The 144179-nt window shown below is 45.9% G+C and overlaps 1 protein-coding gene across 3 annotated transcripts; it reads left to right on the top strand.

The window, feature by feature from the left end:
• The first annotated feature begins 26535 nt into the window (after window positions 1–26535).
• On the top strand, window positions 26536–126961 carry PMEPA1 (prostate transmembrane protein, androgen induced 1). 3 transcript variants are annotated; one of them, XM_056844474.1, is made up of 4 exons: window positions 26536–26646; window positions 115134–115288; window positions 125728–125781; window positions 126401–126961. In XM_056844474.1, exons 1-4 carry the CDS (start codon window positions 26544–26546, stop codon window positions 126947–126949), a joined length of 861 nt encoding a protein of 286 aa, XP_056700452.1. In that variant the 5' UTR covers window positions 26536–26543; the 3' UTR covers window positions 126950–126961. The 3 variants fall into 3 exon arrangements, with proteins under 3 accessions (XP_056700452.1, XP_056700451.1, XP_056700453.1); XM_056844473.1 differs by having other exon boundaries at window positions 126398–126961; XM_056844475.1 differs by lacking the exon at window positions 125728–125781 and having other exon boundaries at window positions 126398–126961.
• The last annotated feature ends 17218 nt before the right edge of the window (window positions 126962–144179 follow it).

Below are 144179 nucleotides of genomic sequence, written 5' to 3'. Positions count from 1 at the left end.
CTGGCAATCCTAGGTCAGGTGCTTCACCATCTTCCCATTTTTGCAGGTGGGCTACTATATGTATCTTGAGGAATGTTTTCAAATTGGGAGGAGCAACACAACATACAGGTGATCCAAGTGGATCTCTCAGGAATATTTCTGCAGACGTATTTTACCCAAATATAATGCAGCATTTTGAACGCATGATGGCCAAACGGCTGTATGTAACCCATTTATCACAATTTCATCTCGTTTGTTCCTCTCTGAGCTAGTTGTAAAATACATTCACTTTGTCATTAGAATGTGCGGGAATCAGATTTGCACCAGGTGATTAATGCTTTAACTTTAGCATATGTGTACAAACAATTATCGCCAATTGCAATTTTAATTAAAATGTGTAAGATGAAACCCTCCCCCCGCCCCAAAAAAAAAGCAGAATTCAAGATTAAGTTCCTAATTGTTTTAACATTGGTTTTTAGAGAGTGAAAGAACATATTAGTTTCCTTGGAAACATTGGCAATGTATTAGCTGTATCAAATCTACCCAAAACGAGATTTACAGAAGTAAAGCCTTCTGGCCTTAGACAATGCTATAACTCTTTCAGCTTTGAAAATTAGATGAATGTGTGCCCTCTGGAATTAAAGTCACCCCCCTCCCATGGTGAGCTTCCTTCAGCTATCATTTTTTGTTACATCTAATCAGGAAAGAGGTCCCAAAATTATAGAGGGGGATCTGCAACCAAAGGCTGTGATTCATAAGATTCATTAAAATGTGGCTTTAAAGATTACTTGTTCCAGCTCGGCAGAATTCAGGCAAAACACCCTGAGGCTGCATTAATCCGGCTCTTCATACTTCTAAAATATCAGTATTACTCTTGATTTGATTCAAGCCAGCATGATATCTCATTTTCCCCCCCTCTTGGGGGTTATAAGAATTCCAGATTCTTTTTAATAACAATGGCGGCTGAAGGTCCTGCAACCACTTTCCTTCAGCGGCATGATCAGTATTAAAGGGCAATTAATGTGTTACAGATAAAACGAATGCTTTTTTCCCCTAGCCTGATATTTTGGTCAATGCAGGCTTGAGATTTCCACTCCTGTGCCTGGTTCATTGTGTGTTTGTATTACAGGCCAGCCCAGATTGGAAAACCTGAGCGTTGTGGTTGCCAAGCAATGAAGAGGCCTAGCCCTGTACTTTCCCAGCTGACATTCACCTGTTCTCATTCCTGGTTTGGTCTGTCATTGGGACTATGGTTGCTAAGATTGGGAGTAAGATCTCCCAGAATCATATCTTACTTCCAGACAACAGAGATCAATTCCCCCGGGAGAAAACGGCTGCTGTGGAGGGTGGACTCTATGGCATTATGTGTGTGTGTAAAGTGCCGTCAAGTCGCAGCCGACTTATGGTGACCCCTTTTGGGGTTTTCATGGCAAGACACTAACAGAGGTGGTTTGCCAGTGCCTTCCTCTGCACAGCAACCCTGGACTTCCTTGGTGGTCTCCCATGCAAATACTAACCAGGGCTGACCCTGTTTAGCCCCATTGAAATCCCTCCCCAACCCAAACCATGCCTTTCCAGGATCCACCCCCAAATCTCTGAGAATTTCTCAACCCAGTGCTGTCAAACGAGGTTGAGACATATGGGAAATGTCTTTACAGCATCAATATGGCAAGAGGGCAAGCAACAAAATAGTGGGTTTGTTTATTATACCCTGCTTTTCTCCCAGTGGGAACCCAAAGCAGCTTACAATAGCCTTCTCATCTCCTCCATTTTATCTTCACTACAACAGTCCCAGAACAGAACACCATTTGTGATCTGATGGTGAATTTGAGGTGACCCAAAGCAAAAATCCTGAGGATAAATTGGGATCCTTGCTTTGGGACCATGCTTTTGTCACAAAGCAGAGGAACAGTGATTTTTGTGCTTCAATCGGTGGCTGTGGAGATGACGTGTGATTTGATGGTGAATTGGGGTGACCCAGTGCCAAAATGCTGAGGATTCGTGGGGATCTGTGCTTTGGAACCAGATTTTTGCTCCATGGCAGCACCACGAAGCAGTGGATGCATGACTTTTGTGGTGCTAACTGTGGGTATGAACATGATACTATGGTGACCTTGAGGTAACCCAATGCAAAAATCCTGAGGATCCATTATGATCTGTGCTTTGGAACTATGTTTTTGTGTTGTGGCAGTGCCACAAAGCAGAGGATCCATTATTGTTGTGGTGCAATTGGTGGCTGTGGAGATGATATTTGATTTGACGGTGAGTTTGGGGTGACCCAACGCAAAAATCCTGAGGAGCCATGAGGATCCATGCACTGGGAACATGTTTTTGTGAAAATATTTATTTCATAAAACAAGGGTTGTTGTCATTAGCGGGGGGGGGGGGTTTACAAAAAAAATCCCCCCCAGCAGCCAACAGTACAGAATGTGAAAACGGAATTTTTTTTAGTGTGTTGTTATCCTTAAGGGGTCAAGAACGGGGAGTCTGCTGTTTGTGGAACAAGTTTGAGGCCAGACTCCCTGGGGGGGCAGGCAAGGGGTGTATTGAGCTGGAGTCTGGCTCTGGAGGAAATTGAGGCAACTTGTGCATTCCCACAAAGAACCCCCAAGAGCTGAACACGGCGGAGAGGAGGGGACTGTTGGCTTGTGCTGTGTAAGCTGATGGATTGTCCCGCTGCACCAACTCCCGACAGTGGCCAAAGGGGGGGTGGGGCGGTGAGATGCAGAATTTAAAAGGACATCATTACACCACAAAGAAGTGGATCTGTGTGTTTTGAAGTGCAATCTATGGCTATGGACATGATATGTGATTTGGTGGTGAGTTTGGGGTGACCCAATGCAAAAATCTTGAGGATCCCTTCTTTAGAACCATGTTTTTGTGCCTTAGTGGTGCCATGAAGTGGTGGATGTGTGGTTTTTGTGGTGCAATCTGTGGCTGTGGACACCATACATGATTTGACAGTGAGCTGGGGATGACCCAGCACAAAAATCATGAGGACAAATGCTTTGGAACTACATTTTTGCACCATTGTGGCACTGCGAAGCTGTGGACACGTGATTTTTGCAGTGATGCCTATCGACTAAGACACGATCTACAATATAATGGTCGTTTGATTTTGTTCCAGTGTAAAAATCATGTGAATTCTTGAGGATCTGTTTAAAACCACCTAGATCCGACTTTTACCCAGTCTGGGCAAACGCTACAGCTTCGAAGGGATTAAATGAGATTTTGCACAAGGCCTAGCGCGCACACACACACCCCAATACACCACAACCTCAGATGAACTTGTCTGGGTGATGGAAAGGTGCCGCTATCTCAGACATCTGGGGGGAGGGGGAGGCGCTTTCTTTTGGTTCTTGCAGGTTATCCGGGCTGCGTAACCATGGGTCCTGGTATTTTCTTTCCTGACGTTTCGCCAGCAGCTGTGGCCGGCATCTTCAGAGGAGTAACACTGAAGGACAGTTTTCTTTTCTTTGCTACTGTCTGGGTGCAAAACGCAGCAAGAGGAAGGCAGAAGGGGCGCCGGCCTCCCCTCTGCAATTGAGCGCATCCAAGAGAGGGAAAAAAACAGAAGACTCAGCCATAAAACTGAACTTCACTCAGCCTGGCTGGGAAACAGTCGTGGCTTTTTTTTTTTTTAAGGGTGGGGGGGGGTTGCGTCTCTTGCTGAACAGACAAAAGCCATGAATGTGGCGCTTTTTTCCTCTTCATTTTTTTTTTTTTTTTTTTTGCAGGGCCGTGTTGGAACAAATACTGCAGGCTGCCCCTTTAAACGTGCCCGACTGGCAGGGGTGTGGGGGGGGAGAGGGGAGAGAAGCTGTTTATTCCTTTGTGATAGCGTCGGGTCAACCTGAGGTTAGCAGCCTCCCTCCCCTTTTAACCACCATCCTGATTGCCTGGGTAATAAATTGTGTCTGGCTCCGCAGACACTCCCCCCTCCCACCCCCGTCCCTCCGCCACGTGGCTTTTAAATCCCCGCATCCAGACAGCTGAGCCGCGCCTGCTTCGGCGCTGATTAGCTCCCTCCGCAGCCAGTGGGGAAGGCGCACCTGAAAGTTCCGAACTTTTGATTGGCTGGAGGGGAACGGGGAGGGGGGGCCAGAGTGGAAAGGTGTCATTGACATGTCGAGACGGGAAAGTCGTGTCTGTGATATCCAAACCATGTCTGGAATCCAACCCGGAGGGGAGGGGGAGGCGTCTTAAAGTGACAGGCCACGCTCCTCCTGCAAAAAAGCGTCGCTCTTGCCCTGTGTGTGTGTGTGTGTTGTTTTCCCCCGCCAGGTATTTAAAAAAGGAAACGGGAAATTGCTCGTTAAGCGCCATCAGATAAGCCCTGATCTTTTCCTCTCGGTGGGTCTTTTCTTTTTTTTCCCCAGCCTCACTCCCTTTCTGCAAATAGGGCAGGTTGAACTTTGGATACGCCCTCTGGGCTAGAAAGACGTGGCCGTGCAGACGAGGACGCCCCCCCCCGTGCACCCCCCCACCCCCCCACAAGTTGCAAGACGGATGCATCCATAAATCGAACGTGATGGGAGCATTTTGTGTGGAATTAAAAGAAGGAGGCTACTGGGAGGGGTGTTAGGCGTCAAAACTGCTCGCTCTCTCTCTCTCTCTGTGGGCAGTTATGCACGGGAGGTTTTGCCTTGGGTTTGCCCCTTTCTAGATGTGCATCTTTCCCATCTGAATTCTCAAAAAGAAGCCCCCATGCAGAGTTTTGAGAATTTAGATGGGGGGGAATGTGCATCTAGAGAGCAGCAAATCCAAGTCAAAACCTCGCATGAATAAGTGGCCTGTGTGTGTAACGTCCTATCCTTTTAATAGATGCATAACAGAAGAAGAGTTGGTTTTTATATGCCGACTTTCTCTACCACGTAAGGGAGACTCAAACCGGCTTACAGTCACCTTCCTCTCCCCACAACAGACACCCTGTGAGGTGAGGGGGGGTGCTGAGAGAGTGCGACTAGCCCAAGGTCACCCAGCAGGCTTCATGTGTAGGAGTGGGGAAACCAACCCGGTTCTCCAGATTAGCCTCCGCCACTCATGTGGAGGAGTGGGGAATCAAGCCCGGTTCTCCAGATCAGAGTCAGCCGCCCCAAACCACCGCTCTTAACCGCTACACCACGCTGGCTCTAGCATGTTATTTACCTCCACACCAAGAAAAGCTTCAGCTACCTATTTGCATACAGGACAGGACTTTTTCTCCGGGCCTGTTGACAGCCCTGGTTGGGGAGAGGAAGGCCCCTGCATACCTGCTCGGCATTTTATGCAGGATGCTTGCTGCCGAGTCCAGGTGTTAAGTTCCTGACCTGAGATATCCTCTTCTCCCCACCCCTTTTATTGTATGGCTTTAATTTTTGGTCAGATCCAACCTGGGAAAGCATTCAAAGGAATTCAGAAACTTGGCAGGCTGACGTGTATTGTGAGGAAAGGGACCGTGTGGGTTTTGTTCTTGTTTGTAGATTGGCCGACTCCCTCCCCGGAGCACTAAGGCTGCCTTAACAATAAGCCATGCCGGGTTAGTCAGCTTGGGGTTCTGTTTTTTCTTCTTTTGGCCTCTGGATGCAAAGCAAAGAGTGTAAATAAAAGCGAGGGAGGAGGGTGTGAGAAGTACCTGCTGCCAATCTGGGACCTCCTCTCTTTCTCTCTCTCTCTCTCTTGTTCCCTTCTTTGACAAGGGAGGTTTCACAGTGAAAAGGGGGGAGAAATACACAGCCCACCTACAGCGATAATGGAACTCTGTTGAAAATAGCTACAACCGTGTGCTTTTCACCACTGAGAAACGGGAATGACTCAGAAATGCCACACTTTTTTTTCTTTTGTGTGCTGTGGGACAGGGAGGCTTTCTACAGCTAGCAGCTTCTCCATATCTTCCCCTTCCTCCATTGCGTTTAACATAGTGCTGTTTGTGTCCTGTTTCTGCTCCACCTGTGCTCTGAACTAGCCAGCAAAGGGCAGATTTTGGAATCCAGAATGCCATGCCCCCAAATCCCCACGGTTCCTAAATAAAATGCTGGGCAGTAAACTTGAAATGCCATTTCCTAGCCACTATGGCTGCAGAAATTCAGATCTGAACACGCAGCGGCTAGTGAAACCCAAACAGCCCAATTTGGGTTGGGTGAAACTCAGGGTGGGCTGGGACACAAATGAAGTTGCTCGGTACTGAATCAGACCATGGATCAGCCAACGTCAGTACTATCTACTCCAGAGATCCCTAATGTGGTGCCTGTGGGTATCATGGCACCCACAAACACCTTTCCTGGCACCTGCCAAGTGCTTTTAGAAGAAGAAGGCTTTATCAGCCTTTTAAGGAGAACCAGCTTACAATCTCCTTCCCTTCCTCTCCAACGCAACAGACACCTTGTGAGGTAGGTGGGGCTGAGAAAGTTCAGGAGAGAACTGTGACTATCCCAGCTGGCTTCGCTACACCACGCTGGCTGACTGGCTTTGGGGGCAGCGGCTTTCCTACTAGTTCTAGTGACACAACACAGCAACATACATGAGAACACAGTACATAATAGAAAAGAGCAGCTTTCTGGTCAAAGGTGGATTTTGGATCCAAGAGTGGCATTGGGATGGGGGGGGATCGAGTTTTTAAGACCCAATTACGATAGCTACTGCCGTTGTGCCTTGTCAAGGGGCAAGCAATGAGAAATATGATAAGGGCTATCATGAATCATTCAAGATTCTTTGACAGCCTTTATGGCTTGGCAAAGATGCATCTAGAGTGACTTTAAATATTCATTCATAATTTGTGTTACAGATGTGTTAGAGGATCTGAAGGCAAGATCTAGCAGTTCCATTTAAGCTGAGATGGCGTGAAACCCTGCGTTTTGTAGCAAGGCGGCGGGGGGGGGGAGACATTCACAGTGACTATATCTAGTAAGAAGATGAGATCCATGTGATACAGTGACTAAAGGATAAGGGATTTTACAAAAAGGCCCTGTTCCAATCTTTCAGCTATGAGTTTTTTAAAGGGGGCAAACCAGTTCCAAACGTCTTTTGCATCTAAAACCCTATGGCAGGGGTGGGGAGCGTCAGGCCCGGGGGCCGTTTAAGACCCGCGGAATCATTTGGTCCGGCACTTCATGGGTCCTGGCAGATCTCTAGCTCAGAAGGACCTAAGACTGGCAATCCACCCCCTCCCGCAGACAGGAATAGCCTCTATTCAAGGCGGATGTGAGTTTGTTTTACCAAGAAAAGGAACCTCCCCCCCCCCCTTGCAGAAGAGTCATTAGCTATGGAGCTGCTAGGACCGCCCAAGAAACTGTGTTAACCCTTTCCCACCCAGGCCATGGAGAAACGTATTCCCTCTGTACTACAAGAGGGCTCGGGGTGGAAGTGGCGACAATGGAGGGACTTAAGGGGGCAGGGCCAGAATGTGCATGGGGGGGTGGGGGGAGTTCTTAGCCAGTGTGTCCTCATTTCATCCCTCCAGGCAGAGGTAGCAGGAGCCGGCTGTAGAATCTGCCCCTGACCATGTGGAGCAGGAGCAACTCCGGTGTGCGGCTGGACGGCTACGCCCGGCTGGTGCAACAGAACATCCTGTGCCACCAGGTGGGCAAGTGCACCACCGGTTAGATACCTGCCTGCTTGCCTGCACCGGGTGGGGGTCATCTGGGGCAGCTGCCTGCTTGGGGCTTGGTCGGCTAATTTCTAAGTCGATAATTTTGTATGGCCCGCGAATGATGTTATAAATATCCAAATGGCCCTTGGCGGAAAAAAGGTTCTCCACCCCTGCCCTATGGGGTTGCCATAAGTCAGCTATGACTTCATGGTACACACACACACACCATACATTACACCAGGGGTCCCCAACCTTTTTGAGCCTGTGGGCACATAGAATTCTGACACAGTGTGGTGGGCGCAACAAAATGGCTGCCACAGGGGGTGGAGCCAGCTACAAAATGTCTGCCACAGCTTAATTTCAATCACACAGTGCAGATCCTTGTGCTGCAGTGGCAGCTGCTGCCAAAGCAACTTTTTTTTTAACAAAATCTGTACAGCCAATCAAATCTCCAGTTGTCAATCAGAAGCCTTGCTGGGCAAAAGCCCTACCTGGCCCCACCCACTTCCTAAAAACACTTGGCGGGTGCCAGAAAAGGTGTCAGCGGTCACCATGGCACAAGGGGTTGCCAGCTCTGGGTTGGGAAATACCTGGAGATTTTGGAATTGGAGCCAGAGGAGGGCGGGGTTTGGAGAATAACACTGTCTGCCACCTTGGGTCCCCACTGGGATGAAAAGTGTCATATAAATTAATAAATAACATTTTTAAGATGCTGGTGTTTGTTTTTTTCAGTTTATTGTTCTGCCACTAGCTGCATGCAGAATTACAACAGGCTGTCTTCGCATCCTTGCATTTTTTCCCCCAGCCAAACTGGGCTACTTTAGTTTTGATCATGGATCTGACCTTCCTGCACTCAGTGACTTCAGCAGAGGTGCACTTTTACAGCCTTTTATATTTTCAGTGTGAGCTGAGAGGCTGGAGAAATATCACCCAAGAAGGCAAATAAAGCTAATTCTTAATGTCATTTATAGCTTCGATCATTTTTTTAATGGCAACCATAACAGCTATCACTGCTCAGCTTAGAGGGCAGAGGTAAGACGGGAAGGAAGTTTCAGTGAACAGGAAAGAGCAGCCCAAATGTGGGGAGGGGCTAAATGGCACACCCTTGAGCGGCACACACTCAAATTACGTCAAAGCACATGACATCGTAAGGCATGGTAGAATAACGGTGCCATACCCTCAGGAAGTCATGTGCTTTGGCACTGTTTCCGCCATACCTTTTGGAGGCCATGTGTTGATTCAGCTTCCATTACACTCTTGGGGTATTATGTACTTGGATGCAGCTTCCACCATACGCTTGGGACACCGTGTGCTTCGTTTGGTGCAGCTTCCGCCTCACCCTTGGGATATTGCGTGATGCAGCTTCTGCCATCCCCTGAGGATGCCACGTGTTTTGATGCAATTTCCTCCATACCTCAGGACATCATGTCCTTTGATGCCGCTTCCACCATACCCTTGGGACTTTTTTTTTTTTGACAGAGCTTCCTCTTGTGACGTCATGCCCTTTGATGCAACTTCTGCCATACCCTCGGGAGACACCATATGCTTTTTTTTTAATGGAGCTTCTGCTAGGGGCATCATGTCCTTCGATGCAGCTTCCACCATACCCTCAGGACACCATAAGCTTTTTTTATGGAGCTTCCACTTGCAACGTCATGCCTCTGATGCAGCTTCCACCATACCCATACGCTTTTTTTTTTTATGGAGTTTCCACTAGGGACGTCATGTCCTTTGATGCAGCTTCCACCATACCCTTGGGGCACCAAATGCTTTTTAAATGGAGCTTCCACTATGGCCGTCAGGTCCTTTGATGTAGCTTCCACCATACCCATAAGCTTTTTTTGATGGACTTGGGATGTCATGTCCTTTGACATACCTCAGGATGCCATGTGTTTTGATGCAGTTTCTGCTGCACCCCCAAGACATAATGTGCTTTGATGCAGCTTAAGGGTGAGCAGATAGGAGATATGCCATTAAGCACCTATCCTCCCCCCCAACACACACACACACACGTTTAGGTTGTTCTTTGCTGGTCTTAGTAACTCAAAGCCTCCCCATGCCACAGAGAATGCACTTCTATTCTGCATAAATAGGAACAATAAAAACAAACAAGCTCCTGGGAAAATTAGGACTGTAACTGGGAAAGAATGAGAGAACAGCAGACTGATCACGACATCGTCTGGAACCGCAGTTATAATTGTGTGTACAGATGATGGCAATCGCACCACAGGTGTCTGGTGCGCCAACCCACCCAAAAATGCAATATACAGAAGTGGCAAACACCTGCCCTAAGTTTTATACAGGTATTCTTATCAGGGAACTGTTGGCTGCAGCATCCCAACTCTTGCAAGCTTCGAGGGAGGCAGTTTGCTAATACCTGAAGTGTGAAACAGCTATGAGAAGCCTTGGGCGAGTTGTTATCTTCCCACCTTAATTATTGCATAGAGAGGTAAGCAGTCATAGCCTGTGAAGAGGCATTTCCAGCAGCTGCACAAAAAGAGGCAGACTACACACCTTCTCATTGCTGCTGGCAAGAGGCCTCCAAAGAGCCAAGGAGAGCTGCTTAGAGTCGCTTCTATGCTAAGGACCTAGGTAAAATTGCAGTGCTACTGAACTTGTACCAAGCCCTTTGCACCAGGGTCCGTGGGGTTGCCAACCTCCAGGTATTAGCTGGAGATCTCCTGCTATTACAACTGATCTCCAGCCGAGAGAGATCAGTCCTCCTGGAGAAAGTGGCCACTTTGGTAATTGGACTCTATGGCATTGAAGTCCCTCCCCACATCAAACCCTGCCCTCCTCAGGTTCCACCCCAAAAACTTCCCGCCGGAGGAGAAGAGGGAGCTGGCAGCCCTTTGGGTCAGTGGTTGGTTTGCCAGCCCTGTATTAGTAAATGCCAGGAGATTTGGGGGGGCGTGTGCTTGTGGGGGGGTAGCATTTGAGGAGATGAGACGTCACTTCCAGATGAAGCTCTAGGAATTCCCCAAACGTTACAGTCTGTACTATAGAGACTGAGGAAATTCCTAGAGCAGCATGGAGGATGAGATGTCACTTCCAGGTGGAGGGTCAGTGGATGCGCTATGGAACATAGACAGGATGCTGCTGCTGCAGTCACCTTGTGGGCTGCCAGCCACTGTGTGAACAGACTGCTAGACTTGATGGGCTTTGGTCTGCTCCAGCATGGCTTTTCTTATATGCTTATGAACATTACCTCTGGGTAATGCTCTAGGAACCCTCTCCCATTTCTCTATAGTCTTTACCATAGAGACTGGGGAAAATTCCTAGAATGTCACCATCAGTGCCATTCCCTCCTATTTTTTTCTCCCACTCCTCAAATTGTCAAGGGTGTGGGACTGGCAGCGGGGCGGGGGGAGATTAGCTGCTGTCATTGTGCAAATAGTATGCCTAGTCAGTGGTGACGCATCTGCTTGGCATGCTGAAGATACCAGGTTCAATCTCTCTCATCTCCAGCTACAAGGATCAGGTAGTCAGTGATGTGAAAGAGGGTAGTGGAGACCCGGAGAGCCACTTTCAGTCAGAGTAGACAAAACGAACCATGATTTAAAAAACAACACCAGTGGTCTGACTCGATATAAGACAGCTTCATGTGTTCACCATTTTGGATACCATTCATTGGTAGCACTGTTTACTTGTAAATATAAGCTACTCTGCTCTCCTCACCTATTATTCAGCATTGGTTACTTCCCTAGGGTTGCCAACCTCCAGGTATTATCTGGAGATCTCTTTCTGTTATAATTGATCTCCAGCCGATAGAAATCAGTTCACCTGGAGAAAACGGCCGCTTTGGCAATTGGACTCTATGGCACTGAAGTCCCTCCCCTCCCCAAACCCCACCCTCCTCAGGCTCCGCTCCAGAAACCTCCCACCAGAAGCGAAGAGGGACCTAGCAACCTCATTACTTCCCACACAATGGCTGTGAGGAGTGAGGGTATATGTTTTCCTTGGGGTTTTCCTTGGGGTGAAATTTTAAAAATTCAAAAGAAGTAAAAAACCTGCCCTCCTTTGTATTTCCAGCTGTTACACTATTACATTCTCACAGCTTAAACAGCAGATAATAAACTATTCTATTACGACGGCTGTAAATGGAAGCAATAGTCATTTACCCAAAAGGGTTGTTAACATAAATAGGATAAGGAAATGTGGTTACCCCACTGAGTATTTCAACCTGATCACATTTAGTTCACTGGAATTTACTTTCCAGCAAGGCTGCTTATAACTGATCTTGTTCGGGAAGCAGCGCGAGGCACAGCTCTCTGGAGGACTGTACCACTTTGGGGTGGAGGTAGGGTTGCCAGGTCCCTCTTCGCCACCAGCGAGAGATTTTGGGGGTGGAGGCTGAGGAGGGCGGGGTTTGGGGAGGGGAGGGACTTCACTGCCATAGAGTCCAATTGCCAAAGTGGCCATTTTCTCCAGGTGAATCAACCTCTATTGGCTGGAGATCAGTTGTAATAGCAGGAGATCTCCAGCTAGTACCTGGAGGTTGGCAACCCTAGGTGGAGGTGGGTTTGAGTGAGCCCACCATGTCTTCTGGCATGAAGAAAGCTGGCATCATGTGGAATAACTTTCTAAGCCAGTCTTCCTCCTGTCCAACGAGGATCTAATGTCCCTTTAGCAGCAGACATTTCACCATGGTCTGGGTCACACTGAGAACTGCTGGAGTGTAGCAAGGAACTAATTAATGAATTAATTATTAGAGAAGCCCATGAGACCAAAGCACATATCCATAAATAGCAGGGTTGCCAACCTCCAGGTACTAGCTGGAGATCTCCTGCTGTTACAACTGATCTCCAGCCAATAGAGATCAGTTCACCTGGAGAAAATGGCTGCTTTGGCAATTGGACTCTATGCCATTAAAGTCCCTCCCCAAACCCCGCCCTCCTCAGGCTCTGCCCCAAAAACCTGCCGGTGGCAAAGAGGGACCTGACAACCCTAATAAAGAAGGTGCATGAGTTTTGCATGACTCACGGCTCTGAACTTGCCTCCTTCCTGACTTCCTCTGCCAGATAATTGAGACATGTCAGTGCATCAGGAATTGACAGGATCACACAATCTTTCCTAATCTAGAGTAAGCACCTGTCAGAGCTCTCCAGGAGTCAGTAAAACATGAAACGCTCCATGTGGAGTTTGGGATCCAGACTTCCTTTCCTTTGCTGTGGGTAGCCAACTCTAGGATGGGAAATTCCTAGAGATTTGGGGCTGGAGCCTGGGGAGGGTGGTGTTTTTTTTTGGGGGGGGGGAGGGCTCAACAGGGATGTGATGCCATAGAGTCCAACCTCCAGAACAGCCATTCTTTTTGCAGCAGATCTGATCTCTGTAGTCAGTGGTAATTCTGGGAAATCTACAAGCCCTACTTGGAGGCTGGCAACCATAATGGATTGGATCCGGCTATTTTCTCCTATTCTCCCTTCCTTCTGTAGACCTCTGACTCCCCTCATCTCATGCATTTCTGGAGGGGGGTGTTCTGCTGGTCTACAGGAGCAGCATTTTAAGATGGGGGTACTTAGGGCTGCAGCAGGAGGGGACCAGCGAGGAAGTTGTGCTTTGCTGATGGAAATACCTTGTGTCAGCAGAAACGCTGGGGAGGGGCTGGGGTTCAGTGGAAGTGCCTCTGCTTTGCATGCAGAAGGTCCCAAGTTCTATCCCCGCCACCTCCAGCTAAATGGACCAGGCAGTAGGAGCTGTGAAAGACCTGAAGCCCTGGAGAGCCACTGCCAGTCTAAGTAGACAATACTGTCCTTGATGGACTGAGGGTCTGATTCAGTATAAGGCAGCTTCTTGCATGTATTCTGCTAGGTCCAACTCTTTCTCTTTCCAACATGATTATGGCTTGATCCCTGGTAGACTGAACAAATATCTGAAAGAAAGAGGTAAATAGGTACATTTTCTTCTCATGTTTGAAAACAGCTTCCAGTAGTTAGTTTTCTTTGTGGACTTTGTGTGTGTGTTTCTAAATAGACAGGTGCCACAGGGACAAAAATCACTCCAGAAGAGATTTTGCTCCAAGACTTAGTCCAAAGTGAATTTTCCCTGCTTCTCAGCCGAAAAATAAACGTATGCGAAGAAAGGAATTTAGAAGAAGAAGAAAGTGCTGATGCTAGCTTAGCCACAGCGGCATGAACAAGCTACTGAAATACTTGGTGAATCCTGTTACTTAGAGATAAAGAAAGCTTTAGGTTATCTTGTTAAAAAAGGGGGACTGTTTCCCCTCATAATTCTTGATAGTTGTGAATTACTGCTCCGAGTTAGTTAAAGGGTCTTTATCCTGCCTCTCAGCTCCCTACAGAAGGAACAATGCCAAATGTGCAGATAGAAAGGGGAATAATGCCGATAATAAGAATAAGAAAATTCTAATAGAAAGTGACATAAAATAACATGCACCTCCCCAAAACCTATGAAAATAACAAAGCACCAAGCCTGGCCTTCCTTAATGGCAAGCGTGAACTTGCATTGCCTTCCGCAGAAAATAGGATTTAAAAATAGTATTAAATAAGCTTTTACATTCTCCCAAGTCTGTTTGGAAACTGGCTGTCCTGATAAAAAGGCCCCAATTTAAAAAAAACAAAAAACAGAAAGCAGCTTCGGAAGGTTGTTTAATCTTCACACTTTTGCTACCTGACAGTCAGTGGCCAGCTCAACAATACTTGATAATCCAGTGGCAATGAGAAGGAAAAGTCTTGTATCACACAGAACAAATGTGATTTAAGGAGTTAAGCAGCTGAAAAGTTGTGAATTATCATAGGGTTGGAGATGGAACGGGGGGGGGGGACTTATTAGGTCACTCTAAACTGCTCTCAGATGACCCCCCCCCCCAAGTATCTCAATGAATGGAAAGCTGCAATGAATAAAGAAAAAGTGAATCAGGTCAAAATCATTGGTTGTTGAGGCATGAGACTAGAACTCTGTTCTGGGCATGTCTGTCATTAATTCCCAAACTTCTGGTAGGGAGAATCCTATTTCCGTGGTTAGAGCAGGGCTCCCCAATTCCGTTGAGTCTGCGGGCACATCTGGAATTTGAAAAAATATAGTGGGAGCTACCTAAAAATGGCTGCCATGGGAGGCAGGACCAATCACAAGATGGTTGACATGAGCGGGGAAGGGGGCAGACTCACAAAATGTTGGGCTGTTCTAAGCCATGCATCCTCCTACAATGGGGGCAGATTAGAGAGGCCAGGTTGTCTGCATTTTCACCCCACTTTATTCAATGCATCTGAGGGCAGGCAAGAAGAAGAGGAAGAGAAGGAGGAGTTGGTTTTTAGATACCAACTTTCTCTACCACTTAAGGAAGAATCAAACCAGCTTACCATCACCTTCCCTCCCCCACAACAGACACCCTGTGAGGCAGGTGGGGCTGAGAGAGTTGTGACTAGCCCAAGGTCACCCAGCTGGCTTCATGTGCAGGAGTGGGGAAACAAACCCAGTTCACCAGATTAGTCTCCACCACTCATGTGGAGGAGTAGGGAATCAAACCCGGTTCTCCAGATCAGATTTCACAGCTCCAAACCACTGCTCTTAACCACTACACCAAGCTGGCTCTCAGAAGAAGGCCCCTGCCTGCAGGTGTACAGTCTAAATATTATAATTATTTCACAAGTGAAATATGGACAGCCTTGTATCATGTGTTTGAAGGGCTGTCACAGAATCTGCCTAAATTCACAGAATATTTCTTCAAGTTCCTAAAGATATATAGTTATAAATATTTAATATCACTTAGAGGAGGACAAGGAGCTGTTCCTGTTGGCAGTAGAGGATAGGACTCGCAATAATGGGTTTAAATTGTGGGCGGAAAGGAACCAGCTGGATATTAGGAAAGCATTTTTTACAGTAAGAGTTGTTTGACAGTGGAATCAGCTACCTGGGGAAGTGGTGAGCTCCAACTCACTGGCAGTCTTTAAGCAGAGGCTGGACAAAAACTTGTCAGGGATGCTCTAGTCTAGGCTGATCCTGCATTGAGCAGGAGGTTGGACTAGATGGCCTGTATGGCCCCTTCCAACTCTATGCTTCTATGCAGAGCCAATTCACCATACAAACGAAACAAACATCTCCTTGGGGTACCCCAATTTGAGAAGGGCAACAGTGTGGATCGATGCAACTGGCATTGTTTCCAAGGTGGGGAAAGCCGGTGGGGAGAGTTGGCAATGAGAGTTAGGGGGCAGTGAGGCAGGTGAAGGAGGAGAGGTCTTAGCCATCAACCTCTGTTGAATGGTGTAAGTCTCTGTAGCACTGTGAAAGCTGACAAGACCCCCCCACACACACACACCAACTATTAGGCAGGATGTAGTGTAATGTAATGTCACTGGTCACCAAGATCAAGTTAATTCATGCCATCGTATTCCCTACTACAGAGGCGGATCTACTGTGAAACTAATGAAGCTTAAGCTTCAGGGGCCCCAATCCTGGAGGGGCCCCCAAAGCAACTTTTTTTTTTAATGAGTGAATTTCTCTACAAAATTGATGGAGTTTTTTAGTGATAGAATCATAAGCCAATGGGTTGAAGTACTTAATGTTGACTTTAGAATATGCTCTTTTCACATAGCCTCAAAATGTCCCTGTAATTGGTCAAATTTCAAAAGTTTCTTGGGGGCTTGCAGCGCTCGAACCCCCAGCTGTAAGGGCTCACTGAGTTCACCAGAATCTATTCATAGCCTAGATTTTGGCAGCTGGATCCTCAAATCCTCCATTGGTGCATGGCTTAACAATTCTATAGCTCAGCCCTTAGGCTAGAGCCAATCAGAACCATAAAAAGACATCTGAATTCTCAATTCAGGCTGCATTAGTCTCGCTTGTGCATTTTAAAACCAAAAGATCAGATTTTCACCTCTTTATCCTAACGTGCCCCCTCTGATGACCCCCTCCCTATTATTATTATTTATTAGTTAAATTTGTAGCCCACCCTCATTCCCTGTCAAAGCCGGGCTCAGGGTGGGTGTCATGTTCCTAGGCCTCAAGTGCAGCCTACAGGCCCTAGGGAGGCCTATATTAAAGTAGTGACCAGGCCTACATCTCCCAGGTACCCTCTGGGCCTTGTGATTGGTGGAAGAGGATTTGGAAGGAAGGCTAGGGCCAATCAGGGGTAAGGGAGTGGTGCCTGGGGAGAAGGCATAAAAGGCCTTGCCTGAAAAGGGAGGGGGTTCACTCCTAGGGAGCAGGGCTGGGGAGAGGGTGCTGCAGAGGGAGGGATCCCTCATCCAGGAAGGGGTGAGTTAGCCTGAGGCCTAGTGCCAGGAGAGGGGTAGGGACAGTAAAGATAGATGTGTTGGGGTTTTTGTTTGATTGCCTGCCTTTACTGGTTTTGTAGTCCAATTGCGGCTTGAGTTATCATTATTATTAGACCTTTTAAATAAACTTGTTTGTTACTCTGCCTGGGTCCTCACGCCTCGTTTGGTCACCTAGAAAGTACACCCTGTTGGGAGAAGAAGCAGCCAGGGTGCTCTGGGCCTTCTTGAGTTAGGCTCCCACCAGAGTGGTGGCAGCTACTGAAGATAACAACAATCATAATAAAATCATATATATCTATATAATTACAGGGCCGTTGGAGGCCTGGCCAAGCAGCCAAATCCTCATGTCAGAAGCCCCGTGGGAGAGGAGAGGGAGGCCAGTAACAATGACGACCTGTGGTTGCCCTCAATTGTAGGCCTGGTGGAATAGCTGTTTTACAGGCCCTGCAGAACTTCTGAAGGTCCCATAGGGCCCTGATGTTACTTGGAAGGACATTCCATCAGGCTGGGGCCAGGGCCTTGTTGGATGTTGTCCTATTGTTGCTGGTTGCGAAGGGGGCCCCATAACAGTTCAAGCTTCAGGACCCCAAAAATGTAGGTCCGCCACTGCCCTACTACAATGTATGGGTGTAAAAGCTGGACAATGAAGAAAGCTGATAGGAAGAAAGTAGATTCCTTTGAAATATGGTGTTGGAGGAGAGTGTTACGGATACCGTGGACTGCCAAAAAAATCAAATCAGTGGGTTATAGATCAAATCAAGCCTGAACTGACCCTAGAAGCAAAAATGACTAAACAGAGGCTGTTGAACTGGTCACATTATGAGAAGACAAGAGTCACTGGAAAAGACAATCATGCTAGGAAAAGCTGAAGGCAGCAGGAAAAGAGGAAGACCCAACATGAGATGGATTGACTCCATAAAGGAAGCCACAGCCCTCAATTTGCAAGACCTGAGCAAGTCTGTTAAAGATGGGAGGTTTTGGAGGACATTGATTCATAGGGTCACCATGAGTCGGAAACGACTTCACGGCACTTAACACACACACAATGGACCCCCACAGGTGTCAGACTTGGACATACCATTAAAGGGCAGAGCAGCATACTGCCAATTATCTCATTGTCATTATTATATTTTTACTGCCATAGGGGCTCCACTTGGACTGTCTGAATCAGGAACCAACATGTTTCAGAGGAGGGTCCATGGCTCTGTGGAAGAGCCTCTGCTATGCATGCAGAAGGTCCCAAGTTTGATACCTGACATCTCCGGTTAAAAAGGACCAGGTAGGAGGTGATACAAAAGACCTCTGCCTGAGACCCTGGAGGGCTGCTGCGGGTCTTGATGGCCCAATGCAGTATAATGCAGCTTCACGTATGTTCATGTTTTGCCAGTCGGTTCTTTCCCCCACGATCTCACAGCACAGTCTGCAAGCGACTTTCTGAAACTAAGCAGATCTGCGTCTGGTCAATGCCCTGATGAGCGATTGTTGATGGGAGGAAAAAATGAGATGCAAATGCAATTAACAAATAGAATAAATATTTATCCATTCCAGGCTGGAAATGGTGCACTGCGATAGCAGAGCAGAAGAACATTCAGAGCAGAGAATCATGCGTTCTGAACGACTGCCACTGAGTGGGTTGGGTGCTAGCAAGAAGCCCACCAGCATCTCAGGGGCTCTGAGGAAGAGATTATCCCCTCTCTGAGACAATCTTGTGGCAGGAGATTGTCTGTCATCTCTTCTCAAAAGGTTTTCCGCATCCCATGGTTCTTATAAATACTTCCCTTGGCAGCCTTCCCTTGAGAGCCAGCATGGTGTAGTGTTTAACAGGGGTGGTTTGGAGTGTTGGAGTTTGATCTGCAGAGCCGGGTTTGATTCCCCGCTCCTCCACATGAGCAGTGGAGGCTAATCTGGTAAACTGGATTTGTTTCCCCACTCCTACAAACGAAGCCAGCTGGGTGACCTTGGGCTAGTCACACTCTCTCAGCTCCACCTACCTCACAGGGTGTCTGTTGTGGGGAGGGGAAGGTGATTGTAAACTGGTTTGAGCCTCCCTTAAGTGGCAGAGAAAGTCGGCATATAAAAACCAACCTTCTTCTTCTTCCTTTTTGGAACCCTGTGGACACTTCCTCAGAACTTGCAGTGGCTTTCCATTTTATTTCTTACGACTTGTCCAAGTTGACTGAGCATTGTATGTTTCTATTGTCCCCCTTTTATATTCAGAATTTTCATAACCTGTTTTTTTTTGCCATCAAGTCACAGCTGACTTACGGCGACCCTGTGGGGTTTTCAAGGCAAGAGACGTTCAGACGTAGTTTGCCACAACCTGCCTCTGTGTAGCTACCCTGGTATTCCTTGGTGGTCCCCTTTCCAAATACTGACCAGGACTGACCCTGCTTAGGTTCTGCAATCGGATGAGATTGGGCTAATTTAGGCTATCCAGGTCAGGGCTTTATAACCTTGCTTCTTTTATTTTCCTCACCTCACATCTGCACCGTGTTTATAATTTAGGCAATTGGCTTCACAGAGGGCCCGAGGCTGGAACACGACAGCAATCACGTTTTTAAGCTAAATCCAAACCACACCACCGCTTATACAATGAGCACATGTCTTCACACTTACAGTATAGGGCTGAGTCATAAATAAGTCACCATGTTAACAAGACCCATTTGCTCATGTTTCATGGGAAGCCATTAAACAGTGACCTACTTACACTAACCGTACAATTAACTGTTGAGAGGCCCTCCTGTCTTCTGGTTGCTGTTCAAATATGAGCGACACAATTCTGGATCATGTTACAGAGAGGCTGAAACCTATCTCTTTCTTCTACTTCATCTAACCTGTCTGTTCCAAGGGGGGGGGCGGAGATCACAATGTTTGTAGGAGATCCTGACAGGTAGCAATTTCTGGAAGCCAGACTGTCAAAGAATGCTACCTGTATGTCTTTACTACATTGGTTGAAGGATGGTGGTCCAGGGTAGAAGTAGCCTTTTTTGACAATCAGTATAGGTTAGCTACATCTCACACTCTCCAGTTACCCTGTGGGAAATTAGATAATTGCTTGAGTGGCAAATCCTGACAGGTAGCAATTTCCGGAAACTGGACTGTCAAAGAATGCTACCTGAATGTCTTTACTACATTGGTCGAAGGATGGTGGTCCAGGGTAGAAGTAGCCTTTTTGACAATCAGTATAGGTTAACTACGTCTCATACCCTGCCAGGAAATTTTGTTAGTCTTTAAGGTGCTACTGGACTCTTGCTCTTTTCTACTGCTAGTGACAGACTAACACAGCTACTGATCGTGATCCATCATACACTCCTGTTACCCTGTGGGAAATTGGATAATTGCTTGAGCAGCAGATCCTGACAGGTAGCAGTCTGTCAAAGGTTGCAAAAATCAAGCACAGACTGGCAGTCTAAAATTGCTGTGATGTGCTTCCTAGGCCGCTGTCATCTTGGGATAGAAGACGTCATGTGTTTGATGCTGGTTAACAGTCAAGAATGGTTCTTTTTCATCTGGAACATGATCTGCTTCTCTAATCCAAGTGTAGAAAAATTAGTCAAAATTGGACAGGCTGTCTGAAGCCACTACCTGTCAGGATCTGCCATCTAGACAATTATCTCCCCCCCCCTTACCCCCAGCAGGATATGAATTAAGTATGATGTATGACCCAGATCGTTTGGCAACAATGGATGTCTGCCTATCAAAATCTTTCACGTGGACCACTCTCTAACTCCTTAGTCCAAAGGTAGCAAAATCAGATATGAACAAACCTCGGGCAGGCAGGTGCCTTTAAAAACTGCTCTTTGAAAAGGAACATTTCAGTGATGCTCAAGTCATTGACTTGCTGAAGTATGTCATTTCCAATAAGCTCTTTAAAAAACTTCTCTTTCAGGTCCCATTGAACACATGAAGCTGCCTTATACTGAATCAGACCCTTGGTCCATCAAAGTCAGTATTGTCTACTCAGACTGGCAGCGGCTCTCCGGGGTCTCAGGCAGGGGTCTTTGACATCACCTACCTGCCTAGTCCCTTTTAACTGGAGACGCTGGGGATTGAACCTGGGACCTTTTGCATGCCAAGCAGATGCTCTGCCACTGAGCTACAGCCCTACCTGTACCACTCTAAACAAGAAACCCCAGAGCAGGCATTTTGTACTTCTTCAGTGCTTGCTAGATTAAAAATTCAATATAAGAAATTTCAGAAGTGGCAATGTCTTGTTTCTAGGAACCAGCTCCATGATTGAATCACTGGCTGATTCAATTTTCTTTTAGACCACTCCCACCAATAACGCTCAAAGGACTCCTATTCTTACCAATTGTCAGAGAGTTGATGGTTTGGAAGGAAGCAAACCCTTTTGAAATAAAAGAAGTTCTTTTGCATAGGCGCCATCTACCTAATGATCCTCATTATCTTCTTCATTGTCATAATTGTCTTCTCAACAGGCTGCACCTTTACTGGAAAAGTTCAAGTCCTCAGGATTCAGCCTGTGGAACTGCTGGCTACATTATCTATTGTAGCAGATACTGTCTATTGTAGTCTGACTCTGGGTAGGTACACAGATTACATAGCAAACACTATTGCCCCAGTTTCTCTATATGGTGTTAGAAAGTGCCATCAAGTCCCAACTGACTTATGGAAACCCAGTAGGGTTTTCAAGGCAAGCGACATTCCAAGGTGGTTTGCCCTTGCCTGCCTCTGTGTAATGACCTTGGACGTCCTTGGTGGTCTCCCATCCAAATACTGACTAGGATTGACCCTGCTTAGCTTCCAAGATTTGATGGGATCCAGGTCAGAGCAGTTCTGTATATATAATATGGATACCATATATCTACAAGCATCTCTGTAGAAGAAGAGTTGGTTTTTATACCCTGCTTTTCTCTACCATAAGGAGTCTCAAAGCAGCTTACAATCGCCTTCCCCCGCTTACACATGAACATATGAAGCTGCCTTATACTGAATCAGCGGCTCTACAGGGTCTCAGGTCTTTCACATTACCTACTTGCATAGCCCCTTTAATTGGAGAGCCGGGGGACTGAACCTGGGACCTTCTGCATGTCAAACAGATGCTCTACCACTGAGCCACAGCCCCTCTCCAACAGGCACCCTCACAACAGGCACCTTGTGAAGTAGGTGGGGCTGAGAGAGTTGCAAAGCCGTCTTTAAAAGAGCCCTACTGGATCAGACCAGCCACATGGATCTGGTACAGCTTTCTATATCACACTGCAGCCAACCAGTTGCCCTGGATGGTCAACAAACATGACATAAAAGCTAAGGGCTCCCCACAGTGTTGCTAACAACCCCTGTATATAGAGTCATGTCAGAGAGAGAGAGAGTAGATCTCTCTCTCTCACACAATACTACATCTCAGAAACAGCCAATTAAGTTAATAGACAGGGGATTCATATCAAACAAAAGGAAATATTTCTTCATGAAATGGACAATTAACTTGTGAGACTCACTGCCACAAGATGTAGTGATGCCTGCTAGCTTACATAGCTTTGAAATGGGACTAGACAAAGATGTGGAGAATAAGTCCATCAATGGCATTTAGAATTGACTGAAACGTTAATCATCCATGTTGTGACCCAGGTGTGTTAAGTGCCATGGAGTTGTTTCTGACCTGTAGCGACCCTATGAATTAATGACCTCCAAAACGCCCTATCGTTAACAGCCTGCTCAGGTCTTGCAAACTGAGGGCCGTGGCTTCCTTGATTGAGTCAATCCATCTCATGATGGGTCTTCCTCTTTTCCGGCTGCCTTTAACTTTTCCTAGCATAATCGGTTTTTTCCAATGACTCTTGGCTTCTCGTAATGTGACCAAAATACTATAGCTTCAGTTTAGTCATGTTAGCTTCTAGGGATGGTTCTGGGTTGATTTGATCTAGAACCCACTGATTTGTCTGGGGAAAAGCAATGGGGTGCGTGTGCTGTGGAGTCTGTCCCCTTCAAAGGCATGTAGTTGGCCACTGTGAAAAACAGAATGCTGGATTAGATAGACCTTTGGTCTGACCCAGCAGTCCTCTTCTTATATTCCAAAGTTACAATGTTCTTAGTAAGCCAAAATCCAGACTTTCAAAAGCAGCCGCTGAGTATTGTGAAATCAGGCCTTTAATTTCTCAGCTAGTTTGGAAAGATGACACAATGAAACACCCAATAATGAAGCCAACACAACTGGAAACACCCAACACTGTTGGATGCCTGTGGCTGAGGACAGCAACGGTTTCATTTTAGCTGGCCTCCCTACCCTGTCCCCCTTCCTTATCTCAATCCCCTTAGTAGTCAGGTGATAAGAGATTGGCAGTTAAGAGACTACGCCCCATGTTTTAAAAAAAGTCTTTCTTGCATGCAATATATTAGCACAACAGTAAGCAGGACATACCTTTACTGCTGATCTGCTAATTTACTAAATGCAGGGAATATTTTATACAGGAGAGCATTCAGAATTATGACCATTCTTTTGCAGTCTCAAATGGTACCTTGCAGGATTCTTCCACTCCACCCTGCCACCTGTTATAGCATGATGTGTTGGTTGGCTCTAAAACATTTCCAAAGTGGTAACCATGCTCTTCCCATAAAGAACTCGCCCTTACTGTACCAGTTGCTGGTACATTACCTGTTGTACCAGGTACACTTTCTTCTTTTTCTTATCAAGTGTACTCTTTGGTTGGTGGGAATTTTTTTTATTAGGGCTGGGAGTTTCCTGCCAGCCATGCCCCTGTGGTTGGCACAAGTCTTGTCTGTCTCAAGAAATGGATTTCAAAATTCTTGAAATTCTGAGCATTTTTACTTGTACTTTGGCAGAGAAGATCTATGTGAGAAAAGGTTTATGGCATCTAAATATGAAGGTATGCTTCCTAAGTGATAGAGACTTGGAAAAGAAGGGTCCAGGTTTTTCCAGGAAGGCATGCTACCAGATCTATTCAGGGCTGGCAGAAGATATTTTGTTGCCGCAAGCCACGTACACCCGTTGTACGGCAGCCTGCCAGGTCCAAAGTGAGCCAAGCATTGCCACAGGGCCCCAGCTTGGACTAGAAGAAGAAGAGTTGGTTTTTTATATGCCGACTTTCTCTGCCCCTTAAGGAAGAATCAAAACGGCTTACAATCACCTTCCCTTCCCCTCCCCACAACAGACACCCTGTGAGGTAGGTGGGGCTGAGAGAGTGTGACTAGGCCAAGGTCACCCAGCTGGCTTCATGTGGAGGAGTGGGGAATCAAACCCAGTTCTCCAGATCAGAGTCCACCACTCCAAACCGCCGCTCTTAACCACTACACCATGCTGGCTCTCTAGCCAGCAGGAAGGCAGGTCCAGGACCCTAGGGGGTCACTTAAGTCAGCTGCAACTTGATGGCAAAACAAAAAATTTTTTTTGCCATTTAGCCGGATCTCGAGAAATCTGGGAAGCTCAGCAAGGTCGGCCCTGGTTAGTACCTGGATGGGAGAACACCCAAGAAAGTCCAGGGTCGCGATGCAGAGAATGGCAAACCACCTCTGAACGTCTCTTGCCTTGAAAACCCCACGGGGTTGCCGTAAGTCAGCTGTGACTTGACAGCCCAAAAAAGGGGGAAACAAGCAACAGTCCCATTACACATTTAAATGTTTAGGCTTTCAGGGAAGGGACAAGAGAAAATAGCGGTTGAGTGTAAAATGAGATGCCCCCCAACAAGTCCTTGCAGGTCCCCCACTTGTGGATCATATTCCTGACACCACAACAAGGGCTACTAGAATGGCTCTTGAAATGGCTTTTAGACACCTTCATTTGCCACGATAAATGGAGCCTCTATGTGCAAAGGCTGTGTACCCTGCAGCAATAGATGTGAGAAACAAATATCTTTTTAGCTTCCCAAAAGCATCTGTCTAGTTGGAAACGGAATGCTGGATGCTTGGTCTGATCCAGCCTCACATGAACACATGAAGCTGCCTTCTACTGAATCAGACCCTCGGCCCATCAAAGTCAGTATTGTCCACTCAGACCGGCAGCGGCTCTCCAGGGTCTCAGGCAGGGGTCTTTCACATCATCTATTTGCATGGCCACTTTAACTGGAGATGCCGGGGCTTGAACCTGGGACCTTCTGCATGCCAAGCAGATGCTCTGCCTCTGAGCCACAGCCCCTCCTCTTCAGCTCTCTAGAGCAGTTTGGTTTAGAGTATTTAAAATAAAAAAAAATAAGGGACTCCCAGTCAATGAAAGGACGTCCCTTAAAGCGAATCGGAGGGGCATCTGGGGGCGAGCCGGGTTAAGACACTAATAGCTACATCTGCAACTGGATCAGCAGGGGGCTGCTCGCTAATGCTAAAGCTCTCCTTCCGCCTCTCCCCGCCCCGCTCTTTTCCACACCGAAATCTACAGGCGCGCTGGGTTGGTCCAACTGGATCGCTCCACTCCGCTTTCCCGTGCGCTCCCCCCTCCCGTTTGCAAGCGGAGGTCGACGGTGCAAGCGCCCCAGTTCACCGAGCCCCCGAAACCGCTTCTCTCGCCGAAATGCATCGGCTTGGTTAACCCCCAAGCACACCGGAGCAATAATAATAATTAATAATAATAATAGTGATTATGGTGATGATGATGATAACGATGATAATAATAATAATTAATAATAATGGTGATGATAATGATGACAATAATAATTAATAATAATAGTGATGATGGTGATGATGATGATAACGATGATAATAATAATAATTAATAATAATGGTGATGATAACAATGATAATAATAATTAATAATAATAGTGATGATGGTGATGATGATGATAACGATGATAATAATGATGATGATGATGATGATGATAATAATAATAATAATTCGGTTTAGCCGGCTTGCTGGGGAGGGCGGGTTTATAAGTCTTAAAAATAAATAAATAAAATAAAATAAATATTCCCCCAAAACTACTTAGATCCGAACGGAAGCCCTGCCCGCCTGCATAGAGGACGACTGCCAACGAGGCACAATCTCCCTCTGTCGGTGCGTCGAAGCCTCGCACCGGTTTTCCCACTCCCCGGCAGCGTTTTGCTTTGCAAAAAAAAAAGAGAAGGGGGTGGGGGGAGAGACAAAATCTGGGCATCTTTGTCTTTAAGAGGCAAGGCTGGGGGTGGGGGAATGGGCGTGGTTAAGGGCTGGGCCGGCCCGCGATTGGGCGGCGGGGCAGTCATTCCCCCGCCCCTCTCTCCCCGACTTCTCTTATAGATTTCTTTCTGCTCCCTCCCCGCTCCGCTCGCGCTTCCCCCTCCCCTCTGGAAAGGGCAGTTCCAGTCTAGCGCTGACGTCACCCCGTCTGTCTGCTCCAGCCTCCTCCTCCCTCCCTCCCGTATGAAACTGAATCTCCTTGGACTTGAATGAGGAGCGGAGCGGTGCGGGGAGGGGGGAAGGGAGGAGTGGGGAGGGGGGGAGTTTCTAAGATCTTGCCTGGGCAGGCGAGAGAGGGAGAGAAAGAGGGAGACGGAAACAAAGTCGAAGGTCTCCTTCCAACCCCGGCTCTGTGCGAACTTCTAGGTCTGGAGGGGGGAATGGGAGGGGGGGGAGGAAGGAGCAGATCTTGAGAGCTGAGATCCCTTGCTAGCCTTTCCTATTCGAATTAAAAAAAAATTGCAATTTTTTTTTTTGGAGGGAGGGTGTTTTTTTTATTTTTAAAATGCTTTTTTTTTAAGTTTCTGGGTTTCCGTCCTCCTCCTGCCCTCTAAGGAGAACCCCCCCCCCCGGCTTTATGTTATGCTGCCCGGAGACCTTTTTGGGTCTTCCCGTCCCTTTGTTCCTGCTACTTTTTTTTTTTTAAATGTATAACTTGATGGGTCTCAACGGCACCGCCGGAGTCAACCAGCCGAATGTCTCCTGTACATGCAACTGCAAACGGTCTTTGTTTCAGAGTATGGAGATCAGTAAGTATTGCGATTTATTACATTTTGCTTCTTTGACCACCCCTCTCTTCCCCCCCCCCAAAAAAAGTCTTTTATTTTATTTATTTTTAATGGGCGGTGGGGGGGATTTTCTTGGGAACGACGAGGCGCTCCGTTGACTGTTTCCTTGGGAGTTTGGCAATCGGCTTGGTCGCTCGCCGTCGGTTTCCTTGCATGGTTTTAAAGGGGGGGGGAGAGAGAAGAGGGGTCGTTGGTGGGTGGTTGCCCGTGTCTTGCTGTACTCTGAACCTCGGTCTCCTCTTTGGCCAAGGGTCTTGAATCTGCGCCTGTTCCCCCCCCCAAAAAAAACTCGGTGCGTTATGTTAACGTGAATGCCCTAAAGTTAAAAAGTTTTTAAAAATGACTCTTTTAAAAGAAAAAAGCACGCTCTCAAGTGCACACTAGAAAAAATATCCCGAATTTTAGAATTTTTTTCTGGAGAGGGGAGCGGGCTTTTCGGCGTCTCTCCGCTTTCTTAAAGTTGCTTTTCTTTTCTCGGAGTGTTCAGAGATGAACTTCGTCTCGGACATCTCTCCCCCCACCCCCCGGATCGTTTTAATATTGCGCTTGATCGGAGTGGAGGGGGGCAGAGAGTCGCTTGGATCGACTGACCCGCGTGTCACTTGCGTTAGATCTATGCATCTAAAGGGGAAGGGCGGAGGGGGGGGCTTGGAGGCCAGTTCCGTGGGCTGGGGGGGTCGTCTCCCTTTGGGGGAAACGGAGAAGGGGAAAGGGTCACCCGGGGCTGGGCAGAGGGACCCTAAGGTGCTGAGTCTGATCGCCCAGAGGAGCTTTTGTCTACTTCCGAAGCCAGACGGGGGAACAGCTTGCTGGGGCTATTTAAAGCACATGCTCCGGTCGGAGAATCCCCGAGCAACCCCGGGAGCCTTTTGCTCCCACGACGCCTTCTCCGCCTGGTTTAATAGCCGCGCCAGCCTTTCCATCGCCTCGCCCGCCCCGTTGCGATCTCTTTCCCTCTGACCCCATGCAAATCGGGACCCCCTTCCTCCTCAACCCCCCCCTCCTAGACTTGAAAACACCTTAACCCTTTCCAGTTTACTCAGAAAAACACCCAAGCCTTTTATTGTTCTTGTCAATATTGAATAGCCTCTTTCTCAAGACCTCTTAACGCCGGGATGAAGGCCCTTTGGACAAATGCAGCCCTCTAAGGCGCCAAGTAGAACCTCCATGTTCTGAGGCAGTCTGTCTATCAAGGGACTTGATAGCAAGCGTTGGCCTCCCTGCCCTTGCTTGTCGGTTCCCCGAAGGAATCTGCCTAGGCTGTTTTGGAAGTGAAGGTTGGACTAGACGGAGTTTTGATCCGATCCAGAAGGGCTTTTCTTATATCTTTGGCTTTCTACACCGGTTTGTACTCCAAAACATTTAGCCAGCAGCTGCCTTGAAGGAAAGTAGGGGGGTATCGGAGGCATTAAGAATTGCTTTGTGACACACTCCCCTGGTGAAGTAAGATAACAGTTCAGGAATTAAGTCGTCTCACTAGTCTTGTGTGTATGTGTGTGTGTTTGTGTGTGTCTGCAGGGAATGCAAATGCTCCGTCCAGCAAGCTAGAATCGGTGACTATAAATAGCAATCACTTGGTCTGAGAAGTAGATTACAGATCTGTCTAGCCTTTGGGAAACGCTAAGTCAGACAAAACTCCCCCCCCCCCGCTGTGTGTCTATAAAGTTTTTTTAAATCTAATTAATTAAATGTAACCATCCTCGATCTTATGATATATCCAGAAATAGCATAAGTCCAACTTCCTTGAAGAAGGTGTGTGCAGGGATATTGTGTATGGGGAAGGGTAGGTAGTCAGCTAGGGGAGAAAATGATGGCATATCTTTTTTAGCCTCATTGTAAAATGTTCCACAATGGAGTGGGGGAAGCATGAAAGCATTAAGCCATAGAATATTGTCGTTTTCTCTTTGACTCCATAATATTGTGCCCCTATATCTAACCCATTCCCAACTCTTTTAACATAGAAAGTGCTGGGAGACCCCAAAGTCCATAATATTTTTAATACTTGCGCTTCTGCGATGAGTTGAGCTGATCGCTGCCTTCCTCCCCCTCCTACCCACCCCTCCTTTTTCTGTGCATGTGGGCAAGCTGGTATTTAAACATCACGAAACCTGTGCATAGCGCATAGGGTATAAGCTGTACGTGGCTACATCCTCATTAATTCTGAGCATGCCGGTGCCCTTGCGGTGGCTACGACCCCACTAGACATAGCGGGTCTGTCTCCTTCTAATGGTTGGGGGAAGGGGGGTCTTCCCCCCCTTTCTGGTGGGAATGGAGGTGTCACATTATTTCACTTTAAAATCTGCAAATTAAAAATCAATGTCCATGGGAAAATGTGATTATCTCGCTAAATAGTGCAGCAATTAAAATGGATTTCTCTTTCCCACCCCCATCTCAGCCCTGATCTTTAAACTGTTTTGGCTGTGTCTTTGGGTTATTTACAGCGTTTATGTGCTGCAGTGGGGCTTCTGGCTACCCTGTAATGTAATGTCAAATATTCCTGCCCTTCTATACATATGTGTGTATGTTTATTCCCTTTTCAAATTCATCACTTTTATTTCAGTCTCTTCCTCTCGGCTAATCAGCCGTAATGATGTTTTGGCTGACACCGAAGCAGCCCTGTTAATTTACTTGTCTGCTCTTCCAGACTTCATTTCTCTCTTCAGACGGAAGTGATACTCAGGGGGATTTGACCCACCAGGTTAGCATTGGTATCAAGGCATTCAAATATATATATATAACACATGCATTCTTGCACTAGGGCTGGGTGCTAAAAGAGAAATAGGAGAGGGTCTGTTGAGCCATCTTGTTTCTATATAGCTTCTTTAATTTCTGTAAGAACTTTTTTTTTTGGGGGGGGGGGAGATCATCTGGGCTGTTTCCTGTTGGTAAATCCTCCCTGTCTGTTCTTTACTGATGATCTTTATGCAAGCAAGCATCTGTTTCTTTAACAGACCCCCCCCTTCTACCCAGAGTCAACTCTTCTAGCTAGATTGTTGTACTTGTTTGGGAGTTCTACAACAGCTATGTTTAAAGCAATATTCAAGCAGATAGGGCTAGATTCGGGTTTGATTTTTAAATACTGTGCGCTGTCATTGGGATTTAATGGCAAAATCTAACTCGGGCTGTAAGGGTGCCCAAGAGAAAGCCTCGTTGAACTCAGGTGGGTTTATTTTCAAGTACAGATGCTTGCAGCAAGCTTGGGTATTGTATATGGTCATATAAGTCTTCATATGGCATACCTACAACGGAGCAAAATTTCCCTTTCATACCAGTTAGGTATGAGTGCGTAGAAGGTAGTGGAACGAGTGTCTTGTAATGTGGATGCAAAGTCTGGCTCTCTTAACTACTTCGTGTCTTCCTGGACATATCCAACAGCAGCACGTAGTATTTGGGAGTTTGTCTGGTCGCTTAAGAATTGAGCCCGAACTGAGCCCGATCCAACTGGGAATGAGGGCGGAGTATAAATATGAATTTTTTTTTCAAAATTCAGACAACTAAAACCTGACATCATTGAAATTTAGCTTAAGCCTTTATTCTGTGTGCAGATGCAACTGGATATCTTTTCCATATCCATTCTATTCTGAGAATGTGCAACCAGATTTTTTTAAAATTAAGGTTGTTATTACTAAATAACTGGTGATTCTTGATTTGAGCTGGGTACATAGTATGTGTGATTAAACCACCTCTCTCTTGCTTGACTTTAAAAGTGAACTGTTGAAGTCAGCCTCGAAAGCCATTTTTCATTCCAGAATTAAGAAATTGTTTTATTTTTCTGAGCTTTAGACACATTGTTATAAAAGCATTATTTTAAAAAATCAGCGTAGTCCAAATCTGTTCTTAACTTCCTTGTGGAGGAAGGAGTCTTGACAGCACAGCAAAACTTTCTCGCTTGGAACAATTTGTTCTCTTTCAAATGATTCCTTGGCACTTGGAGAATGGGATTCAGTTTCAAAAAATTGTTCTTCAAGATGTGAGTTGACAGTATTGGGAAGATTCCATTCACTTCTTGATACATTTGGGGCAAAATGCTATGGTAAAACTGGACGGGGAGAGAGAGGAAGGAATTCCTTTTTTGAAGGCTGGATATGTGCATGTATTAAAATCCATAGGGCGTATGTGTGTGCCGTCAAGTCACAGCTGACTTATGGCTACCCCGTAGGGTTTTCAAGGCAAGAGACGTTCAGAGGTTGCTTGCCATTGCCTGCCTCTGTGTGGGCTGAGAGAGTTCTGAGAGAACTGTGACTGGCCCAAGGTCACCCAGCAGGCTTCATGTGGAGGAGTGGGGAATCGAACCCGGTTCTCCAGATTAGAGTCTGCCGCTTTTAACCTCTACACCGTGCTGGCTTACATTTGAGTAAAGCTGAGTAGGATTGGGCTGCACCTTAATTTACAGGAGGACTTATTCCTACTTTCTCAGTGGTGTTTGTTTTTTAGCTGTGTGCCCATCTATAGCAACGTTGCTCTGTGGCTCAGTGGTAGAGCATCTGCTTGGCATCCAGAAGTCAATCCCTGGCATCTCCAGTTAAAGGGACTAGGCAAGTTGGTGATACTGACATTGATGGACCAAGGGTCTGATTCAGTATAAGGCAGCTTCATGTGTTCATGTGTATCATGGATCGGGTCCTTTGAAACATGAACTTTTCCTGGAACTAGAGTTTCCCCTGAAATCTTTAGGGACTGAAATAGCAACCTCCTATGGACAAAGTATATAGTGCTTTTTAATGGCATGTACAGTTTTCTCTTCTCTCTGCATTAGTCTTTTTAAAGGGGTAGAGAGATACTGAGTATAAAAAGCCTTCTGTCGCTTGAGTTCATGTTATAGTTTGCACCCTCTGATTCCAGATTAGTGCATCTTAATTATTTCCTCTCCATTTCCTGTTTCACAATCTCTAATGGGCATTAAAACGGCTATTTCTCCTTCTAAGCATACCCTGAAAGAGTGGAAGGGAGTCAGTATTAACCACTTCTGTCTACCTATAATAGGGACTAGAAATAAGTGTGTTACAGAGTAATGGAACCACATAGAATGATCTTTGGTATACTCACCACTAAGGAGCAGCAAACCCATCTCAAACTAGGGCAGATAGTAACCTCATCCTTGAAATGCTATGGAAGTTGAAGAATTCTATGGAAGGGGTAGAATTCTGGAAATAAATATTATGCTTTAAACAATGTTTACCTTTTTTTAAAGAGCCAAATTTGAATCCAGTAGCACCTTAGAGACCATCAACATTTTCAGGGTATAAGCTTTCGAGAGTCAAAGCTCCCTTTGAGAGAGCTCTCAAAGTTTATACCCTGGAAATCTTGCTGGTCACTAAGGTGCTACTGGACTCAAATCTAGCTCTTCTACTGCAGACTCCTGAAGCTATCTTTTTTTTTTAAAAAAAAAGTCAATCCACACTTAGGTTTAAGGCAAAGACTTTGGGAAGGCTTTATTTCAAAGTGTATGTTTAGACCGAGAAGGCATCCGGCTTCCGTGCGGAAATCTTTGGGTTAGGACGACCAAAAGGCTCCATTCTGCCTTTGGTTTCTCTCCCGCCTTCCCTCCCCCTTCCAAGTTCAAAGTCTTGACTACTGTACAGACCTGGCGAGTTACTCTGACCCGCCATAGCAACCATTCACTGTGATGCTTTCCGAGGCAGCCAGACATCTCTGGTGTGGTCCTAATCAGTCAGACAAAGTGAAATGGGGTCAAGGCAGATCGCGCTGTTGGCTGAGTCTGTAAATAACAAAATCGGTCTGATCAGCCGGGTGAGGGCTTGTGCCCCTTCATTCATGCACTTCTGTTTCCTGCGATTCCTAGACACTGTTAATTCTGTGCACTTATTCTGTTCCATTATTGTCAATGGGGTTTGTTTGTAGCTGCTGAACCTGGGTAGCTTTCAGAGAATGCCTGCTTTCGACTGGGAAAGCTATATTTCCCGCAGAGGAGGAAGAGAGGTCAGTCTGTGTCCTTGTGTGTCCGTGTGCTAGGTTGTACTCCCATTATTCCAGATTAGCGAATCTGTATTATTTCCTCCCACTGTTGCCTATTCAGTCACTGATGAGTATTAAACATTCCACTTTTAAGCATACCTTCAAAAGGTAGGGAGGAATCAATTTTTTCAACCACTCCTGATTGTGTTTACATATAAGGGACAAGAAATGTGTATGAGTTAGAAATCCTTGTAGCTTTTTCTGAGCATTCTTGCTAGAGAAATGGCATTATCTGATTGGTCTGGGAGACATCAAGATGTTCAGGTAACCTGGTATTGGTACCAGAGTTTTCTGTCCTTCTTGCGAGCGGAATGGTACCGGCTGGATATTAGGGGAAATTTTTTTTACAGTAAGAGTTTTTCAACAGTGGAATCAGCTACCCAAGGAGGTGGTAAGCTCCAACTCACTGGCAGTCTTTAAGCAGAGGCTGGACAAGCACTTGTCAGGGATGCTCTAGGCTGATCCTGCATCGAGCAGGGCGTTGGACTAGATGGCCTGTATGGTCCCTTCCAACTCTGTGATCCTATGATTCTATAGGACCAGGTGATATGGAAGACCTCTGCCTGAGACCCTGGGGACCAAGCCCACGAGGAAAGGCTGAGGGACTTGGGAATGTTTAGTCTGGAAAAGAGGAGGTTGAGGGGGGACATGATTGCTCTCTTTAAGTATCTGAATGGCTGTCACTTAGAGGAGGGCAGGGAGCTGTTCCTGTTGGCAGCAGAGGACAGGACTCACAATAATGGGTTTAAATTATGGGCGGAGAGGTACCGGCTGGATATTAGGAAAAACATTTTTACAGTAAGAGTTGTTTGACAGTGGAATCAGCTACCTGGGAAGGTGGTGAGCTCCCCCTCGCTGGCAGTCTTTAAGCAAAGACTGGAGAAGCACTTGTTAGAGATGCTGTAGGCTGATCCTGCATTAAGCAGGGGGTTGGACTAGATGGCCTCTATGGCCCCTTCCAACTCTATGATTCTGTGTTCTATGTTATCCTGCCATGGTAAACTTGGACAACTGAGATGTCCACATACTTAATGTCTGGATAATAGAGGAGCCTCTACTGTGGTTTTTTTAAACGTGTTGCTGTGGTGATTGTAGGTGCAAGTTAAGATCAATTTAATGATGTTGCTTAAGTTACAAAGGAACCATACTCAGCGTGATGAATTGTCCTTTTTTTTGCCATTTTAAGGAAAGATGTGTTTTTTTCAGTGTATGATTTAGCAGAAGACGGTTATGGTGTGAGATACCAAAGCGAAGGTGATGATAGAAGCCACTGCCAGCTCCGTCTCACTTCCCTCAGCCATTCTGTCTCTCAGCCAGCTTCCCCTGTGCTCCTGTCTGCCTCCTCTCTGATATGGGGATATAGGGTTGCCAACCTCCAGGTAATGGCTGGAGCAAAAAAGGCACGTTTACTATAAAAGTCAAGCTGAGAGAAAGTATAGTAAGGGCTCTATAAATGACATACAAACTCTTATTCTATAAGCCAGTGAATTTAGTGACAAAAGTGAAAAAATTACATACAATCTAATAAAGGAAACTTATGAAAATAACTATGAGTACATGTGAGGCAATACAATACAATACAAAAATATATTTTTTTGGCTTATCTCATTCAATGACTTATTAGTCTCTTAGAATTTTGTACTGTTCATATGCTTATTGTTCCCTCAGGAACCGGGAGAAAGATGATGGACGATAGGTGGAGAGGAACGCCGTCCGGATGCTTTGCGTTTTCACTACCCCGTGGGCAGCTTCATCAGCTCTCCTTTCAATTGGAGTCAAAGCTCCTTTAAGATGGAAACAAAATAATAACAAATTTCTAAGCTTATTACTCTTTGAACTAGACACGGTCTATAGTACTCAATAAAGAATACAACATCATGTTGGATACAGTGGTAAATACATACCTTCAATAAGTTACCATATTCATATAATCTCTCTGAGGTTAGAAGTTTCACGCGCCCACTGGGCTGCTCTGCTCTTAGCTGCTTAGATGCTTAGAATGCTGGTTACAGGTGTGTGTAATTTATCTGAAGACTCTACCTAAACTGAAACAGCTGTGGTCTTATAAGAAACATGAAAGGTCTATTTCATTGTTTAACCCAAAAGGAAAATAAGACTTTAAAAGATAAATGAAGCGCATTTCTTGTTTAAGCAGTATGTTTTGTATATTTTCTGCATTAAAAGGGTTACCTCTATAAACCCAAATGGTGAAAAAACGCAAGTCTTTTTCATTGTGCTGGTTCTCAATGAAATGAGATGTTAGGGGGGTTTCCAATACTTTCGTTCTAATTCTGGAAATATGCTCACCAATGCGTAGTTTTAGTGGGCGTGTAGAGCTTCCCACGTACAATTTTCCACATTTGCATGTGATCCCGTAAACAGAGTTACAAGTAAGGCAGTTTGAAAAATGTTTAAGCTGGAACCTGAAACCTGAAGTGAGGGAACTAAATTCCTTCAATGGAAGACTTAAAGGGCAAAAGGAACAAGTACCACAGGCATAGTGTCCAACAGGTAAAGACAAGGGACGTCTTATGAACATATCAGAATGTATAAGCTTGTCTCTTAAGGAAGCATTTCTTCTCAGGCCAAAAACGGGAGGATTTGTACAACCCTCTACTCCTGACAAAATATGCCAGTGCCTGTTCACTATGCGTTGAATAGATTGAGAATGCCGACTGTAGGTAAGGGAACAGAATATTCTGTTCTCCTTGATGCTTACTCTAGGTTGAAACATTGAGTCACGGGATCTAAGGTCAGCTTTCATCTTTGCTGCACGTATAATATTATCTGGGTATCCCCGTTCAGCTAGATCTGAATGCAAGTTTCTAGCCGCTTGTTCATAGTCCCGATTTAAGGTGGAGTTTCTCTTCAGTCGAATGAATTGGCTGAAGGGGAGGTTGTTCTTAAGGTGGACCGGGTGGTAAGACTCATATCTTAAGCCTGCATTCTTTGCCATTGATTTCTTATAAGGTTTAAAGGCCAGGGTTCTGTCAGTTCTGACAAATAATTCAAGATCTAAGTATTGTATTTTATCAGTGCTATGAGATCCAGTAAAAGACAAATGTTGGTCACAAGTGTTGAGCCATTGAGTAAATTCTTGAAAAGACTCAATACTGGAAAAGCAAAACAGAAGATCATCCACAAACCTTTTAAACAAAAGCATTTCCTTATAAAAAGGATTGTTATTAAATATATATTGCTTTTCAAAGGAGATCATATACAGGTTTGCCACTGCCGGGGCGCAGGAAGCGCCCATCGCTACGCCTTTGATCTGAACAAAGAAATCAGAGTTGTACCTAAAAACGTTATTCTCAAGAACTATATCGGCTATATCAAGAAGAAAGTGAGTTGGAGGGATTAGATCCTGACGTTGATCAAGACAATCAGCTATAATGTTCCTAGCATCAGTTAAAGGAACGTTAGTATACAAGGCAGTGACATCTAGTGTGGCAAGCACGGCGTTGGGAGGTACATAGAAGCCTTCTAGTTGTTTTATAAGATCCCTAGAATCCTGTAAAAAAGATGAAGTGTTTTTAACAAAAGGTTGCAAATAATAATCAAGCATTTGTGATAAGGGTTCAGTAATACTGCCTCTAGAGGAAATGATTGGCCGACCGGGAGGGTTAACAGCATTTTTATGTAATTTAGGGAGTGTGTAAAAGATAGGTATTTTTGGAAACTTCACTGTAAGGAATTTAGCTATATTGTCATTTATATATCCCAAGGATAAACCTTCTGCTATTACTGTTCGAATCATTTTGGAGATTCTGGATGTGGGGTTGCTAATTAGTCTTTTATAGAATTGGGGATCAGATAACTGCCTGCGGTTTTCGAGATCATAAGCATTGGAGTCCAGGACTGCTATTGCTCCTCCTTTATCAGCCTGTCGGATAATAATGGACCTATCACTGGAAAGGTCATCAATAATTGCTTTTTGAGCTGTTGTAATATTGGGTGGCATTTTCCAATGTTGTTTTTCCAGTTTTTCAATATCTTTATTAACCAAACTCTGAAACGTACTTATCAAATGATTAGAAGTGTTTGGTATAAAAGTAGATTTATTTCTGAAGGGATCAGTCCTGGAAACGGAAGCATTCCCTTTAAAGAAATCACGCAATTTTATGTTCCTTATAAGTTTAAATATATCAATTTTAGTTTGTAGAGAAGAGTAAGGAGGAGTGGGTACGAAACCCAGACCCAGGTTAAGTACCTCAAGTTCCGCTTCAGACAGGATTCTGGAAGATAGGTTGACTACTATCGTTTGTTCCTCTGGAATCCTCGAGGACGTTCTGTTTGAAAAAAGTTTTTTGCCTGTCCTTTGGACCGAAGTTGGTATCCTCTATCCGAGAAATTAGATTTGTTAGAGTCATAAGAGCTGAAACTATCTTGGTCAGACCTAGAGTCATCATTATTATTTATGGGTTTCCACCTGCGTCTGTAATTGGGAGTGGTGGCATCTACATATTCCCAATGGTAAACACGTTTTTTGTCATAGTCGTCCTTGTCTCTATTGAATTTTTTGATTTTAAAGGATTTAATATTAGCGGAATATGATTTTAAATCTGCTTCCATTTTTTCAATTTGATTCTTAAAGTCACTTTCAGATATGTCTTTTCTTATTTCAGTAACCACATTATCAATCTCTTGGGCAACAGCAGATATATCATTAGATGCCTGATCAATAATTAAAAGCATCAAGTCCATAGAACACTTATTAAGTATTGCAGCCCATTTATCCTTGAAAGACGGGTTATCAGCAAAAAGAGCAGGAGCTTTCTGGATACGGAGCCCTCTTGGGATAATCATGGCTTTAGCATAATCACTCAATGAGGAACCGTGTAATTCATAACGAATCTTTTTCTTACTTAGGTTAAATAATTTGTCAAAATCAGGTAGATTGACTGTACCAACATCATGTAAGGAAACCATATTCCTAAGGATTCTATCTCTTTCAGAATTAGAGAATGAAAACATAGAAATCTTTTGAGCCATAGTGCAATTAGGCTAGGCTGGAGCAAAAAAGGCACGTTTACTATAAAAGTCAAGCTGAGAGAAAGTATAGTAAGGGCTCTATAAATGACATACAAACTCTTATTCTATAAGCCAGTGAATTTAGTGACAAAAGTGAAAAAATTACATACAATCTAATAAAGGAAACTTATGAAAATAACTATGAGTACATGTGAGGCAATACAATACAATACAAAAATATATTTTTTTGGCTTATCTCATTCAATGACTTATTAGTCTCTTAGAATTTTGTACTGTTCATATGCTTATTGTTCCCTCAGGAACCGGGAGAAAGATGATGGACGATAGGTGGAGAGGAACGCCGTCCGGATGCTTTGCGTTTTCACTACCCCGTGGGCAGCTTCATCAGCTCTCCTTTCAATTGGAGTCAAAGCTCCTTTAAGATGGAAACAAAATAATAACAAATTTCTAAGCTTATTACTCTTTGAACTAGACACGGTCTATAGTACTCAATAAAGAATACAACATCATGTTGGATACAGTGGTAAATACATACCTTCAATAAGTTACCATATTCATATAATCTCTCTGAGGTTAGAAGTTTCACGCGCCCACTGGGCTGCTCTGCTCTTAGCTGCTTAGATGCTTAGAATGCTGGTTACAGGTGTGTGTAATTTATCCTGCTCTTTTTGCTGATAACCCGTCTTTCAAGGATAAATGGGCTGCAATACTTAATAAGTGTTCTATGGACTTGATGCTTTTAATTATTGATCAGGCATCTAATGATATATCTGCTGTTGCCCAAGAGATTGATAATGTGGTTACTGAAATAAGAAAAGACATATCTGAAAGTGACTTTAAGAATCAAATTGAAAAAATGGAAGCAGATTTAAAATCATATTCCGCTAATATTAAATCCTTTAAAATCAAAAAATTCAATAGAGACAAGGACGACTATGACAAAAAACGTGTTTACCATTGGGAATATGTAGATGCCACCACTCCCAATTACAGACGCAGGTGGAAACCCATAAATAATAATGATGACTCTAGGTCTGACCAAGATAGTTTCAGCTCTTATGACTCTAACAAATCTAATTTCTCGGATAGAGGATACCAACTTCGGTCCAAAGGACAGGCAAAAAACTTTTTTCAAACAGAACGTCCTCGAGGATTCCAGAGGAACAAACGATAGTAGTCAACCTATCTTCCAGAATCCTGTCTGAAGCGGAACTTGAGGTACTTAACCTGGGTCTGGGTTTCGTACCCACTCCTCCTTACTCTTCTCTACAAACTAAAATTGATATATTTAAACTTATAAGGAACATAAAATTGCGTGATTTCTTTAAAGGGAATGCTTCCGTTTCCAGGACTGATCCCTTCAGAAATAAATCTACTTTTATACCAAACACTTCTAATCATTTGATAAGTACGTTTCAGAGTTTGGTTAATAAAGATATTGAAAAACTGGAAAAACAACATTGGAAAATGCCACCCAATATTACAACAGCTCAAAAAGCAATTATTGATGACCTTTCCAGTGATAGGTCCATTATTATCCGACAGGCTGATAAAGGAGGAGCAATAGCAGTCCTGGACTCCAATGCTTATGATCTCGAAAACCGCAGGCAGTTATCTGATCCCCAATTCTATAAAAGACTAATTAGCAACCCCACATCCAGAATCTCCAAAATGATTCGAACAGTAATAGCAGAAGGTTTATCCTTGGGATATATAAATGACAATATAGCTAAATTCCTTACAGTGAAGTTTCCAAAAATACCTATCTTTTACACACTCCCTAAATTACATAAAAATGCTGTTAACCCTCCCGGTCGGCCAATCATTTCCTCTAGAGGCAGTATTACTGAACCCTTATCACAAATGCTTGATTATTATTTGCAACCTTTTGTTAAAAACACTTCATCTTTTTTACAGGATTCTAGGGATCTTATAAAACAACTAGAAGGCTTCTATGTACCTCCCAACGCCGTGCTTGCCACACTAGATGTCACTGCCTTGTATACTAACGTTCCTTTAACTGATGCTAGGAACATTATAGCTGATTGTCTTGATCAACGTCAGGATCTAATCCCTCCAACTCACTTTCTTCTTGATATAGCCGATATAGTTCTTGAGAATAACGTTTTTAGGTACAACTCTGATTTCTTTGTTCAGATCAAAGGCGTAGCGATGGGCGCTTCCTGCGCCCCGGCAGTGGCAAACCTGTATATGATCTCCTTTGAAAAGCAATATATATTTAATAACAATCCTTTTTATAAGGAAATGCTTTTGTTTAAAAGGTTTGTGGATGATCTTCTGTTTTGCTTTTCCAGTATTGAGTCTTTTCAAGAATTTACTCAATGGCTCAACACTTGTGACCAACATTTGTCTTTTACTGGATCTCATAGCACTGATAAAATACAATACTTAGATCTTGAATTATTTGTCAGAACTGACAGAACCCTGGCCTTTAAACCTTATAAGAAATCAATGGCAAAGAATGCAGGCTTAAGATATGAGTCTTACCACCCGGTCCACCTTAAGAACAACCTCCCCTTCAGCCAATTCATTCGACTGAAGAGAAACTCCACCTTAAATCGGGACTATGAACAAGCGGCTAGAAACTTGCATTCAGATCTAGCTGAACGGGGATACCCAGATAATATTATACGTGCAGCAAAGATGAAAGCTGACCTTAGATCCCGTGACTCAATGTTTCAACCTAGAGTAAGCATCAAGGAGAACAGAATATTCTGTTCCCTTACCTACAGTCGGCATTCTCAATCTATTCAACGCATAGTGAACAGGCACTGGCATATTTTGTCAGGAGTAGAGGGTTGTACAAATCCTCCCGTTTTTGGCCTGAGAAGAAATGCTTCCTTAAGAGACAAGCTTATACATTCTGATATGTTCATAAGACGTCCCTTGTCTTTACCTGTTGGACACTATGCCTGTGGTACTTGTTCCTTTTGCCCTTTAAGTCTTCCATTGAAGGAATTTAGTTCCCTCACTTCAGGTTTCAGGTTCCAGCTTAAACATTTTTCAAACTGCCTTACTTGTAACTCTGTTTACGGGATCACATGCAAATGTGGAAAATTGTACGTGGGAAGCTCTACACGCCCACTAAAACTACGCATTGGTGAGCATATTTCCAGAATTAGAACGAAAGTATTGGAAGCCCCCCTAACATCTCATTTCATTGAGAACCAGCACAATGAAAAAGACTTGCGTTTTTTCACCATTTGGGTTTATAGAGGTAACCCTTTTAATGCAGAAAATATACAAAACATACTGCTTAAACAAGAAATGCGCTTCATTTATCTTTTAAAGTCTTATTTTCCTTTTGGGTTAAACAATGAAATAGACCTTTCATGTTTCTTATAAGACCACAGCTGTTTCAGTTTAGGTAGAGTCTTCAGATAAATTACACACACCTGTAACCAGCATTCTAAGCATCTAAGCAGCTAAGAGCAGAGCAGCCCAGTGGGCGCGTGAAACTTCTAACCTCAGAGAGATTATATGAATATGGTAACTTATTGAAGGTATGTATTTACCACTGTATCCAACATGATGTTGTATTCTTTATTGAGTACTATAGACCGTGTCTAGTTCAAAGAGTAATAAGCTTAGAAATTTGTTATTATTTTGTTTCCATCTTAAAGGAGCTTTGACTCCAATTGAAAGGAGAGCTGATGAAGCTGCCCACGGGGTAGTGAAAACGCAAAGCATCCGGACGGCGTTCCTCTCCACCTATCGTCCATCATCTTTCTCCCGGTTCCTGAGGGAACAATAAGCATATGAACAGTACAAAATTCTAAGAGACTAATAAGTCATTGAATGAGATAAGCCAAAAAAATATATTTTTGTATTGTATTGTATTGCCTCACATGTACTCATAGTTATTTTCATAAGTTTCCTTTATTAGATTGTATGTAATTTTTTCACTTTTGTCACTAAATTCACTGGCTTATAGAATAAGAGTTTGTATGTCATTTATAGAGCCCTTACTATACTTTCTCTCAGCTTGACTTTTATAGTAAACGTGCCTTTTTTGCTCCAGCCTAGCCTAATTGCACTATGGCTCAAAAGATTTCTATGTTTTCATTCTCTAATTCTGAAAGAGATAGAATCCTTAGGAATATGGTTTCCTTACATGATGTTGGTACAGTCAATCTACCTGATTTTGACAAATTATTTAACCTAAGTAAGAAAAAGATTCGTTATGAATTACACGGTTCCTCATTGAGTGATTATGCTAAAGCCATGATTATCCCAAGAGGGCTCCGTATCCAGAAAGCTCCTGCTCTTTTTGCTGATAACCCGTCTTTCAAGGATAAATGGGCTGCAATACTTAATAAGTGTTCTATGGACTTGATGCTTTTAATTATTGATCAGGCATCTAATGATATATCTGCTGTTGCCCAAGAGATTGATAATGTGGTTACTGAAATAAGAAAAGACATATCTGAAAGTGACTTTAAGAATCAAATTGAAAAAATGGAAGCAGATTTAAAATCATATTCCGCTAATATTAAATCCTTTAAAATCAAAAAATTCAATAGAGACAAGGACGACTATGACAAAAAACGTGTTTACCATTGGGAATATGTAGATGCCACCACTCCCAATTACAGACGCAGGTGGAAACCCATAAATAATAATGATGACTCTAGGTCTGACCAAGATAGTTTCAGCTCTTATGACTCTAACAAATCTAATTTCTCGGATAGAGGATACCAACTTCGGTCCAAAGGACAGGCAAAAAACTTTTTTCAAACAGAACGTCCTCGAGGATTCCAGAGGAACAAACGATAGTAGTCAACCTATCTTCCAGAATCCTGTCTGAAGCGGAACTTGAGGTACTTAACCTGGGTCTGGGTTTCGTACCCACTCCTCCTTACTCTTCTCTACAAACTAAAATTGATATATTTAAACTTATAAGGAACATAAAATTGCGTGATTTCTTTAAAGGGAATGCTTCCGTTTCCAGGACTGATCCCTTCAGAAATAAATCTACTTTTATACCAAACACTTCTAATCATTTGATAAGTACGTTTCAGAGTTTGGTTAATAAAGATATTGAAAAACTGGAAAAACAACATTGGAAAATGCCACCCAATATTACAACAGCTCAAAAAGCAATTATTGATGACCTTTCCAGTGATAGGTCCATTATTATCCGACAGGCTGATAAAGGAGGAGCAATAGCAGTCCTGGACTCCAATGCTTATGATCTCGAAAACCGCAGGCAGTTATCTGATCCCCAATTCTATAAAAGACTAATTAGCAACCCCACATCCAGAATCTCCAAAATGATTCGAACAGTAATAGCAGAAGGTTTATCCTTGGGATATATAAATGACAATATAGCTAAATTCCTTACAGTGAAGTTTCCAAAAATACCTATCTTTTACACACTCCCTAAATTACATAAAAATGCTGTTAACCCTCCCGGTCGGCCAATCATTTCCTCTAGAGGCAGTATTACTGAACCCTTATCACAAATGCTTGATTATTATTTGCAACCTTTTGTTAAAAACACTTCATCTTTTTTACAGGATTCTAGGGATCTTATAAAACAACTAGAAGGCTTCTATGTACCTCCCAACGCCGTGCTTGCCACACTAGATGTCACTGCCTTGTATACTAACGTTCCTTTAACTGATGCTAGGAACATTATAGCTGATTGTCTTGATCAACGTCAGGATCTAATCCCTCCAACTCACTTTCTTCTTGATATAGCCGATATAGTTCTTGAGAATAACGTTTTTAGGTACAACTCTGATTTCTTTGTTCAGATCAAAGGCGTAGCGATGGGCGCTTCCTGCGCCCCGGCAGTGGCAAACCTGTATATGATCTCCTTTGAAAAGCAATATATATTTAATAACAATCCTTTTTATAAGGAAATGCTTTTGTTTAAAAGGTTTGTGGATGATCTTCTGTTTTGCTTTTCCAGTATTGAGTCTTTTCAAGAATTTACTCAATGGCTCAACACTTGTGACCAACATTTGTCTTTTACTGGATCTCATAGCACTGATAAAATACAATACTTAGATCTTGAATTATTTGTCAGAACTGACAGAACCCTGGCCTTTAAACCTTATAAGAAATCAATGGCAAAGAATGCAGGCTTAAGATATGAGTCTTACCACCCGGTCCACCTTAAGAACAACCTCCCCTTCAGCCAATTCATTCGACTGAAGAGAAACTCCACCTTAAATCGGGACTATGAACAAGCGGCTAGAAACTTGCATTCAGATCTAGCTGAACGGGGATACCCAGATAATATTATACGTGCAGCAAAGATGAAAGCTGACCTTAGATCCCGTGACTCAATGTTTCAACCTAGAGTAAGCATCAAGGAGAACAGAATATTCTGTTCCCTTACCTACAGTCGGCATTCTCAATCTATTCAACGCATAGTGAACAGGCACTGGCATATTTTGTCAGGAGTAGAGGGTTGTACAAATCCTCCCGTTTTTGGCCTGAGAAGAAATGCTTCCTTAAGAGACAAGCTTATACATTCTGATATGTTCATAAGACGTCCCTTGTCTTTACCTGTTGGACACTATGCCTGTGGTACTTGTTCCTTTTGCCCTTTAAGTCTTCCATTGAAGGAATTTAGTTCCCTCACTTCAGGTTTCAGGTTCCAGCTTAAACATTTTTCAAACTGCCTTACTTGTAACTCTGTTTACGGGATCACATGCAAATGTGGAAAATTGTACGTGGGAAGCTCTACACGCCCACTAAAACTACGCATTGGTGAGCATATTTCCAGAATTAGAACGAAAGTATTGGAAGCCCCCCTAACATCTCATTTCATTGAGAACCAGCACAATGAAAAAGACTTGCGTTTTTTCACCATTTGGGTTTATAGAGGTAACCCTTTTAATGCAGAAAATATACAAAACATACTGCTTAAACAAGAAATGCGCTTCATTTATCTTTTAAAGTCTTATTTTCCTTTTGGGTTAAACAATGAAATAGACCTTTCATGTTTCTTATAAGACCACAGCTGTTTCAGTTTAGGTAGAGTCTTCAGATAAATTACACACACCTGTAACCAGCATTCTAAGCATCTAAGCAGCTAAGAGCAGAGCAGCCCAGTGGGCGCGTGAAACTTCTAACCTCAGAGAGATTATATGAATATGGTAACTTATTGAAGGTATGTATTTACCACTGTATCCAACATGATGTTGTATTCTTTATTGAGTACTATAGACCGTGTCTAGTTCAAAGAGTAATAAGCTTAGAAATTTGTTATTATTTTGTTTCCATCTTAAAGGAGCTTTGACTCCAATTGAAAGGAGAGCTGATGAAGCTGCCCACGGGGTAGTGAAAACGCAAAGCATCCGGACGGCGTTCCTCTCCACCTATCGTCCATCATCTTTCTCCCGGTTCCTGAGGGAACAATAAGCATATGAACAGTACAAAATTCTAAGAGACTAATAAGTCATTGAATGAGATAAGCCAAAAAAATATATTTTTGTATTGTATTGTATTGCCTCACATGTACTCATAGTTATTTTCATAAGTTTCCTTTATTAGATTGTATGTAATTTTTTCACTTTTGTCACTAAATTCACTGGCTTATAGAATAAGAGTTTGTATGTCATTTATAGAGCCCTTACTATACTTTCTCTCAGCTCAACCTCCAGGTAATAGCTCCAGGTACCTGCTATTACAACTGATCTCCAGCTGATAGAGATCAGTTCCCCTGGAGAAAACGGCCGCTTTGGCAACTGGACTCTATGGCATTGAAGCCCCTCCCCTCGCCCCTCCCTCCCCTGGCTCTGTCCCAAAATCTCCAGGTATTTCCCAACCTGGAGCTAGCAACCCTGTGGGATTATGTCTTCTGAGCTGCCTCTCTCATTAGCCCCTTGCGTCCCCCCATCTTCTTTGCTCCTTTCCTTCACCCTCCTTGTCTCCCTAAATAACTGTATGAAAAATTACAAAAATAACTACAAGAAAATTTACAAAAATAACTGTGTTAAATACAGATGATACATATCTGTTATACTTGAAGAAAAAATACATACCTTTTTGGATATAGGAATATTGCATGTGTTGGTTGTATACCATATTGGATATTGAAAAATTGTAATTTGTAGTGTGTAATTTACATTTTTGTATTTCTGTAAGCTTGTATAATGATTAGATTTGTTGTGGTATAATATAGAATTTGTTACATTTGTATAAGAGCTGTTTCTGTGCCTATTTGGTTGTAACCTCCAGGTACTAGCTGGAGATCTCCTGCTATTACAACTGATCTCCAGCCGATAGAGATCCGCTCACCTGGAAAAAATGGCCGCTTTGGCCATTGGACTCTATGGCATTGAAGCTCCTCCCCTTCCCAGACCCCGCCCTCCTCAGGCTCTGCCCTAGAACCCTCCTGCTGGTGGCAAAGAGGGACCTGGTAAGCCTATCCCCATGCGAAGTTTCAATCCCAGATTGATGACGTTCCCTTCCCTCACAGAACCCGGAGTGCAGAACCGATGGTTCCTTGAGCAACTGAGCGAGTCCAGAGCTACTGCGCCAGCTTGGCTGATTGGCACGGGAAGCCTCATCACCTCAAGCACAATATGATACAGAACATAGTTACCATCAATGGCCTGTTTTTCCCAACCCGGGGAAAATAAATTTCCTCCAGAAAAGTGACCCACAAGTTTGGTTCGTAAATCAAGAGGAGCCAGGCTTAGCCTGTGACACACATAGAGAGCCAGCGTGATGTAGTGGTTAAGAGCGGTGGTTTGGAGTGGTTGATCTGGAGAACCAGGTTTGATTTCCCACTCCTCCACGTGAGCGGTGGACGCTAACCTGGTGAACTGGATTTGTCTCTTTACTTTCCTACACATGAAGCCAGCTGGGTGACCTTGGGCTAGTCACACTCTCTCAGCCTCACCCATGGTTCTTCCTTAAGTGGTAGAGAAAGTCGGCACATAAAAACCAACTCTTCTGTTTCTATATACTCGCCATATGTTTAGGCACCTAAAATATGATGTGAAATGGCTTTAAGGTGCCAGATGAAATGCATAATGGGTGTTGCTTCCCTGTTTGTTTGCGGGATTCAGGAGATGCTTTAAGTTGCATCAAAATAATTTCTGCGCTCCAGGGCTGTCCTTGTGTTTCAGACCCAAGGCGTTCAGGTTTAAAGGTCGTGGCCCCAGCCGTATGCCACAGAAATATGTTTAGATTATTCCATTGTGCTTCTTATTATCTTGGGTAACTGATCTGGCGCCGTGGCAAGAGTTCACACCGGTAACATTTCTGCAGTGAAATATTAATTTCTTCCTCCAGACCTCAAGTGGCGTTTATGGCTTTGTTCTTATTGCCTGCCTACTTGCTCTTTTGATTAGCAGGAAGCGGGAAGTTAAGGGGTTTATTAACCTGAGGGATCTGACTAGGTGAATAGGCCCAGAGTGCTTTTTAGAGAGAGTGGTATGCATTAAGCGGCCCCTTGGTACATACATGTCTAGAAGTATTCCTAGAATGGGCTTACACATGCACTAAAGAGGCCCTTGAATATCTTTGGTTGTTTGCGGTTCCAGCTCCCCTGAGATCTGTGGGGGTTTGCCCAGATGATAACTGGGGTCAGCACTGATTCACAACATAGTAGTCAAAAGTCAAATCAGTGTTACTGAGAATAGCTGACGCTGAGGTGTTCTATTCTGTGTCACGAATGAACATGCCAATGCCTTGAAGTTGCAAATAGCTAAACTAATTTTCGGTTTGTGGGAAGGGGTGATTCCAGCAAAACTAGGGTTGCCAACCGCCAGGTACTAACTGGAGATCTCCTGCCGCTACAACTGGTCTCCAGCCGAGAGAGATCAGTTCACCTGGAGAAAATGGCCACTTTGGCAATTGGACTCTATGGCATTGAAGTCCCCTCCCCAAACCCCGCCCTCCTCAGGCTCCGCCCCAAAAACTTCCCGCCGGTGGCGAAGAGGAACCTAACAACCCTAAGCAAAACTGATATAACAGTCATCATTAATTATTCTTTATGCTAACTCGCTTCAAGTCTATCCACACTTTAAATTATCCGGATTGGGTCGCTGCTGGGAAACCACTTGCTGAGCAAGATGGACGACAGGGTGGACTTGTTCAGATCTTATGTTTGAGGAATGGTTTGAAAGCATCCATTGGGGAATACAGATGGCCATTTGTCTAGGGAAAACATTTTAGTGTGCACGTAACCAGACAGGGAGTTGGTAATGGCCTATATGGGCAGGAGAATTGTACTCTGTCACTTATTGGAAATTAAAGAAAGCAGAGATGTAGGACCAGGTATTAAGTTTATATGAGAGTAAGCAGTTCTATCTGTAGACTTGGGTCAGTGTCTAAAGCTCCGCTCTGCCTAACCTCTCCTTCAGAGGTAAAATGGATACGTTACAGGGCCTTGTGTGTTGTAACACCCATATTATGGAAATTTGAAAAATTATGGAAATATCTGAAATTTGCCTGGTGCCTAGCATGCTGGTGCCAGATGAAAATTTCTTTATTTTCCCAGGCTTTTTATTTGTTGTTCCGGACTCTGGTATTGGTGGTGGTTCACTTTTGGTTTTGTGTTGGGACTTCATAGCTTATTTTCTATTTAATCGTAGGCTACAGATGAACAAAGATTTGTTTATAGGATTTTAAAAATAGCATCATAAAAATAAAATTAAAAATAGCTTCTAATTATTGCAATCCTCGTGGTTTTTATGCTGGTCTTGTTCTTTCGGATGACCCAGGCTAGCCCAATCTCATCAGATCTGAGAAGCTAAGCAGGGTTGGCCCTGGTTAGTGCTTGGATGGAAGACCCCCAAGGAATACCAGGGTTGCTATGCAGAGGAAGGCAATGGCAAACCACCTCAGTCTCTTGCCTTGAAAACCCTATATGGATATAAGTCAGCTGTGCTTTAATGGTACTTTACGCACACTTGTTCTTCCTATTGATCCTTATGTGATTTTTTTAAACTGTTGATTTAATGAATCCACCCCCCCCCACCCCCCGTGGTGGTAGCTGTCTTGAAAGCAACGCTGATGACTATGAGATATAAATTTTAAATAAATAAATGTGGGTGGGCGCTACAGATGACTGGCTCCCCACATGGTTATGAGTGCTCTGTGGAAAGTTGTTACCAGTTGGCAGGCAAATGGAAATCTATATACTCTTCCCCCAAGTCGCAATATTAGGAAGGGTTGTCTCGAAAAGTTAACCCAACAACGAAATGTTTGTCTTCTAGAATCAGCCACTGATCCAGCCCTGGAACTGCAGGTTTTCCGGCTGATCAACATGCAGTTTTTGAACACTTTAAATTTAGTAATCCACTACCCTGTGATTCAAGTTGTGGTGTTTTTCTGTGTTCATTGTTCTGTCTGCTATTGATGGTGCTTTTCTGGATGAAATTTACACCTTTGGGTCTTCAGAAAGTTTCAGTGGTCGTCTGAGTTCCATCATTTCTGATACCAAATTGCCACTTAACCACTGTCTTGACTTTCTTGCATCTGAATCACAAATTTCTTTTGGTTAGGGTTGCCAACCTCCAGGTTTTTGTGCTGTTCTTGGTTTGTTAACCTCCAGGTACTAGCTGGAGATCTGATCTCCAGCCAATAGACAGCAGTTCACCTGGAGAAAATGGCTGCTTTGGCAATTGGATTCTATGGCATTGACGTCCCTCACCTCCCCAAACCCCGCCCTCCTCAGGCTCCAACCCAAAAACCTCTCGCCAGCGGCTAAAAAGGACCTGGCAACCCTATCTCCAGCCGATTGAGATCAGTTCACCTGGAGAAAATGGCCGCTTTGGCAATTGGGTCTTTATGGCATTGAATCCCTCCCCAAACCCCACCTTCCTCAGGCTTCATCTCCAAAGCCTCCCACCAGTGGTGAAGAGGGATCTGGCGATCCTACTTTTGGTTCACCAAACTCAAATTTTTAGGGCAACCATTTTGCAGACTGGCTTTCTATTCAGAGGTAGCTCGATGAGATCATTTTTCACACCATGTCTCAAATGAGGCAGTGTTATTAGCGTTGCTAACTGTGGCTTGGAAAATTCCTGGAGACTTGGGAACATTACGTGGGGGAGGTGGAGTTTGGGGAGGGGTTGGTGCTCAGTGGATATGTGACATCTTTTAGGGCTTCTGTTTCTACTAAACCGTATGGTAGAGTGTGACATCCAAAGTTGCCATTTCCTCTAAGGGAAGTGATCTTTGTAGCTTAGACGCTACTTGTAGTTCCAGAAGAACTCCAGGCCCCACCTGGAGGCAGGTAAACATCCCACTTTGTGCCTGTTGATATGGGCTCCATCTCCAGGGCTGATACGAGCAGTCCTACAAGCGGTTTAACAGGGTCATTATTGTCTAATCTTAGGATCACGTCCCAGTGCTGGGATGTATTACGTCATTGGGACTTTCAGTTGGATTCTATGAGATGACACCGTAGTGATTTTGTTTGTTGGTTATTATTCCTGATGTGTTATATGCCAATATGCTAGCGCTGGCCCGCTTGATTAAACAGTGTATTCAAAGTAGCCAGCACAGGTGAAATAATGCAAGCGTACCTTCATACATTTTGTTGCTTCCTCACACCCAATACTTTTTTTTATTTACGGCAGCTATAAGGCAAGCATTGACTAATTAAAGAACAGCAGGTAGTGTACATGTGTTTGTGTATGGGTGTGTGTGTGTGAACAAAGGATTATGTAGCTGAAAGGGATTCTTGCAAGAAACAAGATGGCTCTTCCGTCTTAAAGAATTAACACCCCAGTGAGATTCCCATGTCTTGCAGCCATGTAAATGTGTGAGGTAGTACATATAGCTCTGCTGAAAGCTTTTCTGAATGTCTGGTTATAAAATAATTTGTGTTTTAAGTGCTGTTCAGCTACTTCTGACTTAAGGCGACCCTCCAAAACGGGTCTCTAGGGCGTACAAGGAATTGCCAGTAACAGCCACAGCAGTGCGGTGGTTAGAGTGTAGGATCTAGGGCTGTCAACCTCCAGGTACTAGCTGGAGATCTCCTGATATTACAACTGATCTCCAGCCGATAGAGATCAGTTCACCAGGAGAAAATGGCTGCTTTGGCAATTGGACTCTATGGCATTGAAGTCCCTCCCCTCCCCAAACTACTCAGGCTCCACCCCAAAAACCTCCCGCCAGTGGCGAAGAAGGACCTGGCAACCCTAGTAGGATCTGGGACATTCAGGCTTGAATCCCCACTCTCTCATGGAAGCTCTCTATGTGACTTTGAAGCAGTCACACCTACTGTCAGCTAAACCTCAGTCACAGAGCTGTTGTGAGGATAAAATGGAAGAGAGGAGAATGACATAAGTAGAAGATGTGAAATACCTCTACTCGTGACCCGGGAGAGCTGCTGCCAGCCTGAGTAGACAATACCCACCTCGATGGACCAGTGGTCTGATTCTGTATGAGGCAGCTTCATGTGTCCCTGTGAACTAAAATAGAATTGCAATTGTTGAATGGAAACTCTGCAACGACTAGTGCTTGTTAACCGTCAGTGCCATTATTTGACTTAGCATTATTTGGGTTAGCATTGTGATGGGAAGGGGCTGTGGCTCAGTGGTAGAGCATCTGCTTGGCATGCAGAAGGTCCCAGGTTCAATCCCCAGCATCTCCAGTTAAAAGGGACTAGGCAGATAGGTGATGTGAAAGACCCCTGCCTTGAGATCCTGGAGAGCCGCTGCCTGTCTGAATAGACAATACTGACTTTGTTGGAACAAGGGTCTGATACAGTATAAGGCAGCTTCATGTGTTCATGGCTGGTTGATACTGTAACTCCATTCTTTGTATGAGGAGAACATTAAAATGTTGGGATAAATCTTCTGGTTTCAGATACTGTTAGGGTTGCCGAACACCAGGTGGTGGCTGGAAATCTCCCACTGTTACAGCTGATCTCCAGGCAACAGAGATCAGTTCCCCTGGAGAAAATGGCCGCTTTGGAAGGTGGACTCTACGTAGGATTGCCAGGTCCCTCTTCGCCACCAGCGGGAGGTTTTTGGGATGGAGCCTGAGGAGGACAGGGATTGGGGAGGGGAGGGACTTCAATGCCATAGAGTCCAATTGCCAAAGTGGCCGTTTTCTCCAGGTTAACTGATCTCTATCGGCTGGAGATCAGTTCTAACAGCAGGAGATCTCCAGCTAGTACCTGGAGTTTGACAACCCTAACTCTATGGCATTATACTCCATTGAAGCCCCTCCCCTCTCTAAACCCCGCCCTCCTCAGGCCCCACCTCCCGAATCTCCGGGCAACCCTAGATACTGTTAACATTTAAAGTTGAAACAGTTCTTTTTGATGGGAGGGTTTTTTCTTTTAAAGAAAGAATTGGTCGTGTTTTTCCAGTAATGGTGCTTATTTGTGAAATATTTAGCAGCACTGGGTCCCAACGCTCCAGAATCTGGTTCTGTGGAGTTGTCTTAATGTGTGCCCAAATTGCCCTAGTTCAAACTTATGATGTTAGTGAGGGTTTCTCTTCGATGAAACAGAAGTATTAATGGAAAATAGTTGTTGACGATTAACTCTTTCCACAGGGTTTGTTTTGTTTTTAAAAGTTGCTTACATGGCTGTGTGTCCCTCTTTGCTTCTTACCGTGATGCTTGCAGTTGCAATACGGGAGAAAGCAGGGCCACCAGAAAGGGTTTGTAGGCATGAGGGCTGCACAGGAAGTAGTTAAGCAGTTATTAACTACTACAGACAGGGCCAATGGAGGGAAATCAGGAAGGCCCTTCAAGGAGGAGTCTCACATTTAAACACATTTTTTGACATTCGAAAACTTGTTTTAGTGTGTATTGTGTTTTGTTATTTTTGTTACGTTTGGGGACTTCAAAAGCTGGAAGTGACCCAGACTTCCCTGATAGGGTTGCTAGCCCCACCCCCACCCCCGGGGTGGCAATCCATGGGAGCAAAATGAGGCTAGAGATTTCTCATTAGTCATCAGTAGTGATGTCATTTCTGGTTTCAGAAACTCGGAAACGACTGCTGCACGGCATTGTGTGATGTTCTAGGAATTTCCCAAATCTCTGTGGTTTTTACCCTAGAGATTTGGGGAACTCGTGGAGTGTTGTGCAAGGCTGTGATGTCACTTCCAGTTTTGCCCTCTGCCCATTTTTGCTCTTGCTGTTCCATGGAGAAGCAGTGGGAGCATGGGTGGGAGCTTGCCTACCATAGTGGGCAACCCTACTCCCTTAGAGTTGCCAACTGCCAGGTAGTAGCAGGAGATCTGCTAATTCAACTGATCTCCAGCCGATAGAGATCAGATCACCTGGAGAAAAATGGCTGCTATGGCCATTGAACTCTATGGCATTGAAGTCCCTCCCCAAACCCCACCCTCTTCAGGTTCTGCCCCCCAAATCTCCCACCGGTTGCGAAGAGGGACCTGGCAACCCTATACTCCCTGGACCTCTGTGAGGGCCTGTATATAGAACCAATATATTTTATTTTTCATCAGTGGAAGCCCTGACCATCCAAGGGCTGACTGCTTAAAATGGCCAGCCAGAAAGCAAAACGTGTCTATTACCACCTCGTGCTATCTCTTTAACGAGAGATTTTTATGAATTGGACCGAGTGTCACACATGCGGCCCATTCAGAGTACTTGGTGTTTCAGTAAGCAAGTGATATATGAGACAGAAGAGAAGCACTACACCTTGAGGACAGATATTTAGATCTTCCACAGCAAACGGAAGTATTTATCATATGTTGTTAAATAGACCTCAGACTTTGGGACAAGACTTCTAGCATATGCAGCTTGTGTTTAGCAGCTGGATAATCAGTTTCATGTTGGGAACGGCACTAATTTTGGATTGCTTCAGTTTTCTGGGTTGTAGGTTTAAAACGCTTCCATCTTTTTTCTATTTCCAAGTGACTCCTCATAATGAATTTCTAGTTATCCTTATGAATTAACTTTGTACGGCATTGTACAAAGAGAATGAATAATTCCTTTGTCCTCCCCCCCCCTTTTTCACTTTGTGATTGGTGTCTGCAGAAGCCCCAAGGTATGGCTTTATGGAAAGCGTGATTCATTTATTGGTCTGTCTGTCTACTAGTTACCTTTCAGTAATTCCAGAAAGCTGCTGCTAGCCAAGAATGAATCACACATGGCAAAGTGCACAAACAAATGGGGTCATACTCATCTGCTGAAACTTTTCGGATCTATTTATGGTGTTGGTGGGGAGAAGAGGTGGGTGTGGGTAAGATGATGGAATACGCACCAATTACTCTTTGTGAATAAACCAGTTAGGTAATGTTAACCGTTATATTTTTTAAAAAACCCTTTCTGCAAGTTCCTGGTGATGATCATTGCAAGAAAGAGCTTCTAAATGATTCGTCCACCTGATGTGTCTGTCCTAAGTGTTTCTGGATGGTTCCCTTTACTGAAAGATATCTAAACCTCTACCTTCTTCGGGCCCACCATGGATCTGCAGTTGAGAACATCTTCTCTCATTCTGTTAGGAAGACGTACAGTGCAATTTTAAGCAGATATACTTAGATCCCTGCTAAATTCAATGGGACTTACTCCCAGGAAACTTTTCTTAGGATTTTGCTTATAGGCAAGTCCTTGGGAAGCATACTCATCTGTAAAGATCTGTGAAAATGTACAGTCTGAACAATATTGCAGGCATCTTGGAAACCTGTGACTTATATGTGTAAATTAAGAGTCTCTGGAACAAGAGACCTGGCTTGTATAAATTGGACCAAAGATACTTTGGGGGTTCAAAATATTGTCGAAGACTTTCACGGTCACAGTTCATTGGTTCTTGTAGGTTATCCGGGCTGTGTGACCGTGGTCTTGGTATTTTCTTTCCTGACGTTTCGCCAGCAGCTGTGGCAGGCATCTTCAGAGGAGTAACACTGAAGGACAGTGTCTCTCAGTGTCAAGTGTGTAGGAAGAGTAATATATAGTCAGAAAGGGGTAGGGTTTGAGCTGAATCATTGTCCTGCAAAAAGTATCAAAGGTAATGTGCTAATCATTGTCCTGTAAGTATCAAGATAATGTTCTAATGAGGGTGTGGTATGTTAATATGGAACCATTGTATCCTGAAGGGATCTGTTAATGTGTGAATCCAAAGCTAATCTGCATGGCTATTGTGGCTATTGTGGACTGTAGTCTACACACTTGACACTGAGAGAGACTGTCCTTCAGTGTTACTCCTCTGAAGATGCCTGCCACAGCTGCTGGCGAAACATCAGGAAAGAAAATACCAAGACCACGGTGATACTTGGGGGGATTTCTATCTCAGTTTGATTCTTCATGGGATCTCTCAGCAAGTCATAGGCATGTTCTCCAAATTCCAAAAGTGACCACAGGCACAATAACACTCATGATCTAGTTGTTTCCAGCATTAAATAGAGCAGCCACAGCGCCACACAAACAGCATATAAGCTATTGTGACTAAGGCTTTTCCATTTGAGAGCAGTTAGTTGGCACCTCTGCAAAATGGCTGCCATGGGGCGTTAGCCAACCACAAAATGGTTGCTATTTGGGGTTGGAGCAAAGTTCAAAAGGATAGGCGGTTCTAAGCCCAACACACTCCTATGGTGGAGGCAGCTGCTTCCGAACAGGTGTCCCCCCCCCCCCCGCAAACACAAAGGTGGCACTTCATGAGATCTTATGAAGCAGCTGCCGCTCCCCAGAGGTGAAGGGAAGCCAAGATTGGCTCTTTGCATTGGGGAAGACGTAACGGGTGCCCTGAAATGAGTGGGTGCCATATTGGGGAAACTGAACTAGCCCACATTCCCACATTTGTAGGCTGTCCATGCCCCCCAGGACTGCTTTGAAATGAAAGGTTGCCATTATCCAATAGTCATGTAGTTATCCCTCAAACCAGGTGAGCAGGTAAAATAGTGTATATCCCAGCTCTCGATCTAATGATCAGTAAGGCAGCTGACTAGTTCTGCTTCCTGTTCAACTTTAGCCGTTACCCTCAACAGGGATGAAGTCAGGTCTGGGTCGATCCTTTGATTGACAGTCCTCCAAAGTTTGCTCCACTTCCCCCCCTTGCGTAATACCACACCTGTTCTACATTCCATGTGTTGATGAAGCTTGATTCAGAATGATGGGAACCGCTAGTAGTCACAGCCTTACTGGTTTTCCTCCGCGCATTCTTGTCTGTGTTCGCAAAGGCGAGGCCCCAGAGCATGGCTGGGTTCTTTTGACTTTAAGGTGTTGCGTAATATGAACATCACTGCTGTCTTCAGGCAGGCATTTACATTTAATTTGTGTCTCTCCCCCCCTCCATTCTCCTGATGGTAGTCAAAAAGAGCAATTGGACCGTGAGCAAGGTGCCAACGGGCACAAGGACCTTCTCCCCACAAAACGTGATTGAACCTTGCACCTTCTGCAAGCAGTGCAGGTGTTCTACCACTAGGGCTGCCAGGATTAACGGGAGAATTCCTGCCGGTGGTGGTGGTGGGATTTCCGGTAACATGGTGGCATCACTTCCGCGTGACCCAGAAGAGATGTCATCATATCTGGCCAGTGCTCTAGCATCCTCCTTAGAGTTCTGGCCAAATGCCAGAGTGTCACCCTCTACGAGACCCTCCTATGGTATGTCTCCTGCTCATTGCCACCCTATTTACCACTGAGCCGCAGCTCTGCAGTTGTATAATACCATGTTATAGATAGGGTTGCCAAGCTCCAGGTACTAGCTGGGGATCTCCTGCTATTACTACTGATCTCCAGCCGATAGAGATCAGTTCACTTGAAGAAAATGGCCGCTTTGGCAATTGGACTCTATGGCATTGAAGTCCCTCCCCTCCCCAAACCCCACCTTCCTCAGGCTCCGCCCCAAAAACCTCCTGCCAGTGCCAAAAAAAGGACCTGGCAACCCTAGTTATAGAGCCTGCTTTCTGAATGATTTGGATGTAGCCACTCCGTTTCCGCTGAGCCCAGTTTTGATCTGTAGGGTTGCCAGGTCCCTCTTTGCCACCAGCAGGAGGTTGCCCCTGAGGGGCAATAGAAGGGGCCCCTTCTATTGATATGTGACTCTCACTTGGGTGACTTTGGGCTAGGTATTGTGTATCAGCGGGGTTGTTGGCAGAATAACCCAGGAGATGGGAGAACCGTATATCTCACTTTGACTTCCTTGACAGAATGATTGGGAGAACCTGTGATGGACGGTGTAGAAGCAGGATGCTTATTTGGTGTGCATCCTACCAGGAAACTTTTTTTTTTGTTCCCATCATAAATCTAATGTATTTATTTCCCTGGGTCAAGTGTGGTAGTACATGTCAGCTGATAATGATACATTCCGGGAGAGTGAATGTATGTGGCCGAGTGGTGGAGGAGTTGAGGTCGCACCTGCTGGCCCCAAGCTTGGCCCAAGTGATATTGATTAGTGTGTTTTTATCCCACTCTTTCTGTGTGGGGCTGAGGGCAGCATTCATGGGTCTCCCATCCTTCATTTTATCTCTGTGGCAACCAGTTAGCGAGAGAGAGGGGGGGATACTTGGAAGTGATGTCATATCAACGGTGTAATGTATGCACGGCACTCTAGGATTCGGACAAAACTCTATGGTAAAACCATTGTTTTGCCTGAATCCTAGAGCTTCAGAAGGTGACCTGATGTCACCTCCAGGTGTTCGCTGGCACAATGCCACTTTTTACCAACACCCCCTCCCCACCGGCCCTCAGAGGGCCCTCTCCTCCCCAAACTACCCACCCCAGGGTCTTCCACCCCCAACATCTCCAGGAATTTCCCAACCCAGAGCGGGTAACCCTAACAGACTGTACCCTGGAGGTGTGGGGCCATATTTTTGAATATGCCTTCTTGTAAATACAAAGTGGAAAACTAGCATGTTCTTTCATTTGTGCAGGTTTTTTTGTTTTTACTTAAAGGGTTTTTACACATGGCGGGAGAGCAATCCAAAGCCAACCTTGTTTCCAGCCTACATGCAAACCTCTGCAGTCCGAAATGGGTCCAGTCCATTCAACTGCTTCATTCTGGCCTCTGTCTGTTCCCAACTTCCAAGTTGGTTCTTAAGATTTTTTTTTTTTTTAACGGAGAAGAGAGCGGGAGAGAAGAGAGCGTTGCACTCCAGGCCTTTGGCTAATGCGGAATTATTATCGTCGCTGCGAGTCTGAAACAAAGAAGGGCCTATTCTTTTCTTTTTTTTAAGTATTGTGGGGCTTTGCTGCTTGCTGGCGCATAAGTGTGCTTCATTCTCAAAAGGCTATTGAGGGAAGCGTGTGTCATTCTGTATTCTTGTTCCTTTTGCTGTAGGCAGGGTCAGAACATGCATGTGCTCCTTTCCTGACTCCGCGTCTGGGAATCTTTGCGCGAGACGCTGGCAGAGTTAACCTTGTGCGAGATTTTTCACTCGAGAGCTTCAGAAAACAGCTGTTCCTGTCTCCACAATTTGTTGTAAAAATTTATTCTTTCCTTGCAGTCAAGATAAACTCAAAGGAAGGGCGATCAGCTGTTCGGGCTTTTGGGTGTGTGTGTGTTTCTTTTAAAGCGGGACACTAAGCAGACTTTCTTGGAAGGCCCAGTACATGAAACCGTGGGTCAGCATACAGTCATCTTCCTACTGTATAGGGGGAAATTTGGGTCGCTTCCGAAAAGCCTTGGAGGTGAGCATTGCAGCTGCTGCAGCCTGTTAAATTCCAGTGTGGGGGGAGTTGGTCCCCGACGCGCCGTGCTTTTAGTTTTGTGGGTGCCGAATGTGTGAGTGGTTGCAATGGATCAGGAGTAGGGTTGCCAGGCCCCTCTTCGCCACCAGCAGGAGGTTTCTAGAGCGGCCCCTTAGGATGGTGGGATTTTGGGGAGGGGGGGGGGATTTCACTGACATAGAGTCCAATTGCCAAAGCTGCCATTTGCTCCATGTGAACCGATCTCTATCGGCTGGAGATCAGTTGTAATAGCAGGCAATCTCCAGTTCCTACCTGGAGGCTGGCAACCCTAATCAGGAGTCTTCTAAGCCGAGAGCACGCTGTGCCTCTCTTGAGAGACGGAGAAGTAGGGCCTTCCTCTGAGAATAAAAAGATTACCCCCTCCTGCACGCCACACTATCAAGTGGCACTTTGGCGTGGCTTGAATGCTGTCCGTTTTAGAGAAAGGTGAATTTAGGGACTTTTCTTTAGCAACATTGCAAAAAAAACAAAAACAAAAACCCCAAAACTGTTTTTCCTGAACTGCCAATACATACCACTTTTCAAGTGGTGGATTCCAAAGTTTGAGGCTTTGTCTGCCTCCCCGCTGTTTTGTCCTGCATTCTGCCATCCTCCCGTTTCTCTTTCTCCCTTTAAAGAGTCTGGTCAGCTTCCTGTACACAGTGTTTACTTCTTCGCTGCGGTTTCCTCAGCAAGGTTATTGCCACTTACGGGCTTTGCGTGGAAGGTCAAAGCAAAGTGCCGTGCAAACATAATTTAGATAAGCAAAAGTGGTTTACCAAAACCTGCTGCGGACGAAGCAAAAGGACAGAGCCCTGGGTAAGATCTCAGGTTTGCTTTTGCAAAACCAAAACTTACATCTTTCAGCTCCTGGGGAGGCTGCATGTCATGGGGGGTGGGGTAGGTCTTGCTAGAGGCTAGCCACAAAATGTAGATAGGAGCACATGAACATATTAAACTGCCTTACACTTAACCAGACCAGGGGCCCATCAGGGGTCAGTATTGTCGACTTAGACTGACAATGGTTCTCCAGGATCTCAGACAGAGGTCTTTCACATCACTATGGTTGCCAACCTGCAGGTACTAGATGGAGATCTCCTGCTATTACAATTGATCTCCATCCGATAGAAAACAGTTCACCGTTAGCTGAGTAGCACGGTAGGATCCAGCCCCTTGATTTCAGGGTGACCTTCTGAGTAATCATGCATAGAATCGGGCTTTGTTTGCTTAGCCCTTGACGAAAAGCAATATAAATATTGAGCACCGGTACTTTCTAACACCTTTCGGATTATCACAGTATTTTTATTTAGATTTCTTGACCGTTCTGTTCCAGAGGTTCTGCACAAGGGATCACCTTTATCCTCCTTGGGAGTTGGTTGTCCGTGAATGCGTATTTGCTAATTTCAAAGTTCGTTTCGTGCGACTGATGAAATAGGCTGCTGCCCAAAAAACGCCCGTGCCCCAACAAACCTCCGGTCCCCATTCTCATTTATAAACAACGAGTTTATAGACTTGCCCTTGGTTCTTAATGTAAGCTGTGCAGGTTGCCATTGAATATATATGAGGAATGTCCCTTGTGGGCATTAGAAAGTTTAAACAAATGGACTATTTTTCCCTTTGATTAGTATGGTACCAAGAGCAAGGGGATGGTAATAAACTTGTTGGCATTGATCTCGGTCACATTTTTCACTTCTGTCTCCCCGTTCTTGATAAATGGTCCAGGGCGCTGCATTTAAATAAAGATTTATTGGATGTGCACAGGTTAACACGGCAGCTCAGTAGAAGTTCAGCTACAGTGCTTGGTACATCTGAGCAGATAATGCTCTGATGCTTGCTATGCACAAAGACCTCATGTGCAGTCTATCTCAAACTGTTCCTATTAATCAGCAAAACTTTAAAAAAACAACCCAAAAGAATCCTCCACAGTTTGAAGTCTAGCCCAGAACCATTTTTCATTTTTTTCCAGGGAAGAGGAAAACATGTGCTTTTGTGTTTGGGTCTCCATGGCTCCTTTGTCTGTTGTTGGTATCCTTTTTGATACATTATCTTAAACTAATTTCTCTCTTACTTTTTATGCTGCTCTTTCTCCAAGCAACTCAGAGCAGACTTTCTCCCCTGTTTAACCCATTGTTCTCCCTAAAGGGGACCAGGGCAGTTTATAAAGAATTAAGATGCCAAATCATGACAGGGCCTGCAGTCACAACACACGTGCAATCTAGTAATGTGGTGGGAAGTGCCATGAAGGTAGGGTTGCCAGGTCTCTCTTCGCCACTGGCGGGAGCTTTTTGGGGCGGAGCCTAAGGAGGGTGGGGTTTGTGGAGGGGAGGGACTTCAATGCCATAGAGTCCAATTGCCAAAGCGGTCATTTTCTCCAGGGGAGCTGATCTCTATCGGTTGGAGATCAGTTGTAATAGCAGGAGATCTCCAGCTAGTACCTGGAGGCTGGCAACCCTACGTGAAGGTACAGCTGACTTTTGGCGATGCAGAAGAGTTTTCAAGGCAAGAGACTTTCAGAGGTGGTTTGCCATTGTCTGCTTCTGCATTACACCCCTGGTATTCCTTGGTCTTCCATCCAAGTACTAACCAGGGCCGATCCTACTTAGCTTCTGAGAGCTGAGAAGATCAGACTAGTTTAATAATTGCAATAAATAAAACACTGTCCACAAGTGAGAATATTGCGGGGAATCAAATTACTTTCATAGCTAAGAATGCGGGGAGTTGTCATGTGGCATTCATAATTTGGAATAGGGAGGGGGGAAAGTTCAGACTAGAATATTATCAATTAGATCCCTCCCCCCAAAAAAAGTAAATTGGAGGTAAAATTATTTCCTCAAGGGCCTGCTCTCTCCTCCCCTCCTTTCCTAACTTTAGTTCCAGCTTTACCGTAATTTGATCATGTAAAAAGTTTCTGTACGTAGCTGCTGGTGCTTTTTATTTATGATCTTCATTATGTTCTATCACAGTGTTTGGCGTATGAGTTTTATATTTCTTTCCAAATTTATCATTGCAACAACCTTATGAGAGAGATTCATTTCAGAGATTATGTTTTATCAAAAACCACCCTGGGAGCTTCCTGGCTGAGCAAAGATTTAAATCTGTGTCTTCCACAACCAGTATTTTAAGACTCCAGGTATCAGACCAGTTAATGCAAAGCTGTGTGTAAACTTGGAAGTTAATGGTTCACATTTCACCCATGTCATAAATATACTAGTTAGACACTATCTGCAATAAGGGATTAGAATAATGTCCTGCCTTACAGTGTTTATTTGGTGTGTTTTTTTTGCAAGGATAATGGAGAACACTTGTGAAGTACTTTGAACATTTAACTGCTGTATACATGGGCAGTGTTATTATCTACGTGGGCTCACAATTGCATTGGGAGCCATTTTCTTTTTGCAATGCTACCCACATACTTTCAAGGTTACCTTCCTTATCTTTGCCCCTTTTGGAAAGATGTTTCCTGATTCAACGCGGTAGCCATTGATTTGTGTAATATCCTTCCACTGCAGTGATCGAGTCTGTATTGTGGCAGTGTGTGACGTCACGCTTCTGATCACTCAGATTGTTTGGAAGCTGACAGGTGTGCAGCTAGGGTTGCCAACCTCCAGGTGGTGGCTGGAGATCTCCCACTATTACAACTGATCCCCAGCCGATAGAGAACGGTTCCCCTGGAGAAAATGGCCACTTTGGCAATTGGACTCTATGGCATTGCAGTCCCTCCCCTCCCCAAACTCCGCCCCAAAAACCTGGTGGCGAAGAGGGACCTGGCAACCGTAGGTGCAGTCCAGTTTCTGCGAGGGAAGGGAAATTAACAGATTGGCTGGGATTAAAATGTCACACATGGGGATACTTGAGAACAGGGAAAGAAGCCCCAGGAGGTTGGAAAACCAGGATAATACTAAGAAGTCCGAGGAACAGAATGTGAAGGAAGGGGACAGTGTAAGCAATAGAATGAAAAAGGTGATGTGAAGGAAAGAAAGATGGGGGAATAATAAAGTATATAGTTAAAATGCAATGAATCATAATTTCACATACTGATTTGTAGCAAACCAGCCAATCCTGTGGCCTCATGCCTCTCATGTTTTCTTGGTAATACAGCGAGATTCCTGGCAACCGGACCTCTGAATGTTTTTTAACGGGTTTGGCTCACCTCTTCAGAGCTGGGCTGTAGGCTGCAATTTTACTGTGCAACATTTGACTGATAGTCTTATGGTCTTCAGTGGACTCGGAAGGGCGTCGGTGTGCCTCCGGTGGAACTTTTCGTGAAGAACTGGTTTGAGAGTCATCTCTTCTTCTTTAAATCCTAGGTTTCTAAGATTGCTATCATGGGTGTTGTGAATTTAAGCCTTTCAAATATCTGTCAAATAGCGAGATTCAATGATAAAACGCTGGGAGTTGGCAGACATGAAGAGTTGGCTTTTTATCCATCACTTGGCAGGCCGGTACCCATTGCATGTGGTAATTCACCTTTTTGTATGTCATCCTGTCTGTGCAAAGCAAATGGCTTTCTGAACATTGGACAGGCTGGTAAATATCCATTTACCCGGGAGTCAGTGGTGAATACGAGTCCTATCCAAGTGACAATTTAGGGCAGCTTTTGTAAATGGGGACAGAGTTGGTTCCTTGGGTATACCATGAGTTACTCCGTGGTACAAAATCATTTTGCGTTACCTCTTGTTACTTCCTCTCCACGTTGCTGAGGTGCCATCGACTGCCATTGTATGGGGCAAAGGGACAAAGGGAAGCAGAGGAACAGAAAATAAGGTCTCTACTCTGCAAAGTAAACTTAGTTTTCTGACCTTTTATCACAAGGGAATGTATCTTATTTATTTGTTCATCTATTTAAAACATTTATTAGCCGCCTTTCTTCCATGAGGAGCTCAAGGTGGCTTACAATGCAGATAAAATACATACATGCACCCATGCATAGTTAGGAAGGTGTAACTCTACTGGGGAACGTTCTGGAAATGGTCTGCCGAAAGGTAAGAAGATGGCTGTAAGAACAGCATAGATGGGAGGTGTGAAAAATCTTAAATAAAGTACATACAGTAGGTAGGCTGTAAGGTGTATTGCTAATATTTGCAGAGGATTATGAGCCTGTTTGGATCGACACGTTTTTTCTGGCAGCATTCAGAGCTACAACTTTCAATATTGGATCTTGTGACTTAAAGCCATTGATGAAACCACCAGACCAAATGTGTTTGGCTGTTGTTGTTGTTTTTAAATTATTATTATTATTATTATTATTATTATTATTATTCATGAATACATTTGAAATATGATCGAATGGACTTGAGCAAAACCAGCAGCTTACGATTTGGTGAGCCGGGCTCTCACCTAAAGCTGTTGTGAGGTGTTCGCTAGCCAATTAAGGGAATTGTTTCTGTGGATTCAACCCTAATTTCTCTCCCCCACCCCCACCCCAGCATTAGCAAATGGGCTGTCGCGCTTGCACACCCACACTCGCACACACCCCAAAAGCCTTGGAGTCCAGAACAGGCTGTCTTGTGGCATATGGGGTGTCTGGCAGCCCTCGCTGCGTCAGGATCGTAGCACGTGCTGCTGTACGATGGATGTGCTCGCAGACGAGCTTGTTTTCTCTGGGTTTGTTTTTCGTTCGGATGTCTTCAGGCACTGAGTGTCTAGCCATACTTTCCCAGGCAAACTGGTTTAGCTAAGTGTTTTGGGAGCTGACAGGATCTAATTATGACCCTTGCTGAACTGCAGAGAGCTTAGAGCTGCCAACCTCCAGGTACTAGCTGGAGATCTCCCACTATTACAACTGATCTCCAGCCAATAGAGCAGTGATGGCGAACCTTTTAGAGACCGAGTGCCCAAACTGCAACCGAAAACCCACTTATTTATCGCCGAGTGCCAATGCGGCAATTTAACCTGAATACCACCCCCAGAGGGGGCCCAGAGGGAGAGGCTAGGGTTGCCAAGTTCCTCTTCGCCATGAGTGGGAGGTTTTTGGGGTGGCGCCTGAGGAGGGCAGGATTTGGGGAAGGACTTCAGTGCCATAGAGTCCAATTGCCAAAGTGGCAATTTTTTCCAGGGGAACTGATCTCTATTGGTTGGAGATCACCTGGGGCGGGGCAGAGCCAGAAAGGCCAGCGGCTTGGAGGAACCGCGTGTGCCGGCAGAGAGGGCTACGCGTGCCGGAAGTGGCACGCGTGCCATAGGTTCGCCAACACGGCAATAGAGGTTGGTTCACCTGGAGAAAATGGCCACTTTGGCAATTGGACTCTATGGCAGTGAAGTCCCTCCCCTCCCCAAACCCCGCCCTCCTCAGCCTCCACCCCCAAAATCTCTCGCTTGTGGCGAAGAGGGACCTGGCAACCCTACCTCCACCCCAAAGCGGTACAGTCCTCCAGGGAGCTGTGCCTCGCGCTGCTTCCCGAACAAGATCAGTTATAAGCAGCCTTGCTGGAAAGTAAATTCCAGTGAACTAAATGGGATCAGGTTGAAATATTCAGTGGGGTAACCACATTTCCTTATCCTATTTATGTTAACAACCCTTTTGGGTAAATGGCCAAACTTACAGATTCTTTACACGGTAAAGATATGGAAGAGTTTAAAAAAACATGGTTAGAGGCCGTCGCATTCTGGGATAAACTGGCGAAAATGGATTTTACAAGTATAGTTAATGAATTATAGATAAAATGTAATGTTTTTTATTATAATAATAGTTTAAGGTAATTTTAAATACTGTCAAAACACTTCTCCGGAAGTCTATTGGTGGTGGGACACACTGTTAAGGTGGGTATTAGAGCACCGTGTATTTTACAATTTATATTATATAGTGTAATTTTGACTGTTGTATAAGTGCTCTTTTTGTATTTTTGTATCTTTTATGTTTTTTTTCTGTTTTCTTTTTTATGATTTTTACAATTTGTTTTTCTTATAAAAATAATAAAAATTGAAGTCCCTCCCTTCCCCAAACCTCGCCCTCCTAAGGCTCCACCCTAAAACCTCCCACTGGTGGCAAAGAGGGACCTGGCAACCCTAAGAGAGCATGTGGGCCTCAACAAATGGGTTGACATTTCTATTACGTTATTATCCGGACTTACCTCCAAGAGTGGCATGGGTCATTCTGTCTTCCTACAGCAGTCCTGTGAGGAACATTGAGCCACAGCTCTGGGTTGGGAAATACCTAGAGATTTGGGTGGAGGGCAGGGTTTGTGGGGGAGGGACATCAGCAATGCCATAGAGTCCACCCTCCAAAGCAGCCATTTTCTCCAGGGGAGCTGATCTCTATTCTCTGGAGATCAGTTGTAATTCCAGGAGCTCTCCAGCCACCACCTGGAGGTTGGCCTGGAGAAAGAAAGGCTCAGTGCTGTATGGATAATGGAAAGAATCCAGACAGCACTCACACAATATATATTAAAGTACTAATTTATAAAGGTGAAGGAAGGTGCAAAAGTGAACAATATATACAACAAGGTAATAACCAAATACACATATAGATATCAATAGCAGTCCAGCAGAAAAAAAGTTCAATGTATAAATATCCTGGGAGTCAGGTAAGTCAATGTCAATTCCTGAGTGTCCTGAGTAACAGGTAAGAAAAATTTTATACTCAAATATAGACTTCTTTAGGTGTTGTAAATTGCTGGAAAGCGGAGTCCCAGGCAGGAGCCACGGAGGGAAGCTGTCAGGACGTGTTGTCTAGATCCAAATCACGTTTCGCTCATGGCTTCATCAGCTATCTGTATCAATAAAGTCCTATGAGACTGTGTTTTTTCCTTGCACTTTATTGATACAGATAGCTGATGAAGCCATGAGCGAAACGTGGACTCCGCTTTCCAGCAATTTACAACACCTAAAGAAGTCTATATTTGAGTATAACAATTTTCTTACCTGTTACTCAGGACACTCAGGAATTGACATTGACTTACCTGACTCCCAGGATATTTATACATTGAACTTTTTTTCTGCTGGACTGCTATTGATATCTATATGTGTATTTGGTTATTACCTTGTTGTATATATTGTTCACTTTTGCACCTTCCTTCACCTTTATAAATTAGTACTTTAATATATATTGTGTGAGTGCTATCTGGATTCTTTCCACCACCTGGAGGTTGGCAACCCTACACTCTGCCAAAGCTTAAGGGTCACCCCATGAAGCTTCATTTCTGCGTGGTGACTTGAACCCATGTCTCCCCAGTCCCAGTCCCAACAGGATAGCCTCTACAGTGCACGATTTAATTTAGCATGCTATTCAAAACAATTTAAAAGTATTTCTTCACACAACACATAGTTAAATTGTGGAGCTCCCTGCCCCAGGATGTGGTGATGGCTGCCAATGTGGAAGGCTTTAAGAGGGGAGTGGACATGTTCATGAAGGAGAGGGCTATTCATGGCTACTAGTCAAAAGGGATGCTACCGTAGTCATGACGCATATCTATTTTCTCCAGTATCCAAGGAGCATGCGTATTATATTAGGTGCTGTGGAAAACAGGCAGGATGGTGCTGCTGCAGTCGTCTTGTTTGTGGGCTTCCTAGAGGCACCTGGTTGGCCACTGTGTGAACAGACTGCTGGACTTGATGGACCTTGGTCTGATCATAGAATCAGAGGTGGAAGGGACCACCAGGGTCATCAAGTACAACCCCCTGCACAATGCATGATCCCGCATGGCCTTTCTTATGTTCATATAGGTATGCTGCTTTCCAGGAAGGCCAGGGACATCCTTGGGATGCACTGTGGCCAATATTTTTCTATTTAGATATTTATACCCTGCTTTCCTCCCGAATGGGGATCCAAAGTGGCTTACATCTACGTTCTTTTCTCATCCATTTTTATCCTCATGTTGGCTCTGTGAGGTACGTTAGGCTGAGGAACAGCGACTGGCCCAAAGTCACCCAGCACGCTTCTACGTCAGAGTGGGGAAATAGGGATCTCCCAGATCCTAGTCCAACACTAACTGCAATGTCCTGCTGACATTATGGTTGATAACTCTGGGTTGGAAATTTGTGGAGATCTGGGGGTGTAGCCTGTGGGGGGGGGAAGGGACCTTGGTGGGCTATAATGCCATCACGTCCAACTTCCAAAGCTGCTATTTTCTACAGGGAAACTGATCTCTGCAGTCTGGAGATAAGTTGTAATTCTGGGAGATCTCCAGGTGCCGTCTGGAGGTTAGCATCCCTAGCTGGCAGGTATATACTGCATTTCAAAGCACACTCCAAATGTACATCACAAGACATTGTGGTTAGATATGAAGACTTCCTAAACGTTGTCTTTAAAAAAAAAAATTCCCAAAAGAATAAAGGAAAGAACATAAAAGAAAAGGGATGGGGGAAAATGGGGTATTACAATAGTGCTTCAAAAATACTGTATCTACTGTTCAATTATTTAGCAAAAGAGAGACAGAAAATATATATTTATATACACTGGGTGGGAATAGGCCTTTTTTCCCATTTTAATTTCTAACATTCTAAGTGTGATATATTTATTCTCTGTTAGTATATTTAAGTTAAACTAAACAAGAATACCTTTAAAACTACACTTTATTATTATCCATATTCAACTCCTTGTAAATTATACTGTTTTCAAATAAGCATAATAAAGCCTCCTGTATAGAGAAAAATCTTCTCTGGGTCTTTTGTTTACTAAATTGGTTAGTTTTGCCATCACGGCGTATTCTGCCAGTTTATTTTTCCATTCTTTTATCCCCCCCCCAAAAAAAACCTAGTCTTGAAACGTGTGTGTGTTAAGTGCCGTCAAGTCGCTTCCGACTCATGGCGACCCTATGAATGAAAGTCCTCCAAAATGTCCTGTCTTTGACAGCCTTGCTCAGATCTTGCAAACTGAAGGCTGTGGCTTCCTTTATTGAGTCAATCCATCTCTTGTTGGGTCTTCCTCTTTTCCTGCTGCCCTCAACTTTTCCTATCATGACGGTCTTTTCCAGTGACTCTTGTCGTCTCATGACATGACCAAAATACGGCAGCCTCAGTTTAGTCATTTTAGCTTCTAGGATCACTTCAGGCTTGATTTGATCTATAACCCCACTGATTTGTTTTTTTGAAACACGGGGGAGGCTAAACCAGGCCCATTTTTCATCATGAACGAACCTGAAATTAGAAGAGGGCAAGAGTCCAGTAGCACCTTAAAGTAGCACCAATGCCAGATTGTGACACTTCCCTCGCTGAAGCACTGGGGGGGGCGTCCCTTTCTTGCTTACAGACAGCCGGCTAACCTAAAACAACTTCTCACCCATGATGTTAAACTACTTAACAGGAACATGGACTCTGGCACCAAGGCCTGCAACAAACCAAGGTGCCAACTTTGCCCTCATATAGATTCTAGGAACATCATCTCTGGACCCACCAATGTCAGCCATACTATCTCAGGTTCATACTCCTGCTCATCTTCTAATGTGATTTATGCCATCACATGCCAGCAATGCCCATCCACAATCTACATTGGACAAACAGGTCAATCTCTTAGACAGAGATTAAATGGACATAAGTCTGACATCAGAAACCGCAATATTCAAAAACCAGTGGGAGAACATTTCAACCTTCCAGGATATTCTGTTGCAGATTTAAGAGTAGCAGTTCTCTTACAAAGGAATTTCAAAGGGAGTTTGGAAAGAGAAACTGAATTACAGTTGAAATTCAAACAAGTCAATGCATTGACCTGGGCTGAATAAAGACTTTGCATTCATGGCTCATTCCCAGTGCTGATTTCTCCACACCCATCTCTCCCCTGGACATCACAGACTCTTCTGCAGACCACACCTAATCCCATCACGCCTGCTATTCACATTTACATACTGTTAACATTACATACTAATGCTTGTCTGAATTCACTCTCCTCTACTTAAAGACAGGTGGATTCACATTCTGGCTGTATCTGAAGAAGTGAGCTATGGCTCACGAAAGCTCACACCCTACCAGAAAATATTTTTGTTAGTCTTTAAGGTGCTATTGGACTCTTGCCCTTTTCTACTACTGCAGACAGACTAACACGGCGACCCACTGTGAACCTGAAAATGTGTTTGCTGAATTCCGCCGTCTTGTGTCTTGGTGTTCCTTACCGAACCTTTCTCTAGTTCCAGACGTTTCGTGAGCTGAAACGCTTTGAAACCTATCTTTGGAGGCTAGCAAGCTAGGAAACTTGTCTTTTTTAAAAAAAAAAATTAAATCTGAGATTCTCCGAATGTTGAATCAAATTCCATTATTTTCTCTGCGTGTGTTTTGAAATGTGGTCTACACAACCTCAGGCATAGAGATTCCAACATCAGTGCTGATGCTACTGAAATGAAAGGGGTCTGCCCAGACAAAGCAATTTCAGATCCTGAAGAACAGTTCCTAACTACGATACTTTTGAAGCACTTTTTTTTGTTTGCCTTGAGACTTCTTGTAAGTGTTTGGCGGGCCTCACCGTCTCCCCCCCCCTCCTTTCCTTATAGAGTTGGGAAAAAACCCCGATTTGTATAAATACCAGACAAAAAGTGTGTGCAACATAGTTAAACTAGAAAAGACTTCTGAGGATTTTTGAAAAGCTGGTTCAAGGCAGGCCTTCTTTCGCTATCAGATCGTTATTCTCCGGCTTTTTTTTTTTTTGTCTGGGTCTCGTTTGTGCTTCTGCGTTGCGAGAAGAAGAAAAAACTACTTTCAAACCCAAAAGTGTTTTGTTGTTTTTTTAAAAAAAACACACACACCTCACAAGCCTTGTCTGTAGCATTGTGAGGTTTCCCGTGAGACTTATTTTACCATTTCTGAAAGATAACAGCATACCTTTGGCTGTGTTTGGGGAATATTTCTAGCCATATTCCCCAGGAACAACTGACAAATTCCAGTTCTGTCAAAGATTCCAGCTGGGGTAATGCAGTGATTTACTGGTCGTAATTGCCCTCGGCTTGCACCCTAGGGGCCGGGGGTTCAATTTCAGGCTTTTTCTTCTCAGGAGCTAGCAGAGGCTTGGGTCTGTATGCAGATTTTGGGACCCTAACTCAGAGGTAAAACACATAGAGCATGGGTCCCCGCTGACACATTTCCTGATGCCTGCAAAGTGTTTTTAGAAAGTGGGTGGGCTTCAGTGGAGCTTCTGTCCAGCCGGGCATCTAACTGACCACTGGAGAACAGATTGGCTGTGCAGATTAAAATAATATTGTTTCGGCAGAAATTGCCACCACAGTGTTGGCATACCGTAGTATTCCCCATCGCTGTGTACAGGCGTGAAAGTTGGACAATGAAGAAAGCTGACAGGAAGAATGTTGATTCTTTTGAAACGTGGTGCTGGAAGAGAGTTTTACTGATACTGTGGCCTGCCGGAAAGACAAATAAGTGGATTATAGATTAAATCGAGTCTGAGCGCTCCTTAAAAGCTAAAATGACTAAACTGAGGCTATTGTACTTTTTTGGTCACATTATGAGAAGATGAGAGTCGCTAGAAAAGACAATAATGCTAGAAGAGTTGGTTTTTTATATGCCGACTTTCTCTACCGCTTAAGGAAGAATCAAACCGGGTTTACAATCACCTTCCCTTCCCCTCCCCACAACAGAAGTCTTGTGAGGTAGGTGGGGCTGAGAGAGCTCTAAGAGAACTGTGACTAGCCCAAGGTCAGCCTGCTGGCTCTAAGAGAACGGTGACTAGCCCAAGGTCAGCCTGCTGGTGTAGGAGTGGGGAAACTGATCTGGTTCACCAGATTAGACTCCGTCGCTCATGTGGAGTGGGGAATCAACCCCTGTTCTCCAGATTGGAGTCCAAACCACCGCTTTTAACCACTATACCGCGCTATCTCCCAGGTTCTAGCTTGACACTTCAACCCCTACACCACTCTGACTCTCCCTAGGAAAAACGTGGGCTGCTACATGGAGGGAAAGCCACAAATATCTGAAATGGCTTTCTGACACAAACCTGAGCATTTCCATGTTATTAAAAGTAGCAGCTATGTGGAATTCATCTTGTACGGTATTCTATAACCATGTTGAACCTGTGGGCACGTCTCAGTTTTTGAGAACAAGTAGCCGGCGCCAAAAGAAAACGGCTGCCATGCATGCATGGCTGGGTTCACTCTCAAAATGCTGGAATCTTCCACAAAGTATTCGGAGGTCCCAAGCCAAGCATTCTCCTACGATGGAGGCAGCTGTTCCCAAATGGTCTGAAGCCCCTCCTACTCCAGTGAAATGGGTGAACGCTGGGATTGGCTCTTTGTTTCGGGGAAGGGGGCACCGGGAAACACATCAGCATGTTTCCATGTTGGGGATCGCCGATCTTGCGCATGGGAACCAGAAAGAAAAAAAGGCACGTTGGCGGTGTAGCGAGTGCTCCGAGCGTATCTGCAAAATTGCAGGCTAGAATGGGAGTGCCCAACCTGTGGGGCATGTGAGCAGCAGCCCAGACATTCACAGACAGGACCATAAGAGCCCATGGGCTGTTTTTGTCTCCCAAGTGCTGAACAGCTGCCTGTTTTGTAGCTCAATAGACTGGAGGGAAAATGTGCACAGGGTTGGGGGGAATTGGCTGTCTGTGTACAGTGGCGTGTTCTTGTGTCCACACTACTGCGAGTCAGAGAGCATACTCTAGTACCCCTAGTCATAGCTTTCGCCTGGATTGCACATCAGTTGGAGGCAGAAATCAAGTGCTATCATAAGATTACTCCTTTTCTTTAGTTTTCATACAGTGTAAAACGATGTTGTAAAAACTACTCCCACGCACACACACACACGCATGCACAATACGCACTGCTTAGCAAACGTAGTGCATAATTTCTAGGTGTTTTGGAAGTCTGGATGTACCTTTAGCATCTTCTTTAACACTGGCTGCTGAATTTTTGCCTCAGCGGGGAAACTGTTGCTGGTCCCAGGTCAGCTCTTGTTCTATCTCTGTGTTGCCCAATCCCCATCCTGCACTCTAGAGGAGGAGAAGGAGAAGAGTTGGTTTTTATATGCCAACTTTACCTTTTAAGGAGGATCAAACTGGCTTACAATCTCCTTTCTCTTCCTCTCCCCATAACAGACACCTTGTGAGGTGGGGGGGGGGGGCTGAGAGAGCTCTAAGAGAACTGTGACTAGCCCAAGGGCACCCAGCTGGCTTCATGTGGAGGAGTGGGGAAAACAACCCGGTTCACCAGATTAGCGTCCGCCACTCATGTGGAGGAGCGGGGGAATCGAACCCGGTTCTCCAGATTAGAGCCCACTGCGCTTAACCACTACTTAACCTGGTGACTTGAAGCCTGGCGCGTTTCTGTGTAATACATTTTCCTTTGCTTTTAGTCTTTTTTAAAAGGGCAAAAAGCAAAATCCTTCCCTTGAATTCTACGTTCTCTCTCATGGGGACAAGGATGGTGAGTCTTCCCTCACCGGTCACGGGTCTGAACAAACTTGTCGATGCAACTGAAAAATCACAAAATTTGCAGCTCTGAACGCCCAGAGGAGGCCGATTTGAATGCCCAAAGGACTAATACGTGTTGCCAAATTATGACGTGCGTAATTCAGTTTGTGCACGAGGGACTGGTTCCGAGATTTGAACTGGATGGTATGATCCCAGACTAGATGGAGGAGATCTTGCTCAGAAGGGAAAGGACTGGCTGATGTCCTGGCGACCCTAGTCCTTCTGACTGTTCATGGAGTAAAATGGTCTCTGTCCCAGCTCTGTAAAGGAACCTGGGAGTGATGCCGGAGACTTTTATCTCCTAATGGAAAAGCAGATCGGAGGGTGGCCAGAAGCACATTTAATCAGCTTTGCCGGGTGCTGGGGTTGCCCTCCCCCAGCTGAACTTTACCAATACGACCATGCTGGTCCAGGCCACAGTAACCTTGAAGCAAAACTACTGTAACGCACTCTATATGGGGCTGCCCTTGCAGACAACCCGGAAACTGGAGGTCAGACCATGGCTCAATAGTGGAGTATCTGCTTTGCATGCTGATTAGGTTTGCCAACCTCCAGTTGCTAGCTGGAGAGCTCCTGCTATTACAGCTGATCTCCAGCCGATGGAGATCAGTTCCTCTAGAGAAAATGGCCACTTTGGCAATTGGACTGTATGGCATTGAAGCCCCTCCCCAAACCCCACCCTCCACAGGCTCCGCCTCAAAAACCTCCCGCCGGTGGCAAAGAGGGACCTGGCAACCCTAATGCTGACGGTCCCAGGTTCAGCCCATGGAATTGCCAGCTAAAAAAGGATCAGGAAGCGGGGTGGGTGAAAGACCCCTTGCTGGAGAACCGCTGCCGGTCAGAATAGACAGTACTGTCCTTGGTAGACCAACGGTTTGACTTCGTATAAGGCAGCTTCGTGTGTGTTTGGACTTCTGGTGGTTCAGAAGCGATAGCTTGTTTTCTGACCGGAGCTATCTGAAATATACATGCTCTGGTAATTTTAAAAGCGGTGCGTTGGCTGTTTCTGCCGTGTCTCCGATAGCCTTCCAGAGGATGTTAGGAAGGCCCCAATGTTGTTAGCGTTCCAACACCTCCAGAAGGCAGAGCTATTTAGCAGAGCCTCTGGTGTAAGCAATGCTGATTCACCACAGCCACATCTTAGAGCTCCGTTTGCTGGTTTTAATTATATTTATCGTTTTTCATTTATACTCCCTGTGACTTTATAACCCGCCTTGGGTCCCTTGTGGGGCAAGATGGGAGAACATTGTGTTACAATGAAATATTGTCGTACTTTTAGCAGCGCTGCATTATTAATCCCTCTTCTCTCTCCCCTGTACAAAAAAAAAGATGTAATTGCACTGTAAGGTTCTCTGCCCTTCCTCTTTTTTCATTGGCTGATGGGGAAGGAACTGCTGTGATGTCACATGATACGTTGCACAGTCCCAGCTGTTACCTGGGGAGTAGGAACGGAGTGGCAGCGATTCCATATAGGGTTGCCCGGTCCCTCTTCGCCACTGGTGGGAGGTTTTTGAAGCAGAGCCTGAAGAGGGCGGGGTTTGGGGAGGGGAGGGACTTAAATTCCACAGAGTCCAATTGCCAAAGTGGCCATTTTCTCCAGGGGAACTGATTTCTATCGGCTGGAGATCCGTTGTAATAGCAGGAGATCTCCAGCTAGTACCTGGAGATTGGCAGCCCTAATTCCATAGTTCCAGCCTAAGTGATATTTTGGGAGGGTAAAGTTCTTTAGTGTTCATTGTACATAAATTTAGGAAGACATACTCCCAATAAAAGAAAAATCCTAACCATCACTTCCTGTTGGTTTGGGTCAATTGCCAGTTGCCAGCTGTATAATAAACCACCTTCAATGCATGGAGCTGTTGATTCCCGGATGCTTTTATGTAGGGCTTCGCGTGCAAGAAGCACAAGGTAATAGGCAGATAAGGAAGCTGTTGCTGTGTCAATGTTTGCTTTCTCAGTGTACTGTTCTCTCGCTCTTTTTTTTAAAAAAAAGAAAAAATTAAGATGTAACCTTAAACTCCGCTGATCTCAGTAGGTTCTATGGATGTGTGCAACTCTCTCGTGCTTCGGATTCTAGAGGAGGATGTAAAATAAACATCTGGCGAGAACCTGCTCTGAAAGACACACAAATAGTTCATTAGGAGCATTCCCAGAAGTATTACAATTCAGTGGTCAGGGTGTGAAAGAGGAGGAAGGGGCCGCATCTATGTCGCGTGGCTAAGTGCGGGTGCAGAGCAGATTCTGAAGAGATCTCTGCTGCCTGATCCTATACACGTTGAGTTGGGAGTAAGTCCAAGTAAGTGCGTTTAGGATTTCAGCTCAGCTCTGACTGTGGGTCAAATTGGAAGTTCAAGGTGGGGGGGGGGGAAGGGGAGGAGAATCCATTTGAATGCCGCAGTTCTTCAGCCAAGAAACAAAAAATGCAAATAATGTGTGACATTTTTTGGGAGGGGGGGGAGTGTTCTGGTGTGTTGTCTTCCCGCTGAAGGCCGGTATTGTCTCTGCGCTCTGGGGATCCCAGCATGGTTTTAAATGAAAAAGTTGGCCCGCTGTTTGGTATGCTTGCAGCATCGCATGGTCGCGAAACTGTGTCCTCCCACCTCCACCCAAAAAAATATCAGGACTGGGTTTCGCACATTCTCGAGTTTTCGTTTTCTCGCCCTGCTCCTTGCACACATGCATGCAACGATTTCCAAATTTGTTTTCTGCTTCATCCCCAGCTCCCCCCACCCAACGACACGCTGGCTTCTCTTCTCCGAAGGGAGTCCGAGCCCCGTATCTCCACAATACAATACTTGCCTTCTCTCACATTCAGACTGAAGGTCTAGACGCTTTCTCTACCTTTTGTTAGGAGAGGTCAGCGGGTCAGGGTAGGGTTCCCAGCCAAATTTTTTTCCTCTCTCCACCCCTCCCAATCGGTAGCTGCTTTCCCATAGTGGGGAGAGGGGTTATGCTTGGGAATTTTTTTTTTTTTTTTAAAGCAGGCCTGTTCCACAAAGATACAACATATTCACTGTTGGATGATTTACACATCCACGGGACATTGTAAATATACTATAAGAACCTTTGTGTGTGTGCCAATTTTAAATGGTGAAAATAAACATCTTTCGCTACGATTGACAACAGGCCCCACAACATATAAGGTGGTTACTTTTCAACATACCTTTTATGTATTTTTTGGATGTGTTTGTGAAAATATGTATGAATGTATATATGACCACTGAAGAAGGCTGGCCGAAACGCGTCTGGTTTTATATTGGTCATTTGTATTTATTACAGGTCTTCAACAGTGTTGGATATTCAGTAATTTTAATTTGAAGCCTATATGTTTTGGGCCAAGTGTTTTTTTTTAATGCGTGTACGCTCTATAATAAATTATAATAACAATTTGTGTAATATTAGCGCAACTTTTAATTCTTGTGTAGTTCAGGTTGAGTTTTTCCCCCCTTTTCGTTTTTTTTCTGTTCCACAAAGAGCAAACCCCGCTTTTTAAGCATGCACATTTTAAAAAAAAAAAAAAAATAATTACCAAGGCAAGCTCCCCGAGAGAGACGTGCTTTTGAAATGGAGTCAAGACTACTCCCACTCCGGTTCTTACATGCACAGATTCTCAGCTGACACACAGTCTAAATAAAAACCTTTTAGCCCATGCCAGTGAAGTCGCGAGCAAGCTGCCAAAGAGCAACCAGGACCGAGAGACCAAACCCGCCCTGGAAAAAAGAAGAAGCTGGAATTGGGTCTAAGCAAAGTATGCCTGGTAGAAAGGGCACGACTGACGTTCCTCTGTCTGCTGCGCTCCACTCACAAGATGTTCGGTCTTGGGGGAGGGGTTGTTGAAACACATTAGCAGAATTTTTAAATATCTTTTGTGAGATCCTAGGCAAATACACTCCCATAGCAACAAAACTGAGCCAATGCTTTTGTTTGGGAGGATTACAAATCCCACCCCATCCCCCAAACACACACACCTTTTTCTGGTAAGGTATTTCTCCCACCCCTCTTTTTTTCCAAACAATGTTCTGTCCTCAACTTTGCAAATTGAGGGAGGAGGGTTGTTGGGTTTTTTCTTCCTATGATGCGGGGTGTGGGGGCGTATGTCCTCTTCTTGTGGCTGAGATTCACATTTGATTCCATTGATGCGTCAACCAGGCAGTTTTAAAAGTAAAGTTCCAAGTGTAGTTGTACTTACCTGGAAGTAAGTCCCACTGAAATATATAAGAATTACGTCTGAATAAGATGCATTTAGGATCACGCAGCCAGCCTGTGCATGCATACTCTGAGTTGAAATTAAGTTCCATGGACTTAAATTCTAAGGAACGCATGAAGCTTCCTTATACTGAATCAGACCCTTGGTCCATCTTAGTCAGTATTGTCTACTCAGACCGGCAGCAGCTCTCCAGGGTCTCAGGCAGGGGTCTTTCTCACCACCTGTCTGCCTAGTCCCTTTAACTGGGGATGCCGGGGATTGAACCTGGGACCTTCTGCATGCCAAGCAGATGCTCTGCCACTGAGCCACAGCCCCTCCCCATGCTTAGGATCAGCAGTACAAAGACTGTTCAATAGCAGAGTTCGGTCTTGTCTTCATTTTTGTAAAAAGTGTCAAGTAGACATAAAGTTCTAGATTTAAAGCATGCTAACTAACATTTAGGGTTGCCAGCTCCAGATTGGGAACTTCTTGGAGATTTGGTGGTAGAGTCTGGGACAGGCAAGGGTTGGAGAGGGGAGGGACCTCAGTGGGGTATAATGCTGTAGAGTCCATTCTCCAGTGCAGCCATTTTTCCCCCCAGGGGAGCTGATCTCTGTAGTCTGGAGATCAGTTGTAATTCCAGGAGATATCCAGGCCCCATCTGGAGGTTGGCAACTATGCTAATATGACTAGTGCATGGCTGTTGAGGCTAGTGGGGCAAATGCCAAGTGAACCAGTGTGACTTGCAAATACATGCTCATCTCCAAAATGTCTGTAGCCACGGCTGGTAGATGTAACAGCTAAAAGTTCAGCGGTAGAATACCTTGGGTTGCCAGCAAATAGTCACCGTATTTGAGAACTTAGCAAGACACCTCTTTGGCCATGGTTGGAGACCACATTAGACTAGGTTGGACCTTAAGGTCTTAAACACAGACTGTTGTTGAAAGCTGAAGCAAAACTTTGTCCCCCCTTCCTTCTTGGGTAAGAATGGCATAGGTAGGGTTGCCAACCTCCATGTATTAGCTGGAGATCTCCTGCTATTGCAACTGATCTCCAGCCGACAGAGATCAGTTCACCTGGAGAAAAGGGCCGCTTTGGCCATTGGTCTCTACGGCATTGAAGCCCCTCCCCAAACCCCACCCTCCTCAGGCTCTGCCCCAAAAACCTCCCGCGGTGGCGAAGAGAGACCTGGCGACCCTACATAGGAGACCAGTGTTGGGGCAATTCTGTACTTGCCAAGCATAGGGAGTAACTGTCTGCATAGGCGAAATAAGTTGGGGGGAAATGAGGGGGGGGGGGAATGTCAGTCCTTCAAAAGAAAGAAGATAATCCAGCTCCATTCTCCAGTGCTCCTTTTTAGTACTTTCTTTCAGATAACCTACACATCTGTGTCAGTACAATTAAAAGAGAAATTCTGTCTAATGAACAGTTGTAGCCCTTGGGCTATTGTGAAATGTGCTATGACGTTGGGAGCAGGCTTATTAAAATAATAATTAAGAAACAAGAGAGATGAGGAGGGAAGAGGGATCTCAACAGCAGCAGGAAGAGGCAGCGGAAGGGATGTCGATATGGCAATAAGTGGTAACAAATAGTGTGCATGTGAGTGCTGTCAAGTCACAACTGACTTATGGCAACCCCAGCAAGAGGCTTTTAAGGCAAGTGAGAAGCAGAGGTAGTTTTGCTGTTGCCTTCCTCGGCAGAGTCTTCTTTCTCGGGGGGGGTCTCCCATTCAAGTGCCAACCCAGCTTGGCTTCCAAGAACTGAGATCGGGCTATACCATACCGTTGCACGTCCACAAATTGTAGCAAATCCCATTTAGGGGACTTTCTGGCCCTCTACCCTCACCCCCATAATAGCTAGGGTTGCCAGGTTCCTTTTTGCCACCAGCGGGAAGTTTTTGGGGTGGAGCCTGAGGAGGGTGGGGTTTGGGGAGGGGAGGGACTTCAATGCCATAGAGTCCACCTTCCAAAGCGGCCATTTTCTCCAGGGGAACTGATCTCTATCGGCTGGAGATCAGTTGTAATAGCAGGAGAGCTCCAGCCACTACCTGGAGGTTGGCAACCCTAACTCAGCCTCGCTGTCCACTAGCCATGTATGGTAGCCCCTCCTGTGTTTGCTTGTTGCCGGGTGAGGGCTGCAAAAAAAAAAAAAATTGAGGTGTTGCCAGCCACCTCGATGAAAATTTGCATCGGTGGGGGAAAAAAAAAACCTGGATCTGTTTATTCTGACAGGAGTTGCAGAGACATGTTATGGCAATGTCTGGATGAATAATTACTCCAGCTGGAAAAGTCTTGCCTTCATATATTTCAGAAGCCTTTCATGCTGAATGTGGGCGAGGTAGGAGAATGGGCCACTGATAAGGTTGCCAGGTCCCTCTTTGCCACTGGCGGGAGGTTTTTGGGGTGGACCCTGAGGAGAGCAGGGTTTGGGGAGGGGCTTCAATGCTATAGAGGCCAATTGCCAAAGCGGCCATTTTCTCCAGGTGAGCTGATCTCTGTAGGCTGGAGATCAGTTGTAATCTCCAGCTGTTTCCCAACTTGGACCTGGCAACCCTACACTGAGGGCGTACCCATGGCTGCCGTGAGGACACCCCTGCCATTTCATACCCCAGGATGTGGTGATGGCTGCCAGCTTGGAAGGCTTTAAGAGTAGGGTTGCCAACTGCCAGGTAGTTACAACCTTATAAACACAGCAGCACAAGACAACAAAACAAGTTAGTCATACTATGCAAAAAGTTCTATATTCTATGTGCAGTGACAAAATATAAATAACCACTTATCAAAATATACAGTGATATTGTCTGAATATATAGAACTATCTAGAAACATTGTTCTTTTGGAATCATTGTCCATACGTAATTTTTTCAAGGTTGAACAACAACAAGGCATCCAATTGTGACAACCTTGAAAAGATTACGTATGGACAATGATTCCAAAAGAACAATGTTTCTGAAAAAGAATGTTTTGTAGATAGTTCTATATATTTAGATAACATCACTGTATATTTTGATAAGTGTTTATTTATATTTTGTCATTGCACATAAAATATAGCACTTTTTGCATAGTATGACTAACTTGTTTTGTTGTCTTGTGCTGCTGTGTTTATAGGGATGTAACTAATAATACAGCAGGCTGATTATTTGTCTTGCCAACCTCCAGGTACTAGCTGGAGATCTCCTGCTAATTCAACTGATCTCCAGCCGATAGAGATCAGATTAACTGGAGAAAAATGGCCGCTTTGGCAATTGAACTCTATGGCATTGAAGCCCCTCCCCTCCCAAACCCCACCCTCCGCAGGCTCCGCCCCCAAAATCTTCCTCCGGTGGCAAAGAGGGGCCAGGTAACCCTGTTTAAGAGGGGAGTGGACATGTTCATGGAGGAGACGGGTATTCATGGCTACTAGTAAAAATGGCTACTAGTCATCATGCATACCTATTATCTCTAGTATCAGAGGAGCATGCCCATTATATTAGGTGCTGTGGAACACAGGCAGGATGGTGCTGCTCCAGTCGTCTTTGTTTGTGGACTTCCTAGAGGCACCTGGTTGGCCACTGTGTGAACAGACTGCTGGACTTGATGGGCCTTGGTCTGGTCCAGCATGGCTTTTCTTATGTTGTACAGTACTGTACGGTACAAATTTATTGTATGTTGTAGAATGGAGCCCTCGTGGCATTTTAAATGACTTTTAAAAGTGGTGCCAGCAACCATGAGGACACCGTCATATCTAGTTTGGCCCTTATTTTATGCTGTTTTAGGAAATGCACATGCCCAGAGAACAAGGAGAGCATGCACCCTGCCTTTCTTTCCAGGCACATTGAGAGGAGACACAGGGCAGTGAGGCGAGGTCATTCAAGTAGTGGTGAATATTTCTCCTTAGAACCAGTTGATCCAGAAATCGTATCTTTGGGACCGCCTCTCCTGGTATAGTCCCCGAAGAGCTCTACGATCATCGGACAACAACTTACTGGTGGTCCCTGGCCCTAAGAGTGTGCGGCTGTCCTCGACGAGAGCCAAGGCCTTTTCTGCACTGGCACCGGCCTGGTGGAATGCTCTGTCTGGTGACATCAGGGCCCTGCGAGACCTTACAGAGTTCTGCAAGACAGACCTGTTCCACCAGGCCTATGGCTGAGGACAGCCGCGAATATCATCTGCTGCCCTCCCTATTATCCCCCCTCCTTCCTGTTACACTATCAATGTCAACGGAGGGGTAACCTGCTGCAAATATCCAGCAAGATGAGGGTAGTGATTTGGCGCCATTTGAAATTTTGTAGTTTTAAGATTTGATTGGGGTTTTATTGTTAAATTTAGATTTTGTGATTAATAGTATTACTGATATATAATGCTTTTATATGATGTCACCCGCCCTGTGCCGGCTTCAGCCGGGGAGGGCGGGCTACAAACCACAAAATAAATAAATAAAACAAACAAATAAATAAAACATCCCCTTCTCTCCACTGGCGAGAGCTCTTTCATACATCCTACTCCTGAGACAATAATTTAGGCGCTCTAAATCTTAAGTAGTTAAGCCAAAACTTGCTTGCAGTCCAAAACATTTTAAAGTCTCCAACAGCGCACAGCCCTGAGGAGGAGGGAGAGCTTTCCTGTGTTGGCCCGGTTTTCGAGAGTTTTTACTTCACCCACAAACGTGCCCTTTTGTTTATAAAGCTGGTGTAAGATGTTAAGATCAAATTGCTGCCTACAATTAAAAAAAGAAAAATACGCACCAGAGTTGGCTACTTTGCTTTTTAAGTAGGCAGTTTGGAAGGCAATCGTGTGTTTCTAAGAGCTGATGCATCGCTTAACTCTTGAGCGTAATTGAACTGCAGAGATCTAAAGCCCCTGTGTGCATCGGGTAGTTGCCGAATGGTGTCATTTTCTGGTTTCCTTCCCTCTTCTTACGTTGAGTCACCTTGGTTATGAGCCTTGGTCTTTCCAAAGCTCTGCCCGCTTGGCATGGCACAGTGACATCAGGGAGCGCTCGCTCAGCGCCGTTGCATCCTGCAAAATGGGCAGAAGTGCCTGCTAAAAATACCAACCCCGAACAACATTGATCGAAAGAAGGCGTCTGGGACGCTGTTTGCTCTCCGTATGGCGGAGAAAATGTGTACTACTGAGCATCACAAGGCAAAGCAGGAGGCTGCACTACCCAATTTGGTAGGCAAGCGGAATGCATACTCAACTCCTGGTATAGGGCTCTATAGTTAATATTAAGAAGGGTAAAGGTAGTCCCCTGTGCAAGCACCGGATCATTTCTGACCCATGGGGTGACGTCACATCCCAACGTTTACTAGGCAGACTATGTTTACGGGGTGGCTTGCCATTGCCTTACACTTTACCCCCAGCAAGCTGGGTACTCATTTGACCGACTTTGGAAGGATGGAAGGCTGAGTCAACCTTGAGCCGGCTACCTGAAACCAACTTCCGTCGGGATCGAACTCAGGTCATGAGCAGAGCTTTTGACTGCAGCTTACCACTGTGCCACGGGGCTATGGATAGTTACTACTAGAACTGAATAAAATAACGTTCATCTTTCCAGAACTAGCTAGTGAACCTGACTGATGGTATGGAGGCGAGAAGGGAGTTATCCTTCTCAGAAGCCTGTGGATTGTCCTAATCGATTATGCAATCTTCCCGGAGTTGTGTTTCTCTAGCACGCCAGCTCTCTGCTTACAGTCTACGCTTGTTTGGTTTTCTTGTGTCGATCTGTGCAGGCCTACCTAGTAAATTGCTAGTTTGTGGCAAAGGATCTTCCTGGGTGGGCTCTGGTCCCATCCACCTGAGTAAAAGAGAGTTGTTTTTCATAGTTTTGTATTACGCTGATTCACATCCTGAGTTATTTGTGAGTTCTGAATTTTTACTAACGAGTGATTGAGACTGCATGTTGAAATCCATAACTAGCTGGGGTTGCCTCTTCGCCACCAACGGGAGGTTTTGGGGGCAGAGCCTGAGTTGGGCGGGGTTTGGGGAGGGGAGGGGCTTCTATGCCATCGAGTCCAATTGCCAAAGCGGCCATTCTTTCCAGGTGAACTGCTCTCTATCGGCCGGAGATCAGTTGTAATAGCAGGAGATCTCCAGCTAGTACCTGGCGGTTGGCAACCCCATAACTAGCCCACACCTGTGCCCGTACCTGTACTGAACAATGAGTCAAATGATGTTCAGCATGAATGAATACACATTAGCAGAAAAGTTCCTAACTTTGTTATGCACACGGTCACTCTGATGGGGCCTGAACTGGCAACAGCTGGACAGGAAAGAGATCTTGGGGTTATGGTGGATGGGCCAATGAAAATGTCTAATCAGTGTATGGGCAGCAGTGTGGGGAAAGGCAACTTCTATACTAAGGATTATTAAAATAGATTAAGTGCTCTAAATTCTTTGATTTTTTTAGTAAGTATAGAGGTAGAATGTCAAATTACTATTTAGCATTTGAAGTTCATACCTTTAGTTTATTAATATAAAAAGGGTATGTATCTACGTAACGTAATAGCCATCATGTGACTATTAATTACTAATCAAGGGCTGCCAATCTTGTAGTTTTTTAATATGTAACTTCAAAGAACTATAAATCAATAATTAGTATTAGACTCTAATAGTGTAAGCTTAACGTTGATGGATGCATGTATGTATTACTACATTGAAGCCTGGACACAGACATATTTTTTCTTTTGTTCGATTTTTCCCTTCTTTTTCCCTGTTTCTCTTTCTGTATCCTGATATATAAAAATAAAATTTGTTTTAAAGGATAGATTAAGTGCATGTTTTGTTATTGGGTGGTGGAAAGTGCTGTCACGTTGCAGCCAACTTATGGAAACCCCATAGGGTTTTCAGACAAACACAGGTGGGTTGCTGTTGCCTCCCTTGGAATAGCAACCTCAGACTTCCTTGTGGTCTCCTCCTACCCAAATACTAACCAGGGCTGGCCTTGCTTAGCTTGCAAGATCCAACAAGATCGGGCTAGCCTGGGCCATTCAGGTCAGGGCACACTGACCATAGGTGATGATAATTTAGTAATCATATGGGCTCATCATTGTAAAAGGTCCTTTCCAGTATAACTTAAAACCTCAGGCGCTGCTTCACCTCCACCCAAGACATGGCACCTGACCTGTAAAGTCATTCTGTGAAGTACCTTTTGCAGTGGTCCCAGAAATGAGATAGAGTATCACGGGTTGCCAGAGATGACCATGAGCAGTTGCAGAGATATCGTTTTTGGGTGAGAATTCCAATGAGGGATAAAGGAAAGGTAAAGGAGAGTCAGCATGGTGTAGGGGTGGACTCTAGTGTGGAGAACCGGGTCTGATTCCCCACTCTTTCATATGAGCGGCAGGCTCTAGTCTGGAGAACCAGGTTTGTTTCCCCACTTCTACTCATGAAGCCTGCTGGGTGACCTTGGGCTTGTCTAGGGTTGCCAGGTACCTCTTCGCCATCAGCGGGAGGTTTGGGGGGTGGAGCCTGAGGAGGGCGGGGTTTGGGGAGAGGAGGGACTTCAATGCCATAGAGTCCAATGGCCAAAGCGGCCATTTTCTACAGGTGAACTGATCTCTATCGGCTGAAGATCGGTTGTAATAGCAGGAGATCTCCAGCTAGTACCTGGAGGTTGGCAACCCTAGGCTAGTCACAGTTCTCTCCGAACTCTCTCAGCCCCACCTACCTCACAAAGTGTCTGTTGTGGGGAGAGGACGGGAAGGCAGTTGTAAACTGGTTTGAGACTCCTTAAAGGCAGAGAAAATCGGGGTATAAAAACCAACTCTTCTTCTAATTTGAGAGGTGGGGTTGGGAGGAAGAGCAAAAGAGTTCCGAGGAGGGTGTTTCAGGTATAAAAGGCACCAAGGGAGCATGTCGGGTAGCAAAAGGATTTGGCACAGTTGATAGGGTTGCCAGCTTTTATTTCCCCCCGAACCCTGCTCCTGTGCCTTTAACCACAGCTCGATCTATACCAGTGGTTCCCAACGTGGGGCACACGCCCCACAGGGGGCCAATTTGATTTTTAAGGGGGGCAATTCTAGAATGAGTTATTAACAGTGAATTTTTTGCATTTCTTATTGTTCCAGGGGCCTCATATACAGTATATAAATATATACTGTGACATACACATTTTTTAAATTAAAATCAGAATGTACACGGCGGTCAGCTGGTGACAATGTCACGGGGGGGGCATCAGGATTTTAGTGATGCTTAGGTGGGGCATGGCCAAAAAAAAGTTGGGAACCACTGATCTACACGCTTGAGCTGGTTATTAAAAGTCCGCAAGTCGAGCTGTGGTTAAAGACCCCGGGGTTTTTATGGGACATTTCGGCAGGCCTAGCTGTTGCTGGTGATACAGTTGGGGAAGCGAAGGTCACAACTGGGGGCGTGGCAGAAAATAAGGTCAGAATGCCACGGTGGTGAAAGATGGTGGTGCTGTGACCAAGAGGCAACAATACTGCTTATCACAACCTCACACTGTGGACTAAGGCATATGTGTGCTTTTTAAGCATTGATCTGTGCTGCTCTTTTAAAGGTTTCTGTTTTGAAGTGAAACGTCGGAGGAGTCTGGTGTCCAGGTCACAAATTAATTCTTTATTTTTGCAAGAACGTTGGGGAGTCTGTCTTTGGCTTAAAGAAAAATGGAAAACTTTCCCTGCAAGGTTGTTTCCAATAGTGTTTGGTATGTGAAATGTGGACTTTGGGAGGTGGGGGGAGGCAACAGAATAAAAGTGCTTCAGAATGGAGAATTCCTTCTTTCCCTTTCGACGCCGCCTGACAAATTGCAGCCAGCTGAGAAAATGCAACACGCCGCTACCTCTTTAAATGGCTACTCTCTCCCTCCGTGCATCTTGGGGGGGGGGGCTTAAATGCCCTTTGTTATCGCAGTCTAGACAGGACGCGGGCGGAATATTTGATACATGGAAGGTGTGGGGTGGGGGAGAAACTTGACAAGGGTTAGGTGCATTTTACGGGCTTTATCTAGGGAACGAATTTCAGGATCAATTCCTGCTCCCCTCCATCCTTACCTGGCAAACTTTGTGTGTGTGTGTGTGCTTATTTTACTGCCTGAAGAAACCCCCAGTTTCTAAAATCGCATGGTTTTCTGAGAAGGAGACACAAGCTTACTGCATCTTGCCTCACTGTAATTGCCCTTTTTATGACTGTCTAGACATCGTTCAGAGACGTGGTTGCAGTGGAAAGACAGTTCACCCTCTGGTTACACAGTCTCTTAACCTGTCACTTGAATGTGTGTTTTTTTTTTTAGTGATTTCATCCATATATATATGTGTGTGTATATATATCTCTATCTATCTATCTATCTATCTATCTATCTATCTATCTATCTATCTATCTATCTATCTATCTATCTATCTATCTATCTATCTATCTATCTATTCCAAGGCCTCGTGTTATAGTTTTTCACAAGGCATTGCAATTGTCTTGGTTGTTTCTGTGTGTCGGCTGAGTGCTACCTGATCGGGCTCTCTACGTTTCCCACCCACTCCCCTTTCGGAGAGGGGAGGAAGAGTGGAAACAGGACGCTCACGGAGAGTAACTTTAGCAGATCACATTTCTAAAGCCACGTTTACATTCAAAAATAGCCACTTCTGTGTTATATTGCTCCCCCCCCCCTCCCACAAACTCCCTATCCCCTGGTTGAAGAATGGGAAGCAAGATGGTCCTCTGAATGGGTTGGGGAGGGTTTTTAGTTATGCAGATGAGGTGCATTAATTAACCCGTTGCCATAGCTGCTGCCTATGGTTAAAGTAGGGAGGGGGGAGGCAAGCTGGGCTCATGGAGAACCTACCCTCTGGTTTCTCTTTTCTCCCCACCCACCCCACCCCCAAGTCTTTAGTTTTATTCCTCTTCTCACCCCCCACAAAAATTGCCAAAATGTTAGGATCTCTGCCTCCCTGCCTGAAAGGATCGCAGGGGAAAGGACTGCTGGAAAGTTGCTTGCAGGCTTTCCATAAATCCTAATATTTATATCTTGTGCATGCAGGACAAAAAAAAAATCCCTGGAGTTAGAATTATATCTGAATTTTAGCTGAGGCTGGTGATGTGGGGGAGGGGCATGGGGGGGAGCGGTCCACTTTCTTTTCAGTTAGCAATAAAAGAGGATTCTCTTTCTTTGTCTTGTTTCCCTGTGTTGGGGGCAAGTGAAGGAAAGGGAGCTATTGTTGGTGTTGACCTTGCTGAAAAGCTGTAAATATTTGCCCGCCGGCCTCACCTCCTCCCCCACCCATCTACATTCTGGGTCCCATGTGAATGGTGAAAGGGATTTCCACTGAGAGGCTGCGAGGGAGAGAGTCATATTATAGTTAGAGAAGGCACCGGAAAACCAAATCACTGTTGTCTGTGCTTTTCCTGGCCTGCCCAAGACTTCTGAATGCTAGCGTCCTCGTCGCGTAATAGAAATGATTGGGGCTGAGGGCAGTGGGACCTCCAAAATGTGTGTTCCTAAACTCCTGAAGGTATAACGCAGGGTTGGTTTTTTGTAAATAGGATGCGAGAGTGATTCGTTTTCCCCTGTACCTCCTAATTCTCCTCTGAAAATCCCCTAGGGCTGCCAACCTCCAGGTGCTATCAAAACTGTATGCTTACACAATTATTCAAGTAATAAATAATAAAGGTTGAATCCACCTTTTCACTTTTCTGTTGAATCCACCTTTTTGAAACACAAGTTATGTGTACAGAGGCAATCATGTATTAACCAGCAACGTCTGTAAATGTGACCAATTATCCATGTTATGAATGGTGAATAATAAGACATTTATAATATGAATGGTGAATAATAAGAATATATCTTTAGCACCTTATGTGTGGGTTTATTATTTGAATAATTGTGTAAGCATACAATTTTGAGAGCCATAGTAGCTGTGTTTTTTTGAATAGCATTGTATAAGGCAGCTCAGTTGTGTTTTGCTTTGTGACAACCTCCAGGTGCTAGCTGGAGATCTCCTGCTATTACAACTGATCTCCAGCCGACAGAGATCAGTTCACCTGGAGAAAATGGCCATTGGACTCTATGGCATTGAAGTGAGGTTTGACTTACAAATGCTTATATACCCTAGTATGTTTTGTTGGTCTTCAAGGAGCTACTGGACTCTGATTTTGTTCCGTGAAAAAGAATGATTCAGGACGATGTCGGGCTGCTGTAATTGTGTGTAGGAACAAGGCCCCCAATTTCTAGATGTATTTACACATTTGCATGCCCCAGAATTGGCTCTCTAGTTCATGGTTCTAGTGCTTCTGAATCATCACAATTGACTTGGTGCTCGGCTGCAGCATATAAAACTCTAGCCCATGGGCTTCTGCACAGTGTATTTTTACACCGTGGGGTGTGGGGGAGGAAGCTTCCACTACCACAGGGGTGGCTTGGATCTCCCAGAGGATTTTTGCAGGTGGCAGGGATTTCCATCCAGCAGAGTAGAAAATGGCCCTGAAATGCTGTGCCTAGGGGGGCGGGGAAAGGGCAAGATGTAGTGGTGTTTCGAGGTCTACAGAGGGAAGGGGGAATAAATGAAAAGCGCCCCCCCCTTTTCGTTCAGAGAAATCCTCTGGTGGGTCTGTCCAAAAAAGCATGCTATGGTATTGGGAGCAGATATCAGTATGGGAAATTACAGGCTGGAAAACAAACTTCCTTAGAAATGTGCCAGGCTATCGAGAAAGAGTCATGATATTCACCAGGCAGACACTGCCAAGTGGACAACTGCCCAGGATGAAGTACCATGTGTGTGTGTTAAGTGCCGTCAAGTCGCTTCTGACTCATGGCAACCCTGTGAATCAATGTCCTCCAAAATGTCCTATTTTTGACAGCCTTGCTCAGGTCTTGCAAATTGAGGGCTGTGGCTTCCTTTATTGAGTCAATCCATCTCTTGTTGGGTCTTCCTCTTTTCCTGCTGCCCTCAACTTTTCCTAGCATGATTGTCTTCTCCAGTGACTCTTGTCTTCTCATAATGTGACCAAAATCCAACAGCCTCAGTTTAGTCATTTTAGCTTCTAGGGTCAGTTCAGGCTTGAGAAACTTTATAGCCTTATCAGTTCAGATGAGACCTGCCTGGATGTACAGAGTCACTGAATGCGCCTCCATTTGGAAACAAATACCTAAAATGCTAGCATGCCCAACAGAAGGATATGCTAGAACTAAGGTTGCCAACCTCCAGGTGGTGGCTGGCGATCTCCCACTACTACAACTGATCTCCAGCTGATAGAGATCGGTTCCCCTGGAGAAAATGGCCACTTTGGCAATTGGACTCTTTGGCACTGAAGTCCCTCCCCAACCCTGCCCTCCTCAGGCTCCGTCCCCAAAATCTCCAGGTATTTCCCAACCCAGAGCTGGCAACCCTACTGGTTGCGGGTCTAGAGCAGACCTCAGGTTTTACCTCCTCTGATCTGCTCCCCCAGATCCACAAGAACCTGCAGGATCCAAATCTGAAGGTCTTGGCGTGAGCACAGGTGGCTCTTGAGAGTAGCGTAGGCGTGAGCAGGCAAGGAGAAAGGCAGCTCTTCTCAACATCAAGCGGCCTGGGTGCAAAACTCTTTTGAAAATGGTTCAAATGTTCTTTTTTCATTATTTCCAGAGCATATGTAGGGTTGCCAACTCTGGCTTGGAAACTTCTTGGAGATTTGGAAGACGGTAGCGGGGGAGGGAGCTCAGCAGGGATGTGATGCCATCCAGCTAGGGCTGCCAACCTCCAGGTACTAGCTGGAGATCTCCTGCTCTTACAATTGATCTCCAGCTGACAGACATCAGTTCCCCTGGAGAAAATGACTGCTTTGGCAATTGGGCTCTGTGGCATTGAAGTCCCTCCCCTCCCCAAACCCCGCCTTCCTCAGGGTCTGCCCCAAAAATCTCCAGGTATTTCCCAACCCAGAGCTGGGCAACCCTACATGCAGCCCATCCCCCCCCCCCCCGAAGCTTCCATTTGCTCCCGGAGACCTTAATTCTGGGAGGCCTCCTGGCCCCACCTGGAGATTTGCAACCCTACCTGTATGTTGTTTGTGTCTCACCTGGAGGTTTGTGCTTTCACAGGTGCGCTTAAAAAAAAGTTGCATGAAGTGTTGTAGCAAGAGATGTGACGTAAGTAAAGAGAGAGGCTGCCACACGATCCGTGTGATTGCTGTTGACTTTCTGCCGCAGTCGCAAGCTCTCTCCGAGGAATGGTTCTGCTTTCCTTCTCTCTCCCGCTCTTTATTATTTAGGGAGCCCAGAGCAGACAGTTTGCTGGCGAGACAGATGTGGTTGGGCAACAACAGACATCTATTTCCATAACTATAAACAAATTTAGTAATTGCCTCCTTCAGTAGGACTTGATTGAGCAGGAGATGGAATTCCTAAGTGGCAGTTACCCAAAGTATCTATATCTAAATTCAGAGTGAAGCACGCTTTCTGTTGTGAGCGGGTTTCCCCCCCCCCTTTTTTTCCCCCTTTTTCTGGGTATCGCCTGAAAACTGTGCAAGCATAGCTCCATTTCATTATTTCATTGAAAGACCACAGAACAGCATTTGGGCAATTTCCTTGACTTCGGAGAACGGATCCTGATATCTCCTCCATGGATTCCGTGCACCATTTGGAGCGTTATGCTGACGCAGTTATTCCTGAGTTATTTTAGCAATTCACTGCACCATGATAGCAAATTACATCTGCGTTTCCTCTTAATTTGACTTGGGTGGGTATTCCCATTCTGCTTAGAGCTAGTCCCAATGGGCATCAAAGTGATAGGCTCATTGGTAGGGCTGCCAACCTCCAGGTAGTAGCTGGAGATCTCCTGCTATTACAACTTATCTCCAGCCGACAGAGATCCCTTCACCTGGAGAAAATGGCTGCTTTGGCAAATGGACTCTATGGCATTGAAGTCCTGCCCCTCCCCAAACCCCACCCTCCCTAGGCTCCACCCCAAAACTCTCCTGCTGGTGGCGAAGAGGGACCTGCCAACCTTATTCATTGTACTACCTAAAGACAGTGTCAGGGCTTGAACCTGCATAGGTCTTAAACCTGAGATCTGGGTAGAGATTCCGGCTGTGGGCCACCACCTAGCCCTGAGTAAAGCAGTGAACTGCCGAGCGGCTAGCCAAACCGACAAAAGAGGCCTCGCACCAGTTGGCCAGAATGGGGTCGTATGATGTTCTTGGTCCTCCTATACAGGTTTCCAGTCAGGCATGCTTGTTGGTAGGCCCATGGTACCCAGGGGATCTCCAGGAATGACAGCTCATCTCCTGACTACAGAGATCAGTTCCCCTGGAGAAAATGGATGCTTTGGAGGGTGGACTCTGTGGCATTGTACCCCGCTGAGGTCTCTGTCCTCCCCATACTCCATCCCCAAATCTCCAGGAGTTTCCCAACCTGGATCTGGCAAGCCTACCCCACCCCCCATCCCCTGCTAGTGGCCAGGGGGGACCTGGCCACCCTAGCTAGGTCGTCTGTTCTTATCAAGTGCAGAAAGCATGTGCGTGCCCTCATCTGCTCACCTGTATTTGCTCAGATGCCAGGTAACCCTTCCCTGCCTTCCACCTATGCACTTCAACTGGTTTGTAAGCACAGATTCTATGCACGCACAAAGTATGCGTGCATAGACATTCCCTATCAGAGGCATTCCCTCTGGTTGGAATGCCATTTCATGAAATGTTAATGGTCACAGGGAGGCAGCCAGTGTGCATAGACGTTGTGCGCACTTCCTGTGGGCATAGACATCAGGCTCATGAGCCAGCAGTTGCATGCGGACAGGACTGGTGTGCTCATGTTTGCTTCCCTCTCTGCGCATGATGGTTTAAATGCATGGGATGTGGTCTATAGTCCCGTTTGACAGCCGAATCTACAAGGATTGGAGGTCTGCTGTAATGGATGTCACTCATCACCTGTGTAACATGTCCTCCCTTACCTGTATTTGCAGTCCCAGGTAGGGCAGTGAAGAAGAAGCTAATTGAGCCCTGAGTGGAAACTCATGGTTGGCTGTCCATATTTAACTTGAGGGGTAGCTTAGGACAGGGGGTACGCAATAATTCAGCCCAGGCCTACAAGTTCAGAGCTGTGGGACTGAATACTTTGCCCTGTTTGGCTTTTGCTTCTGCTTTTTGGACGTTTCCCTTTGTTCTTGTTTATCAAGAAATAAATGTTCTTTCTCAAAGTCAGTCTAGTGTACAGAGAAGATTGGACTAAGAATATTCTCCCAGAAATGGTGTCTTTGGGAACTAAAAACTTTTTAGTGCAGTTTACTTCAGGATTACTTTCTGTCATACTAACATTTGTCATCATTGTGAGAAATGCACACACACACACCAAGCCCTGACCAGGATGGCCCAGGCTAGCCTGATCTCATCAGATCTCAGAGGCTAAGCAGGATTGGCCCTGGCATGTATTTGGATGGGAGACCACCAAGGAATACCAGGGTCGCTGTGCAGAGGAAGGCAATCGCAGACCACCTCTGTTAGTCTCTTGTCTTGAAAACCCTACTGGGTCGCCATAAGTCGGCTGTGATTTAAGAGCACTTTACACATACACATACATATAATTTCACATGCAAACATACAGTGTGTAGAGTAAGGCAGAAGATGGTTGGAGGTTTTTTTTAAGCTCACCAAAAAATTCAGAATATCTGATGTGAAAATTTTGGTGCTGCTGATTAGAGAGAAGGGTGTGCACCCCTATCTGAGAACCAGAAAGGAGACAAGCAAATTGTTGCCGTGACCCAGTGTAGACCCAGTGTAGAAGAAATGGTTACCAGCATTAAAACTTTGTGTTAGATGTAATGTCTCACCCAGAAAGGAATGGAAGCCTGTTAGCTGCTTGCATTTTAATTCATTTTAAGCATATTCAAAATTAAAAGTGTCCCTTGATTGATGTTATAGTTCAGTGAGTGCAACTGGGAAGCAGGGGGGGAAATAAACATTTCGGGTTATGCTAAATTAAAAACGGCCAAGAAGGGACACTGGGATTGGTCCATCTACTCTGTTCAACATCCACTCCCTAGAAAACAAAAATCAGGATGTGATCAAAGTTCAATAGGAAGTCCTGAACTACCTACCTATATATAGGGGGATAAAATGAGTATGCTTGCATTTGTAACCTTGAGGCAAAATGCTGCCCTATACTTAGTTTATTCCATACTTCACCCTGTAAAGAGCACTATATAAATAATACTTGTAGAGGCAGCATAAGTGTTCATTTCACTGTAGCTCTTCCAATGGAGGAAAACCCTCACATTGGGAATCGGCCTGCCCAAATTTCATTGCGTACAAGCTTACAATGCCCTTGAGAATACCTCTATTATAGGTTTCCGCCTGGTATTTAACAGGCACAGAAAAAAAATCTGTGCTGCCCATAATCCTCACGACCTTACTATGAAGCCCTACTAGGAAAGGCTGAGGGAGTTGGGTATGTTCAGTCTGGAGGAGGTTGTGGGGGGGGGGGACATGATTGCTCTCTTTAAGTGTTTGAAGAGCTGTCACTTAGAGTAGGGCCGGGAGGTGTTTCTGTTGGCAGCAGAGGACAGGACTCGCAATAATGGGTTTAAATTTGGGGGGGATTTTACAGTAAGAATTGTTTGACGGTGGAATCAGTTACCCAGGGAGGTGGTGAGCTCCCCCTCGCTGGCAGTCTTGAAGCAGAGGCTGGACAAGCACTTGTCAGGGGTGCTCTAGGCCAGTGGTCAGCAAACGCATTAGTCAACAGAGCCAAATATCAACAGTACAATGATTGAGATTTCTTTTGAGAGCCAAATTACTTAAACTATATAGGTAGGTACACTGTTTATATGTTCAACATTGAACACTGACCTTTTAGGGGAGGGGCCGTGGCTCAGCAGTAGAGCAACTGCTTGGCATGCAGAAGGTCCCAGGTTCAATCCCCGGCATCCCCAGTTAAAGGGATTAGGCAAGTAGGTGATGCGAAAGACCTCAGCCTGAGATCCTGCCAGTCTGAGTAGACAATACTGACTTCCGATTCAGTAGAAGGCACCTTTATGTGTTCATGGATCGTTTCCGTTCCATACCCCGCAACACTTTGACAAGTTTCAGCCCCAAAAATAATTCACCGAGTGCATGGGAGGTTTTGCCTTGGCTTTGCCGCTCTGTAGATGCACATCTTCCCCCATGCGCGTCCTCCAAACTCAAAATTAAGCCCCCCTGCAGAGTTTTGAGAATTTGGATGGGGGGAAATGTGCATCTCTGTGTGCGTGTGCATGTGTGTTAAGTGTCAGCCCGGCCGCGGCGATGGAGAACATAAGAACATAAGAAAACTCCTGCTGGATCAGACCAAGGCCCATCAAGTCCAGCAGTCTGTTCACACAGTGGCCAACCAGGTGCCTCTAGGAATTCCCCAAACAAGACTAACTGCAGCAGCATTGTCCTGCCTCTGTGTTCCACGGCACCTAGTATAATAGGCATGCTCCTCTGACAGTAGAGAGAATAGGTATGCGTCAGGACTAGTATTCACTTTAGATCATAAGAAAGGCCCTGCTGGGTCAAACCCAGGCCCATCCAGTCCAGCAGTTTGTTCACACAGTGGCCAACCCACAAGCAAGACTTCAGCAGCAGCACCATCCTGCCTGTGTTCCACAGCACCTAACGTAATAGGCATGCAAACATAATAGGCAACCTGTGGCAACCCCTTGGGTTTTCAAGGCAAGCGACTTGCAGAGGTGGTTTGCCATTGCCTGCCTCTGCGACCCTGGACTTCTTTGGTGGCCTCCTAGCCAAGTCCGAACCAGGGCCGACCCTGCTTAGCTTCCGAGATCCGGCCAGCCCGGCTCATCCAGGTCAGGCCCCACACCCAACCAACCCCGTGAAAAGTTTGCAGCCTTCTCCATCTCCAAAACGACCCTGCAGGGAGGGCCTCCAGTCTAAACCCATCGGCTCCCTTCCCTCCAAGCCCGCTGATTCCCACGACAGCTCTCTTTGTTCTTTTCCTTCCTCCGCACCATCCCCGGCGGAGGGTCGCCGCCGGGCTTCCTCCACCAGAGCACCCCGGGGGATACTGGGGAAGCGCCGGGGGATACTGGGATGCAACAAGCAGTCCCCGCCCTCCGGGGGCCGCTGGGCCGCTGCACTCACCGCCGGTCTGCCCACAGCCACCAACATGCTCCCGCCGGGCCACCTCCCTCCCCAGCCGCTCTGGGTGCCGCTCGCTCACTTCGGAGACTCCGAAGCGGAGGGCGGCGCAGAAGGTAGCACCCCCGGCCCACTCTTCCCCACATCCCCGCCTTGCCCCGCACCTACCTCGGCCACAGCCGACTCCCCACGGCTCCTCGCCCTCCGGCTCCAGGGGGCGTGCTTCCCCAGCCCTTCCTCCGGACAGCCGGCCCAGCCTGCCCGGGCCACGACCCCGCACCTCCGCCCCCTGGCAGAGGGCCGTGAGCCAGGGGGGAGCAGAGGCGAGGCGACAGGCTGCCGCCCGCTCGCCTCTTGCTCGCCGCCTTCTGCAGCGCCCCGCCGCCTCCTCCTCCTCGAGAGCCACACTCAAGGGGCCAAAGAGCCGCATGTGGCTTGCGAGTCACGTTTTGCTGACCACTGCTCTAGGCTGATCCTGCATTAAGCAGGGGCTTGGACTAGGTGGCCTGTATGGCCCCTTCCAACTCTATGGTTCTGTGATTCTATAAGTTGATGCAAGTGTAGTTTCCCTTGAATAAGGACTTCTAAGAGTTCCACCTTTGGGGACTTTGCTGTCAGGTTGTCTACGGACCAGGTGATGATGCAGGTCCTGGGAAAAGGAAGAACAGGGAGTATAAGCAGCCTCATCCAACTGCTTTCCCTGTTCCTATGCCTCTCACTGCAGTGCAGCATCGACATTTAGCACATGAGACTTCCCCCCACCCCCAGCAATAGTGATGGGGAAAAGCTTTGTTCAATTTCAGTAGCTCATGCAGGGCTTAAGAAGTACAGAATTGGGTCCAGTAAGAACATGTCCCTGACCTGGATGGCCCAGGCTGGCTGAGTCTCATCAGATCTTGGAAGCTGAGCAGGGTCAGCCCTGGTCAGTACTTGGATGGGAGGCCACCACCGAAGTCCAGGGTTGCTCACTACATGGAGGCAGGCAATGGCAATCCACCACTGAACATCTCTTGCCTTGAAAACCCTGTGGGGTCACAGTAAATTAGCTACGACCTGATGGCATTTTTTTTTGTAAAGACAGTTTGTGCAAACTTTGCAGCCAACTTTGCAGAAGTTTGAAATTTGCTGCCCACCATAATTCATGGTGTTGTGGGTAGATAGATCACGTTGTCTCTATAAGAGCTAGATTTTGAGTCCAGTAGCACCTTTTTTTGTTTTCTGCTGTTAAGTTGCAACCAATTTACAGCGACGCAGTAGGGTTTTCAAGGCAAGAGACGTTGAGGTGGTTTTGCCCTTGCATGCTTCTGCGTAGAGATCCTGGTATTCCTTGGTGGTCTCCCATCCAAATACTGACCGGGGCTGACCCTTCTTAGTTTCCAAGATCTGGCGATATTGGGCTAGCTGGGCTACCAAGGTCACAGCTAGTAAGTAAAACCTTGGAGACCGACACGATTTTCGTAGTATGCGCTTTTGAGAGTCAAAGCTCCCTTCGTCAGATATCTGAAAGCTTTCAAAAACTTATACCCCTCGAAATTTGCTCTTTAAGGTGCAACTGGGCTTGAATCTGGCTCTTCAACTGCTGACCAACATGGCTACCCTCTGAAACTTGTTGGTACATAAGGTTGCCAACCTCCAGGTGGTGGCTGGCGATCTCATGCTATTACACCTGATCTCTAGGCGACAGAGATCAGTTCTCCTGAAGAAAAATGGCCACTTTAACCATTGGACTCTATCGCATTGAAGTCCCTCCCCTCTCCAAACCCGCCTTCATCAGACTCTACCCCTAAAATCTCCAGGTATTTTCCAACCTGGAGCTGACAGCCCTATCTGCACAAGACCGTTAGATTCTGTGTTTGCTTCTCTCAGAGCTCTTTTAAAGCAATACTGTCAGCGTCTTAATTAATTTGTACACAGTGCTGTAACACTTCGCAATATACGCAAGTGTTAAGGGTACATGCTAAGGCGCTATCAGTGGGACCACTGAGAAGGCTCTCGATGCAAACAAAGCTTGCGTTTGCAGCAGAGAGGTAGCAAAGAAGAGCAATTCCAGAACCAGCTGATCTTAGGGTTGCCAACCTCCAGGTGGTAGCTGGAGATCTCCCACTATTACAACTAATCTCCAGGCGACAGAAATCAGTTACCCTGGAGAAAATGGCCACTTTGGTCATTGGACTCTACGGCATTGAAGTCCCTCCCCTCCCCAAAGCCCGCCCTCCTCAGGCTCCGCCCCAAAAACCTCCCGCCGGTGGCAAAGCAGGACCTGGCAACCCTAGGTCCAGCCTGCGTCTGATGGAAAATGGGAGGGAGGGGAGGTGGCTTCACTTGGATCCAAATCCAGGGAACATATTGACTCTGAAATGCTCCTAATCTTTGTTGATACAGAAGGAATTCCCATTCATCTTCCTCCTCCCCCCCAAAATTCATTTATACTTTTGAATCCTCTTTTATAGTTTAATCTTTTCATCCTTCTGCTTTTCTCTCCTGCCTGCTAACTATCCGATATAATCTTTGGAATTCAGCACAGGTGGTTGTGCTTAAGTTGAGGCCCTGTGCTGCTGGAATTTAGCGCAACACCCCCCCCCCCACACACACACACACACACACACAGCTTCCAGTAATGCAGGGTGAGTAAAAAAAATCTTAACTGATACCAAATTAGGATTACCCTCCTTCATCCTCCAAGAGCTTGCCATCTGACGGGGCGTCCACGCAGGTTCTTTCACGGCCCTTTGCATTGTCTTGTGGGGTGCCGTGCAAGTTTGTGCGAAGATCAGTTCACCTGGAGAAAATGACCACTTTGGCAATTGGACTCTATGGCATTGAAGTCCCTCCCCTCCTCAAGCTCCGCCCCAAAAACCTCCCGCCGGTAGCAGAGGGACCTGGCAACCCTAATTCTATGGCATTATACCCCATTCAGGTGATGTAGTGCTTCCGGAAGTAAAACCAGAAGCAATGTCATTGCATGCGTGCGGCTGCATGCGCGTGGCCGCTCCATCCTTTCCCCCTAAAATCTCTCGCCGATCTCTTTAAAATCTCTTGCCGAGGGGGGACCTGGCAACCCTACCCCCCCCCCCAGTTTCTCTCATGGGTTGCCGCCTGTGGCCTGGAAACCTAAATGAATAGGGTTGCCAGGTCCCTCATCACACTGGCAAAAGGTTTTTGGGGCGGAGCCTGAGGGGGGTGGGGTTTGGGGAGGGGAGGAACTTCAATGCCATAGAGTCCAATTGCCAAAGTGGCCATTTTCTCCAGGGGAACTGATCTCTATTGGCTGGAGATCAGTTGTAATAGCAGGAGATCTCCAGCTGGTACCTGGAGGTTGGCAACCCTCTATATGCAAACAGTATCTCTGATTTGGGGATATAACTTCCTGAGTGCCAAACATGATGTAGGGAGCAGGATGTCCGACCCAGGTGTTCAACCTTCGAAGCGGCCCATTCCCACCTTCCTTATAGGCAGCTGCGGAAAGCCGACTCTTCATTTTTTTCGAATATGTGTATTTTTTCCCCCTTAAGAGATAGAAAGAAACAAACACAGTCAATTTTCCTTTGGCTGCGGATGCTCGATGGCTACAGCATCCGAAGGCGCCTGGCCCGCCGCCGCCAAGTTATTCTTTTAAGTGTCTGCTTCAATTTGGCTTGCGATTCTAAGGAAGCGGTTCTTCATTCAAATCAGGAGGAAACCTTGGCCAGGCCTGCTCTTGGAGCCGAGATAAATGAAACCGCGGGCCCGTCACTCAGCAGTCACCTGGGGCTTGTTGGGGAGCATGACAATGAGGCTCCCCCTGCCTTGTCACATGGATTGCATTGGCTAACAAGATTAGATTTTCATAAATTTGAGACACCCTGCCCTCCCTCCCCCCCCCCCCAGTATCTTCATGGGCAGCCAGGAGTCCAGCCATGACTAGATCTTGCTTGTGCCCATGTGGGATGAACAAGATAGAGGATAATGAACATGTTTTATTATTCTGTAAATTTTATAATGATCTTCAAGTTACTCTTCTACAGTCTATTTTGCAATTGCTTGAGGGGCAATCGGATTCTGCCAAAGTCCGCAAACTTATTGTAACACAGAATAGGAATACAATTGAATCGGTAGCAAAATTTCTCTATTATGCTACTAGGAGGAGATATGTTTTTGACTACTGACTTGTATGTAACTTATGACGTTATTATGCCAATAAAGGTATTGACTATTGACTATTGACTAGATCTTGCATATGTTTGCTTCTTAGCCATCAGAAAGGGGGGACAGGTTTAGTAGGTCAGCTTTTTTAAAAAGATTGCTTTAGGAAACCCATCTTGCGTCTCCTCTCTACCTTTTGCATTCAAAATGCTGCAGCATATGAAGAATGGCAGGGAGTTCTTTCAAGTTTGATTCCCCCCCCCCCCGGATTTCTAGGGATGTCGTGGTTTGGACAGAAGGGGAAGGAGTCATTTAAAATCCCAATGTTGAGAACAGCAGCTAGGCTGGCCGCCTGGTTCTTATTTAGAATTAAAAAATTTGTTGTTTCCTTTCAAGCTTAATATCTCATTTAACTGTAAATTATTTTAATTATATATACTCTTTTGATTTAATATGACATAACTTTTAAATAATATCAATGTACCCCTGGTAACATTGCTGTTATGTTCTTAATCTTTATTGGCGCAATGCCACAATAAATGTACTCTCATTTGAACAAATAATTTAATATTTGAATAAAATACCAGATTGTGTCTTAAACACGCGATGGGTCACTTTCTTGCGAGGGTTTCTTTATTTGGAGATTTTAACGTGAGAACCTTCATACCGACCCCTTTAAAGTTTTGCACTGGTAGGGTTGCCAGGTCCCTCTTTGCTACCGGCGGGAGGTTTTGGGGGCGGAGCCTGAGGAAGGTGGGGTTTGGGGAGGGGAGGGACTTCAATGCTGTAGAGTACAATTGCCAAAGCAGCCATTTTCTCCAAGTGAACGGATCTCTATCGGCTGGAGATCAGTTGTAATAGCAGGAGATCTCCAGCTAGTGCCTGGAGGTTGGCAACCCTATGCACTGGATGTTTAAACTATTAAACCAGCAGTTTCATTGCTTCTTTCTTCTCCTTTTCCTATTCCTCTGTACAAACCTTGGCTTTTCTGATGAGTCAAAGTTTTTACTTTATGTAATGTATGAAAGATGATCTTTCTCTGCTTGGCTTCCCCTCACCTTCTGGTGGGCATAACAATCTTCACCCACTTTATGGGATTGTTGTAAAGACTGTTGTGAAACGTTTTGAAGATCAAGTTTATTTATTAGTTACAGAAGCAAGGCGTTACCGATCTGTTTTCGGAAGTTAAATGACCAGTAGTCATTTATATATCAGTAACTCTGTGTTCTACAAAGAGTCTTGCAATAAATAGAAACCTTGTAAAATAGGTACATTGTTGTTTGCGTTTAATCAGTGGCTTGCTGAAACTAAGAGCCAATGGCATATTCCTTTGAATCAGTCAAGTGTATTTATTTAGTCATTCATTCATTTATATCTAGGGTTGCCAACCTCCAGGTGGGGGATAGAGATCTCCCAGGATTACAAATGATCTCCATAGAGTTTATGGCAATTCCTACCATATGAGTTTATGGCAATTCCTACGGAGAAATGTCATCACGAACGGGTTTCCCCTGGAAGTAATATGCCATTGGCCTATGGTTGCCAGCGGTGGCTGGAGTTCTCCCGCTATTACAACTGATCTCCAGACTACAAAGGTCAGCTGCTCTGGAGAAAATGGCAGCTTTGGAGGGTGAACTCAATGGCATTATATCTTGCTGAGGGCCCTCCCCTCCCCAAACCCCACCATCTCTAGGTTCTACCCCCAAATCTCCAGGTATTTCCCAACATGGAGATGGCAACCCTACATTGGCCTGATGTCTTTCCCCCCTCCTGCCACCACTCCCAAGTGTCAGCCGAAAACAAGAGGCAGAGTGGGGAATTCCTGCCCCTCCTGGGGGACTAGCAAACATATTTCTCCCCAACGAGGACCCAAAACACCCCACACCACTGAAATAAAGCACAACAATACAGAAGAAAGAAATTAACATGAATCTAAAATGCAGAGCATCTCCCCCTCTCTCTCTCTCCCCCTATGTGCAAAATAATACTGACCCTTCATCTCATGCCCCACACCTAGGTCCTAAGTACCTGTATAAATGTGAAATTTGAACCCGGTTCTTTTTCAAGCCCAAGCTCATAAGTAGGGTTGCCAACTTCCTGGTACTAGCTGGAGATCTCCTGCTATTACAACTGATCTCCAGGCGACAGAGATCCGTTCACCTGGAGAAAACGGCCGCTTTGGCCATTGGACTCTATGGCATTGAAGTCCCTCCCCTCCCCAAACACCACCCTCCTCAGGCTCCGCCCCAAAAACTTCCCGTTGGTGGCGAAAAGGGACCTGGAAACCCTACTCACAAGATCCTTAGTAGCCACAGAATTTGGCATTAGGATACTGTAGTATTTGTCCAGTTGGTATTTATATATTTTCCTGGTAGTTTATATTCCGGGCTAGGCAATAAACAACTTCATTTATCTTTTGCGATCTCTGGTCCAGAGCATTAACATACAGTATGCTAATTTTTTCATCCTTCTTGTACCTCATCACCAAAATCAGTGGACAATTGAAGTAATGGGGACCCAGTGTGGTATAATGAATGGCTGTAATGTTGATGGTCCTGGAAGCTAGCCCAATTTTGTCAGATCTCGGCTACTAAGTAGGATCGGCCCTGGTTACCACTTGGAGGGGAGACTGCTGAGGAGGTCTAGGGTTGCTACGCCAAGGCAATAGGGTAGCCAGGTCCCTCTTCGCTACTAACGGGAGGTTTTGGGCGATGAGAGCGGGGTTTGGGGAGGGGAGGAACTTCAATGCCATAGAGTCCAATTGCCAAAGTGGCCATTTTCTCCAAGTGAACGGATCTCTATTGGCTGGAGATCATTTGTGGTAGCAGGAGCTCTCAAGCTAGTACCTGGAGGTTGAGCAACAAAACAAGAACCAGCACGGTGACCAAGTTGCAATTAGTTATGTAATGAATGCAACTAATATACAAAATTACAAAAATCCACAAGGTGGATCCACTGTGCTACACTGTGCTACATAAATTCAAAGTCCAACTGGTGAAGTGAGCGCAAAAAGGAGCGGCCGGCATTAAGCATTTTGCCAGTACAAACTGGCAAGAAAGGGTTTCCAAAGGTACCTTCGATTAAACATGGCTTTAAGCATTGAGTGCTTTGAGGCTTTGGCTCCACAGGAAAGTGTTTGATAGGAGCTCATGTCCATTTCATCTGCATCACCGTGACTGAGGAAGAACCGTTCGAAAAGGATCTTTTGAAGCCTGCCGCTCCTTTTTGCGCTCACTTCACCAGTTGGACTTTGAATTTATGTAGCACAGTGGATGGATTATTGTTTATTTTGTGTACCTTTTCCATTACCACAATGTGTGCTAAATAGGATTCTCTACCATGGAGCATGTTATAATGTAAATTGTATGTTAGACTTGTTTGGCTACATAGCACTCCATGCAAATTGTAGATTCACAGTTGTTACACTACTTTCTTTCAGATTTTGCAAATTATCCACCTTGTGGATTTTTGTAGTTTTGTATATTACTTGGCATTGATGGTGAATTTTTGAGTAGGACTCTCACAAGTCTGTTGTGAGGAGAAACAGAGGAGGGCAGCACATTGTGCGCCACCCTGAACTCCTTGAGGGAAGGGTGGGATAGAAATGTATTTAGTAAACAGATAATGGCTTAGATACATCTAGAAATGTTATGCGGCCACATCCGCCATGCTTACAAATAGGCATTTACGTGCATGCCTGTGGCGACTCAAGCACAAAAATATTCATCAGTAATCCCCAAACGTATTTGGTTTATTATTTTATTTTATATTCCTCCCTTCCTCCAAGTAATTCATGAGGTGGAGGCTGTGTTTTCTCCTCACACCCAGTTTTCTGAAGTAGGCTTGGCTGAAAGGGAACGATGAACTTTGGTGACACAGTGATCATAGCTCAGTAGAGATTTGAACTCAGGACACCCAGGCAGAGTTTGTGGTGGGGCCTGCTGCTGCTCGCTCCCCACTCACTAGGGTTGCCAACCTCCAGGTGGTAGCTTGAGATCTCCTTCTATTACAACTGATCTCCAGCCGATAGAGATCAATTCCCCTGGAGAAAATGGCAATTGGACTCTATGGCATTGTAGCCCCTCCCCTCCCCAAACCCCGCCCTCCTCAGGCCCCACCCCAAAAACTTCCCACCGGTGGCGAAGAGGGACCTGGCAACCCTACCCACTCACATAGTTGTTCTGACATCTGTACTCAGGTCTCCCCTCTGCCCTGCATGCAGAGTCATTGTACCAGCTGCATATGTTCCCTAGTGCTTCAAGGGAAGAGCATGTGGCACATACACACGAACACATGAAGCTGCCTAATACTGAATCAGATCCTTGGTCCATCAAAGTCAGTATTGTCTACTCAGACAGGCAGCAGCTCTCCAGGGTCTCAGGTAGAAGCCTTTTACATCACCTATTTGCCTAGTCCCTTTAACTGGAGATGCTGGGGATTGAACCTAGGACCTTCTGCATGCCAAGCAGAGGCTCTACCACTGAGCCACGGCAGCAGTGTTTCTAGTAGCCATGGCAGTGGCCCTCCCAGCTGCACGCAGCACCATAGGGGAAAAGGTGTTCAGGCAGTGTTGGGTATAGAGTTGCCAACCTCAAGGTGGTAGCTGGCAATCTCCAGCTACTACAACTGATCTCCAGGCAGCAGAGATCAATTCCCCTGGAGAAAATGGCCGCTTTGGCTATTGGGCTCTATGGCATTGAAGTCACTCCCCTCTCCTAACTCCACCCTTCTCAGGCTCCACCCCACAAATCTCCAGGTATTTCCCAACCCGAAGTTGGCAACCCTAGTTGGGTAGCTGTGACGGCAGCAACCTTACTACCGTCTACTCTAACAGGCAGCAGCTCTCCACGGCCTCAGGTAGAGGTCTTTCACATCACCTGCAATCTGGCCCTTTTAACTGGAGATGCCGGGGATTGGCCTTGGGACCTTCTCCATGCCAAGCAGATGCTCTACCACGGAGCCACAAGCCCCCCCCAAGTCATGGGATGTTGAATGCTGAAGTTGAGTAACAACAGTCGCCAAATACATAGATTATATTTGTCTGCACGACCCATAAAGAGGAATTTTGAGGAGGACTGGGAAGGGCTACTTCATTTCAGTAAAACGTTGGAGGGTCTAGGCTGGGGCGGTTGTGTTTAAGTGCTCCCCAACCATGGGCATCTGCAGTGGTCCATGCATGCGATGAACAGCTCACTGCTGTCCTGCTTTTCACCGCTTCTTCAAAATTGCGATCACCGCACTGCGCAGCAAAGGCTGGAACCGCATATTCCACGAAAGCCTCACCAAGTCCCACTGGAGTAAGCGGTTTGAGGTTTACAGCCATAATTGAGGAAAGCTGGCTATTGTGAGGCTCCAGAGACCATTGTATGAGTACTGGCAGCCCTTAGTGATAGATGAATGTTTTCACTCAGCCCTTGAAACCGATAACTCTGGCTTATGGGAATGTGTGAAAAACACAACGTTTATTTGCAAAGCAAATCTATGCATTGCGCCCTGTTCCCGCTGCCCAGATTCCCACTGTTGTCTAGACAGGAGATACAAAGGAATCAGGTTGTGTCACCTCAGTGCGGTGTATGGACCTGCCCTCTGAAATGTATTCGAGAGTTTAAGGGGGGGGGGAATGTGCTAAATTAAATTAGTGTGACCTTACTTTGCATTTCGAAGCCACGTTCGCCCGTCTCAAAAAGCTTGGTGTATCCATCACTCGTCCCTGGGGAAAATTACAGAGAAAAATGGAATGAGGTCCCCTCTAATTGAAAAGTGACAATGATTAGGGGAAGCCAGATACAAAATGAGCTGAGGTGTTTTTTTTCATAAAGAAAATATAAATAGACGTGAACAGAATTAATAAATGATGCAGCTTAGTTCTATTCCCACAGAGGCTTTTTTTCCCCTTTACGCTTGCATTGCTTGAGTGTTTATATTAACCAGAAATTCTGAGGCATCCCCACATCTGTATTTGACTGACTAGTAAATCAACCTGGCTGATGCATCTCCTTATAGAAACATAGAGCTGAAAGGGACCTCAAGGGTCATCTAGTCCAACCCCCAGCAAAACGCATTAAATTTTCAACTACCTTCCCCCCCCCCACTCCCCCAGTGACCCCTGTCCTATGCTGAGGATCCCTGGCCAATCCGGCCTGAAGGAAAATTCCTTCCTGACCCCAAAGTGGTGATCGCCAATACCCTGGGCGTCTAAGAAAGGGCCACAAGAACCAAGCAGTGACTCTTCCCTTCCTGCCCTCCCTCTCATGATCTGCCTCAGTTCACAGAATCTGCCTAAGTTCACAGAACATTTCTTCAAGTTCCTAAAGATATATAGGTATAAATACCCAATATCACTTAGAGGAGGGCAGGGAGCTGTTCCTGTTGGCAGCAGAGGATAGGACTCGCAAAAATGGGTTTAAATTGTGGGCGGAAAGATACCGACTGGATATTGGGGGGGGGGGAGATTTACAGTTAGAGTTGTTCGGCAGTGGAATCAGCTACCTAGGGAGGTGGTGAGCTCTCCCTCACTGGCAGTCTTTAAGCAGAGGCTGGGCAAGCACTTGTCAGGGATGCTCTAGGCTGATCCTGCATTGAGCAGGGGGTTGGACTAGACGGCCTGTATGGCCCCTTCCAACTCGATGATCCTATGAGTCTAATGCAAGAAGATGTGTCCCCAAGCACTAAACTTCAATGTACTCACCTATCCTATGTTCAGTAATAATAATGGTTTGTTGATACAGATATTTATCCCTCTCTTCTCTCCCCAGTGAGGGTTTGTTGATTTAGGTATTTATCCCTTGCTTCTCTCCCCAGTGGGTACCCAAAGCAACTTACAAAATAATTATCCCCTCTCCCATTTTCATCCTCTTCAACAACAACCCTGTGCAGTTGGTTAAGCAGACCATCTGACCTAAGGTCGTCCAGCGAATTTCCATGGCACACACATGAAGCTGCCTTACACTGAATCAGACCCTCGGTCCATCCAAGTCAGTATTGTCTACTCAGACCCGGCAGCGGCTCTCCAGGGTCTCAGGCAGAGGTCTTTCACATCACCTGCTTGCCTAGTCCCTTTAACTGGAGATGCCAGGGATTGAACCTGGGACCTTCTGCATGCCAAGCAGATGCTCTGCCACTGAGCCACGGCCCTTCCCCAATGGCAATAGTAAGGATTTGAAACAGGGCCTTCCAGATTCTCGTCTGACACACCAGTGACCCCACCACGCTGGCGTGTTGAAATACTGAACCACGAGGAAAGGCGGGATATAAATATTTTTAATAAAACATTTGTATTCCACCTTGCTTTGAAAGGGACGGAGACAGTTGACAGTGATAGCTGGTAAAATCTGCAAATCTCCCAAATATCTGCTAATTTGGCATCGTTTTTGGTTTGTTTTGCTTCCAGCAATGGGTTTGGAGTTGAGAGATTGGCAGGCGTGGTAGAATTTAGGAGCCGCGTAATGGTAGTTACGATAGAAGTAGCTCTGTTCATATATTACAATGAACACACAAGCATCTTTCCTGTACATGTGTATATCTGTAAGAAAGTGCTAATGCCCATTCACTTTATAAATGAAACCGAAGGGACATGTACCTGGATAAATATGGGGTTTAAACTGCATGTTCAGTTGTACATGCATTGAATGTAACGTGAAAATTACTCAACACACATATAAAGAAAGCTCCTATGTACATGATTTGTATGTGTGTTCACTGTAACTTGTGAACAGGGCTACTGAGAGGTAGGTAATGATGCAGGTCATTCAATGCCTAGTCCCAATGACTGTAGGTATATTTCACCCGACACAGATCACATTATTTCACACTTCTAAAGACTTGGCAATGTGTGTGTGTGTGTGTGTGTTTTAATTAAGAAAATCAGAGAATCTCAGACTTTCTCTGAGGGCTGAATCCTAGTACTTATATACACAGCAGTGTGGCAAATTCATTCGTTTTGAGAAAGAAATGTGGATATCGCAGCTCCATTGATTAGGGTTGCCAGCTCCAGGTTGAGAAATACCTGGAGATTTCGGGGGTGGAGCTTGAGGAGGGTGGGGTTTGGGGAGGGGAGGGACCTCAGCAGGGTGCCGTGCCATGGAGCAGTGCACCATAGCAGCCATTTTCTCCAGGGGAACTGATCTCTATCACCTGGAGATCAGTTGTAATAGCAGGAGATCTCCAGCCACAACCTGGATGTTGGCAACCCTACTAATGATGCCTTCTCTCAAGAACTCTAGGGCTGCCTACTAAACAAAGAAATTTTAATTTAATTCATAAATCCTCTCTCTTAGTCAGTGAGTCATCTGAGTATTAACTTCAGCATCCGATCTTTGGGTTTTTTGAGTATATACTGAAGTTTTAAAATGCAAATCATTATTTGGTAGCTCAGACCTAAGATTCCCCTAAATTAATGAATCATGCCTAGGGTTGCCAGCTCCGAGATGGGCAATACCTGGAAATTTTGGGGTTAGAATCTGAGGAGGGCAGGGTTTGGAAAAGGGAGGGACTTCAATGCCATAAAGTCCAATTGCCAAAGCAGCCATTTTCTCCAGGGGAACTGATTTCTATTGCCTGGAGATCAGTTGTAATAGCAGGAGATTGGCAACCTGGAGGTTGGCAACCCTAATTATGCCCTTTTTTGTAGATTTCAGGGAAAGGAACTTTACTGAATCAAACTTTTGTGCCAGGCCAGCCTCTGGATCCCGCCAAAAGAAGTTATTCCAATTGCTTGTCCTCTCTCCCGTTAGCGCAAATGATTAGCATCTATTTTCATCTGAATATCCTTATCATCTTTATGCCTACTAATACTGACAAACGCTGGAAGATGCTTAATCTGGAAATATCTGTTTGAAATGAGATACTCCCCAAAAGGCTGGGTTTGTTTGTTCCCCACCCCCCAGCATTACATTAGTTTATTTGTCTTATTTATAAAACATATTGCTTTCCTTCTGATCAAAAAAGACACCCCAGGTAGCATCAAATCAAATTTTGCAGCATTACAAACGTAATAAAAATAATGAACATAGCAGCCACTTTGCATTCGCGGGGCAGAGAGGGTGCTCCGTCTTGCTTTGGGCATCTCATTCTGCAAATCTTAACCGGTTTCTGCAGTGAAGGCAACGGAGAATACGCTTTTCCAAATCCTAGACCCTGCATCCTTATACATAAAGATATATACGTCTGCCCGTGGGAACCCTTTCCTGCCCTGGCAGACCGACCGTTGTAAAGCGGGGATAGTTGAGAGAGGGTTGGGGAGGAAGTCAACCGATATCCATGGGGCTCTTGTGTGAACTTCTGCTCCTGCCCCCCCCCCCCACAACTCTCCCATCAGGCAGGCAGTGGTGAATGGCCTCTCTCCGGCGCGTGATGCGACTGCCAAAATTTGCCTGCCCGAACTCCACCCTTGAGGCTCTCTGTCTGTCTGCCAGAGTGCTTAAAGCTGTCTAGGACTCAGCCAACCGTACCCAGGGCGAAAGCAGTTAACACAAGGACAAGGGGGCTGTTCTCTCCCCCCACCCCACTCCCCCAGTTGGGTTCCTGTTACCTTTAACCCTCTTGGCTGCCATGAAACAAAAGGGCCCAGCAGGCAGTCGGTTTGGTGGCCTCTCTCGCCCTTTTTTCACTTACGCGGGGAGGGTTTTTTGTTGCAAACCCTTGAATATCCCCCCTCCCCTAAAAAGGGCTAAACATTCAAACGAGCCCTGTGTGTGACTGGTCTTTGTCATCCCCCGCTCTGTCCCCTCCAACCTTGACGCCAGCGGTGCCACGTTTTGGACATGTATCTCATTACAGTACAAAGGGAAAGGCCCGGCTTTTTTTCTCTCCCCCCTTTTTTGGGGTGGGTGGGTGGGTGAGGCGATTTAAAGGCCTCTGTTTATTTACAGGCCTTCCCGACAATCCCCAGTGAGAGGGCAGTGGCAGGGATGGAGACGTTCGGAACAATATGCGCACTATATGATACACTCTCAATGGGGAGTAGCGCATTTGCTTAAAGTGTTGAAAAGCCAGAGAGAGTGGGAAGCAGCCAGGGAGCTTACGCTGTTGCCGGGCAAAAAAATTTCCCCTGTGTCCTTCAGCCCCCACTGAAATTGGGTTCCTTACAAAGCTCTCGCTGGCATCTTTAGCTGGGAGAGATGCCGGAGACGTGGAAGCAAACGAAACGATAAACCGCCCCGTATTTTCGCGTTCGATGCATGGTGCGGAGGGATTGTGGCTCTTAGCGGTGGGCGGGCACCCCAGCATGAGGGGAGAATGGGATCAGAGACGTATTTAAGAGGCAATACGGTACAGGCAGTGTCTTTGCCAATTTTTCTCTGTACATTAATGCTTTAAAAAAAACATGGAGTTCTTCTGAGTACTGATCTGGTGTTTCAGCTGCAGGCAGCTTTTCTGGAGAGCGAAGTTTAGTAACACACACCCCCCAACACACACAAACACACACCCTTTGATTGCTAAACAGTGTGATCCTAAGCAGAACTGCACCCTTCTCTATTACTTCAACGGACACAGAAGGATGGAACTCTGTTTAGGATTGCACTATTAATGTGCTCTATGTGATATTATGCCCTTAAACACAGAATTCAGTGGCCAGATGCTAGATAGTTCAGTAGGAATGATTCAGTTACATCTTCATATAGATGGCAAGGGAATAGGGTTGCCAACCTCCAGGTAGTAGGTGGAGATCTCCTGCTATTACAACTGATTTCCAGCCTCCAGTTCACCTGGAGAAAACGGCCGCTTTGGCAACTGGACCCTATGGCATTGAAGTCCCTCCCCTCCCCAAACCCCGCCCTCCTCAGGCTCCGCCCCAAAAAACCTCCCACCGGTGGCAAAGAGGGACCTGGCAACCCTACACGTGAAGCTAGGAAGTTAGAAGGGTGGTGTTCCAGGCTTATCATGGTAGAGCAAGGCCCCATGCTGGTGGTCAGCAAATAGGGTTGCCAGGTCCCTCTTCGCTACTGGCAGGAGGTTTTGGGGCTAGAGCCTGAGGAGGACAGGGTTTTGGGAGTGGAGGGACTTTAATGCCATAGAGTCCAATTGCCAAAGTGGCCATTTTCTCCAGGTGAACTGCTTGCTGTCGGCTGGAGATCAGTTGTAATAGCAAGAGATCTCCAGCTAGTACCTGGAGGTTGCCAACCCTATCAGCAAAACATGTGGCGTTGCTTTAAACTAAAGCCCTGTTCATAAGTTATAGCAAATGCTTGCACAGTCTGTGTATAGTGTACACTTGCTTTTTTTTTAAATACATGCATTGAATCATCTAAGTATTTGAAAGGCTGTCACTTAGAGGAGGGCAGGGAGCTGTTCCTGTTGACAGCAGAGGATAGGACTCGCAATAATGGGTTTAAATTATGAGCGGAAAAATACCAGTTGGATATTAGAGGGGGATTTTTTTTACAGTAAGAGTAGTTCAGCAATGGAATTGGCTGTCTAGGGAGGCGGTGAGCTCCCCCTCTCTGGCAGTCTTCAATCAGCGGTTGGACGAACACTTGCCAAGGATGCTTTAGTAGGGTTGCCAGGTGCCCCGTGGTGGTGGGCAAGCCCCCGGTAATTTACCCCTCTGCCCACCGACCACCTGAGGGTTGGTGGGCAAACGTGCACGTGCATGTACACACCGCGCACACGTCACACGAGATCCCGACCTCACCTGATAGCCTCCCGCCGGAGGAGAGGGGGGACCTGGCAGCCCTATGCTGTAGGCTGATCCTTCACTGAGCAGGGTGTTGAACTAGGTGGCCTGTATAGCCCCTTCCAACTCTATGATTCTATTCTCCTGTTACATTCAACACATGTACTGTACAACTATTGTACGAGCAGTTCACGATAACTTACGAACAGTGTTTTGGCTGAACATGTGATACACACCCCCCCATTTGTCTAGGCACTGGTTCCATGTTTCTATTGCAAAGTGAATGCAGGGTGCCAGAGATTGAACATGGGACCTTCTGTGTACAAAGCTGTTGGTTATCCCTGGCCCTTTTGGAGAAACGTTTAATGTTGTGTTTTAATCTTGCATGGAGAGCTTAAACTCCATTTCACTTTGGGATTTATGAGAGTGTTTGTGAGAGAGAGAAGCTTTATGGGATGGGCGTCTGCTTTCTGGAGCTATGTTACAGGAGCTATTTCTGTATCCTTAATAATATTGTTTTAAATATAAGCAGCTTTGTGGTATTCAATGATGTGAAAAGCGGAGTTGCATTAAATTAGGCAAACGAAAGAAATAATTTGATAAAATGAAAATGACAGGGCAGATCAAGGGATATGTTAAAACCATATTAATTAATGCAAAGTTAGACAAGCAAATACATTTTTTTAATAAGGACCTGGTTCATAATTATTGGAGTTCTTTGGGGCACCCTGAGAGTAGGGTTGTCAGGTCCCTCTTCACCACCGGCAGGAGGTTTTTGGGGTGGAGCCTGAGGAGGGCGGGCTTTGGGGAGGGAAGGGACATTAACGCCATAGAGTCCAATTGCCAAAGTGGCCATTTTCTCCAGGCGAACTGATCTATATATCGGCTGAAGATCAGTTGTAATAGCAGGAGATCTCCAGCTACTAGTTGGAGGTTGGCAACCCTACTGGGAAGAAACTCAGGAAATGTAACTTTGAGGCCCATCCCAGGGCTGGCACAGGAGCTGCCACTTAGAGGTCGCTGTGCCTGAGTAACTGCCCGGCCTTCCACTTGCTTTGCGTTTATATGCTTTCATTGGCACTTAACCACCTTGAGATGCCAGAAGGACATCTCTCCACTAATTTTCTCCCCACCCCCTCTACCTTTTACCTAAGTTAGAGCAACGTTGTCCTCTGTGCACGGACCTTCTTGTTTCTTGACTACAAACCGGTAGCTGAGAGCAGATTCTTGCAAAAAAAAAATGGTTTCCATGGCTTTTCCTCTGTTCATAGCTTGGATAAAAATAGTTCGCATTGCTGAGTGGCGTTTGATGCCTTCTCTTAAGTGTTCTCAACCCCCCCCCCCCACTTACCTTGCCAATTTCTCTTTGAGGGCTCCCTCTATTCCAGAAAGTGTTCAGATTGCTTAAAAGCAAGGGGGGGCGGGTGTCAGGCTTGACTGCCTCAAATTCTACCTTTGAACCCAGTCCCTAGGTAAGGTCACTCTGTATCCTAGAGCACAAGGAAGACTATTCCAACTAATATTTTAGGAAATTAGGAAATAAAATTAGCAATAATGGAGCCTAGAATCGGGGGAGGCATGCCTCTGCTGGAGCGTTTGCCGGATGGTTTAAACGCTTTCGCCGTCCGAAGACAGCTTCGTTAACAACAGTTTAAGGCCACCGGCTGACGAAGCTGTCTGGACGGCAAAAGCGTTTAAATCATCCGGCAAACGCTCCAGCAGAGGCGTGCCTCCCCCGATTCTAGGCTCCATTATTGCTTTCTGTTAAAAGAAGAAAGTTGTCAAACAAGTCATTGTACTTACTTTTGCAAACATTTGTCTTCTTCGGGTAGCTTTCAGCTACACATTGTCATTGTGTTATGTTAGTATATGTTCATGATATTTTTGACGCTTGCACTTGTAAATAATAGAGCACTTTTTGCATTACTATTGTGAGCTTGATACCTTTGTTTCTCCACAGTACCTGGAGGTTGGCAACCCTATCTATGATAGGGCTCCAAATCCTGTCCTCCTTAGGCTCTGCCCCAAAAACTTCCTGGCAGTGGCGAAGAGGGACCTGGCAACCCTACAAAAAAGACATCACAGAAGTACAAAAAAATAAAAAAGAGGGGCACCAAGATGATTAGTGGAGCACCTTGGGGGTGCCGGGTACCTCCTGGCAACCAGCTGGGGGTGGTGGGACTTACCAGCAAAAAAACTAGATCTAGGCCTACGTTGCCAGTGACCTGGCGATGTGACATCTAGGGTGCACTGGAAATGACATCATCACATTGGCAGTGACTCAGGGACATTCTGGTATATGGGCAAAAACTCTACAGTAGAAGCCATTTTTACCATAGCGTTTTTGCCCAAATACCAGACTGTCCCTGCATCGCTGGCAACGTGATGACATCACTTCCGGCATGCACCAGAAGTTCACATATATGCAGGATGTAGGGTTGCCCAAGCCTCTGCCCCACAACCCTTAGGAGATTTCTGGGGCGAGGCCTGGGGAGGGTCACATCTGGGTGACTTTCTAGGAACTCCCTCATATCTATTCCAAAAATCATAGTTATTGGGGGGGACTCCTAGACCATAACCCAAATTGGGGGGGACTTCTAGGTCACACGCCCTTTTTTCTCCTGCCACAAACATCAGCTTCAGCAGGGAATCCCCTGCTGGAAGCAGGCAAATGGTAACCCAAAGGATGAACATGCGCTTGCTGTAACGTGTGAACAGGGCTGTCATCTTTATGTAAAACAGTGCTGGGAAAGAAGTTTTGCAGTGCTTTCCAGGTGTCCATCGCCCTACTGAAGGGCCAAAGGAACATGCGCATTTGCGCCATGTGAGCTACACACTGTCCCCCATGGCTACGTACCAACGCTCGCCTGCAATGTACTACAATGCATACCCCTTCACAGCTCTTCCCCTCCATCTGTAAGATTGCCGTGCCAATGCAAACTCTTCCATGCTGCGGTTACAGTTTCTGAGGCTGAACCCTGGCTCTGGATCGCAACCTTGGCCGCTTCCCAGCAAAGCCCCTTGAGCCTTGCTTAATAGCGCACATGAGGGAAACCCCTACCGCTTTCCGCCTGAGGTGAGCCTCTGCGTTTGGCAGCATTAATCTACAGACCGGCGAGAGTTCCACCAGGGTAGGGTTTGCGCCGTCTGCTTGGAGAATAGATCCTCTGAAGGCAAGAGCTGCAAGGGAATAACAGTATTAGCGGATATCTGTGTTGGTCTGCAGTAGAACAGCTAGATTCGAGTCCAGTAGCCCCTTAGAAACCAACGAGATTTTCGGGGCACAAACTTTCAAAAGCTTTCAAAGCTCCCTGATATCTGCCGAAAGGAGTTTTGACTCTCAAAAAGCGCACACCCCGAAAATCTTATTGGTCTCTAAGGTGCTACCGGACTTAAATTTGGGGAATAACGATAGGGGGCTTTGTCTGTGCGGTCAAATCCTTTCCGTCTCGATCCACGCCGCTCTCTGAAGCGTTGGGGGTGAAACTGTATCCTCCCGATCGCAGCCGTGTACGTGCCGAACGTCTTCGTCTCCTCCGGCTAAACCCAAGTTAACCTGTTTGCTTTCTTGTTCCTTTGGCAGCTTGAGTTGTTTATACCCCCCCTTTTTTTCTTTTTCTTTTTTTTTTGCAATGGGCTTCAGTGCCAGCTCCAGCCATTCAAACCACTGCTGCCAGCTGGCTGAGCAGAGCACTGAATTAAATTACGTCTGGAAGTCTGGTATGCGGATGCCACTGGGAATGGCTTGGAATCAGCAGTAGGTTAAGAAAAGCCTGGGTGGTTTTTTGTTTTTTCCCCTTTCCAACGGAAGGGCGAGACTTTATTATTAATCAGCTGTGTGTCATTCAGTGGTTTTGCCGGGATGGTTTGTGACCTGAGGGGACAGCTTCCAGTTGGGATGGGTGGGGGGGAGGCATGGGGCTCATGATGCATGGTATAGAACAGAGGTTCCCAAACTGTGCTCCGTGGAGCACTTGGTGCTCCGCGAAACATCTCCTAGTGCTCCATGAAGAGATTGGAAAGAAAAATACTACTGTCATGGCTAGCTTTTATCTTGTCTGATGTTGATTCCGCCCCCTGAACCCACCATCTGGCTGTATTTCAGAGTTCTGCACAGTTTTTGAATGCTTCAGTAGGCACTGACTCTATGGTTGCCAGGTCCGTCTTGGCAACCGTGGGAGGTTTTTGGGGCAGAGCCTGAGGAGGGTGAGGTTTGGGGGAGGGACTTCAATGCCATAGAGTCCAATTGCCAAAGCAGCCATTTTCTCCAGGTGAACTGATCTCTGTTGGCTGGAGATCAGTTGTAATAGCAGGAGAACTCCAGCTAGTACCTGGAGGTGGGCAACCCTAATTGACTCCCACAGCCACCTTTCTCTGGGACAGATGGCTGCTGTGCCTCGGCTTACTTTGGTAATTTGCAAACCTTGTTGTCCATTTGTCTTGTATCTACATCCCATAGCCTGGATGCCCGGAGGTTCTGTGGGTCTGGGTGTCTGGATCTCCCGTCCGAAGTGCGGTGTTGACATATCTCCTTGCTTTGCCTCGCAACTTTGCTGTAGAATTCTATTGAGTCTTCCTACCCAGATTGTTCAAAATGGGCAAATTCCTCTTCTCTTGCAGCCGAGTTGGAGTTTGTACAGATAATCATAATCGTGGTGGTGATGATGGTGATGGTGGTGGTCATCACGTGCCTGCTGAACCACTACAAGCTCTCTGCGCGGTCCTTCATCAATCGGCACAGCCAAGGGCGGAGGAGAGAGGAAAACCTATCATCAGTAAGTAGTCTGCTCTGCTCCGGTCTCTTTGGGGACGGCACCACCATCCCCCTGACCCTCTTCAAATCGTTCCCCGTTTACCTGCTGCTTACTGGCTGCTTTTGCAACCTTGAAGGTGCAAGAAGTTCTGGTTTTGATAGCCTTCCCACCGCTGTTTGGGGTAGGGTCGCCAACCTCAAGGTGGTGGCTGGACATCTCCAGGGGTTGCAACTGACCTCCCGGTGACAGAGATTAGTTCACCTGGACAAAATGGCCACTTTGGAAGGTGGACTCTATAGCATTATCCCCTCCCCAAACCCCGCTCTCCTCAAGCTCCACCCCCAAAATATCCAAGTATTTCGCAACCTGAAGCTGGCAACCTTAAGTAGAGTGAAATCAGTGTTTTCTCAATGCTGCGATGTCTCTTAGAATCATAGAGTTGGGAGGGGCCAGACAGGCCATCTAGTCCAACCCCCTGCTCAATGCAGGATCGGCCTAGATCATCCCTGATTGTCCAGCCTCTGCTTAAAGACCACCAGTGAGGGGGAGCTCACCACTTCCCTAGGTAGCTGATTCCACTGCCGAACAACTCTTACTGCAAAATAATTTTTCCTAATATCCCGCCAGTACCTTTCTGCCCACAATTTAAACCCGTTATTGCAGGGCTCTTCTGACGCTAGGGTTACCAGGGTCCCCCCTGTCCTCCAGCAGGAAATGTTTGGGGTGGAGATCGCATACACGCGGCCGCAAGCGACACGATCCCATCACCTCCAGTAGCGCCGCCGTGCAATGAGACGATTTACCACTCAAACCCCCATTGGAGTGGTAAATCGTCCCTTCGTGCTGCGGCGCTTCCGAAAGTAAACCGGAAGTGACGGGGTCACGTTGTGCGCGGCCGCGCATGCTTGCGATCCTTGCTGGGAGTTGGCCGACGGATCAGCGGGCAATTGCCCAACATTCCAAGCCACGTGGCAACCCTATCTGACATGAACCCGGAAATGACATCACTAGGTCAGGGCGATGCTAGAGTTTTTTCCTGTGTACTAATGGCGGGAGATACTCTTGATGCGGAAGCTTATCTTCCAGCTGTTTCTTTTGGGTTGGCACAACAAGTTGGCGGAAGGGAGATGGGTAGAGGCTAAGAGGCCCGGTTGCCTCTTCGCCCCCCTGTAGGGTTGCCAATCTCCAGGTACTAGCTGGAGATCTCCTGCTATTACAACTGATCTCCAGTCGATAGAGATCCATTCACCTGGAGAAAATGACCACTTTGGCAATTGGACTCTATGTCATTGAAGTCCCTCCCCTCTCCAAACTGTGCCTTCCTCAGGCTCCACCCCAAAAACCTCCCGCCAGTGGCGAAGAGGGACCTGGCAACCCTAGCCCCCTGGCTCAGTTGTGCTGAGAAGACCCACTCCACTTGCCCCGTTTCCCATGCATCTGGTCTTGACGTGCTTACCTCAGCCATACGCGGCTGCACTTTAGGGAAGCTGTACGTAGGGTAAGGGAGAAAGGCCTATGGTCCGTTGTCAAGACAGAGAACAAGAGGATAGTTAAAAGAATGACAAGTCCACATTTAGGTGCTCTCTGGAGGACGTGGCTGCAGTTTTCCGGGGCCAAAGAACCTCATCCTTGGGCCTCAGACAAGCAGCAGAAAAATGATGGGTAGAGCCTTGAACAGACTAAAAGGTAGTTAAGGAGAGACATGATAGAGGTCTATAAAATCATGCATGGTATGGAGCAAGTGGACAGGGAGAAGCTTTTCTCCCTCTCTCATAATACTAGAACACTGGGTCATCTGGTGAGGCTGGAGGGTGAACGATCAAAACTGTTAAAAGGAAGTATTTCTTCACACAACGCATAGTTAAATGGTGGAACTCCCTGCCCCAGGATGTGGTGGTGGCTGCCAACTTGGAAGGCTTTAAGAGAGGAGTGGACATGTTCATGGAGGAGAGGGGTATTCATGGCTACTAGTCAAAATGGATACTAGTCATGATGCATACCTATTCTCTCCAGGATCAGAGGAGCGTGCCTATTCTGTTAGGTGCTGTGGAACACAGGCAGGATAATGCTGTAGTCATCTTGTTTGTGGGCTTCCTAGAGGCATCTGGTTGGTCACTGTGTGAGCAGACCACTGGACTTGATGCGCCTTGGTCTGATCCGACATGGCTTTTCTTATGATCTTATGAGGTAGTTCCAAGCCACAGGTGACGGATGCCAGTTATATTTACTTCATATTTGCCCTTCCTCTCTCCCCAGTGGGGACTCAAAGTGGTGCTTACATCATTCTCCATTTTATCCTCACAACACCCCTATGAGGTAGGTTAGGCTGTATTGGGCCCAAGGTCATCCAGCCAGCTTCCACTGGGGATTTGAACCTGGATCTCACATGTAAAATACTCCCTGCAATGAGAAAACTAGCTCATCAGGGATCAGTGGTCTACGTCCCTCTTTTTACTGATGAGAGTATTCAGAAATGTGATTTCTACCTTCCCTCAGCATCTGAGTGTGCTCTTTCACATGTCTTTCCCATTCATTTTTCTTCACATTTGTGCCATCCGTAGGAAGCAGTACCAAAGTGCTCTGCATCCACCAGAAACTTCACAACCCAAGGAGTCACAACTTGCTTGCTTTCTGAGGGGGTTTCTTCTCCCCCCTCTTTTCAGCAAGTGATGGCAATCACATTATATATTGACGCCTTTTTCCTGAAAAGGGTGGTAAAGCTCCCCCTTGTGCACAAAGCCAAAAACTGCAAACCCAGCCAAACTTCACATATTTAGTTATTTAGTTATGTATGTACTTATTAACTTTATTTACATTAAGGGACCAGCTGCCTTTGAGCTCCACGCTCTCTGCAAATTGTCCCTGGCTGCAGCTGTTCCATTTTGCATTTATATACGTCATCTAAGAGTTAGAGGCCAGAATTTGCTTTGTTTTTCCTCTTCCGTTTCTGTCTCTTTCATTTCCTCTTTTATTTCTGTCCCTTTTACCTGAGAGCTAGTGTGGTGTGGTGGTTAAGAGCGGCAGACTCTAATGTGAAGAACCAACTTAGATTCCCCACTCCTCCCCATGAAGGCTGCTGGGTGACCTTGTGCCAGTCACAGTTCTCTCTGAACTCTCTCAGCCCCACCTGCCTCACAATGTGCCTAGGGAGAGGAAGGGATTGTAATTGTAAGCCGCTTTGAGACGCCTTAAGGTGGAGAAGAGCAGGGTATAAAAACCAACTCTTCTTATTCTTCACATGACATGCATTTCATTGCAGATGTTACTCTGAATTGTAAACTGCCTTGAACGCAGTGGCAGAAAGGTGGAATATAAATGTGTCAAATGAGTTAACATAATGTACTTTCTGAACAAAAATTTCAGCAGAAGGTTTTGATAGGCTTTTGGTGTTCTATTTTAGGGTCTGCGTGCCTTTCCCCCCATTCTTTTAGATGTATGGGAAAATCAAATATAGGAACTTGACAAGCCGCCAGCACCCTTGATAAAGAACACAGTCTTCAGACTGGCTTGCAAACTTTTGAATCAGACGAGGTTGTTCTCCGGTACATCACGTTATGTCTTTGCACGGTGTGATGTGGTAGGAGACTGGCATGCTGGTATCCCTTAAAAGTCTGACACACAATGGTTTGTCTTTCCTTTTGGCAGAAAACTGTATGTCTAGATAGACGGATGTATAGACAGACGGATATGAGAGCTAGGATTGTCAAGGGTGCTCTAGCACAGGGCTGGGGAACCTTTTTTTCCTCCAAGGGCCATTTGGATATTTATAACATAATTTGCAGGCCATACTAAATTATCAACTTAAAAATTAGCCAACCAAGCCCCAAGCAGGCAGCTGTCTCAGATGACCCCCCCCCCGGTGCGGGCAAGCAGGCAGGCATCCAACCGGTGGCTCACCCACCTGGTGGCACAGGATGGTCTGTTGCACCAGCTGGGCATAGCTGTCCAGCCACACACCGTAGTTGCTCCAGCTCTGCACAGTCGGGGCCGGACTCCACAGCCGGCTCCTGCTACCTCTTCCTGCAGGGATGAAATGAGGACACACTGGCTAAGAACTCCCCCCAGCCCCCCACGCACATTCTGGCCCTGCCCCCTTAAGTCCCTCCATTGTCGCCACTTCCACCCCCAGCCCTCTTGTAGTACAGAGGGAATACGTTTCTCCATGGCCTGGGTGGGAAAGGGTTAACACAGTTTCTTGGGCGGTCCTAGCAGCTCCATAGCTAATGACTCTTCTGCAAGGGGGGGGGAGGTTCCTTTTCTTGGCAAAACAAACTCACATCCTCCTTGAATAAAGGCTATTCCTGTCCACAGGAGGGGGTGGATCGCCAGTCTTAGATCCTTCTGAGCTAGAGATCTGCCAGGACCCACGAAGGGCCAGACCAAATGATTTCGCGGGCCTTATATGGCCCCCCCGGGCCTGACGTTCCCCACCCCTGCTCCAGGCTGATCCTGCATTAAGCAGGGAGTTGGACTAGATGGCCTGAATGGCCCCTTCCAACTCTATGATTCTGTGGTGTGGTTTTTAACAGTTGGAGCGTCAGACTAGAATCTGGGAGACCCAGGTTAAAATCCTCACTCTGCCAGGGAAGGTCACTGAGCCTGTCACAAACGCTCATCCTAACCTACCTCACAGGGTTATTGTGAGGATATAAAACAGGGGAGAGTAGAATGATGTAAGCCGCTATGGGTCCCCATTGGGAGAACAGCGGGATGCGCTGACCTAGATGGCCCAGGCTAGCCCGATCTCGTCAGATCTCAGAAGCTAAGCAGGGTCGACCTTAGTATTTGGATGGGAGACCACCAAGGAAGTCCAGGGATGCTACTCAGAGGCAGGCAATGGCAAACCACCTCTGTTCGTCTCTTGCCTGGAAAACCCCACGAGGAGTCGCCCTAAGTCTGCTGCAACCTGATGGCATTTTATAATTTCTATTGGCCTTAGGAGTTTTCCCCCCCCCCCGATTTTTTAAATGGTGTTTTTGAGCTGCTCCTGAGCCTGAAACATCTGCGATAAATGTTGTTGCCCGAGACATCGTTCCAATCTTTGCCTTCAAATGCAAAAAGGTCTAAAGCTGGCTCTGGAATCAGATCAGTTTTAACTCACTTTAAAAGGGGAGGGGGGTCAGATGGTTGTGCACATGGGGAAAATGGATGCCCCCGAGGCTTTGTCTTCCCAACCGCGTGCCCCCTCACCTGCCTCCATCTACTTCCACCACCACCCCTCACTGGAGGATTCAGACGGACGTCAGCTGTGCTCCGCAGAACTGGATCAGCAGATGGGGCCACACAATGCTTGGAGCCCACTGCTAAATTAAATATAAACCAGCAAGCATAAGGCAGTGATACACTCACCACTTAGTAAACCTGCCCAACATGGATGCTGAAAAATAAACATTTGCATGTCTCACAGCGCTTCCCTCTTCAGCCCGTTGGTTTGGACGCTCATCAGGCAAGGCCTCAGAGCCGGCCAAGTTTGGTTCCTCACATCTCGAACCCGGCTGGCTCGACCTCTCCCAGGCAGAAGTCTTCTCCACGTTGTGGGAAGAGACGGACCAAGCCCCTTCAGAGAGAGCCGGTATAGCGTAGTTGGGCAGGCAGTAAAATTCGAGCCAGACGGTTGTGGTTAGCTCCCCAGGGCCAGCTAAGCCCTCGAACATTCACAAATGCATTCCCTCAAAAGCCGCAGCGATCGCTACGAAAACAGTGCTGTGTGGAATTCTATGAAAAGGGAGGCATGATCGGAGAGCTGCTCGCATGCAAAGCGCAACAATTACTGAAGCAGCAGCAGAAGAAGAGTTGGTTTTTATATGCCGATTTTCTCTACCTTTTAAGGAGAATCAAAACCGGCTTACAATTTCCTTTCCTTCCTCTCCCCACAACAGACACCCCGTGAGGTAGGTGGGGTTGAAAGAGTTTGAACAGAACTGTGACTAGCCCAAGGTCACCCAGCTGGCCTCATGTGGAGGAGTGGGGAAACCAAACCGGTTCACCAGATCGGAGTCTGCCGCTCTTGCGGAGGAGTGGGGAATCAAACCTGGCTCTCCAAATTAGAGTCCGTCGCTCCCAACCGGTACACCACGCTGGCTCTCCACTACATAGGGTTGCCAGGTCCCTCTTCGCCACCAGCGGGAGGTTTTGAGGCGGAGCCTGAGGGGGGTGGGGTTTGGGGAGGGGAGGGACTTCAATGCCATAGAGTCCAATTGGCAAAGCAGCCATTTTCTCCAGGTGAACTGATCTTTATTGGCTGGAGATCAGTTGTAATAGCAGGAGATCTCCAGCTAGTTCCTGGAGGTTGGCAACCCTACCACTACACCATGCTGGAAGCCGTGGCTCAGTGAGTTAAGGCACCCGCTTTGCTTACCAGAGTCCCGGGTTCAGTCCTCGCCATCTTCAGCAAAAATAACCAGGTACTCGATGATGTGAAAGACGTTGACCCGAGACCCTGGAGAGCTGCCAGCAGTCATAACAGAAAATGATAATGGCCTGATTCTGGCTCAGTCTGACTCAGGGAAAGAGCATCTGGTCTGACTCAGGATAAGGCCGTTTCTTGTGTTCAATTAAGAGGTCAAGGGCTGCTTCTGTGGTTTGCCATCTTCAGCCCCCTCGCTGAATCTGCCTTCAGCTCTGTCTACCCCCTTGCTGGGAGGGGTGGGAAGAGTCTTGCATCTCAACCATGGCATCAGCCGCTGTAAAAAGACTGCTGAATGCTCCTGTGTGTTATGTGCTGTCAAGTTGCTTCAGACTTATGGCATCCCTATGAATTACGGCCCAGGCTAGCCTGATCTCGTCAGATCTCAGAAGCTAAGCAGGGTCAGCCCTGGTTAGTATTTGGATGGGAGACCACCAAGGAAGACCAGGGTTGCTATACAGAGGAAGGCACTGGCAAACCACCTCTGTTAGTCTCTTGCCATGAAAACCCCAAAAAGGGGTCGCTATAAGTCGGCTGCGACTTGACGGACCTTGCAAACCGTGGGCCGTGGCTTCCTTGACTGAGTCAGTCCGTCTCGTGTTGGGCCTTTTTGTTTTCCTGCTGCCTTCCACTTTTCCTAGCATTATTGTCTCTTCCAGTGAGTCTCGTCTTCACAGAACGTGACCAAAGTATGATAGCCTCAGTTTGGTCATTTTCGCTTCTAGGGAGAATTCAGGCTTGATTTGAGCCCACTTATTTGTCTTTCTGGCGGTCCCATTGTATCTGTAAAACTCTCCTCAAAGCGAATATTAAATTTTAATTTCGGTCAGATGCTTTGAGGAGACAGCCTGAAAATGTGTTCTGGACATAAATAAGGAACCAGATGGGGAAAAGAGAAGAAGAAGAAGAAGAGTTTCCATAGAGTTTTTGGGAGAATGTGCTAGGTTTTCTCTGGAAGCAACATTATTGTGCCGATCACCCCCCTCCCCAGCCCTACCACAACAAAGCTCCCGCCAGTGGCAAGAGAGGGCCTGGGGACCCTATTCTTCCCATGCCAGGAGCAAGAGGCTCTTCCCCCAGATTCCTTGCACCGGAAGAAAGTGCCACCGATAGTGGGTCAGATCCACAGGATCCAACCCACAGAAATCATGGCTTTGCATGACGTGTGAACTGAGTTGTTGTGTTGCTTGCGTAGGGTTGCCAACCGCCAGGTATTGCAACTGCTATTGCAACTGATCTCCAGCCGATAGAGATCAGTTCCCCTGAAGAAAATGGCCGCTTTGGCCGTTGGACTCTATGGCATTGAAGTCCCTCCCCTCCCCAAACCCCGCTCTCCTCAGGCTCCGCCCCAAAAACCTCCCGCCAGTGGCGAAGAGGGACCTGGCAACCCTAGCCCCCTGGCTCAGTTGTGCTGAGAAGACCCACTCCACTTGCCCCGTTTCCCACGCTTCTGGTCTTGACGTGCTTACCTCAGCCATACGCGGCTGCACTTTAGGGAAGCTGTACGTAGGGTAAGGGAAAAAGGCCTATGGTCCGTTGTCAAGACAGATAACAAGAGGATAGTTAAAAGAATGACAAGTCCACATTTGGGTGCTCTCTGGAGGACGTGGCTGCAGTTTTCTGGGGCCAAAGAACCTCATCCTTGTGGCCTCAGACAAGCAGCAGAAAAATGATGGGTAGAGCCTTGAACAGACTAAAAGGTAGTTAAGGAGAGACATGATAGAGGTCCAATTGACAAAGTTCCCCTGAAGTTCAGTTCCCCTGAAGAAAATGGCCGCTTTGGCCGTTGGACTCTATGGCATTGAAGTCCCTCCCCTCCCCAAACCCCGCTCTCCTCAGGCTCCGCCCCAAAAACCTCCCACCGGTGGCGAAGAGGGACCTGGCAACCCTATGCTTACATCTCTCCAGTGTTGCGACTGAATTAATATGCCGCATGAAATCAACGTTGTCAGTCTATTATCGCTCGTTCCTTATCTTATATGTAGTATCTGGTCCATCTCATTTCCATATACATCACTTCTCTCCCCCCCCCCCCCACCCTCCACCGCCAGTGGCACAACTGCCTTGAGGTTTGTATGCAGAGCCGGGAGTTTAGGAAAAATCTGGGCAGAATAGATGTGCGAGGTATTTTGGGCCACTTCCGAGGCTGTTACTATTATTACCCATTTATACCGCGGGTTTTGCCTCTGCGTTGGCTTCTCAAGGGTCCTTTTCAGATGTTCTAAATGGCTTGAACGAACATAGGTATGTGTGTGGGGGACGTAAGGTTGCTGTAGCAAGCCCCAGACTATGCACGTTCTTTAGAAATGTACATGTAGAACCCTCTCTCCCTGCAGTCTGGAATCCTGAAAAAACAGGGCTCCCAATCATAAGAACAGGAGAAGAACCCTGCTAGATCAGACCAGTGGTCCATCTAGTCCACAGGGTTGCCAACCTCCAGATGCTAGCTGGAGATCCCCCGCTATTACAACTGATCCACAGGCGACAGAGATCAGTTCACCTGGAGAAAATGGCAGCTTTGGCAATTGGAGTCTATGGCATTGAAGTCCCTCCCCAAACCCCGCCCTCCTCAGGCTGCACCCCAAAAACCTCCCGCCGGTGGCGAAGAGGGACCTGGCAACCATCCTGTCTCACACAGCGGCCAACCAGCTACTACTGAGGGCCAGCAACAGGGCACAGAGGCCAAGGCCTTCCCTTGATGTTGCCTTCTGGCACTGGGATTCAGAGGTTGACTGCCTCTGAACATGGAGGTTCCCTTTAGTCACCATGGCTAGTAGCCACGGATAGACCTATCCTCCATGAATCTGTCTAATCTCCTTTTAAAGCCTGTGGCCATCACTAATAGGGTTGCTACCCTCCAGGTAGTGGCTGGCGTTCTCCTGCTATTACAACTGATCTCCACCTGATTGAGATCAGTTCACCTGGAGAAAACGGCCGCTTTGTCAATTGGACTCTACGGCTTTGAAGGCCCTCCTCTCCCCAAACCCCACCCTCCTCAGGCTCTGCCCCCAAAATCTCCAGGTATTTCCCAACCCAGAGCTGGGCAACCCTACTCACTACCTACTCTGGCAGCAAATCCCACATTTTAATTGCTAGTTGCATGAAGAGGTATTTCCTTCTGGTCCATCTTGAATCTACTGCCCTTCAGCTTAAAAAAATACAAATACCTTTATTGGCAAAATATGTTTAAAGGTATGTCTGGATGCCTTCGAGTTCTAGTATTTTGGAGAGGGAGAAAAAGTTATTTTTGTCAACTCTCTCCATCTTGTGCATAATATTATAAACCTCTATCATGTCTCCTTATAGTCGTCTCTTTTTGAAACTTGCATCAGAGAGAATTTCATGTGTGCATGAATTTCTGTGCGGTGGAGTGGTTAGAATATCATACTGAGTTCAGGAAGACCTGGGTTCAAACCTCTACTGTGGCATGAAAAGCACAGGGTGACCTCTGGCCAATCGCTCAGCCTCAGCTCTCTTGTATGTCAAAGTGTAGATGTACAGATGAAACTTCATTTTTGGTGCCTTTCATCTCATCTGTTCAGGTAGCCACTGTGCTACTCTAAGAATATGATCTCTGCACCTCAGAAGAACCTAGTTCACAAGCTACATTTGGCATTCCTTAAGCGGCCCCCTTCTCTGAGTCTTCAGTATGAGGATGTTGAGAATATTGGCCTACTTCCCAGGGCCGCTGAAAGAATAATCTAAGCGTAAGTTAGGGTTGCCAACCTCCAGGTAGTAGCTGGTGACCTACCGCTATTATGACAAAGCTCCAGCCGATAGAGATCGGTTCCCCTGGAGAAAATGGTCGCTTGGGCAATTGGACTCTATGGCTTTGAAGTCCCTCCCCAACCCCGCCCCCTAAGGCTGCGCCCCAAAAATCTCCAGGTATCTCCCAACCCAGAGTTGGCAACCCCAGCATGAGTACATGAGGCACATTGAATTCTTGAAGCACACTGTGTGAATGCTATGTATTATGCATTCAGTAGTGTTGATGGTGAAAGCTACTCTGTACTGAAGGGAGTCTAAAACCTTTTCTTGTTCTTTCCGACTTTAGGAAGGAAGCTTGTGGCCTTCAGAAAGCACAGTATCAGGAAATGGCGTAACAGAGGTAAGGAGCACATTTAAAATATACCTAAATGCTCTGTTTCTTGGCTTGCATATGGAATGCCTGTTGGGTTGCCAGCCAATAGCTAGCAGTAGGCAGGAGATTGGTATGAGGAAGGTCCCAGGTTCAATCCCCAGGGGTTACTCCAGTTAAAAGGATCAAGTAGGAGGTGATGTGAAACAGCTCTACCAGGACTCTGTAGAGCCGCTGCCAGTCTGAGTAGACAATATTGACCTTGATGGACCAATGGTCTGATTCAGTATGAGGCAGCTTCATGTGTTCACGTATGTATTTGTGTGAATTGTGGGGGCGCTATTGCATATGATGTGATGTCATTTCCGGGGGAAATGTGTCACTGCTCTAGGAAAAGGGAAGTGCCGCTGCTCTAAGAATCACTGGAAGCTCTGGTAAAACCATAGAGTTTCCGGCAATTCTTACAAAAGCACAAGGTCACTTCTGGGTTTTCTTGGAAGCAAAGTCAGTTTGCGCATGATGGCGGCAGGTCTTTCTTTGTTCTTAAAATTTTCTCCCTCCGTTTGAAGAAGTGGTAACAGGAAGCACAGCTCGACACCAACCCTACATGCCTGATAGTCACGTCTCTCCCTTCTCTTGTTTCCAGCAGCAGGTCTACACGCCAAGACCGACGGACAGGCTAGCAGTTCCATCCTTCTTGCAGAGGGACCGTTTCAACAGATTCCAGCCGACCTACCCCTATATGCAGCATGAGATCGACCTGCCGCCCACCATCTCTCTCTCGGACGGGGAAGAGCCCCCTCCTTACCAGGGGCCCTGCACCCTGCAGCTCCGGGACCCCGAGCAGCAGATGGAACTCAACAGGGAGTCTGTCCGAGCGCCCCCCAACCGAACCATCTTCGACAGTGACCTGATAGATAACTCGGTGTACGGCGGGCCTTGCCCTCCCAGCAGCAACTCGGGCATCAGCGCGACCTGTTACGGGAGCAACGGCAGGATGGAAGGCCCGCCCCCCACGTACAGTGAGGTCATAGGCCACTTCCCCGGCTCAACGTTTTACCAGCACCAGCAGAACAACAGCGGGATGCCCTCGATACTGGAGGGCGGCAGGCTCCACCCTCCGACTCAAATCAGTAGCCTCGAGAGCACAACGGCGTGGAACAAAGATAAAGAGAAACAAAAAGGCCACCCCTTTTAAAAAGGAAACAAACACAAAAAAAAACAAAAACACTCTGCACTTCTTGTTGACTGGAGGGGGAGCGATAGAAAGAGACGGGGAAACGGGCGCACAGAACAAAAACGCCTTCTCTCTGCTCTATGTAGTATAAATATTTACATGTTATGTTTGGTCTGAATGCACAAACGCCAACAAAGCTTGCAAAAAAAATTTTTTTTTTCTTTGTTGAGCTCTGTCTAGAATTTTTTTTTATTTTTTTAAACAAAATCTACAGCAGTCCTCTTATATATTTTTTTTCTCCCTTTCCCCTTGTTTTGTTTCTAGTTCAGCTGCGTGTGCGAATGCTACATTATTATTATTATTTTTGGTTTATTTCACTTAACTTTAAAGACGAGAAAAATATTTGCACAAAAAAAACATTTGTTTAAAAGATCTGCAATATATATATATAAATATATATATATTAAAAATAAGAGAAAAGTGTATGTGTGTTTGGGGAAGCTGGAGTATTTTTATATTAGAAGAGGCCTATTGAGAAAAAAAGGGGGGGATTTTGTTGTTGTTTTTTCTGAACTAGAATTAAAAGATGGCGATTTTTGAGAGCCAGCTCAAAAACAGCATGTATTACATTGTAAAAAAAGAAGAAGGAAAAAAAAGAAACAAAAACATTAAAAAAAACAAAAGCAGGGGTTTAGAGTTATTTATATAAATGTTGAAATTTTGCACTATTTTTTAATATAAATGTGTCAGTGCTTGTGTTGGTCAAATGCCTCTATCATGTCTAAACAAAATTGTTAAGGGAAACACATCTAAGTGAAGATTTAAAGGAGTTGTATTGGGAGAGAAAAGCCCTGAAGACTGAACCAGAACAGTAAGGAACATCACGGAAGGACTGCATCTTATATAAATGTTTTTACTTTCCATAGTCACATGATCAAGTCCCAAATCTGAGCTGGTTACATGGCAGACGCTGCATGGTTGCGCTTGGGGTACAGATGACCCAAGTATGAAATAGACACTCATTGCTTCAGTTGCCAAGAGCTTTTGCATTAGGGTTGCCAACCTCCAGGTACTAGCTGGAGATCTGCTATTACAACTGACCTCCAGCCGATAGAGATCAGTTCACCTGGAGAAAACGGCCGCTTTGGCAATTGGACTCTGTGGCATTGAAGCCCCTCCCCAAACCCCACCCTCCTCAGTCCCCGCCCCAAAAATCTCCCACCAGTGGCAAAGAGGGACCTGGCAACCTTATTTTGCATATGTAAATTGACATTTTTTTATTGGCTCCTGCCCTTCTTTCTGTGTATTCTATACATGCATGCACCCCTCACAATAGACCCATTGTGGGTGCATCTTAATTTTTGGGAGGGTGCCTCCATATCTGTTCCCAAGAACAGATTGTAACAACCTGCTCATCTACATTGCCTACAAAATCAGGATTTTAATTTTTTCCCCCAAAGGTTGTTTTTTTGGAGCATGTGTTTGTATCGTACGATTATTGGAAGCATGGTTAACAGTTTTTTTCTTTAAAGAAAATAATTAAACCTTACAACTTGATCCTGCAAATATTAAATGTATTTGCAGTTGCCTAGTCCTGTGGTTTCAGCCGCTCTAATGGAGCTACACCGAAGCAAGGCATTCTTCTATCCTTTCCGTGCCGGGGAGGGTTCCGTGAACATACCCTTCTAGTGCATGGGGAACTCTGCTCAGCATGGAAATGGATGGGGAATCCCTGCTTGCCCAAGAGGTTTTTGTGTGCAGCTGAGCCCCGTGAACACAGGCATCCTGTCCTTTTGACCGAGCTTTGCAGAACCCCCAGGCCCTCAGAGGGCGATTGAACGACCCCTTTCTACTTCTACTCTCCCGCTAATTTCATGGGGACCATAAAAAGTATAAGTAGCCATTAAGATGCCTTCTTTTAATGACTAAGTGATTGCTTCTAATTGTCTTTTTAATATCAGGCTAATCTGGTTCTCTTCATCAATTAAGATGATTTTTTAAAAAAAGCTTCACAATCTCATAAACCTGCCTTATAAATGACTTTTAAAAATAATGCCCGGAAAACCTGGTTTGGGGAAGCTCAATTTCCTACATGGTTTTAAATACTCTTCAAAACCTAAGGTTGGCCAGGTGTGAAGGAGAAGGACCAGGGTTGTTAACCTCCAGGTACTAGCTGGAGATCTCCTGCTATTACAATTGATCTCCGGCCGATAGAGATCCGTTCACTTGGAGAAAATGGCCACTTTGGCCATTGGACTCTATGGCATTGAAACCCCTCCCCAAACCCCATCCTCCTCAGGCTCCACCACAAGAACTGCCCGCCAGTGGTGAAGAGGGACCTGGCAACCCTAAGAAGGGCCTCTACGCCTTGAACCCTGTTCGGAAAAGAGAGTCTCCACGGGGTGTCCTGTAGAGCCAAAGAAAGTAACAGCTCTGAAATTCTCTCTTCCACTTAAATTTGCATCAGGGTCATCTCATTAGGGTCCTGCACAACTCGCAGCCTGGCAAGCTTGGGTGCCCTAGCGACAGGTGCTTATCGTGTCCCTGATAGGCCACTGTAGCTGGCTTCATTGGGCACCGGTGGGCACAAAAATAGCACAGGCCAGTTTTAAAAATCTGAATTGGGAAAGGAAAGCATATGCAGTCTCTACTTTAAAGCCGTTTCAGCAGTCTCTGGGTTCAAGCCATCCTTGCGCTCTGCCTACACATAGAAAGAAATGGTTGGGCGCACAGCGGCGCGTGGGGTGCTGCCCCTAGGGTTGCCATCCTCCAGGTACTAGCTGGAGATCTGCTATTACAACGGATCTTCAGCCGATAGAGATCTGTTCCCCTGGGGAAACAATGGCTGCTTTGGCAATTGGACTCTATGGCATTGAAGTCCCTCCCCTTTCCAAACCCTGCCCTCCTCAGTCTCCGACACAAAAATCTCCAGGTATTTTCCAACCCGGAGCTGGCAATCCTAGCTGGCCCCTTTCTCGTCTGCCTCTGGTAGTTAACTGTGTTTTTATTTATTCTTGCTAAAGAGGCACTGGGCAAGGTGTAGCTGGAAATGTTTCAGCTGCTGTGGTGTTAAAAGGTTAAAGAGTCCTGCGTGATGCTTTAGAAGCAAACCCTTTACCTCTTCTGAAGGCTGCCCTTCGCTCACAGCCATGACCCTTGCACATCCCCCTGTGTCAAGGCCCTGACCTCTGATCCCCTTCAAACAAATCAGCTCCTGTCATGTAATATTTTTTCCCCCAGTGCAGTCTCTTCTCTTGTTTCATGAAGCATTTTTTGTCTTACGAACGCTATTGTTTACATTTTGATATTGTGTCGCGATCCAGTTGGTTGTGTTAACCCTCGTGGTGAATTTTGTACGTGATCCAAATGCGAGAGAGTGAGAGATAAATTTATGGAGAGAAAGGGAGGGGGGATATTAAGTATATAAGGGAGTGAAGCCCCCTGTTCCTCTACCTTGTGCATAGGTATTAATTGAAAGCTAGAAGGGTTGCCAACTGACCAGAAAAACCTGCCTTGGGCTGTTCTGCATAATATGCAGAAATCAGAAATTTCGTACAGCACGGAGATTCGGGGTTGCGTCCGACCACTCGGTTGAGATAACAGGGTCTCTGTTCTCTGGTGGAAGAGGCTCTTGTGTTGGACACTGTTTGCTGAGTGGAATAGCACAATACAACCCAACGACGTGATCATCCCCTGCTAATGGCTCGAGGATCAAGGCACCGGTGCAATGCCCACTTGGGAAGTTGGCAGTCCTAACAGCTACACAGTTCCACCCACCACGGAACCCAAAAGCCCCACGATGGAGCATGGAAGGGTTTGCAGAGGGGAAATTTTTACCGAGTGACCATTTTCTTCTTTACGAGGAGGTGTAATCCCACTTTTTACCAGATGCTAACTAGTAAGGTAACATAAATGAAAGATATAAAGGCAATAACTCTTGGTTTTTATGCGACTTTTCTATTACTTGAAGGGGAATAAAAAGGAAAAAAAGGGAGAGAAGAACCCTGAAAAACAACTTGCAAGCAGTTTTAAAGTTCTGATCCTTTTGAACGTTATTTATATGGATTTTAAAGAGGAAGATCAGGACAGCAAATAGATGAACTTGAAATTTTCCACCATTTAAAAAAAATGTTTTTTGCCTAGTGATAGACTCTTGAAACCTCTTTCCCCCTTTCGACAGTATTGCAACTTGCCTCTTCCCCCTTCCAATAGTTTCTTGATAATAGCTTTACAGTACCTACAATTTGCAGATTTTTTTATTTAAAAAAAGAACTAAAAGGAGTGAATCTTGCTTCCTATGAAAGGTACAAAGTCAATGAATTTATAGAAGTGGGTTTTTTAAAAAACGTATCTTTCCTTTATGTAACGCGTCTATTTAGTGCCTTATTAAAAGAAACAGTAAACCTCCCTTTTAAAAAAATATCTAAAGAGGGAGCAATCCAATCATTGCTAGTGATAAGAACTTCCAGGGGTGTGGTCACTTTTTTCTTTCAGACCCCTGGGTTGCAGTTTTCTCTAGTTAGTTATTTAAGGGGGGGGACAGAGTTGACCCCCCCAACCCTCTGACCCAGTCTGATGTGCCTACCTGCATAAGGTGCTCCCTCTGTCTTCTGCCATCTGTTCCCCCCCCCCCCTGGACTGTTCATAGGGTAACTTGAATACATTTTTATGCACAGATCCTACTCCAGTAGGTCGTCGACTGTGGTGGATATTGTAATCGAGAATACCAACCAAAAGACAAGCTGAAATATAATATCTGCTGCCCTCTTGAGCCAAAATGAGTGAATAGTAGTGTTGGTGTTATTGTTGATTTATGATGATTTGTTCTTTTTGCTTTTTCCTCTTTGTTCTGTGGTCTTATTAGTGTGTTTGCTACAAAAACAAAAATTGCTTACCTCAAAAGGTATTGGGTAGAGTGTGCGTCTTGTATCTGAAAAACTCTGGCATAACTACAGAATAATTGCCCTGACCGGAGGTTGTTAAAGTCCCTAGAGCGTCTTGTATGAGACGGGCCAACCTGGGATGAGTGCCAGCAATATCGGCACCTTTCCTCTGTCTTCAGCAGTGGACTAATATGCAGCAATTTCGGAGTCTTCTAATTGTTAATGTCTGCATGTCAGATTACTATTAAAGGACGAGGGCCATGAAAAAAGGGTGACTGTTCTGCCTACACGGTAAAATCGACAGAGGTGTGTTACAGAAGACAAAGCAAAGAATATTCCTCCCCCCCTTTCCCATGACAGCATTTACTCAATTAGGCCAGCCCTAACTTTTAATGGCATGAATCCTTCCAGACTTCTTGATCTTTTTGTTGTTGTTGAGTTGCCAGTTGTAGCATGTGGTTTGGAGTGGTTTGGAGTGGTTGACTCTGGTCTGGAGAACCGGGTTTGATCCCCCACTCCTCCACATGGGCGGTGGAGGCTGATCTGGTGAACTGGATTTGTTTCCCCACTCCTACACACGAAGCCAGCTGGGTGACCTTGGGCTAGTCACACTCTCTAACCCCACCCACCTCACAGGGTGTCTGTTGTGGGGAGGGGAAAGGAAGGTGATTGTAAGCCGGTTTGATTCTCCCTTAAGTGGTAGAGAAAGTCGGCATATAAAAACCAACTCTTCTTCTTGTTCTGATCGAGTACAGAATTGGTTTATGCAGGCATCCCTTTTGGCTGGGCAGAATGAAATTCTCTCTGAAATATGGTGGCGGCTGATGGAGATTGATTGTTCCGTTCTCAACACTGAAAGCCAGCAGAGTGCACTCTCGCATTAACTCCTCACTTTCAGTAGGGTGCAGTCAGAGAGACCCTTTCCCCAAAATACTAGCTGTCATTCAAACCGTGGCCCAAATTCTGCAGATATTTAAGCCTGTGCTCAGCATTGGTGGTGATAATGCAGCATCATACCGAGTCTTAAGGTGTGGGCTCAGATCCTATTAATAAGTTTCATGCGCACTAAATAGCTTCTGCCACAGAGCACACTTCCTCTTACGCCTGCACTTCTATTTGCACAACGGCTTGTTGTAAGCCATGGATCTTGGGCAAACTTAAGTGCTAGCTCAAGAGGGCCGGTGCTCCACAGCAGAGGTTTTCTAGCATGGATGGAACTTGTTTGTAGGATCCAAGTCACCAAGTTCTTCTAACAGCTTCAGTGCCTTTAAACCCATGTGAATCAGAAATCCAATGGGCAAAACCTCTTCCATCATAGCATCGCAGTCCCACAAAACACTGTGTCGAATTTTCTACCTGCCCTGAAATTGTGACTGGCACAGCAATTTTTGCCAGGAAATACAAAACAAGTGACCGCAGGTAGATTGTGTTGTCTGTGGAGTTGTTGTGCAGATCAGTTGGGATATGTCAAAATATGTTATCACTTTTGCTGCAGTGTTAGCGGTGAGAAATTGGCCTGTAAGTTTGGGGTCAAATCTGGGAAGTACAGGCAAAAAAAACAATCCAAATCTGCTGGTTCTTAGGTGGTTAATAAGTGTTGGAGTTCCATCTCCCTTTAGGGAGTATAAGGCCTAGCTCTAAGAATCCTCAGTTCTTCAGATTTTTAAAGTGGGCTTCTCATTTACACATATGATTCTGATCTGTACCCCTTTGTACACAAGAGAAGACATACCTTCATAAATGAGCATTCTTTTGGTTTTCTCAACTCTTCAAGCTCCACCAGCTCAGGTCTCCATTGACTGCTGAAGTTTTTAACTGCAGGCCTCCATTTTGGAAAAGGTGATGGAAACGGTATGCCCTGATCTAACTTGAGGAGAAAGAGAACAAGCTCCAAAGAAACAGTCAGCAACTTTAAAAAATAAATTAAGCAAAAGACGCAACATATAGCTTATATTTAGCAACCTCCTGTTCCAGTTTTCTAATTTGTTAAAAAAAAAATCAAGAGTTGGGTTAGCTTTAAAAAACAAATGAGGCAGTTCCTTTGGGATTTTTCTTGATTGTGTCTTACAGTATGGCAAAAAGCACTCTTAAAACCAGTTCCACTGAGTTGTTACATACTGGAGTATGAATGTGACTTGAAAAGAGTGACAACAAGAAGGATAGGTTTGAACTGGTTCTTCTCACTATCTAAAGTTCCTTTTTCTTCATTCTTGCTTTCAACATCCATAGGCATAAAACGTGGAAATCTTATCCATTATTCATCTAAGAATAAGGGTTGATCGTAAGTGGGGATCCAGTTAAGAATAAAAATCGACGTTGTTCTTGCAAACGACCTTTTGAAAAGTACATCTGAATCTTTCTTTAAAGAATTGCACTAAACACTATATTGAATGGAAAGAAACGCCCAACATTTTCCCTTTGAAGAGTTGAACAAAAATAAGCCAGATGTGTAGCATGAACATACTAGCCAAGAACAGAATGAATTTGTATTCTCTTGAACGATCTGTGCGGCGCTCAGATTTTTCTCCCTGTGTACTATACCAAACTTAAAGAGGGTGGGGACGAAGAAACAAACGTTTTGCATAAACCTAAGCTTTCAAAAAAATTGCTGTAATATAAAAGCTCATGAAGGACCACATTAAAAGTCCTAATTTGCCTGCCTTATAGTTACATTTCATGGTATCTTAATCTTTTCTTCAATTTCCAGTTGCATTGCTTTTGGCTTTGGAGTTTGTTATAGGCAGTCCTGTATCCTGAATTTTTATTTTTTATTTTGTTCAAATTAAAAAAAAAACTTATGTAAACAATAGACAGCACATGCAATGCAGTACTTATCTATATTTTGCTGTTTTAGTATGAACTATGTACTCTGATGCCAATTTCCACAACTCTGTTGTAAAATGCTTCTTGTGTAACGGTAACTGATAGTGGCAATGAATATGTCATTCTATTCTTAAAAAGCTGCAATACTTAAAACAATAAATTTTACAATACTTTGGACTGCCTGCCTTCACCTTTTTGCTATGCTGAACCTAAATTTAGGCTGTCTCGGAAACGCAGCACCCACATTTTCAACCTTTTGAAAGAAGAGGGGCAAAATGCTGTAGTTTCGCTCTTTGCATTTAAAAAAAAATCAGCTACTCACAAGCAGCCCATTCCTGAAGGGGGGGGCGTGAGGTAGCGGCCGTGAGTAGCACAGCTGCACAGCCTCGATAGAGGCGTCTTGGCCACTGCAAAGAAAAGAAAAGGCATTTCCAAAAAGTAAAAAGCAAAAATGTCCCATTGATAGGGTTGCCAACTTCCAGGTACTAGTTGGAGATCTCCTGCTATTACAACTGATCTCCAGCCGATAGAGATCAGTTAACCTGGAGAAAATGGCTGCTTTGGCAATTGGACTCTATGCCATTGTCCTTCCCCAAACCCTGCTCTCTTCAGGCTCCGCCCCAAAAACCTCCCGCCAGTGGTGAAGAGGAACCTAGCAACCCTACTCATTGAAAGCAGCTCAAGGGGTGTTCCTGAGTCCAAAGAGGTTAAGAAGGGGCCTAAAGGCAGCTCTGCCCTCAGGAACATCCCGGGAATGCCCCCCCCCCAACGCCGGCACAGGCTCCCGCTTCTGGGATTTTGCTGCTGGCATAGCAGCGCCGGCAGCAGAGCCCCACATAGCAGCATGGCTTCCTGAAGCCAGCATGTTTGCTCCCTTGCCTGCGTAGGTGCCACTTTATTCTGTGATAAGGTGGCACCCATGGGTCACCCTGGCTCCTAGCTTCAGCCCCTTCCCCTTTAGGATTGCAGCCTTACCGAGCTACAACTATTTATGATGGACTTCTTCGCTCAAAAAAGCTGTAATTCACTCCTGATATATTTGCATGCTAGGTTTGTGTGTGTGTGTAAGTAAGATTTCCAGGATACAAGCTTTCAAGAGTCAAATCTCTTAACTGTCAGTGGTAAAATGTTTTAGTGCTAAGCACAGATCACTTGGGAGTCTTACCCCTCCCTCCCCATTTTTTTGAAGTTGTGGTCAGATTTCAGTGATCACATTAAAACGACTGAAAACCCCTCAGTTCTTTGCAAAGTTCTTTCTTGGATGGTCTTTATTTAATATTTAATTTCACATTTGCATCTTGCACTATCTCTAAGGAACTTAGGATGACTCCAAGGCAGGAGTGGGGAACCTTTTTCCTGCCAAGGGCCATTTGCACATTTATAACATCAGGTATCTGGCTAGGGGCCATACCAGGTCCCCCACCTGGAGGTTGGCAACCCCAGGGGAGGCCACACAGAGAAGGCCTAGAGGGCACCCCTGCTCCCCCCCCCCAGGCGGGAGGGCAGCCAGCAGTTGGCCTGAGCAAACGAGGTGCCAGGGGGGCGCAGCCCGAGGTGGATCAGCAAGGGAGGAAGGAAGGAAAACAGAGAAAGAGGAAAAGGGAGAGAGGGAGAAAGAAATGGAAAGAGGGGGAGAAAGAAAAGGACTGAGGGAGACAGACAAAGAAAGAGACAGAAAGAGAGGGAGAGAGAAAAGCCTTCCCCCCCACACACACACATCCGCTGGCCCCATGCGACCTGGCCCCAGGCTCCATGCCCTCCCCCCCCCAGAGTCCACAAAAGGCCCCCCAAAGCTCGATTGGCTCCTGCGTGCATGCTCTGCTGCCGGGAGCCACGGGCCTCTTCCCCCCCCCCTCGCTGCTCAACAGCCGACAGGCAGCAAGAGGGGCTTACATTGTGCCCTGGCATTCCTGCACGCTGCGGCTATAGGGGGCAGCCTTGGGGGAAGTGTCCCTCCCCCTTCTCTCGCCGACCAACAGCCGTCAGTCGGCGAGAGGAGGTCCAAAGGGTGCCGCAGCGCCCCTGCAAGCTGTGGCCCCAGGAACACCCTCAAGGAGGGCCGCCTGTGCTGCGCCTCTGCGGCGGGGGCCCAGAGCTCCCAAGGGCCAGAAAAAATGTCCCCGGGGGCCGCATACGGCCCCAGGGCCTGAGGTTCCCCATCCCTGCTCCAAGGTATGCATCATCAACCTCTTCAATGGGTTAGGAAAAAAATGGTTTTGAATTCTGGTCTGAGCCCGCTTCTCCATAACACTACTATTTTGTATCAACCATTGATGTATAAATCACTTCTGCAAAAATTTTAAAAGGTAGGAACTGGAGTTGCCAGTCTGGCAACTTTCAGGAGTTAGAGGGGAAGGAGTCCCAATGAACACTGTCATGCCAATGTCTAAACGCTGATTATCCCCCACCTTCTGCTCCCACTTCTCCATCAGTGATTAGAGAGTTGGACAGGTTTGAATCCCCAGTTGTGCCATGGAAACTCACCGAGTGACCTTGGACAAGTCACACTCTCACAGCCTAACTTAATTAAAAGATTTGTTGCAATGATGAAAAGGAGGAGAAAAGTGGGGTATAAATGAATTAAATGCTACATGTACAGCTGTCAACTGTGCCTGTGTGTGTGTGTTAAGTGCCGTCAAGTCGCTTCCGACTCATGGCGACCCTATGAATCAAGGTCCTCCAAAGTGTTCTATTGTTAACAGCCATGCTCACGTCTTGCGAACTGAGGGTCAAGTCAATCCATCTCATGCAGGGTCTTCCTTTTCCTGCTGCCTTCAGCTTTTCCTAGTATTATTGTCTTTTCCAGTGACTCTTGTTTTCTCGTAATGTGACCAAAGTACGACAGCCTCAGCTTAGTAATTTTAGCTTCTAGGGACAATTCAGGCTTGATTTGATCTATAACCCACTGATTTGTTTTTTTGGCAGTCCACGGTATCCGTAACACTCTCCTCCAACACCACGTTTCAAAGGAATCTACTTTCTTCCAGTCAGCTTTCTTCATTGTCCAGCTTTCACAACCATACATAGTAATAGGGAATACTGTGGCATGAATTGACTGGATCTTGGTTGTCAGTGACACATCTTTACACCTCAAAATCTTTTCTAGCAATCAACTGTGTGTGTATATATATATATATATATATATATATATATATATATATATATATATATATATATATATATATATATATATTTAAAAAAAGGTAAAGGTCCCCTTTGCAAGCACCGGGTCATTCCTGACCCATGGGGTGACGTCACATCCCGACGTTTACTAGGCAGACTTTGTTTATGGGGTGGTTTGCCAGTGCCTTCCCCAGTCATCTTCCCTTTACCCCCAGCAAACTGGGCACTCATTTGACCGACCTCGGAAGGATGGAAGGCTGAGTCAACCTTGAGCCGGCTACCTGAAACCAACTTCCATTGGGATCGAACTCAGGTCGGGAGCAGAGCTTTTGACTGCAGTACTGCAGCTTTACCACTCTGCACCACGGGGCTCTTAATCAACTGTATAGCTCTCAATAAACAGATTGCAAAATACCCCTCCACAAAAAACTGGTGAGGGGGTGTGCTTGTGCTAAACTGGAATGCGATTCAAATCCTGAGCAGAATATAAAGACTGCCCCTGCTAAATGTTGCTGCCTCTTCCATACTCTACTGATTTTTCAATCCCTGGCTTTACCCAGTTTTGTCCTTTGTTGGTAATCAATACAGCATACGGGGGCTGTTGCGTCTGTACCATGCCACACGCAGCTCACTCAGGGTGCCGCATAAAAGATATGGGCGTGAATCGGGCAGCAGGGCCCGCATACTCAGCTGTTCAGTCACCGTGACCTAGGAAAACACTCTCGCACAACATGTGCATGTCTTTGACGCACTGGAGGCTGTGGCATTCTTTGAAATGACTGTTGATGTGGTTTGGGCCTGGGGATATGAGTCAAGGGTTGAGACATTGTTTGTGGGATCTGGGGGCACATCTTTGAGCAGAACCGTAGGCTCACATGTACTTGTTCAGTATTTTGGCAGGTGAGAATTTCTTTAAAAGGGAGGCACCTGGACTCCAGCCCATTGGAAAGCTTTGGCAGAGTTTTCCTCTCACCCTGGAGCTATGGTGGCTGACGGTAGTTGCTCAGTGGTGTTACCCAGTCTCAGATCGATTCCCCAGGTAGCTAAGAAAACTCATAAGAACTGAAACAACCACAAAACAACAAATCTTCCAAAACCATCCCCATCAAACCACTACAGTGCAAATATAGTAACAAATCGAGGGTTAGCAGCCTGAATAGCCCAGTCTAGCCTCAGCTTATCAGATCTTGGAAGCAAAGCAGTGTCAGTCATGGTTAGGGTTACCAGGTTCCTCTTCGCCAACGGCGGAAGGTTTTGGGGTGGAGCCTGGGGAGGGCGTGGTTTGGGGAGGGGAGGGGCTTCAGTGCCATAGAGTACAATTGCCAAAGCGGCTATTTTCTCCAGGGGAACTGATCTCTATCGGCTGGAGATGAGTTGTAACAGGAGGAGATCTCCAGCTAGTACCTGGAGGTCGGCAACCATAGTCATGGTTAGTACTTGGATGGGAAAGCATCAAGGAAGAACTGGGTTGCTATGCAGAGGAAGGCAATGGCAAACCACCTCTGCTCATCTCTCAAATCAATTGTGATTTGATGGCATTTAAATAATTATTAATGAATCAAACAGAGCCAGTGTGGTGTAGTGGTTAAGAGCGGTGGTTTGGAACGGTGGAGTCTGATCTGGAGAACCGGGTTTGTTTCCCCACTCCTACACATGAAGCCAGCTGAGTGACCTTGGGCTAGTCACAGCTCTCTCAGCCTCACCTATCTCCCAGGATGTCTGTTGTGGGGAAGGGAAGGGAAGGTGATTGTAAGCCGGTTTGAGTCTCCCTTAAGTGGTAGAGAAAGTTGGCATATAAAAACCACTCTTCTGCTTCTTCTGCTTCTTCTTTGTAAAAACAAAGTAAAAATGAAGTATAGTTTCATTGCCTGCAAAAAAGGGCTGGGTAAAAAGAAAAGCCAATAGGTTGGGGTCCCACTAGTGGTAGTGCTTATATTTGGCATAAGGAGCCGTCCTCTGAGACTAAACAAACTTCTTGCATTAGGGGAATGCTCCTTGCGCTGAAGGAAAGCGCCACTGCTAAGGAAATAGATCTGTGGGATCTAACTGTAAGAAAACAACATCATATATGGGTCAGGACTCAAGCACAGCATGCTATTTGTGTCATATATTAAAGGTTTTTGTGGGGGGTTGCACCTACGATGACTGTCTTCCATGATATTTCTCAAAGAAATAAAGGTTCCTTAAAATAAGGAATAGTGGCAATAAATAGGGTGGCCAGCCTCCAGGTTTCCTCCCCAAACTGTGCCCTCCACTGCCAAAATCTTCAGGAATTGGCCAAGCTGGGTGGTCTTCTGGCCAATCAGTCAGGATTGAGTACTGGAGGAATCAGCTGCTGCGCGGCCCGGCCGGGGAGAGAGAGAGAGAGAGAGAGAAATCTCAGCCCCCCCTGACCCAATCTTTACAAAACTTGGGGGGTTTTGCAAGAAGGGTCCTTTGAAGCTCCGCTGAAAGTTTGGGACCTCTACCCCCAAAAATGCCCCCCTGGAGCCGCGGAAAGGCGCGGTTGTGTTTGTAATGGCTTTATTCGGCCGATTTTTTTCCCCGAACTTTGAATTCGTGCCGAATTGCACGGACCCGAAGTGGGGGAGTTCGGACTTCGGCATTTCCCAAATCCAGAAGGGCCGAATTCAGCCGAATCCGAACTATACCAAAAAAAATTTTCAACAGCCCTAACCCTAATTAATAAACAGAAGGGAAGGACAAGAGAAATGGAGATTTATCTCATGCAGATACTATAGTATCCTCTGAGGTGCAAAGGATATGGGGTAATCTTACTTATCCAGGCCACCCTTCAGTCCTGCTCAGTAGCCAGCCAATGCACAGGAGATTACCATGTCGGTAGGGTTGCCAGGTCCCTCTTAGCCACCGGTGGGAGGTTTCTGGGGTGGAGCCTGAGGAGGATGGGGTTTGGGGAGGGGAGGGACTTCAAGGCCATTGAGTCCAATTGCCAAAGCGGCCATTTTCTCCAGGTGAACTGATCTCTATCAGCCGGAGATCAGTTGTAATAGCGGGAGTTCTCCAGATAGTGGCTGGAGGTTGGCAACCCTACGTGTCAGAGTTCCAAATGTGCCCACAGGCTCAAAAGCCAGTGGAGCAGGTCCCTTTGCTCCACTGGCAAGAGCTCTTCAGCAGCGTGCAATGTGCGCGACTGCCTTGCACGACGCTCTTGCGACCTGCACAATGCACGCATGCAACCTGCGTGACGTGCCTACATCACTTCCAGGTTTACTTGGAAGCAACACGGACGCTTTATCAATCAGAGGTCACTAGAGCGTCCACGTCACTTCCGGGTAAAACCAAACGTGACATGGGCCCGTCGTGCAGGTGAACGTGCACATGTTGCCTGCCGGCCCTCAGGAAGTCAGCGGGCAGCCCGGTGGATTGGCGGGACTTTACCCGCCGCCACCGGGCACTTGGCAACCCTACTCAAAAGGTTTCTGGACCCCTGGATTTAAGCATTAAAGTTGCTCCAGTTTGGACTCATATTTTCCTCTTGTGCATTCACAGCAAATTGCTCTACCAGAACAGTTTTGGGAACTGCCAAATAACTATAGGAACTGCATCATCCCCCAGCGACAGGTATATACCTTTTACGTTTCCCTTGGTGATGATTTTTTTTACAAGCCACAACTATTCCTGTATAACGTATTTATCTAACCCTGTAGATATTCAGAACATTTTATTGTGGTGAGTAATGCACTGCTTTGCTCCCCCCCCCCACCCAATATATTACAGTCCAAGTGCAATTTAAACACACACACGAATCCTGAAAAACGGAGAGATTGTGAGGGGAGGATTTACTTTGATATTGGTGGAGGTGAAGAGCTGGAAAGAGGGGTTTTTGTGATTAATGAGAACAGAAGCATAGTTTACTATCTCAAAGTCAGAACAGCTTCTTAGTAGTTGTTGGGAGCAAGTTAAAATGTTTCCTGTTCTACTGTGCCAGCTTCAAAAAATCATTACATTCTGGGGGAAAGAACCAGTGTGGTGGTGTGCTCCGACTGGAGAGAGCTGGGTTCAAATCCCCACTCGGTCATGTAATTCACTAGGTGACTGTGAGCTAGTCACTTTCTCTCAGGTGAGCCTTCCTCACAGGGTTGTTAGGAGGAATAAATGGAGGGAGAAGAAAGAGACCAAGTAAACTTTGCTGAGCTCCTAGGAGGTAGGGTGGGATAATGATTGATTGAATGAATGAATGAAGGGCTGTGGCTCAGTGGTAGAGCATCTGCTTGGCATGCAGAAGGCCCAGGTTCAATCCCCGGCATCTCCAGTTAAAGGGACTAGGCAAGCTGGTGATGTGAAAGACCCCTGTCTGAGACCCTGGAGAGCCACTGCCAGTCTGAGTAAACAATACTGACTTTGATGGACCAAGGGTCCGATTCAGTATAAGGCAGCTTCATGTGTTAAGGGTGTAACTCTGCCTAAAATTGTCCTGTTACCTAGAAAGTGAAAACAGTTTAGGGGAGGGGCTATGGCTCAGTGGTAGAGCATCTGCTTGACATGCAGAAGGTCCTAGGTTCAATCCACAGCATCTCCAGTTAAAGGGACTAGGCAAGTAGGTGATGTGAAAGTCCTCAGCCTAAGACCCTGGAGAGCCACTGCCGGTCTGAGTTGACAATACTGACTTTGATGGACCAAGAGTCCCAAAAAAATATTTTAGATTGGCCCCAGTGGCCTTCTCCAGACCCCAGAGAAGGCTGGCTGGGCAGATCTAAAAGCAATCCATCCCCCCTACTGCTTCTTTGGCCTCTGGAGAATTGTGTGTGTGTGGGGGGGTGGATTTCTGTCAGATCCCCCTCGGGGGATCTTGAATAAATGTAAGTTTTACTTTTTGCAACATACTTCTTGGGATATTTATTTACTGCACTGAATATCATGCTTCTATGACTGGGCAAACTCTGCTATATTAACCATATATCCCATTATCATGTTGGATCCAGACTTAAATTGGCAATTTCCACCAGTTTCCCCCTTCCCACTGCAGAACCCCCCATGTGGTTCCTCAGGATCCACTACCCAGAAGGAGGAGAACTTCATGGAGATGAGCGGGCCACAGTGGGAGGAGAGAGGCGGGAGTCTTCCATTCGTAGGGTTGCCAGGTCCTTCTTCATCACCGGCGGGATGTTTTAGGGGCGGAGCCAGAGGAGGGTGGGGTTTGCAAATATAGTAATAAATCGAAGGCTAGCAGCCTGAATAGCCCAGTCTAGCTTCAGTTTATCAGATCTTGGAAGCTAAGCAGTGTCGGTCGTGGTTAGGGTTGCCAGGTCCCCCTTCACCAATGGCGGGAAGTTTTGGGGGTGGAGCCTGAGGAGGGCAGGGTTTGGGGAAGGGAGGGACTTCAATGCCATAGAGTCCAATTGCCAACGTGGCCATTTTCTCCAGGTGAACTGATCTCTATCAGACTCACAGACAGTTGTTATTTTTGGCACTTTAGGCTGAAGAAGCCATTATTGGTGAAAGCGTTAGTTACCTGGAAGACGTTTCCTTTGCTCGTGCCAGCAGGTTCCGCGTCTGAAAAAACATTACAGCTACCGTTTGGATTGCTGTTCCAAGAGTACAGACCTATGAAGTATAATCAGTACAGACCTATGAAGAAGATTCCTTCCTTGCTTTCGAGGGCTTGCCTTTACAAGGACTTTTCAGTCATAGGAAGTGTCTTTTGGACTCTGAGGGAAACCTGGACATAGATTTCTTGTACATATTTCTTGTACTGTTGTTAGGTATTTGTTTCCTGTTTCGATGACGGTTCACTTGTAGATATTTGCACTGCCTTGTTGTTATTTGTGTCTCTCCTTACGATATATGTGTTTAGATATGAGCCAAGTGCTGATTTCTTCTTGATAACCAACTTTATCGCATTAGAGGATAGTTTGCAGTATCTGGAGGTTGGCAACCCTATCCATTCGATGAATGGAAAATTTAGCCTGGCCCACCCCTTTCGTTGTTCTTTCAGATCTGAAAAATGCAATGTAAATGTGAAATATAAATAAATACCAAAGACTGTTGTGATTGACAATTGCTTGATGCCGCTAATTGCCACTTAGGAAGAAAAAGAATCATGGAAAATATGGCAGCTGTTTTTGGAAGAGGGTAATGATGAAGTTGTTGCTTCCCTACAAAAGGTTGTGTGTTGATGAACTTGTGCAGGTCTCTGTGGTGCTACAGGACTCTTTATAATTTAATTAGTTTCTCTTCCCCCTCCTGCCTCACACACACATCGCTGGTACTTGCTGGAAGGTGCATACTTTGACTTTAAAAGAGTCTCTTGACTCTATTAAGAATTTCCTTTTGGTCTTTTGACATTCTCCTCCCCCCTCCCTTTCCCTCCCTTCCTTCTCAAGAAACCCAGGCTTATTCCTTTGCTGTCGTCGGGCAGAGTTTCCAATTCTGTATCTTTCTCCGCGGGCTTGGGCTTAATC

Source organism: Euleptes europaea, chromosome 2, assembly GCF_029931775.1.
Source record: "Euleptes europaea isolate rEulEur1 chromosome 2, rEulEur1.hap1, whole genome shotgun sequence".
Classification (NCBI taxonomy): domain Eukaryota; kingdom Metazoa; phylum Chordata; class Lepidosauria; order Squamata; family Sphaerodactylidae; genus Euleptes; species Euleptes europaea.
Note: the sequence above shows the minus strand (reverse complement) of the source record. Positions and strands in the feature narration are given on the sequence as shown.

Coding starts and splice junctions, on each gene's coding strand:
- PMEPA1 (XM_056844473.1), top strand. CDS start 26,544: ATGTATAACTTGATGGGTCTCAACGGCACCGCCGGAGTCAACCAGCCG. Junction 26,647..115,133: donor GTTTCAGAGTATGGAGATCA/GTAAGTATTGCG, acceptor CTTCTCTTGCAG/CCGAGTTGGAGTTTGTACAG. Junction 115,289..125,727: donor GAGAGGAAAACCTATCATCA/GTAAGTAGTCTG, acceptor TTCCGACTTTAG/GAAGGAAGCTTGTGGCCTTC.